This window comes from Mya arenaria, chromosome 2 (genome assembly GCF_026914265.1).
Source record: "Mya arenaria isolate MELC-2E11 chromosome 2, ASM2691426v1".
NCBI classification, from domain to species: domain Eukaryota; kingdom Metazoa; phylum Mollusca; class Bivalvia; order Myida; family Myidae; genus Mya; species Mya arenaria.
The window spans coordinates 57,554,461-57,657,435 of NC_069123.1; the positions used below are offsets into that span (position 1 = coordinate 57,554,461).

Sequence of the window (102,975 nt, forward strand, 5' to 3'; positions counted from 1 at the left end):
ATAGCAATGTTGGACTTATCACGTGTATTTTTTCAATACAGAAATGTTTTCATCCTTATGAAGGTAACGAACCGCCATGTGCTGTATGATTAGATACATTTTAGGGCGTCTATATATATATGACCAACAGGAACTGGGTTCGTAAGAACATTCGTTTACACTATTGTGATCGACCTTTAAGACCAGTTAGCTTGTGCCTTGCAATTAAACGCTCATATAGAGAATAAAAATTATCAATAATAAAACATCATTATAAAATTAAAATTTAGCAAACTCATAGTACATAATGACACATAAAATACCTCATCAGTCTTCATTCGTTTCACTTGTAAGAATTTCCTGCTTTATCTATATTGTCAGCAATTCGTCAGCATAATATCTCCATTTCTATATCGTCACCAAATTGGTGAGCGCTTAAGCACGACCCGAAATTACTTTTTTAAATAGGTCAACGCAAGTAAGGAAAACAAAGCAGGACGGTATTAAACGGGTTTACTTTCGACTTGGTCCTGTAGTTTTACATATAAATATTTATACGAATAACAATCAAGTCCGAAAAAATAAGTATACTTTTACCTGTCTCACATCTCTGGAAATTATCCAACTTTTAAACAATCAGAGAACTAAAGAGCTTCTTTAATACCGATACTGATTTATATTATTTGACCAATTTTACAGTGACCAATGGAAGTCTTACGTTTATTCTGATTATTTAGCATGCAGGAAGTCAAGGTGATTTCAAACAACAAAATGATAGACCAATATTTTGAAGGGCGAGAATTTTACCCGGGGTTGGCTGGAGCGAGAGTCAAAGTCCCCGCTATATCCCGGACCTGGGGGAGGGGGGCGTGGTTACAATTGAATGGTGCATTAAACAAGGTATTGTACCGCTGGTTATAACCATGTAGTTTCCAGTGTTTTATTGGTATATACCACATAACCAATATCTTTTGAAATAATAAATAGGTTCGCACTTACTTACAATGGCTAAAACAGGATGGACTATCAAACATCTGTGCAATATGTATAGAAATACGTTAGCAACGGACAAATAACACGATGTCGGTGAGCTTTAACTGTCCCACACACTGAGTCATTTAATTATAGAGCTTGAAGTACGCAGATATGTTTTATTTGATCAATGTAATCCTACAATCTGTTTCATTTTCAAAAGTACCACTATTCTCCAATTAAAAGGTTAAACTGTACACTTGTGTTTACATTTCTGGAAATTAATCAGCGAAACTTAAACAAAATTCGCCGGACTGAAGTCCTAATTGTATTTTTAATCGATATGAGACACTTAAGTTCGATTTTGTGCAATAAAACTATACTACAGAAGAATGTTGTATTGCCCTGATGCAGATGAATGAAAGAATAATGGAATTGATCAGAACCAGAAAGAGTTTGTCTATGATATATGAAAAGGCCAGACCTCGGCATATGGTTATTTTTCACTTTTATATTTAAAGCATCAAATTCGACTAAGTATGTTTGTGTTGCTATTTAAGAGCATATTCAGAGTAATTTGTATCACACGCAGTTCAGTGACCTTGTCCACGCCAGGTTAAATAATTGCTATCTACGTAGTTCTGATGTTAAAATACATGTATTAGTCTACCAATTACGAAGTACAGTTGATCTATGATTTTTGCTGTCTGAATTATCTTCTTTTTTTGTAAATAAGATTTATAATATTCAGTTTCCAATTTGACTTGAAATATTTAAAAACGCGTGTAGTAAACAGAGAATATATTAGAACGCGTGTAGAAAGACAGATTATTCGAACGCGTATAATGAACAGAGAGAATATTTTAACGCCTGTAATGAACATATAATATATTAGAACGCGTGTAATAAATAGAGAAAATATTCGAACGCGTGTAATAAACAGAGAATATATTAGAACGTTTGTAATAAACAGAGAATATATAAGAACGCGTGTAATAAATAGAGGAAATATTCAAACGCGTTTAATGAACAGAGAATAAATTAGAACGCGTTTAATGAACAGAGAATATATTAGCAAGCGTGTAATAAACAGAGAATATATTAGCAGGCGTGTAATGAACATAGAATATATTAGCAGGCGTGTAATGAACATAGAATATATTAGAACGCGTGTAATAAACAGAGAATATATGAGAATGCGTGTAATAAACAGAGAATATATTCGAACGCGTTTAATGAACAGAGAATAAATTAGAACGCGTGAAATAAACAGAGAATATATTAGCAGGCGTGTAATGAACATAGAATATATTAGCAGGCGTGTAATGAACATAGAATATATTAGCAGGCGTGTAATGAACATAGAATATATTAGCAAGCGTGTAATGAACATATAATATATTAGCAAGCGTGTAATGAACATATAATATATTAGCAGGCGTGTAATGAACATAGAATATATTAGAACGCGTGTAATAAACATAGAATATATGAGAATGCGTGTACTAAACATAGAATATACTAGAACGCGTGAAATGAACATAGAATATATTAGCAGGCGTGTAATGAACATAGAATATATTAGAACGCGTGTAATAAACAGAGAATATATGAGAATGCGTGTAATAAACATAGAATATATTAGAACGCGTGAAATGAACATAGAATATATTAGCAAGCGTGTAATGAACATAGAATATATTAGCAAGCGTGTAATGAACATATAATATATTAGTAGGTGTGTAATGAACATAGAATATATTAGCAGGCGTGTAATGAACATAGAATATATTAGCAAGCGTGTAATGAACAGAGAATATATTAGCAGGCGTGTAATGAACATAGAATATATTAGCAGGCATGTAATGAACATAGAATATATTAGAACGCGTGTAATAAACAGAGAATATATGAGAATGCGTGTAATAAACAGAGAATATATTAGCAGGCGTGTAATAAACAGAGAATATATGAGAATGCGTGTAATAAACAGAGCATATATTAGAACGCGTGTAATAAACAGAGAATATATTCGAACGCGTTTAATGAACAGAGAATAAATTAGAACGCGTGAAATAAACAGAGAATATATTAGCAGGCGTGTAATGAACATAGAATATATTAGCAGGCGTGTAATGAACATAGAATATATTAGCAGGCGTGTAATGAACATAGAATATATTAGCAAGCGTGTAATGAACATATAATATATTAGCAAGCGTGTAATGAACATATAATATATTAGAACGCGTGTAATGAACATAGAATATATTAGAACGCGTGTAATAAACATAGAATATATGAGAATGCGTGTAATAAACATAGAATATATTAGAACGCGTGAAATGAACATAGAATATATTAGCAGGCGTGTAATGAACATAGAATATATTAGAACGCGTGTAATAAACAGAGAATATATGAGAATGCGTGTAATAAACATAGAATATATTAGAACGCGTGAAATGAACATAGAATATATTAGCAAGCGTGTAATGAACATAGAATATATTAGCAAGCGTGTAATGAACATATAATATATTAGTAGGCGTGTAATGAACATAGAATATATTAGCAGGCGTGTAATGAACATAGAATATATAAGCAAGCGTGTAATGAACAGAGAATATATTAGCAGGCGTGTAATGAACATAGAATATATTAGCAGGCGTGTAATGAACATAGAATATATTAGAACGCGTGTAATAAACAGAGAATATATGAGAATGCGTGTAATAAACAGAGAATATATAAGCAGGCGTGTAATAAACAGAGAATATATGAGAATGCGTGTAATAAACAGAGAATATATTAGAACGCGTGTAATAAACAGAGAAAATATTGGAACGCATGCAATGAACATAGAATATATTAGAACGCGTGTAATGAACAGATTATATATTAGAACGCGTGTAATAATCAGAGAACAGTCGACGTATCGACGCAAATTGGGGAGATTTCAATCTTACAAATATAATTCAAATTGCATTTATATGAATGGGAGAAAAGATGCATTCATTGTTCAGTTGTTTGGGTTACCTGCGATAAATGTTGCACTTTATTAACAACGGTGAATGTCTTATGTGTTTATATAGTTGTTTTATTATACGAAACCACATTACCGCATACGTGCGCTATGAGTTTAGTTGTAAAGGAATAAAAGTTTGAACAACAAGAATTAAACCGATGAGTACTGACACTTTAATATAACGTGTGGGCTGCAAAGGAGAATACGGACAATGGTTTAATTAACTTGTTTCTTAAATTGAAATGAATAACATTTTGTCTTTTCAAATGTATCCTGTTTTAATGAAGAAATTGAACATTGTGAAAAATGTTATGCATTTTGTTGCTTTTAACCTTTTATCATTTTCTGTTATTTTAGTCGATATTTTGCTGAAAGAAAATATACTTTAGAATTAATTAGAAGTTCGGTACACGCTTACCTTTACGTCAGAAATATCTGAAATGTTATGATACTATGGTGTCAAACGACTTTGCATGATGTACAATGTATGGACATTTCGATAAAGCCGCGTTTGTAGAACTATGCGTCAAGTTCATCCAAACAGTTTGTTAAATGCGTTTTCTATTTATACACTTGTGAACTATCAACACAACTTCAGCAGGGAGGGGGGATTGAACGTTAGTTGAGGCCAAACATGGGGGGGGGGGGGGCACAAATCGACACGCGGCCCCTCTCCTAGCAAAAAACAACAACAACCTCTTATTGTTATGTAGGGAGTTTAGTTTGGCTAATATGAGTCTAAATGATTAATTTTGCTGTGTTTAATGTATGTTATTTCAACTACATAGAAATGATCCGCTAGATTGGCTAGTCCACAAAGGTCCAAAAACACAATATAACATGAAGCTAATGACGCTAAATGTCCACAAACACAACATAGCATGACGCTAATGATGCTAAATGTTCACAAACACAACACAGCATGAAGCTAATGACGCTAAATGTCCACAAACACAACATAGCATGACGCTAATGATGCTAAATGTTCACAAACACAACACAGCATGAAGCTAATGACGCTAAATGTCCACAAACACAACATAGAATGACGCTTATGACGCTGAAAGTCCACAAACACAATATAACATGAAGCTAATGACGCTAAATGTCCATAAAGCACAACATAGCATGACGCTAATGACGCTAAATGTCCACAAACACAACATAGCATGACGCTAATGACGCTAAATGTCCACAAACACAACATAGCATGACGCTAATGACGCTAAATGTCCACAAACACAACATAGCATTAAGCTTTTGACGCTAAATGTCCACAAACACAACATAGCATGACGCTAATGGCGTCGAATGTCCACAAACACAACATACAATGACGCTAATGACGTTGAATGTCCACAAACATAACATAGCATGACTCTAAAGACGCTAAATGTCGACAAACACAACCAAGCATGACGCTGGAGGCCAACACACACAACATAGCATGACGCTAATGAAGTTGAAGGTCAACAAACACAACATAGCATGACGCTAATGACACAATATAGCATGACGCTAATAGCGTTGAAGGTCCACAAACTCAACATAGCATGACGCTAATGACACAATATAGCATGACGCTAATAACGTTGAAGGTCCACAAACTCAACATAGCATGACGCTAATGACACAATATAGCATGACGCTAATAACGTTGAAGGTCCACAAAATCAACATAGCATGACACTAATGACACAATATAGCATGACGCTAATAACGTTGAAGGTCCACAAACACAACATAGCATGACGCTAATGACACAATATAGCATGACGCTAATAACGTTGAAGGTCCACAAACTCAACATAGCATGACGCTAATGACACAATATAGCATGACGCTAATAACGTTGAAGGTTCACAAACACAACATAGCATGACGCTAATGACACAACATGGCATGACGCTAATGAAGTTGAAGGTCCACAAACACAACATAGCATGACGCTAATGACACAATATAGCATGACGCTAATAACGTTGAAGGTCCACAAACACAACATAGCATGACGCTAATGACACAATATAGCATGACGCTAATAACGTTGAAGGTTCACAAACACAACATAGCATGACGCTAATGACACAACATGGCATGACGCTAATGAAGTTGAAGGTTCACAAACACAACATAGCATGACACTAATGACACAACATAGCATGACGCTAATAACGTTGAAGGTCCACAAACTCAACATAGCATGACGCTAATGACACAATATAGCATGACGCTAATAACGTTGAAGGTTCACAAACTCAACATAGCATGACGCTAATGACACAATATAGCATGACGCTAATAACGTTGAAGGTTCACAAACACAACATAGCATGACACTAATGACACAACATGGCATGACGCTAATAACGTTGAAGGTCCACAAACACAACATAGCATGACGCTAATGACACAACATGGCATGACGCTAATAACGTTGAAGGTCCACAAACTCAACATAGCATGACACTAATGACACAACATGGCATGGCACTAATAACGTTGAAGGTCCACAAACACAACATAGCATGACGCTAATGACACAATATAGCATGACGCTAATAACGTTGAAGGTCCACAAACACAACATAGCATGACGCTAATGACACAACATAGCATGAAACTTATGACGCTTAATGTCCTCAAACTCAACATAGCATGACACTAATGACACAACATAGCATCAAGCTTATGACGCTTAATGTCCACTAACATAACATAGCATGACGCTAATGACGTTGAATGTCCACAAACACAACATAGTATGACGCTAATGACACAACATGGCATGACGCTAATGACGTTGAATGTCCACAAACACAACATAGCATGACGCTAATGACACAACATAGCATGACGCTAATAACGTTGAAGGTCCACAAACTCAACATAGCATGACGCTAATGACACAATATAGCATGACGCTAATAACGTTGAAGGTCCACAAACTCAACATAGCATGACACTAATGACACAACATGGCATGAAGCTAATAACGTTGAAGGTCCACAAACTCAACATAGCATGACACTAATGACACAACATGGCATGACGCTAATAACGTTGAAGGTCCACAAACTCAACATAGCATGACGCTAATGACACAATATAGCATGACGCTAATAACGTTGAAGGTCCACAAACACAACATAACATGACGCTAATGACACAATATAGCATGACGCTAATAACGTTGAAGGTCCACAAACACAACATAGCATGACGCTAATGACACAATATAGCATGAAGCTAATAACGTTGAAGGTCCACAAACACAACATAACATGACGCTAATGACACAATATAGCATGACGCTAATAACGTTGAAGGTCCACAAACTCAACATAGCATGACACTAATGACACAACATGGCATGACGCTAATAACGTTGAAGGTCCACAAACACAACATAGCATGACGCTAATGACACAATATAGCATGAAGCTAATAACGTTGAAGGTCCACAAACTCAACATAGCATGACGCTAATGACACAATATAGCATGACGCTAATAACGTTGAAGGTCCACAAACACAACATAACATGACGCTAATGACACAATATAGCATGACGCTAATAACGTTGAAGGTCCACAAACTCAACATAGCATGACACTAATGACACAACATGGCATGGCGCTAATAACGTTGAAGGTCCACAAACACAACATAGCATGACGCTAATGACACAACATGGCATGACGCTAATGACGTTGAATGTCCACAAACACAACATAGCATGACGCTAATGACGTTGAATGTCCACAAACACAACATAGCATGACGCTAATGACGTTGAATGTCCAAAAACAACAACATGGCATGACGCTTATGAATGCTAAATGTCAACTTAAAAAGCATAGCAAGACGCTAATGGCGTTGAATGCCCACAAACACAACATAGAATGACGCTAATGACGTTAAAAGCCCACAAACATAACATAACATGACGCTTATGACGCTATGGTGGTAATATGCTAAGTTGGAAACATTTTGGTGCATCCGTGTCCAAAAGATTCCGTATATATACAAGAGTTTAGCAAAATACGAGTTTTAAATCGTTAATGCTACGGGAAAATGGCAGTGGATATTTCCGTAAAACATGCAGATGTTCAACCTCATTTAGATTTTGTTGACCTTTTTGGGCAAGGACATGAAAACATTCAATTATAAGAAAATTGTTTATTTTTCCATTGAAACAGTATCATCCTAAATGACATTATTTATCGCTACCATAAATTGAATTAAAACAAACCGTTCCGAACATGTCTTAACGTATTAGTATATAATAAAATTAACATTTTGTAAACACATTCTGTATATGATAGGCCACCAATCACTACATCTTGTAAAATGGTATCAAAACCCCGTGTCTCTACTGGAGTATAGTGAGACAAAATATGATAAGTTCAAGAATTAAGTAAACGAATGTTTACTTGCAAATTCAAATAAGCTTTATTTTCAAAAACGACGAGTCAAAAATAGTTTTCTGTCGCTTTGAAAGTACGTAAAATACATATTGGTTTTCAAAATCGATAACATGTACTAAGCTTAAGTTCGAAAAAGATTAGCAAATAGTTAATATCATAAATCCAATTGTATCTGAGCATGATTTCACATTGACCTGCCAACTGGTGATTCGATCGTACTCTAAACTCCAATATAATATACCATTTTTTACTAAGTTTTGTTTATACAAATTTATTTTAGCTCGATTTTTAGGCGGATACCTATACAACTAGACCACTCTCACTCTGGTTTGGATCGAACCCACAACCTCTTATGTGAGGGGCGGACACCTTTACCACCAGCCCACTCTTACATTGGTGGGGATATAACACATTCTCTTGGTTGGGGGGGCACCAATGCAACTAAACCAGTCTCACCCTGGTGGGGATCGAACGAACAACGTCTTTTGTAAGAGGCGGACACCAATACCACTAGACCACTCTCGCCCTGGCGGGATGGAACTCACAACCTATCGGCCGAGAGGTAGAAACCACGCTCAAACCTCTTGAATTTTATGTTGGGAATTTAGATTTATCTCCCCATCGTTTAATTAACATAGTTTTGGAAGTGATTAGCTGATAGTATAAGTAACTAAACATCAAGCCGTACGAATGTTCACAAGTCTGATCTTCAACGAGCTTTTTACATCGACAGTTGTTGTGTATAGTAATAAATACTGTTCTAGAGTTTCATCATTCAAGTCTCAAAAGATGTAATACATCATGTGTGATTAGTTCTAGTAATATCGGTGTACTATGGTGATTTTAAAATTAATAAACTGTCGTAATTAACTAGCATCCGAGTCTTTTCTCTAGAGAGTATATCTAAAAACGAAAGTGAGAAAATATATGAAAACAGTGAGTTGCTATGGTGATGCAATAAGAATAACCCTTGTGAGAGTGGCTTTCCTTTACTTTTTCTTGCAATATATAAAAGATGTTATATCTTGTCTAGCTATACATTAGACCCCAGGGATTCTGAGAAATTGCCCACCTCCGGGGTAGGGATTTAGACAATACATTTCGAAGTTCGTTTAAATAACATGGTTGAATCCCTCATTCCTCAACACCCCTCCCCCTCCCCTCCCGTTCGGCGGGGCAAGACATTGATAATGTCGTTTCATAATATTCACCCTGATCAGCTTCTTGTTTCTTGTGTGCTACTCTGTGTGTTTGTTCGTCTGTTTGTACTTGTATTATGTGTGCCATTACAAAGATCGCTGGCTTCCGGTGGCGTTATTATCTTTTTCATTAGGACATTGCTAAGTGTTCGCCACCAAAGTCATGCCTACGCTTATTGCTTTCCTATAATACTTGGAAAAACTACAAATTACTGAGATATAATCGACAAAAAAAAGAAGTAAAAACTGCGTCATGAAAGTCCATTGGAATTTACGAGATTAATTATTCAGATCATTAATTTTATTTATTCAATAGTGGGAGTTGATTGTAGTAACCAACTGCGGGGTACTGTATTGTCAAATCGGGGGGCGCTATTGACCCTTCTTGGAGCTGTCTATATATGGCTGTGCCAATACTCGCGCGTTGCAAAGCGCGGATTCCAAGATAGATCAAGGGGCATCTGAGAAGCGGAGAGGGCCTCATTGATCCTGCTTTATTTTATAATAAATATCTACCACGTGACTTAGCCTTAATAAGATGTTCATCGCCAATGGATGAATAGCAGTCTATTGAGAAAGGATCTGGAACACTTGTCGGGACTTCGGGCTCTAACATTAACGCATTATTTACTTTCTCCTTTTCGTATACAACCAGCATGTGGATTTAAAAAGTAAGTTGATATATCTGAGATTCGCTTTTGTATTCTTTAAGCATTGTTTGTTTTATGCATAGATTGTACGTAATGTTTGCTTTGTTTTAATAATTATAAAAGTAAATAACAAACAAATTTGAATCTAACAATAACGCTATATTTATTACTATATACTATTATTAATTGTTCAAATAATCATAGATATTATAATAAAGTTTAAGATGTATTATTTTGTGGAATAATAAGTTAGGTACTCTGAACAACTTTAATATGGCTCTTAGGGGGGAAAAAATATGAAAAAATAATTATGTTTAATGCAACATTGATATATGTTGGTAGACACTTATAGAATAAAGCATGATATGAATGCATTTTCTGTGAAAAGTAAAAAAAACAATTCTTTGTAAATATGTGCACATTATATAAAACTAATAATGTTTATTTAATTTGTTGAATAACTTTTGAAGCAATCGCAATTGTGTTCAGTGGGTTTAAAAGCATGTGCCATAATAATGAATATGAACAGCCATCGTAATGGACGTCGTACGCCACGTACAACACGGATAAACACACTAGACAATTAAGTGTAAATCTCGGTAAATATGAGATAGTTTCTGGCACCATACCACACATACAGTGTTCCTACTTGTGGCACACATCCATAAATACGGCGACTCAAGAGTTTCACTACAAGATAGACTTGGTATTTAAGTGAACATGGTTTCTAGTCTTCGTCGCATTTTTGCTGTCATTTTGTTTTTTGAGAGTGTCGTGGACTCTTGGTCACGTCTTGGATTGGTTCATACAAAAATGCCTTTTTAACGAACCTGATCAAGGAAACTGTTTTAAGATAGGGACCAAATGAAAGCTACTTCACTGAATCCTCGAATCGTGTCGAAAAAAATATTTTTAACATTGAAGAAATGGGGGGTATTCTCCCGACTTGTGTGTATCTCGCACTCGTTTTTGCTTGATAACCTTGCATTAAATTACAGCTTAAACATTTAAAAGATGCACATTATCTTTTGTTTAATACTTATTTGATGAAGCACAATAATACAAAAGCTTTAAGAACAATATTTTTCTTCAGTAAAGAATCGAAATAAAAATGCCAGTCTTATGCACAAGAAGATGTTTGTAGTATTCCGGGAACTCATCCAATCTTTAATACATTTTTATAATGGAAATTTATTTTATTCGAAAGTTAGTTAAATATTATAAATTATTACCCATACCAGACTACGAAAATAGCCTAGTCCGTTCCCTGACCGTTCGCCATCTTTAAATACACAAGGGATACAAAGTATCAATGACCAAATGTCATTTTTTTATTTAAACCATTGTGTATATTGTTTGTAATATTCTGTTCTACCCTTCTATTTTCGATTAGAATACTTACATTAAATCCTTTATGATGGAGTGATATTTCGATATAACGGGATATGGAATATCGTCACAAATGAATAAATTAAGAGAATAAATGGGGACTCGGTCATTTCATGGCCTCCGTACGGAATCAGCTTTGAAAAATAATGTCAACGTGCTCATTTCCTATGGTAATAAGATATTTTGGTATTTTGGTATCACAGTATTTTTTTGAAATTGATAAAATAACATTTCTATTTTATTGATATTACTGAGGTTCATAAAAAGATAGTTCTGCATCTGTGACCGATATGAAAAAGGATATTGTGTAATTTGTAGTATGTTTTGCAAGTAGCAAACAAAAGAAACAATTTATAATACGGCATTCAATTGTTCACATGTGTGACGTTAACGATGAGGCCATGTTCATCTCTGTATGCTTAGCAATTAGCCTCGGTCAAAATTACCATATCTAAAACTCATTCTGTATGACTTAATTTAATATCATCTGAAATTACATTTGGGCATTCTAACATATAATGCAAGTTCCAAAGTGCATTATTGATATTTCTTGAATTAAGAATAATGACAAGCGGTAATTTCTTCTTGCGGGAATATACATTTGCAATATCGACATATGATCCTTCGACATTTTACATCCATTTTAATGCATACAACTTAACAAGACCACCATAAACACGCGATGACGCAAGCTTGCTAAAGATCCAGAAATACATAATGTTTATGGCTTCACTTTGTAAAAGAATTTTGTGGAAGAGTGCGAGTTTTCGCGCTTTTTAATGTTTAAAGGATTGTGTTCACCAGTCTAGATTCAGAACTGTAAAAACGTGAACTTGTATATTCCGGAGGTTGTTTTACGTGGGCAACTCAAAATCTCTGGAAACACAATGTTCATAACTTCCCTAAATACTCTATGGAAATGCTTTCTCAGCACTGATGTTTCGTGCAGTCTGCCAAGTACGTTCTCAAAGTTCTTGTACACAGTATGTACTCCTGTCAAATATATAGTAAGATCATTTAAATTTATGACTTTTGTAACAAAATTTAAGTTGGTGAAGTTTTGTAAACAAAACAAAACGCATAAATGGTCATTTTCCATTACCGCGTTAGAATAGAGTAAGTTTGGACACATGTCATTGCGAGCAGGCACATTTGGATTTACATGCAATTACCAAATGTATTTACTTATTTAACCGACGCCTCAGGGACTAACCCGGCAATCAACCATTCACTTTGACCTTTTGTTGAAAGCCCAAGGACAAAACCCTAGCAAACACACAAACACTGGCATGAATATCAAAATATTGTTGTCATTACATGCATAATTTTATGTTGCCACCTTGGAATGATAATATGGCGCCCACCTTGGAATTATCTTATGGCGCCCACCTTGGAATTATCTTATGGCGGCCACTTTGGCGGCCACCTTGGAATAATAATATGGCGGCCACCTTGGAATGATCATATGGCGTCTACCTTGGGAAGATCAATGTTAAACAAAACAGTAGTAATTTTCAGACAAAAAAAAAACGATCTATTACAACATTATTTTTTTACAATTTAATAACGTAAAACGAGAACGATCGAATTAAAATTGTGAATTCAATATTGTTGAATTATGCTAAGAAACTATGTTGTTTGAAATACATCAAAGGTCTTGTACTCAAGAAATACCGCAAATCAGCGATTTACATCATATGAATTATTCATTTGAAGATTTAAGTCATTGCAAATGCTATTAAACGTTGTTTATGATAATTATATTTGTTTGAGCTTGGGTTGACTAATTCTTAATTAGAAGCCAAGAACATGTAGCTAATACGGTTAACAAAATAACAGTTATTTATCAAAGACAATGAAGAGACATTCAAACAATGATTTACTCAACTCAATTTAAATTTTAAACAGACACGATGATAACATTTCTTGAATAAAAGATGTATTTTTCCTTTTTAGTTTGTGAAATTGAATAAATATTAGTCACTCTACCAAAATAACTATTGAGTTCAACATTAGAGGTATTTTTTCTCTCAAAAGCATTGAAAATGATAACAACATTATATTAAGATTTCCATTTCGAGAAATGATTTAGTGTGTGAAGGCATATGCATACATCACACACACATATCCATGAATCAAACGGAACCATTGATTATTCATGGAAAATCTATTCAATGTTTCGAGTTAGATACTAGCTAATTGTCTTCAAACAAAAATAATTTTCGTCATAAGGTTTCCCAAAGGCATTTCTTCGCATAATCATATAATCATACTTTTATTCTGTGAAGCTATTTGATGGTCGGGCAATGATAATAGACGCGTAAATCACATGGGGGACCACGGGCGGCCAGCGGTACTGGAGTGACCACGTTTGGCCAGCAAATGTGATAGTTATGTATAAACACTGTTTGATTAGTTGGAAGCAGGAAATAGGGATAGATTAGTTGGACAGTTTGTGTTTGTATCAGAGTCGTCCATCTGCCTTTTTGTCAAGAATATCGAGAATCCGTGAGAATAACGTAGACCGTTGGTGTTTATATAGTTCACAATCGTAGGTGGTCAATTAAGAAAACACTTAACGATTGAATACGAAATTCGTGGAATGACCATATTCAAAAAAAGTTTAATGTTCCGTTTCCGAATATATCATATCGTTTTTGTCCTTTCAGGCAACCAATGTTTGTTGTTGTTGTTTTTAAAACACATATGCGATGAAAATGTATGAAGTATCACAAAAATACAAAAAAGTGGGCGTTTTCTATTTCTAGCTTAGATCGAAGGGATCGATTTTAGATGTATTTGGTACAAGTGCACACAGTTTTTGTAGCATTTCAATTATCAAGATAAGAGCTTGAGTTTAGCTTGAATAAATGTGTTTATTTTGGCTTTATTTTGTAATCTTAACCGCTGATTATGTTTTCAAATGCACACTCAAATGTACAGTACAAGAAGTGTATCACTAATTTTATCTTGTATTTCTTTAAGTTTTTAGAAACATTCCGCCTGGTTGCCTTTAACGAAGAGGCAATACTAAAATATGTTTTAACATGTAACTTACAAATCGTATACTTTATCAAATGTGCATCAAGTAATTAGAATGCCAAACTGAAGATCACCAAAAAACACATTCACAACAATGGATGGTGTTGATAGAAAATATCATATAATGCAAAGAACGTAAGTGGACGGAACAGTTTACTTCAAGTATTATTTTGGAAAGTTTGGGCTACACTAATGTAACGTTGGCATCCGTATGTTCTTAAATGTTAATTAACTCAAAGGTATTAAAAAGCAACAAAACATATTTACTAGTTAGTGCAACCACTTTATTTACCGAATGTGAAACTATGACGTCATATTTCTCGCCTCAATGATATTTACGTTCCATGATACGACCTCTTCGTGATATGCGGTTCATGTATTTTCACTGGTGTTTTATAGCGAAAGAGAATGTTAATTTTATGTGTAACACTCGTTATTTCATTTAAAAAAAACTTCGTTGCCATGGACATGTAACAGTGTGTCTGTGAAAGATCGTATACAAAGCATTAACATCACGAATACAACAACAGTGTAATAAATTGGTTTTATTATATGCCTTTAATTGTCTTTGCCATTTCCAACAGTGAAAATACATCACGCCGTATTTAAAAACCTCGCTACTGCCTTTTTCTAACCCCGTAAGGTGTCCGTGCCGTATGTTGAGTGCCGCGTGGTGTGTGCTGCATTTTACACACTGATGTATTTACTTAAGATTTATGACATTAACTACTGTTATAGCAGAAATAAACAGTTTCCTTAAAAAGCTCTTCCGAAAAAAATCGACTGCTCTTTTGTGTTTATATTTAAGAAAATGCATTAAATCACGCATTCATTGATTTATGACGTCATATCCGAAATGTAATTTTGAGGAACTGCTCAGCATCAGATAAGAGCAGTTGTCTTGGTAAAAAGACTAATAGCACGTTAAAACAGGAAAATAATCAACAGAGACAAATAAAAAAGGAATATCACGATAGGGCGCTTTTCTGACGTCCCGCATCCCGTTCGGTGTATAAATGCGTCTATACGCAGTCTCCACGGATACGCGCTTACACTCCGAACTACGAAAGAACATCTAGGGGCAGAAATACGGCAGTAAATTAATGGTTTCTTAGAATGATTAAGAGCTCAATTGCGGCGTTTACGGATGTTTTCTATCAATGTTGTCATTAAGTGTGGTCATTAAGTAATCAATGCTCAATATCATAACAAAAACTAATTCTTAATTATTAAGACAGAAAAGTAAGATTTAAGATGCAACTATAGAATATGTATTCTTAGGCGTTATGTAAAACACTACACAACACCACATACACGTTTTAAGGGCATGCTTGTTTCTAGTACTTTCAAACCCTCCAACTGTTTTGTTTCGTTTGCTATTTCCTGTTTCTAGATAAATACCTCTTTGATCAATGTTCTTGAATCCATGACAAACAGGACAACACATTTTGCAGGAGATCTCTATTGTGCTTTCTTGTCATTTTTAAGTAGATAACGTGTACTTTGCAACCGTTCACTGACATCTCCATTCAAATATCCAACATTTTTTAACACAAAACATTCTCATGAACATTCAAAATTGTATTTTACCTTTTCTATCCAAATTAATTTTGAGGCGATCCCTAATAAAGTTAGGTCCGATTTTATTAGCACCGAAAGATCGGCGGACTTGAAAGAAGACATTAACAGAAAACGGTTATATGATTTAAACAAATTTCAGTTGTGAAAAAGCATATAAAACAAGAGTAAACAAACACAAAACAGTTTGGAAAACAACAACAACAATACATTATATTTTCATGGCACATTTAGTAGTAAAATATGTTCGTTGTACACCTCGAATGTGTTGACATCCTGTAAGTGAACGCATCCAAGCAAAATCATAAACTGGATGGGATATTCTCTTATCCGTTCTTTGATAAATAAAAACGATAACTAGTTGTGCGCAACTTTTCAGATCAGGGTAAAAGTCATGAAAAAAACAATAAATATCTTTAAAAAGAAAAACGGCGTAAATTAAATAATATTTGCGGTATGTGTTTACTCGAAACAACAAGTAAAAACAACATCGCATACCCCAATGCAACAAAAATACTTAGGTCATATCGATATCTCTATCTCAATTCCTTTTGATGGGACATTATGGTTTTACTTTGTTTTAAAGTTCACGTTCCGTATAGATTATGTTTATTATAAGCATGTTTGCGTTAAAATAAAATTTAAGTGAGTAATTCAACTCCAGTGAGTGTTTGGCTAATTTAGACTGACCTTTGGTGGTCTCCCCGACAGCTACCAATGACAATGTTTCGCTATTAGCGAAAAACATGTTGTATTACAGTGCTGTGTGTCTCTCATTTAGTGTGCAATTGACTTTGATCCTTTAAATGGAAATTGGTTAAAAATGTTGCTACTCTTGCCTTTGTAGTTTGTAATGTTTATTTTTTCATAGTTTGCGTCCTAAATCATCCAATTCTTCCAAACGTAACACGGAACCATCATTTCAAATTAACCTTGTTTTCGCATGCATATTTTATGTATGTGCCAGTCTGTTGTGTGCTTTATTGTGTTTTCCATCTGATAAACCTCTTTCTCAGTACGTTTTCAATTTGTAGAAGTGAATAAATAAGCAATTAAATCTCGACAAAAGGTTTGTTTGCATCGCAAATGTCATTAAGGCAGATCTTTGTATGATGGTGTCGACTTTCAGGCAGATTCACACGATTATTTCCCGTACGTTCACTGATTATTTCTGCAAAGTTAGAATCGTGAAACCAAAAGCACCTAATTATAAGAGAAACTGTATTTTGGAAAATAACGTCTCCATTCTGAAATGTCTGTGATTTGAGATTGTAGTTCTGATTGAAATGGGTTTGGTCGGCACGCAATAGGCAAACTGGCTTGATGCTAAATTATGGTTATTGATAGACATGCCAGAGGAACCGGAAATAGCTTACTCCGTTACGGAGTCTTTTAGTGTGTCATAAACACATGCATCAAAACAATGGAGGAATGTAGTCCATTACCGTTAGCTAACAAAACATATGTACAAGTGATTATCGAAATAACTTTTGAGTTATTTTCATCTAGAATAATATGAAAGTTTGAAGAGATTCATTGAGTTATTTCCAGCAAACCATGTTATATAAAGAATTGTTAAAGACTATAAATCAGATCTTAAACATTTAAACCTTGAGAATAACGTTAGGAATCAAGAAACGTTTTCTAAGTAACGAAAGCTCGTAAGTCAAAACGGTTTTAGACAAGACATGTTAGTTGTTATACTTTTAGCATTTGGAAATTCAATATACGTGGCTAAGGGTAATGAGGTACAGTGTATCTCGATTTATATTAATTATAGCATAGTTGAATATAACCTTTCGGAGATACGATAGTATTGATTCTTTCCTTAAAAATATAAATCTGAGAAAACAAGAAAGTGTTTATCTCATCAAGGAAATCTCTTTCTCTTGAATTATCTCCAAACTGCCAATTACGGTAGGCCGCTAATGACTAGCATGCCGTTACACTTCCATCACGGTCCCGATAGTTAACGGCGGCATTTTGTGCAATCAAAGAATTAAGTCCTGGAATTCTGACGTTAAAATAAATCAAGAGCGGCCAACCTAGTGTTACCAGCTTTGATTTATGACTTCGCGCCGCGTGTTATGTAATTGGTGCACAGTGCCGGCATCTAACTACCGTAACCGGGGTCGGATGTCATTGTGTAGCAATCGTTATGCGTTGATACATAGTAGTCTGGCACACTCTGATATGTACTATGTATTAGTACACATGTGATATCGACAATTGATTTCACCTGGTCAGAATTAAACACTTATCATAAAGAAGTAACAACAGAGGCAAAAACAACTAATAGAAAAACATATTTCAAATTTAAAAAAAAGGTACCAAGACTTTAGGAATTGCTTGCTTTATCTTAAAACAATATCAATATGCCTGGTTAAAGACGACTGTATTGTTATGCTATATGTGTACACAGTTGGGGGGGGGGGGGGGGGCAGAGAAGGAATTGTTTCATTTCGGTTAAGGTTAATTATTTGCACGCTTTTCATATCAGCTGATCTATGATAATAATTTTACTAGAAACAAGATTAATAAGTCTTGCTGTTTTGCTGAGGCAACCACGTCTGACCGACGCCGACGCCGAAAGTTAAGCGTTAACAATATCCTCTTTATATTTTGTCCAGAATAAGAAGACCTGAGAATCATAGTTTGATACCTGTTCTTTAATTAGAGTTAAACAGTTTCATACAATTTAAGCAAATACTATATTTTACATTTATATGATAATTGTAGAATCTGTAAAGTAGGCATTTATAAGCCATATATAATTTTATGATATTTGAAAAGAAACATTTTAAATTACAAGTTGTATTAGAAATTAGCAAAGCATAAATTATTCATTTCGGTTCCAATTACTCCGAACAAACACTTGAACCATTCAATACTGTCATTATATTTATGGTTGTAATGACGCATGTATGCATAGAAGACCAATGTTCAAAAGCGACAGCAAACATCATTCTTCCGAATATAATTTTCCATATGTCAATTTCTCACCAATCCCACATTATACTAATATTTGAATTCTGTAATAAGAAATAAAAATCTTCTGATTAATAGAACGTTGAAAGAAAATATCATATTTAGATAGAGACCGCAATATCTGATCAATGATAACATGTAATTGTAGTCTTGTTAACCAGTGTTCACGTGTATTTCAGAACTGTATTTATTCTATTCCTTATTCCTATTCTTAAATCAAAAGCTTATATACGGTTGAAAATGACTCCGAAAAATGACAAGCATTAACGCAATTGAGGATAACACTCATTTTTGAAAAGTACGTAAGTGCTTCCGTCAATCACCATAAGAGGCCCGAACATCATGGGAACCACGCGCATACTGAATAACAATGCCTTGAGACCCGAACGCCATGGGAACCACGCGCATAATGTAGAATAATGCCCCGAGGCCCGAACGCCATGGGAACCACGCGCATAATGTAGAATAATGCTTCGAGGCCCGAACGTCATGGGAACCACGGGCATACTGTAGAACAATGCCCCGATGCCCGAACGCCATGGGAACCACGCGCATAATGTAGAATAATGCCTCGAGGCCCGAACGCCATGGGAACCACGGGCATACTGTAGAACAATTCCCTGATGCCCGAACGTCATGGGAACCACGCGCATACTGTAGAACAATGCCCAGAGGCCCGAACGCCATGGGGACCACGCGCATATTCTAGAGCAATGCCTCGAGGCCCGAACGTCATGGGAACCACGCGCATACTGTAGAGCAATGCATCGAGGCCCGAACGTCATGGGAACCACGCCTATACTGTAGAGCAATGCATCGAGGCCCGAACGTCATGGGAACCACGCGCATAATGTAGAGCAATGCATCGAGGCCCGAACGTCATGGGAACCACGCGCATACTGTAGAATAATGCCTCGAAGCCCGAACGTCATGGGAACCTCGCGTATACTGTAGAGCAATGCCTCGAGGCCCGAACGTCATGGGAACCACGCGCATACTGTAGAATAATGCCTCGAGGCCCGAACGTCATGGGAACCACGCGCATACTGTAGAATAATGCCTCGAGGCCCGAACGTCATGGGAACCACGCGCATACTGTAGAACAATGCCTTGAGGCCCGAACGTCATGTTAACCACGCGCATACTGTAGAACAATGCCTTGAGGCCTAAACGACAAGGGAACCACACGCATACAGTAGAACAATACCTCGCCTTTAACACAATATTCTTTAATTTGTCATTTTTCAACATTCGTCATGAATGTTAGGATGCAGTGACCATACCTTATGCGTATTTTTACTTAAGAAAATCACCAACTGAAGGCTTATTCAATAGGTTATCTTTATCTTTGCCTTTTCAATATTCTTGTTATGTTTGAAAGCCAATTTATTAGCGAACGTCAAAAAGACCCATATTTCCGCATGCAATTGATTTTTATTTATTAACGTTTCTGTAATGTTCTTAACAGTGAATCAAGAACCTCATAACTCTTATTACCACTTTTTATGCGTGGAAATTGAATACAAAACTATGGGAAACCATATTGATGTAACGGATACGTCCTGAAGAGCTATTGAACTGTATTTTGCAAGTAAACAATTCAAGCTTCATCCAATAAACTCGTTTCCTTTTTCTGAAGGACTCTGCAAATATTAGTTCTGATAATTTTATTGCTTAATATGTCACTGCTAATTGATCTTGACAACGAAGAAAGTTCAATTTCATTGAAAAATTAATTAATGATTGGGTTTTCTTAAATATTTACTTTTTATGAATCACCAAAAACGTTTCTTTCCATTTCTAATTTCTCATTCATATTTATATTTATAATTGAACTTTCTTGGTTTATTTGGTAATGGTTAGTAATATTCTTTAATATATTTGAACTTTCTTCGTTGTTTAAGGTTGATGAACTGCCCGAGAACTTGAGAGCGCGTATAGGACTGAAAACACCAGGCGAAGGAAACTCAACCCCACAAGCCACCAGAACAGTTCTACCAAATCTGTTTAAGCCAAACACTTGGCATACAGCTGATTCCTGCTCTGACGTTTAAAAAACAACCAACAATGCATTATAAAGTTTCAGAATTTCGCGACAAAGTCCAAAGCTGTTTAAGTCGGTTAAATGACCGTATCAATGACCCAATCCACCAACGACGACTTGTGCTGGTCATTGTTTGTATTGCTCTGTTGTTGGACAACATGTTGTATATGGTGATTGTTCCGATCATACCCGAGTACCTGATGGATCTTAATAAAAGGGATATAGAGGACGCTCCGCCACCCGAGCAAGCTTTAAACTGGACAGCGTTTAATTTAACGTACTGGAATACATCCGACTGGATCAACTGGACAACACCTAAGCCCCCTTTACCTCCACATATTAACATTAAACATTTGCCGAACAGAACATGGCACAAGTTTCTACTGATAGACATACCATCACCACCAGTTAATTATGGTAATGAAGGTCAACTCTCGATAGGGGTGCTGTTTGCCTCAAAAGCAATATTTCAACTCCTTATCAATCCTTTTACCGGAATGTTTATTGATAGGGTTGGATATGATCTGCCGATGATGATAGGACTCACAATAATGTTTCTGTCAACAACTGTGTTTGCATTCGGTAGAAGTTATGCTGTACTGTTCTTTGCTAGAAGTCTGCAAGGGTTTGGATCAGCTTTTGCAGATACTTCAGGCTTGGCCATGATCGCGGATCGCTTTCCAGAGGAAGGGGAAAGAAATAAAGCATTGGGAATAGCACTAGCGTTTATATCATTTGGTTGCCTTTTTGCCCCGCCATTTGGAGGAATTCTTTACGAATTTTGTGGGAAGGAAGTTCCGTTTTTACTTTTAGCTCTTCTTTGTGTAGTTGATGGTTTGTTGATGCTTTTTGCGATGAAACCAGTTCGCAAAATGCGAGCTCTAATACCGCCCGAGGATAGACCGAAAGCAACACCAATATGGCGTTTGCTATCGGATCCCTTCATTCTCGTGACTGCTGGTGCACTAGCCATGTCCAATGTATCCTTGGCTTTTCTCGAACCCACCATTGCAGTTTGGATGAACAAAACAATGCAGGCCGATGAATGGGAAGTAGGGTTTGTTTGGCTGCCAGCTTTCATTCCGCACATAATAGGTGTGTACTTGACTGTTAAATTAGCAAAGTCTTTTCCAAAGCACCAGTGGCTAGTTGCAGCATGTGGTTTGGCCTTGGAAGGAACGTCCTGTCTGGTTATACCGTTTGCAAAGGCGTACTTTGTCCTTCTTTTCCCGTTGGCCACATTATGTTTTGGTATAGCTTGTGTTGATACGGCGCTGTTGCCCATTCTAGGACACCTTGTCGATGTTAGGTATGTCTCGGTCTATGGCAGTGTTTATGCAATTGCGGACATATCGTACTCATTTGCTTATGCATTTGGGCCAATCGTAGCCGGACAAATTGTGGACAGCATCGGTTTTGGGTGGTTAAATGTGTTGATTTTTTTAACCAATATAGCGTATGCACCTTTATTGATATTTTTAAAGACAATAAACAGATACAAAACATTTGAAGACGAGAATGAGTGTGATGTACTGGTGTCTGACCCACCGGTTAAACAATATATGACAATTGTGCAAAATGGCGGTCCATTTGGAGACGGGACGAAGAGTGTAGATGTGGTTGGAAGAAACCATCTGGAACTTTCGGCAAGAAACGGTGGTGGAAAATATGAAATAGACAGTTATCCACCGTCAAATCTCAATTACGACTCAGATGCTGATGTACGTAGACTGGACGGATATGGTTACTAAACTAAATGAGACTTAGATACACTAGTTTTAGCTTATTCTTCTTTATACTGACTTGAGTGTGGTTCGTTATAACAGTGCGCTGGGACATTTTAATTGGTTCTGGAAATTATACCTTTAACATACATGTAGTTTTATGTGTTAAGTTTGAGAGGATATTTTAACTATTCGTACATTTTCTTAGAACAATTTATTTTATTTAATAATTGTTATGAGTACATGTTTTGTCTGCGATAAACATTAGGTTTGTTCATGCGTGTTTGTGAGAAATGTAAAGGTTTATGAATAACTGTTTATGTATGTGGTATATGCGTATTTTTGCTTATCATAAGCACAGGTGATTTAGTTCATGTTTTCCTATCATGTAGATACATCAATAAAGAAGAATAACATCGGAAGGTAACGATTCAATGTTTATCGACCCTCTTCAAGCGGAATACAAAATCGTTTTTTAGTAAAAGGTCGTTTTGTGTTATCAGATTTACTTGATAAAATAATGAACTCAAATGTTCTTAAAGTATGTGATGTGATAAAACAAGAGTTAACGACAACATAACATCGTTTTAGATAAAGTAGTTTCACGTCTTAACTCGTTGTTATTATATGTCCGGTTTTGAATCAACATTGATTCAACTGCATGTGCTATGTGATGTTTCAAGTAATGATCATGGATGGACTTCTTTTCAAACTCATTATTAATTTTGGAAGGACATTAACCCATCTAACATAACTTGCTCAAATTGATCAAACGCCTAACAAAACCAGCGTGAACACAACACAGCAGTTCATATAGATTCCAAAAGATGACCAGAAACTGAAAAGCAACAGAGTATAAACACTCGTTTCCATCAAATTATAATGCAAAAATATATGATACAAAATCTGAAATATTTTTATCTAGATAAAATACTGGACTATCATAACGTGAAATGTCACGGGTACATATCTTGAATGGATGCCGAGTTTGTGTATATACAAATAGCACGTTCTATGTAATTTACTGTAAAATACCGAAAAATATAGGGAAATAAGCGTTAATTAAATCTAAGTACCGTCTACCACCGTAAACCGTAAAACACTGTTTAAGTAAAAAACACTTGTCAACATGAACCCAGAAATCTTTGGGTTTGCACAAAATCATTAACAAAAGATAAATAGCTTAAAATAGCTAAATAATTCGATGTGACAGACACAAACAAAGGCTCAGATATTGAATGATGCATTTAAAGTGACATTGGCAATGACGTGTAAAGAACAAACTTGTTTTTAATCTAATTAGTCTTATCCTACAGCACTGCACCAAAGCAGACCTTTCGTTCAATAGGCTCGTATGAACTGTCTTAATAAATATAGCACGGAAGGAAAAAATGCAACAAATCGTCTTAATCTTAGAACAAAGCTGGATAAAAATGGTGGAACAGTATACAAGATCGCTTGAGAACATATATTATAACATTTAGCAGCATTGGTCTCATAAATAAGCAAAAAATAAGTCGTACTTTAGATAAGTAAAAATTTATATTAAATGTATGTACACAAATTTAAATTCAAATTTATGTATTTCTATTTTGAGAGACGAATACTTATTTTATTTCAATACAAAAGAGAATTACTTTTGCTTCACGTATTGTATGTATAACCAAGAAATGTGCAAACGTTCATGTTTTGGTTTTGTCACATTTATTGAAAGGTTAGTTTTCTTGAAGCAATGAAATTAAAAAGGATGATCTGTCATTTAACAAGGCGAGAATGTAACACTAGTATTTAACACCATCCCTGGCTTTCGGGAAAGTCCGACCTCTAATCATTTCCATGGGCAGAATTCTGCGAGTTGTAACCGTAGCTATGTTTAGATATTGTAATTACCGATATGAATATCAAGTCTTCGGTCAATGTTCACACCACATAAATGCATCAATTTAATCACATAGGCTGTTCGACCACATACATTATAACATTGCCTAGGGAACTCTGGGGGCCTCAGAATGGATGCAAACAAAGCTGATTGATTGCCCAAACCTTGTACAATTTCCGAATGACTAGCAACTTACAAGCGCACATGAGAAATCTTCACGCTGTGGCATCTTTATTTGGCGTCATGTTAGCTTCCATCGCTGGCATCGTTATTTATGGTACCGTGGTGATATCGAACATTTCCTGTCGACAACGATCACGACACGATTATATCATGTAAATGTTTCTGAATACAGCATAATTACCTTCAATACAATACTTTCAGAGGACAAATTACGTAAACAAAAACACTTAACTGAAGTATTTGTTTAACTTTATTTGTTGCAGAAAAAAACCCATAAATAAATAAGATGCTATTTGAATGGTGTTTTTAAGCAGTTTGAATGCCAGTATAAATATTGGTAAATTCTTACTCAAATTCAAGCTGAATTTTGCGAGTGGTCTAGTTGTCTAAGGTGCCCTTAGCCGAGACGTCGTCGACTCGAGCTCTGCCGGGAAAATGTAACCAATGCATTTCAAATGGACACCGGTACTTATTCCTATTCAGGAAACGGATTATATCAGCTTAAAGATGTCTTCACAAAGAGTTAAACTGGATTCATGTAAACTCAACGTTATGCTGATATTTGTGATATGGTTATGAATCAATGCGAAGATCATGTAGATTTTATTGCCGGCGCGCAAGGCTATGTATGATTCTCCATCCCAGCTCTTAACAAGCGTCGGGCAGTTAATCATTCGAACAACCTATCATTTTAAGGAAGTAATCTTAGCGAGGTTCCATACAAAAAATCGTTTCGTGTATGACTAGAGCAGATACAAGCAAATCCAATTTTACAAATTTGGCAAGGTCTAGCCATGTGACCGCTATGAAATGATATTTTGTGATGAACGTCAGACAAGGCGGCATCGCTTTTGACGGAAGATCGGTAAACATCAAAACAGCATCAAAGAAACAAGACAAACGAATGTGGCTCGTTGCGTCTCGCTCGGAAAATTCAATTAAATTGAGACTAGTGAATGAACAGGGGATGAATTATGATCGATGGTTGGAATGTGTAAATCCTTTTTAAATCGACACAATCCAAAATCACATACTACAGGAAATCTTGCAGGATTGAATTGATTTGAATTGAAAAAAAGTATCAGTGAATTCGATTAAAGCGTTCGCTTGAACTTCCATAGAAGTAAACAAAAATAATTAAACTCCATAAATCGCAGGAATTGTCACCAAGACTGTTTCTACACAACAGCAAATTATTGTAAATATATTTTAAATAATGACCATGCTGATTTGGAATGTTAAAGTACACCCATGTTTTACAATTCCTTTTCCCAAAAAGGGTAGACTGGGTTTATATGAACCAAGCAAATCAACCATTTCCAGACCTTTCCGTCCACAATGAATAACTAGAAAGCACATCTGACAAAAACCTATTCATTATAATTCTTCAAACATTAAGATAGATACTTGCAGTTGGGCAACGAGGAGCATTTAAGCAATTCAATGAACAGTTTCATGGACACGGCCATGCTACAATCGATAGATGCAAATATACCATAAAATCACGTTCACGTACAAACGTAATATCGTGACAGACTGGAACATGAATTTTGAGAGGCTAAAGCACACATGTATTACTATAAATATGAACGAGATTTCAACTTCATCGTATAACCAAATATGGAGTTCAAATATTCTGTTGCATATTTAAGTGATTGGAGCTCTTCATTATCATTCTCAATGTCTTTGAGACATGTTTAATTTATCAAAGCCAGTCTTTACTGCCCTCTTTGCGCCATAGCTGACAGAAAACTTTTATCAGCTGTCCCGAGTGGCCGGGAATTTAAGGAAAATTCCGTTAATTCCAGACAACTCAACTGACACCTGAAACAGAGTGATTATTTATAAATGGCCGGGTTCGTGTTTTGAAAGCACGATGTAAACAGCTCTGATTGCTGCAACAAAATTCTTTGCATATTTTGCGATCAAAAAATGGCTTTTAAAACAGTCCAAATTCAATTTTATGTTAGAATGTTAACTAATGAAACGGATTGACCTTGGATTCGCAATAATAACTGATACCTCGACGCTTTCGAAATATTTTAGTATAAAACATATAGTATTATGATGAAACTACGTCAAATTCAAGTTTAGTCAAAGTTTTATTTGTATATTCAATCAATACATTACCAAAACACAAAGAACAAACTAGATCACATTTGATTACAACGTAAATTGAGTGAAATACTTATATGAAACAAACATGAAATCATTTTTATAACCATTTTACCATAAGGAGAAAGGTACAAACCACGCCTAAACGCGGCATATATTTAAACATGTTAATTAAGTTAAGTATTTCTTCTATCTGTAGCATATGGTAAAATGAGAAGCAATATGATTCAATACTTTGTAAAAGTGGTAATCTGGAAACGCAGTGCGCGTTTTATGAGGACCTGTTGGGTCCGAAAACTTGTATCTCCTCCTCCCCTTCACGATTCTTAAAATGACGCATGCGCAAAGGAGAAAAACGTCGGGAATTTAAATTCATATCAGAAAACTATTTTAAATGTATGAAAGTGTTGTGTCAAATTACTTTTTTTTCAATTTGTTGCTTTAAAGTAATATCTTCAACTATATATAGTCTCTGAAAGAATCTGAGACAGTTCTCGTCGAAATGAAACAAATTCAAAACAAACAACATATAATCCGTTCTACATGAAATTGGTTTAAAAACATGACCATGAAACGAGATTACTATCGACTACTATTCAAGACAACATGTAAACATTTAACACCAATTCCACAAAATCAAACAATAAATTATTTATTAATTTTTGTGTATGTTATAACATGACCAGTATATAAACTGGTGAAGAGAGACATTCCACAACATCAAAACATGATTAGTCTACTAATTGAAGGCTAGTGTAATAAAAGCGCTGAAAGCGTTAAAAGGCTGAATTCGCGCGACAGGCGTGATTTTACGTTTTGTTTTGTAATTCTGTTTACAGGTAATAAAAAAAGCATCAACAAATATTTTGAGTGACCCCAAACTGTAACCGATATGTGCCTGTCATTCCCTTAAAATAAGTAATGTAAATTGGTGAATTTTAAATAAAATAAGCTGGTTTCACAGTAACTGATAATCCTATATGTACAAGGATATATGAACATTACCTCTATCTCGCAACTTTATTGCTAGTGAAAAGTTTATAAAATGAAACCCGATATTGGTTTAGGACTTTTTGACTACAATAAAAAGTATTTCAAGTAAATAAAGTAAGGCAAGGTCTTTCGTCAACACCTTTTTATTTTCTGTGTAATTATCTGTTCCCCTCGGTTCTACACTAATATCTATCTAAAATTCTACAGCTTGCTTTCAAATTCACATTAATGTTGCAATCTTATGAACGTATTTAAATAAAACGGTATTTTAATTCGCACTATTTCATAACCTCATTTATCCTTTTATCATCACGTCAAAAAGTAGATCTGACACTACCTGATTTCGCCTACGGCCTATAGCCTTAAAAAGGCGAATAAGGAAATTCCAATTAAGCAAAACATGATTTGCCAATAAATATACGTCTACGATATAAGACAGTCAGTTAAAAACTTGTGGGGAGAGAAGAGTGGACCGTCTTACGAGAATTCACCCTCAACCGCGTATAGATAATAGCCGGTTTAGGAGTATCACCCCAACCGCGTATAGATAGATAAGTGCGAATAAAGAACTAATCCTCTTCGCGGTGAAGCTAAGAAAGGAACAATCACTGTACTCATAAAACACCCAAATAAGTCAAACCATTATATATACAAGACCATATCAAAAAGATAAGCTCTTAACAAGAATGCGACGGGTGTCTCCGAATATCCTTGACGTGTAGCTTTTGCAAAACGATTGAAGGCAGCAAAGTCATAGGATTTTGTGATTTTTATTCAAACATCAAAATATGCAATCACGGTCATACTTTATGATACAATTGATAAAACCCGACATAGATATGTTGGGATTTAAATATACCACTACATTAATCCCGTTTCATGCCAATGTAACTTCACCGTGTCAATGTGACAAATGTCGTTCCTTTTGAAAGTGTTCTTCGTGGCTATTTGGTAAACACCATTTCAACGTTAATAAACAAATGTATTATATTTAGTGTCCACCGACAGAAAAAGTTGCATCTCTCTTATGCCAAGCATCTATCTCTTTCAATACAGCCAAAGTATGGCTCCTTGGCTAATCAGCAAATAGACATTATGCTGAAAAAGTTTGATTGTCAATAATGGAATACTCGCATTTATTTACTGAAATTTGTCGCACGCATTCTTTTCACCGTTCACCGTCGCCCATTCACCCGACGTCATTTTTTTAGACCATCTGTTAACAATCATTGTATTATGCTCGAAACACATTTTGAGTAAATGACTTATTGTGTTGTTACCTTTCAAATAATGACTTAAACGCCCGAACTATCACCATAAGCTAAAATAAAATATGTTTAATACATAACACGATATTATGTGCGCTGGTCCACTCGGCCTGCTTACCGTAATTTGTTCATAAATGATGTTATAATATACGGTCATTTGATTCAAAATTGTCGCTTTGGTAACATTGGTATTATTTTGATGTTCTGACTGCATTGATAGCTGAGGAAAAAATATATCATCACTAATCTTATTTTCAGCTTTTTAAAAAAAATTCAAGTTATCACGCAACAATTCATATAAGTTATACGTGAATTAACATTTTCAATTGCGGTTATATTTACTTTTCTTATACTTCAGTCTTTCAGTTATCAAAACAAGTTCCCCGGACAGCTGGACGTGAATGCACATTTGTAGACGCGGTCTGACCTACTTTCAGCGATATCGTCTGCGCGTTATGGCTGAACATCACGTCCGAGAGTATGTGAAGAGGGTCGCCTCTATAGACATTGAGAACTATCCGGAATGGGATCTGACGGTAATATCATAACGCATGTGACCTTCTAGAAAATAAGTTACACGTCCAGTGTAAGACTTTATTTTAATTATCTATTAATTGTTTAAATTATTATAAAAGAAAAATACAACACCAATAAATTCATGTGTTAATCAAAGGTATGGTTCATAAGGCTGTTTGCCTCTTATAACAAATACAATGAGTATGCGTACTTTAAATATAAATGCATTCTCGATTTCTATGGTTTGGTCAAAGTCAGCCAAATTATTTATATGTCAACATTTACTGAAAAGCTATTATCAACCAAACTAACACAAATATGACCTATGGATAACTTATCCAAGTGTAATATGATTGGTTGCTGAAGTAGCAAACACTTCTAGCTATGCAACTATCAGTCCGGCCTGATTTATAACATTGTTCATTGAAAGTTATGACAAGCTTACACACTTCCTTCAATCACAACAGATTGTACATTGTAAATGTTTAAATTTTTATTTTTATTGTGTTTATTCCATATACAACAACCGCTTAAAATGATTTTTTTGAGCATCATTTGAAGTTTATTCAAAATCAATATGTCAGATTGTATTCATCTTTGGAAAGAACAAACTTTCTTACTAGAAAAAATCAAAGGTTATCTCAAAGCCATTTGGAAGACTCAGTTGTTCTTTCACATAATCTATGGATAAATACTTCGGATACTTCGGAAGCTCTACAAATGACTGAGCGCGGTTTAATATGTATAAATACCCTATAAAATTCAGTGCTGATGTAATTTTCCAGCGTCATGTGATGTACAATTTCGTGGAATTTTCCTCGTTAGTGACCAATTGACTGTAAGATTAGCAGTTAAATTATTGCCAATGAGAACCAGAAAATCTATTAATCCCCAGGGGCATTTTATTGCGCGTAAAAAAGTACGCTAAGCCGATGAAATTACTACACACCTTATTAGGTTTCGCGGTAAGACATGCGAAAGTAATATAATCAGAAAGATGTCTAATCATACATAACTCAAACAGACAAGCTTTGAATTTATTCAGTCTAATATTTATTTTATGTAAGTGTTTAAAGTGGGACTGAACCACAACCTGTATATCCTTAGTATGTTCCTTGTTTTCTTCTTTACGAGTTCAGGTTGTATACACAAAGCGTGAATTTTGTTTCTACGCACTAACGTTTCTGCGGATGTTGGCTTCTGGTCTACGCATTGTATTGTTGCTAGAAAAATATTAAATCTTGAAACAAAGGGACTCAGTATTGCCGCCATGTTCGAAGTGCGCGTGCCCAGTTTATACCACAATGCATAGTGGAATTTTTACAGAGGCACAAATAAAATGTCCAAAAAGCCGCAATTTTGAGCCAGGTGATTATCATTGATGTGACCTCCATAAGCTTTTGATATGAAAAAATCACTAAAGGCCTTAGTCTCACAAACAAAACGTCTTTAACCTGGAAAAATGTTCTTGAAACTGTGGCGCTTAATATGCTAATTCATAGATATATATGTAAAGGCAAAATGACATCACAGGTTCCTTTGTCATTTTGTTCTCCACTCATGTTTTTTTCAAACAACTTCAGCTGTGTAGAGCTGTGTACAGCTGTGTAGAGGAAATATCAGTTTGGGATGCTGTCCCTGTCTCCGGGACTTCTCCGAAGACAGACGATGCAAATAACATTTTAAATTATGAGTTTATACGTGTTTCTATTCAGCATTTTTTTGGTTTTAACTTTAGTATGTATATAAAATTTATAAGTGTGTGTAGAAATGCGAGGTCGGTCAGGTGATCCGAACTAAACATGTATTTATATTGCCTAATTAGCTGAAATGATTTGACTTACATTTTAACCATATAATATTTGTACAACTACTGAGCATATAACGGTGAAAAGAAAGGAGTGTATCTGTAACTAACGTAAACCCCAATGTCCAATCACAATTCGGTTGCCTGGTTAATGGTTAAAATGGTATTTGTACACAACCACCCATGTAGATATGTTGCATGCATGTTAGCATCAAACAGATCGGTGCAAGTTCCCAAGAAGTGAATACTACAAGAAAACTGTTCTACCTCCATATAAACACTTTAAATTTTACACTTCTTAAGGATGGGTTATGTTATGGTTATATGTTACTTGAACAAAAACATCTTTAGTTTTTACCCTTTCCATATTGCGCTCTACTGCACACATATATGAGATATGACAATATTAGATTATAATTCATAACTTAATAAAATAAAAATAAAAGAAATAGGCATACACCAACTAACTGATTGGGGGCAAAATGATCTGAACTAACATGGGTGTTTTTCAGATATTTCTTACTGAAATCCTGGTTGAGGCTGCCAAGCCAAACCCGTCGCCTTTCCTCTGACCATAACTTTTTTTTACATTGATTTGTAATAACTTCAGCTAGCTGTCTATGGTATGAACAATTAATTCCATTAGATGATTTATTCAGACAGTCGATAAGACAGTAATGAATCACTTATTGACTATTTTAATTCAGTAATCAGCCGACTCATATGATTTGACAGCGAGTCCAATCTCAATATCGAAGGTCACTGCTACTAACCTGCGATTGCGTAATGGGATGACCGTCGATCTATACGTGTGCACTTACTCACAGGGTTTTTATATGTTATTCACTAGATGATTCACAGAATCAGTCTGCGTGGGAACATGATTTGTCAAGTTCATTTTGACTTTTTGAAGGTTTGTGGTTGAGCATCGATAATGCATTTTTATTTCCATTTGTTATGTTTCAATTAACTAGTATATAAGTATTATTCAAGAGAATAACCAGAGTCCATGAGTAATATTTGTTATAAAGCTAACAAACCATTCTGGGGTACGAAATCTTCTGAAAATCCATGTGTGTTACGGAATTATTCTAAGACGGAAGTTGACATGTCAACTGACTGGTTCCCATTCCACACCTATTGTATTGCACATAGCCGAGAGCCAGTGCCTACAGAGCCAAGGGAAGCAAGTTAGAATTACGCTTCAGAAAATGCGGAACAGGGGCAAGTTTGTGAGAAAACTATCGGCCTATAGAATAAATGATATAAACTTAATTTATTGTACTAACGTGACCGAAAAATTATCAGTCGTTTACATCGTTATGCAATGATATGGTGTCAAAGTAAGCGTCAGTTGTTCTTTTTTTAAAGCTTTTGAAAATGAAAATGATTCACAGTTTATCTCAAATCGATCCTGATCATTTAATCGAAAAAAATATATTAATGAGGCATGAAAATAAAACATCTCCTAGACGGCACTAGCGAGCATTGACCGCAGTAGTGTTTCAATAAATGTTCATGAACAGCAAATCAAACTGAGTATAATGTTTTGTATGTTGGCGTATTTGTGCTTTCGAAGATCAACTTTCGAGAACGTTTTTATATCTCAAGTTGAAAACAGAAATATAACATTAAGATATGCTTGGTAACGGAATTTCATAGGGAGGTCATTAATCATATACCAACAAGGCCACGTGATAGTTTACAGAGCTGCGGGATATGCGACGTATACTTCCAGTTTCTCTTAACATTGTACGTCAGACAATTGTGACATACGCAAATTCAGGAACAATATCCGGAAGGTTGTTAATCAAATAAAGTGTTGTGGCAGTATACAGTTCTCTAAGTGTATGTCCACTCAGTGTCTACAAGAGACAAATCTTAACATTTACCGCAACTGTCGTTTTATCTCCCATTTGATGCTCATTCCTTAAACACCCCAAAACATCTTAGGCATTTTGCAGTCCTCTTGGGTAAAGGAATACTGTCTCAATAAACGCAAACATGATTGTTCTTTGTTTATTATTTGCTCTTTTACTAGCCGCCTTGTTAGCTGCCAAAAGAAAACGATTGTCAGATTTTTATCAAATTACACATTTCCAATTTTGGAGGTAACTAAATAGAGCCCAAGAAAAACGATGAATACTCTGGTAAATTGAAAGTGCTCTCGGGGAAACGCAGACCGTAATTTCTTGCACAAAGACACAGCGTGGTTCTTTAGTTTCGAAATAGGGTTCATTACGAAGTCCACGGTCTCATAATTGTTCACGCATGCGGTTAATATTGGCCGTCGGTATGGAAAATTGCTACACAGAAGTTCGTTGAACGAACACCGCGAAGGGTAGTTATCTGTTGTCAAAAGATTAACTTAAGTTTACTTAATTCTTAAGAGGATAAAACAGAAGTTGTTAAGTCTCCCCGAAATTAAAGTGATTGGGGAGGAGGGTGTAACAGAATTTGTTGGGACTGATTATTTTGATGTTTTTATGTAATGGAACTTCACAGAAGTGTCGTTCAAAGAATTTTAAACGATCCCTAGAGACTTACATAGTAAAGTAAACACTGAAGCACTTCGCTCTCAGGTTATCGCTTAGATAAGTCGGATATTCTGAAACGAATATTGGATGAGTTCAAAAGTAAAAATCCGCTTGAGCAGTATATGCATCAAATATTAATGACACTACAAAGAGCATATGTTAAAATCTTGTATTATTTATCTAACTTTACAGAGTAAACTGCCTTACATTGAACGGCCACAAATCCTGTGTTGAGAGTAAAGTGTTATATAGTAATGAGCATAATTATAATATTTAGGTTTCATTTTATGAATTGGAGATATCAATGCTTAACGCATGTTTGTTTGTGACATATACGAAGTAAGTTTTAACAGTAATATTTGTTTTAGAGATCACGGTGCCATAATGTGAGTATACACCCGTAAGGCGGATAAAAGCCTACAGTCGGAGATAATACCCCTCATTGGCACCGCGCGGAAATGTATTAAACTGTTATTACACATATGTTGTCTTTATATTTCGTCCTATGTTATAACTTTGTTTTCAACAGATATACAATGTATTTTCCACGTAGTGTGATCATTTGTCCATCATGTTCAATAGAGCATTAGAGTAAAGGTCAAGATATCAATAATTGACAAGTTATCGGTTCACTGCTAATTATGCAATATTTAGAAATATGAAAGTGATGAATTTATATTACTGGAAATGAAGGAAAATAATGGATCATAAATTGCAAGGTAAGTTTATTTTCAATAAATCATACATACATGATTCCTGAATTTTATCGTGCAAGGTTTCGATGAGCACGTAACAAGGTTGATACCATTGATGATGATGATGTCATCAGTGCCCCAATAAGGCCATTTTTTTCAACGCAAAAAAGTATAATTCTAATTCATTTAAGGTGTATATTTGCATGGGTATCCTTTTTTATCGAAGATATGCATTTAATAAATAAAGCGTTTAACTTGCAAGTGTTTCGCTCATTTCATACGTGTTATTTTTCGCTGACAGCGTTGTCAGCCAACATTTGATACATACATGTCACGTCTTCAATTTCCAATCTTCCTTTTTCATTACTATAATGTATGTTTTGAAACTTGGTTGACTTTTGTTTTTTACTGTTATTTTGTTCGGAAAATATATCTATTTAAGAAATATACCTCGTCACTGATCGGCCAGCCAGCCACCGAAAGTGAATATGGACCTGGGCGTTAGCTGAGGTTGCATTCATCTTCGAAAACTGGCCGTTCCTTGTAATGCCATAGTGCCGAAGTGGTGTTATATTTCTTAAAGTTCACCAAACATTCAAAATTCTAAAGCGCCTTTGAGGTGTTATATTTAACCAAGGCAAAGGATGATTGCTTGCGACAGTTTTACGCCGTTGTGAAAATCGCAAGCTGCAATAAATGACGTCAGCGGTTTTATATTATATATTATATATTTGGGGAGGTTCAGACCGGCCAAAATATGATATGGAACACTGGCGTGTTAAAACTGGATTTTTAAACAAAATACGCGTGCCGAGCATACATGTTACGGACCGAAAAAGAAGGGACACATTTATGTTAGATTTAATATAGTACGGTGCATAATTGAACCGGTGCGAAGTTGAGTTATATGGACAAATCCCGACATTAAAAAGAATGGTTGTTTTGCTGATGGAGAGAATGTGATCGTTTTTAGATCGTGTTCCGTTTTGGATTTTTCTTGAAGCCATTTTCGGCATTTGTGTTTATGCAAAATCCGGAAAAGACTTGTCAAAAGTACACCAACATGCTTTGAATCCATTAAACGAATTATTATGCAGTTTGTTTTGCTAAAACATTCAGAGTAAGCTAAACCAAAATGCACTTGAAGTCATGTTGATATAGACTGCAAATATAGGTAAATTAAATGCATTTAAACTCTTTTCCAAATCATCCGGTCCACAACAGTACATTTCATTTGACATAAATTTCACTTCTACCATGTGTGTAAATCAATACACCTATTATAGGATGAGAGGAAACATTTCTGTTCGTTTGATTAGCAGTCACCCCTGGAAAATTGAAATATCTTTGTAATTAATGAGTCAAGATTTCTGTTGTTGGGAAACTTTAACGTTACAGAATATCCGTCTCCTGACTTTTAACATCGTGCCGGTTCCTTTAAAACTCAATAAATCACTTTACTGTCGAAGCAAGCAAGAAGAACGCGCAGTTTGATGTCGTTATAATTGCTGTATCGGGCTTGTTAATCCCATCAATGTGTTAAGCGATTCAGAAAGAAAGCGTTTGTCTCGAAGCAAAGTTAAATTGAGATTTGACCAAGCGTAGTTACCCATTGTACACATAATTGTTAGCATTTATCGTTATGTTTAAGGAACAAAACATATACAATAATCTTTTGAATACATCTTCCGTAAGGAAATTCTTTAATCAGATTCCGGAAAAGGCTTGTCAAAGAAAACCAACAAATACTCTTCTGAGAAAATAATTGTTCATAAACTAATAGCTCAGTGTAAACGTATTCACAGACAAAAGTGACAGGCAGAAATGTTTATTTTTATACTTTTACATATTCTAGCATTAATATACATATTTTACATAATTCTACTCATGAACAAGTGATTTGACATGATTTGAAAAAGAAAGAAAATACTTAACTTGACACAAAGCAAAATAGTTTTCAATGTAACACGAGGATCACCTTATTGAACATGATTCGACCAATATAAAAACGCATCACCATGTATCAAACTAGAGGTTCGCATGGCGCCAAGACGCACAACATTCAAAGTAAAGTGTAGTCGCATGGCGCCAAGGCCAAATACCTACAAAGTATAGTGTAGTCGCATGGCGCCAAGGCCAAACACCTACAAAGTAAAGTGTAATCGCATGGCGCCAAGGCCAAACACCGACAAAGTAAATAAAGTGTAGTCGCACGGCGCCAAGGCCAAATACATACAAAGTAAAGGTTAGTCGCATGGCGCAAAGGCCAAACACCTACAAAGTAAAGTGTAGTCGCATGGCGCCAAGGCCAAACACCGACAAAGTAAATAAAGTGTAGTCGCACGGCGCCAAGGCCAAACACCGACAAAGTAAAGTGTAGTCGCACGGCGCCAAGGCCAAACACCGTGAAAGTAAAGTGTAGTCGCATGGCGCCAAGGCTAGAACCAACAAAGTAAAGTGTAGTCGCATGGCGCCAAAGCCAAATACCGACAAAGTAAAGTGTAGTCACATGGCGCCAAGGCCAGAACCAACAAAGTAAAGTGTAGTCGCATGGCGCCAAAGCCAAACACCGACAAAGTTAAGTGTAGTCGCATGGCGCCAAGGCCACAATCATTATACAAAATAACAATAATTATTTAGGGGAATGTTGTAAGTTCAAATAAGGGTTTTTATACCGTAAGTAAACCTAAAACCATACATATTATGAGTAAAATTTGCATACTTAATATATAACTTGGTAGTTATTCATACACTGCGGTATTGTTCGGTATTATCCGGAATTATTCGGTATAGAAACACTTGAACATCTTCTAAATCTAAGTTAAATAGAAAATAAAATCGGAGAAAGATTTTCTCCCTGTCGGACTCTTCTTGCCCATTGATATAAAACGAATGATTTTATATCATTGTACATGGTTTGTTTATGAGAGTAAGAATTTTACCCTGTAAACCATATTGAATATGCCTATGCCAAAAATCAGATAATATATAAGCATAAATAAGTTAAAAGTTGTGACTTTTTTACTTAACCATCGGTAACATTACATGAAAAGGGACGCAAAAATATATATATATGCACAAAACAACAAACAAAATAAATAACACTTTTATTCCAAATGACCGTGATGTTTTTCGTTCAAACATGTTTTTCAACAATTTTAAGTTTTTAAGATAGTTACTCCTTTAGCAATTACATTATATTTGGTCGGAAAAGTCGCATTTATTCGGACTTGTTATTCATTATATGTCATGTCCGTTCACAAACGAAAACATGGAATATATACTAAGAAGCTGTTACCCCTAAATATCCTCTCCATATAGCTTTTCAGACACTACCAGTAATAGTACTACAATATTCACATTCGTGTTAAACATTTAATATTTACGTAAAGACTTGATACACTTTATCGAAACTCTAACTACTTAAGGGAACTTTCAACTTAAAAGTTCTAGTAATGTTACTCCCGTACTTTCCGCATTCATTTTTTCCCCTCTTTCTCTTTATTTTCCCTATTTTTTTCCGTGGTATAGGTCAGGCAGTATGTAGATATCCCTCATTCAGAGAGCTGTATGATCCCGGTATAACTTGATTTTAAATGTCTATTGAAATTAGCACATATCGAATGAGGGTCGGTTTGTTCTGTTATTATCAAGCTCAAGCAAAAGACACTACACATTTAACTCATTTTGAATTGGTTTGTTGGTTGTCTATATTGTTTCTCCTTTCCGGTGACGTTCACGAAAATCCCGGTCCTATATCATCTCTGTCGACTTCCTCTACTGCGGTTGATGGCAGTCTAAGTATAGTACATAACAATGTTAATACGGCAAAAAGACACTTTGTATGCTGATTTACATAACTTTGATATATAAGCTTTTACTGAAACATGGCTCATGCCTAACGTTGAATCATCTGAGTTGTTTTTTTCCTGCCTTTCATACTTCTTTTAGAAGAGACAGATCTACTGACCCATATGAAGGTGTCATTGTCTTTATTAAATCTGATTTATTTGTATTATATTTGCGACGTGACCTTAAAGTTAATGTTGTAGAATGTCTTTGGCTCGAGAAACACGATGCACCTATGACAAATCTTTAAAAGAAGTTTGGAAGAAATTGATTAACAGAGAGAAAAAAACATTATTTTTTTGCGGTTTTTATTAATGATTATTTCATTTATAATACACATGTAACTATAAATAGTTACATTTTACTATAGAAATTCGTTCCCGCTATAGGATTATTGTCTCCACCCGTGAGATTATCACGGCACGTCAGGCCCCAATTTCTCGAAACTTCTTAAGCTTAACAGGCTTTTAGTCGCTTATTTCTATTAGCCAAAATACATACTGAAAATGGATTTTAATAAATGAAGAATGGTTTATTCTGATAATCATACAGATTATTCCTACATAATTTCTACAAAAAAATGAAGAAGTAAATATAACACATTTAATAGAACAACAAAAATAGTGAGATTAGCTTAATCCTGTTATAAGGGACTTAAAAAGTTTCGAGAAATTGGGGCCAGGGCGATTATGGCATAATTGCCTGACGAAGACATGACCGATTATAAATAATAATTATGCCTGAAGGCCCGAAGGCCAAAAATCGCGCAATGCGGCTTATATTACCTCAGAAAACCATTTACTTTTTATTATGCTATGACTTATAGATTTTTGTATTCCATATCTATCTCTATTACGTGCTTGTCAATGCTAAAGTTAAACTTCTTTAGATTTTTGGCACCAAGACCAATTTTCTTAGTATTTGAGAGGTTGATATTTTCATTGCATACAGTAATCTTGAAAAAAAATTAGACTGTGTACTAAATCACGTTCATTGTCTGCAAAAAGTACAGTGTGGTTAGCCTACATGAGGATAAGTAATTTAATATCGGAACATTGTTAAAGGTATGACTCTTAACTTACATTTTACTTAACCCATTTTATAATTCGTAAAGGTACCGCTATTGGAATCCAATGATCCATGTGTAATATTCATTCATACTTTTGTTACACTGGACTATCTCATTAAATATTTGAAAAAACTTGAATACATGTTATGTCTTTGCATATTCAATTTGAGCCTCTGAATTGTATTGGCTTTATTAATTCCTCAATTTTGTGTGTGAATTTGAGTGAAGAAATGTGTTGACTTGACTTTCATGCATGGATTTTCTTCCTGAGCGATATCTGTCCATCAATTAGTCTTTAAATTCAAATATATGTATATTGTTTGAACAAAGTCCATAATCAAAAGGCCGGAAAATTTGTCGAATTATTACTTTGAAGCAAACAAATATTATAAATCTTTATTTACGCGTAATTTAACTGCATAAAAGCATCGACCCCCTTTAGTATACGGTGTTAATGTTGAGGCCGAGATTTTACCCAACCACCATTTGTTTAATCCTTGATTTTTCGTTTTGTCTTAAAGTATTCACTCATACAATCTTGTTGGACCTATATTGTACCCAAAAATCTAAGATGGTCCTGTTCGTATCGTTACCTTGTTAGACGCGGCGCGTCTATAGGGATACATGTTTGCAATTGTCAATGGGTAAGTGTATACGGATACATTTTAGTTATGAAAAAAGAAGATTTGTTAATGATAATCAACTCTAATTCAACTTTACTTAAAATTTGTCGTCAATAACCGTTTTGATGCGTGTAAAACTTCCAAAACGTCATATAAAACGAATAAGCCTAATGTTTAAAACAGGAAATTAAAAAAAGTTATTCTCTGGGTTTTTTCATTGACTGGTCGCCGGTCATACGAGTTCGTTATTTTAGAAATTTACTTTCTGTGAAAACGATTTATATAAACGCTGTGGTAGTAAATAAGCATGTGAGAATTTACGGGCATATTGTAAATAAAAGTTTAAATTATGCATTTGATCATAAATATAAGTGCCTTAACACGACATTAATTGACTGTTTTAAATTTAAGTGATATAAAATGGAAGTACAGAGCTTAATTCACACGATTTTACTAACAAATATAAGTCGCAATAACGAAATTAACACAATTTGAATTTAACTGATATAAAATGAAAGTTCAAAGCGTAATTCACACGATTCAAAACAAACATTAATGAATAAAAGTAGGCCGAAAAGGATCAGGCCGAAATGATATCTCGGCCGAATCGACCCGACACCAATAATTTTATCGGTGATAATGCAAGGTACCAGTCTAAATAATTTACGCATGCCGGAGACGACCGAGTAACTACGAGCTAGAAAGTTGATTAAACCGTCATAGTTCGGCTATGTCCGTGTTTATTCGGAATATTAACAATTGTATATATTGTCACTTGACTTTATTGAGCCAATTGGGTATCGATATCTTTCACGTATTATATTCAATAAAACCCATTCAGCAGCGTCTTTGTTGATAAGCATCAACATTCGTCTTGTCCATTAAATGTAATGCATAAGATGAATTAGATAAATTTCCGTGAGTACTTGTGTCCAATTTGCACTATTTTATATTATTTTTGGGTTACGACAAAATGGACAATAAAGGTGAAACCATTTTTTTTAACTTTTTGCAGACGATAAACGGAATAATCACGAAAAGATATGATTCCTTAGAATGTACAGTGTATTCGGCTTCATTCATAAGTCTGTGCAATGTCACTATCATGGATTCATGTCAAAATCAGCTAAGTTCAGTCTAGAATAGCAGAATGCATGAATGGAAAAATGGAAATATGCTTCAATGATAAGGTAAGGTATTAGAATGTCAAAATGTCGCAGCTTACGTAATAGTTAATTAATAAAGTACTCGTTAACTGGGTGATTTCATATTATTTGCCCTCAGTCAGCAGTATTGGCCATCGCCCTTCGGGGTCAAGCTAATACTGCTGACCTCGGACAAATAACTTGGTCAATATGAAATCACCTAATCAATTACATTTTAGTATTAGAATGTATTCATTTTCTCGAAAGCATATCCAATTACTTTTATTCGGAATTAACATTAGTAACAAATAGCTCGTCTTTAATCGGATTGAAAACAAAATTTAATCCAACGATGGTGTATCACTGTTGAGTACCTCTGATATAGATTATATGACGGTAAACGTCGTAATTTTTTTAATGAATTTGTGCACCTACATTGCACTGTCTTTTATTATTGCCTCAATATTTCATGTTTGAACAAACATTTAGAAAATAACGTGTTGACTTGACTTGAACAACAGCATCTGACAGAAAGCATCATTATGAGAGAGAGAGACATTAAAGTGACTCGCTCGTGGTTTGTAAAATGCCCTTTTTAGTTACGAAATAAAAAGTGGTAAATTATAGGAAGTGTTAAACAAAAATACTAAGAGATGGAACCCTTCAGCAAATGTTGATATTTGCTCAAATATCGTCTTTGAAGACCACAATTTTCATTTTCGTTAATGAGCGGTCCACGGATGCTTAATATATTATAATGGCTAACAATGCTTTCTGATAACGAAGTGGACATATTAGAGCGTGGTCTTGCTTCGGCCACTTAATGAATATGTTGATGTTTCCAAAATATGTGACAATTGTATAGAATCAGAAATTATCATGAAAGTAACAATTGATTGTATTGAACAAGTCACTCGAGTGAGGTTTTGCTTCAAGTTCGCACCTCACTGTGGTTCGCAAGCGGTAATTATGTATAATCTGAATAAAATATGGTATGTTTAAATGCATCAACTATGCATCAAATATTTGTCTACTGTATGGTTGTATAAGTTAAAGGGCACCAAGTAATGGGTAGGTATATAGGTACAGATGTTGACAGGGGGTCATGTTCTACGTTCATAATATACATTTTATAAGATTGCGCAGTTTACACATACCAATCGTTTTTACCAACTTCATTAATTGTTTCAGAAACCGCTCCCGAAACAACCGGTACCAGATCTGAAGCAAACCCTAGAAACGTACCTTACCGTGACGAAAAGCGTCGTTTCGCCTGAGGAATACAGGTAACCCCTTCAAATCGACAACACATGTAAACAGGATATCATTTTGAATGAACAGCATACTGCATTTACTATTGTTTCCGTCTCTATATATTCTTTTCTTTTCAAACTTCTTAACCAACAGTAGTCAAACCATGTTACAATTACAAGATACTCGACAAACATGAACAACGTGGATATATTGCGTAGTGACTTTGTCCAACCCTTGCAACGCATTTTACGCCAGAGAGTATAAGCCTCAAACTGGTCGTGTTTAATGATATCAAACACACATGACAATAAAAGAATGCCGCTGCATGCAAAACTACAACAGGAAACACACAATCAGCTGACGTCAAATATTTCTTTGGAGATATGCATAGCCTTATTTTTGCTATTGCTATGTGGTGCCGGGATTAATCAAATGCTGTGCTTTTGATACCAGATTAAATCCTGAAGCGATTTATTCCCTGTTTTCATAAAAACAAAAAGACAAGATCGAAAAAAAAAGAATCTTGTATCATTGAATGATATCAGGTAAGATTCAAGATTCTGTTTTTTTCTATCTTGGGAACAAACTTCTACTCTGTGTACTGTATCCGTTCCAATGCTTACTCTGTATATCGCTTAGATTATCGTAATTCCAAATATTTATTTTTTAGATTTACAGACATGAACGATGGGATAATTTAATTAATACCTAGGAGACCTTACCGTAGTAAGGCATCAGTTTTTAATACGTTATTGGAGATTTTAATTTTTCGATTTTTCTAACCAATTTTACTCAAGTGCGTACGTGCGTATAACTAGGCACGCCCACGCATTTGAACTTATAATAAGAGTTATCTTCCAGAATGTTCATTTACAATACACACTGCAAAACATTGATTGTTCAAATCCATAAGAGGAAGCTGTGTTCACACGTTTTGTAAGGTATAAAAGTCATATTTACCAAGTTACTTATAATCATTTAAGCAATCGCAAACATGCAAAAGTGGCTTTAAAGGACTAAAATACACACATAAATGTAAGGTTTAATGTCTTTCTAATATTTATCAAGCAAAATATATGTATTGTTAACAGAAATATGATTATGATTGGTGGCAAACTTTACAGTAGAGCAATGTCTGTTCAGTTGCATGTGCATTTCATTTGGAAAATATTTTAAGTGATTTCCTGCAAACGAATGAAGAAAGGGGTGAAATTGAGAAGTTGTAAAACGTTCCAACTATCTAAAAAATACGTTTTGATATAAATGTTTCATGTTTAAAATGTTCTGAGCGTCATGTGGTTTGTTCAATATCATGTATGGCCACCCCTACTATAAATGCAAGGCACGATGAGGCCGCGCGTGGACCGAACATTACGTTGAACGAAGTCATAATAAATGTTAATAGCCTTTTCAAGGTTGTAAATATCACTTCTCGAACTCACACTCCGATCGAGGTCGAGGTCGTCATAGAATATATATAATCAGAGCTCACGCGCCAGCGCAAACGACGTCGAGCCCGCTGCGTGTGCAGCAGACCGTTGATGCGGTAACTGCATTGATCCTACAAACGGACACTAGTGGTCAAATAGCAAGTTAGCTTGGCTAACACGACGCATATTGGTAGAATTTCTGACACCGTGCAGGCTTTCCGCACTGGATGCCGTCTTAAAGCGACGTCGCAAGTATATGTACGTTATGAAGCGGCCCGGGTGTGTTGGTGACTCTTGATCTGTTGAATCTGCGACACCGTCGGTTTGTTAAAAACGTCCATGAAGGCGAACGATCGTATTTCTTTAGCATTCAAACGTCATGCTGATGTGCTTTACGTTGTCACCCTGGGCAGAGCGTCGTTAAAGCGTGTGATCGCTAGCATATGGCAAATGATGTATAAAGATCGTGTTCTAAATATATTTTGATCAATTATGAAATCAAAATGTGCATACTCTTTACAACTGAGTGTTTGACACACTATAATATTAAGAACGTAATAAACCAGGCGTTTGGAGTCAAATGTTTAAACATAAAATACAGTTGTATTTCAATATGAAAATATATAAATATACTTATTAAACATAAAATTAGTTATAGTTAAACTGTTTATAAAATAATTTAAAAAAAATACATCCAAGATTACTTTGCATATTTTGATTAGCCTTTTGAAAATCATCTCTCACATAATCCGCTTATAAATAACCTATTGCGTATTGCGGAAGACCCTAAAGAAAGTGCATTTCGAGTACAAATATAACTTTAAAGAAACAACAATCATAGACCAGCAACATCTGCAATAAATATAAGGTAGAGGTTCCGAAACAAAAACTTAGCAGGAAATGCTTTTAATAATGGTATCTTAATTATGGCGTGGAGGGCCAGCTCAGAATTGAAGAATATCAAAAAATAGAATTAATTTAGTGCTACAAGTTAACTATGTCTTAAAATAATTATAATGAACTATTAAGTGGCCAAGTTTCCAACGCTAAATGAGGATATCCTTTGTAATCAAGTGTTTTATATAACGCTTAAGTAGATTTAGGGATTGTTTCATTTTCGAGAGATATATGTCATTCATATAATGAAGCCATCTTTTTTTCAGGAGAACAGAAATACTCGTTGACGATTTTCGTCGCGAGAAAGGGATTGGTCAAGTGTTGCAAGAGAAACTCAGACAGTTTGCTGAAACCAAGGAGAACTGGGTAAATGGTCATTAGGAATATTTGTGAGGAATGTCAAAATGTCATGAAAAGGTGTGCATAAGGCGAAAAATAATGTGTTATTACTTTTTATTATCATTTATGGAAATATTCCAAACCGCTAGTTTGAACCCATAAAAAAATCGTTCAGCTATAAATAACTGCGGACAAAACCACTGCTTACAATTAATGAAGTGATGTGCAGTTGTTCACCTAATCATTATGTTTTATCTTCTGCTTTATAAGTGGTTTAAGCTTGTCTGTTACCGTAGTAACATATATAATTAAAAATTTTGACCGCATGAAATATACTTTTCCAAACACAATATTGTTTAATATATAAAATACCATATATTTGAAATACTCTTTACGTACAGACGTAAGTTTTTTGGTTGTTGTATGAGGGTCGGGCAATGGATACGATCATATTAGGGGATGGCTGTTGAGCAAATACTTGTTCCTGCAATATTGTCCACCTTGATGGGTTTTATGTGAATTGGTAAATAAAAGATATCTGCATGCTATCAGAGAGTAGTGATTTTATGATTTCTTGTTTTGACTAGGACTAATCCAATCCCTAATATCAATCTCAGCTATTATATGCACCATTTCTCTCAGACAATTCAAGCCGCCCGAACAATTTCTTATCGGAACAACAGCCATTTGCCCATTCCGGTCGATCGTAAATCCGTGCCAGTATATAGCATGCTTCTTTTGTATGAAGATTCATCTCTCTAGACTGAATACATATTACTTCGAAACTATTCCGCCCAAAGAACAATCACTTTGGGCTATTCCATTAAATATAATATCGTGCTAGAGGACCACGTTCATCAATAACATTCCGGAACCTTGTGCAGTTAATATAAGGGTAGTCAGTATTTGTCTTTTGAGGGCAATAATAGAGCTCGTTATACTGGAATGGAGAGAGTCTTTACCGACCAGATTGTCGGGACCGTTTAATTTGGCTGATTTTGCCAAGGATATTTCACTTGATTGTACAGAAAGCATATTGATTTAACAGTTAAGACAAAAACTTTGGACATTTATATTGATCATATTTGATAAGAGATATGGAAAACATAAAGTTTCTGACTTTTCTTCAATAAAAATCAATCCAGTTTGCTTGCGATATATATCTATCATATTTGCTCAATATTCCGACAAATTGCTTATTGGAAAATCCTGTAGCATATCTGTTACAAATGGATATCTCTTGGCTTTATGATCATCTCCCCCTTGTACGGCCATTGTTCGTCTCAAACGACCCTTCAAAGAAATCATCCTAAGATGAATTAGGGGAGCTTCTCTCGTCCCATCAAAAGGAAAGGCAACATTGATTTTTGAGGTTTTAATGTTCTGCTGTCTGAAGAAATAAATGAAGCAATATTTGCAATAACTATTTTTCAAAAAGACGTGTTCTCAAATGTGTAAATGTTGAATAGTTTCGTAAATTGGCGCACGTTTTCACAAACTCAGACAATCCGTATCTTCGACCCCAAAACTTTCATATCCACCCCCATAGTCTGTAGCAGAACTTTTCCGTTCTGATATCGACCAGACACTTATTTATTTCTTGAACTTAACATTTACATATGCTTAGGAATGTGCGAGGTTGCACACGTTTATAAAGGTGGTTACATTTGATGACGTAAGTTCATTGGCGTGGAACTTAAGTTCTTAATCCAAGGAGGCTTCTTTGGTTATTCCCCGTGGAAACTATCTACCCCGCCCCCAGATTTTTAACGGCTGTCAGTCGGTCAAGTAAGCTTACGTTAGCAAACTGTTTTCTTGTGTATCTATGTTGTATCGCAGCGCAAACACTGCAAGGGTGAAACCAAATACGTTAGTCGCAAACAACGTTAACGGTCGCTGGACAGGTGTTGCTTTTACAATACAAGAGCGCATATGGGAACATCTACGCACTAAAACACCGTTCTTCTGCCAAATAAACAAGAACCCTACAAAACACATGAATTTTTTATACCAATATCAAATTATGTTTGCGGCCTATGATCACTCTATAAAAGCTACACCAGGGTTAAACCGGCACAACTATGTGCTTTCAATAACAGTTTAAGTGCAACATCAAATATCTAAAATTAAGTTACTGTCGATTTCAGAAATATTGAAAATGTGTTTTCAAAAATATTGTAGACATAGTTTTAGACTTTTACATGTATTACTGTCTCGACATAGGCGTACTCGTGGTGGCTGGACGACATGTACATGAGGGCCCGCCTGCCCCTCCCCGTCAACTCTAACCCCGGCATGGTCTTCCCAAGGCAACACTTCGAAACACGCAGACAACAACTCAGGTAAGGTGTTGTCCATTTGTTCGGTCGACTGCCTTATCATGTCAGGTAAGGAGTTGTCCCTTTGTCTGGAACACTGCCTTATAGTGTCAGGTTAGTTTTCCCTTTGTCCGGTCCACTGCCTTATCTGGTCAGGTAAGGAGTTGTTACTTTGTCCGGTCCACTGCCTTATCTTGTCAGGTAGGAGTTGTCTCTTAGTCTGTAACACTGCCAAATCTTGTCAGGTAAGGAGTTGTCCCTTTGTCCGGTCAACTGCCTTATCTTGTTAGGTTAGTTGTCCCTTTGTCCGGTCCACTGCCTTATCTGGTCAGGTCAGTTGTCCCTTTGTCCGGTCCACTGCCTTATCTTGTCAGGTAGGAGTTGTCTCTTAGTCCGTAACACTGCCAAACCTTGTCAGGTAAGGAGTTGTCCCTTTGTCCGGTCCACTGCCTTATCTTGTCAGGTTAGGAGTTGTCCCTTTGTCAGATCCACTGCCTCATCATGTCAGGTTAGGAGTTGTCCCTTTGTCCGGTCCACTGCCTCATCATGTCAGGTTAGAAATTGTCCCTTTGTCCGGTCCACTGCCTTAACAGGTCAGGTTAGGAGTTGTCCCTTTGTCCGGTCCACTCCCTTAGCAGGTCAGGTAAAGAGTTGTCCCTTTGTCCGGTCCACTACCTTAGCAGGTCAGGTAAAGAGTTGTCTCTTTGTCCGATCCACTGCCTTATCATGTCAGGTTAGGAGTTGTCCCTTTGCCCGGTCCACTGCCTTAACAGGTCAGGTTAGGAGTTGTCCCTTTCTCCGGTCCATTGCCTTGACAGGTCAGGTTAGGAGTTGTCCCTTTGTCCGGTCCATTGCCTTAACAGGTCAGCTTAGGAGTTGTCCCTTTGTCCGGTTCACTGCCTTATCATATCAGGTTAGGAGTTGTCCCTTTGTCCGGTCCACTGCCTTATCATGTCAGGTTAGGAGTTGTCCCTTTGTCCGGTCCACTACCTTAACATGTCAGGTAAAGGGTTGTCCCTTTGTCCGATCCACTGCCTTATCATTTTCAGGTAAAGAGTTGTCCCTTTGTCCGATCCACTGCCTTAACAAGTCAGGTTAGGAGTTGTCCCTTTGTCTGGTCCACTGCCTGAACAGGTCAGGTTATGAGTTGTCCCTTTGCCCGGTCCACTGCCTTATCATGTCAGGTTAGGAGTTGTCCCTTTGTCCGGTCCACTGCCTTAACAGGTCAGGTTAGGAGTTGTCCCTTTGTCCGGTCCACTGCCTAAGCATGTCAGCTTAGGAAATGTCCCTTTGTCCGGTCCACTGCCTTATCATGTCAGGTAAGGAGTTGTCCCTTTGTCCGGTCCACTTCCTTAACATGTCAGGTTATGAGTTGTCCCTTTGTCCGGTCCACTGCCTTAACAGATCAGGTTAGGAGTTGTCACTTTGTCCGGTCCACTGCCTTATCATATCAGGTTAGGAGTTGTCCCTTTGTCCGGTCCACTGCCTTACCGTCTCAGGTAAGATGGGATGTGTATCGTAGGCACCGACCATATGATCAACCATACCCTTATACGTATCTAGACATAATTATAATGCTGTGCTACTTATTGATCCAAAAGAGGGAGTTAAAGTCTAGACAAAGATGTTTATATTATTATATACATATACGCTAAATTAAATATAAAACAAAATTGACATCTTAAAAGTTTATTGCAAACAGCAAAATCTGCCTCAACACGCAAAAGAAATATTTTTCAAAAGCCACATGAAATACCGAGAAGACGACGCTATGATCCTTCCAACTTTTGTTACTAAATATACTTTGGTAAATGCCGCTATTTGAGACTTGTTTTTGTTCTTTCCAGATATGCAGCTAGATTGATATCCGGAATTCTGGATTATAAAACAATTATTGACGCGTAAGTGGTGCTGATTATATACTTTCAAACTAAACATTAATTATTTGACGTAGATAAATACATTTGTTGTAAATTGAACAAGAATGCTAGACAATACGTGGATATTCATAACATATCATTCAACGTAGAAGCATGCAGACTGTTTTAATGTGCACATTGCCTTTGTTCCAGAATTAAACCAAAGTCTTGGATGCTATAATATAACCTTATTAAATAACCCTCTTTTGAATAAAAAATCGCTAACAAGCTCAGGAATCGCTTCTTCATATTTGTAGTTTTTAAATGTGTTAACGACTAATGGTTAAACCTATCGAAAACTATGCCTGAGGTGCTGACTTATTCGACGAAATACCAACCCAAGGTTGTACACTGCAGTAAGGCCTTGCCTGTGGACAGGTGTCGCCACAAGGAAAAGGGTCAGCCCCTGTGTATGGCCCAGTACTACCGGTTGTTCACCTCCTACCGCCTGCCCGGCCACCCCAAGGACAGTCTCCTCATCAGCGGGATGGACTCGCACCACATCATTGTCGCCTGCAAAAACCAGGTACGATAAAACATGCAAAAAATATTGACACCCTTTTCAAACAATAAGTGAAGGATTTGCCAAATGTATACACCCTTACCAAGCAATAAGTGAAGAATTTGCCAAATCTTTACACCCTTTCCAAGCAATAAGTGCACACGTTGTCAAATATGTACCGCGATTACAAGCTTTAAATGGAGACTTTGAGGTCGAAATCTCTTCACACTCTATACATGTATGTTGATAATGATGAAAATTTAAGTATTTATCGCATTTGTTCGTTTTTTATCCATGTATAATCTTTGAAATGAATCTTCATTTTTATGCATTTGCTACTAAAAACAGACTGGAAGTTTAGATCGAATATTGTTTGTGGCTAATATAAAACTTTCATAATCGAGCTGCTGCCAAAAAATGATCACAGAACGTTAGCTAGTAAACATTTACATGTCCATGCATGAATATCCTTATTTTGTAATGTCTTCGTTTTTATTTCATAGTTTTTCGTCCTTGACCTACTTTTAAACTACCAACGGCTGAGTGAGGACGACGTGTTCACCCAGCTGGAAAGGATTGCCGATATGGCCGACGAGGGGGCTAAAACCGCCAAACCCGTAGGACTTCTCACCGCCGCCGACAGAACCACCTGGGCACACGCACGCGAGGATATGATGAGAGGTGTGTCAATAATGTTCACATTTATCACTAGTTACCGTCCATGCAAAAGCAACAGCTTGTGATACAACTGTAGTCATAAATGTGTCCTCGTATCTTGGAGTTTTCACAGTCCGTAGCTGATTCCTTTCAACGCAAATGTTTTGTCTTGTTGTTGAATACTTGAGTTTTTGTTTTCAGTTTATTTTATTTTTGTTGAACTTGCCTTCCTTTTCTGAATAAGTCTTGTTTGTGTCATCCTGTTCTTGTGATAAAATTCGTCTTAACGCCATTAAAATACGACATAACGTGTTTATTGCTGCTAGGCTCATTCGTATAGTTTCAATAGATGTAGTTGGCATTTGTATAGTAAACATTGTAGATCTCATAAACTCATGTCAGATGAGTCACGCGCATCAACGCGCCCTTCTTATTTATTTTATTATATATTTCTTGAAAACTTAATGCTGATATTTTAATAGTGCGCGATTTAATAGTTAATTCTACAACAAATTAAAAAAAAACTATGTAAGATGACGTCATTTATCTACGTCACATGCGCTTTTTTTCTACGTACATTTTTATACTAATGGAACATTCAAGGTATGCAATAGAAACATAACAATCATATTTTCCTTTTTGGATCAATTTCGAAACCCGGGCAAGTAAATCGGCAAGCCTCGGTACCAGCTCACGCTTTTGCTCTCGGGTCGGATTTTGTTTATCTTAACCGGAAATTCATGATATATATCATTAATACTGAGCGAACGTCTGAAACTGTGAATGGGGAAATGGTATAACTGAATCACGTGGTTCAGAATTGTGTAGAATTTTCAGAGATTTTTAATTATTTACTTTTTATATCGCAAGAACCATTAAAGCATTGTCTCTGAGGTTGCGAATTTCAGCTCAATACATTTTATGTTCTCGAAGAAACTGTAAATCAAAGTATATCAGGTACATTTTGTTATGTCTTTTGCGGAATATGAAAGTTACACGGGAGGTATGAAACATACTGGAAATTACAGGGGGAGGGGGGGTATGGATTATACACGTCGTGCACGTGACCGCTCTAGGCCAATCGGATAGCGTCATTCATGTAGGAGGTGAGATTATAAGTATCTTCCATGGCAGAGAGTGTAAGATAGGTTCATCCCGACCCGAGCGTAAAGTGTTTTGCGGAAACGAGGTTTACCGAGTTTCCGCAAAACACCCTGCGCGAGGGTCGGGATGAACCTATCTTACACGAGCGGCTATGGTAGATGCTTTTTCTCCCACCTCAGTTAAACAAAATTAAGTAAAAATGTATTTTATTGCTGGAACTCTTTTGTGCGTAGTGAAAATAATGCGTATGGATATTTGATAACTCGTGGTTGTCATGGATATGCGCGCATTTATTCAGATTATGTTAATAGTCAAAGCGGTCTTTAAATAGTACTGATGAGAGTGGAGCATTATTTCATGAAAGGTGCGTGAAAACTTTTTTATGGTGACATTTGAAGCGAGAAATAGTTAATTAGCATTATAAATATTGCCACAAGGCAAGGTTTCTATGATGTTACAGACGACTGTCTTCAACAAGGGAGGTAATTACAATGTGATGACCATTAAAAAGGAGTTCCATACGGGCATTTTATCTTCGCCCGTGGGCAAGATAAGAATTTCTAGCATGGTTAAATGATTGGATCTTCTTATCTGAGGTGGGAGAAATATCAGTATATCAGGGAGGAGCATCCCAATCACACCAAATGAAGATTTGAATAAATTTCAAATATTTTATAGCAATCGAAATTGTGTAGAATATATAAGGTAACGAACTGAACAGTTTAAAGCAGGTATGTTTATTTCAACTATGTTTTTATATCAAGCTTTAGATATTCGTGCTCCGCATAATGGTCCAGTGTCTAAACAACTGCCTCAGAAATCTCTTGTTTGTCTTCTCTGTATATATTCTTAAAAACTGTACCTGAAAACGTATGTTTTCTAAAATAATATCAGCGAAAATGGCATCTGGTACTTATTTGAATGCCAAAAAAGGTTGCTACAGGAAAAAGTTTACATCTTAAAATATAAAACAAAATCATATCGAGTTTGGGTTACTCTACGGATTTTTTTCCGGAAGTATCCATTGTAACCATTTTAAACAACAACAACTTCGCCTGCAGATATGAGCAACAGGGAGTCCCTGGACCTGCTGGAGAGGTGTATGTTTGTGCTCTGCCTGGACCGCGGCATCCCGATCTCCTTCAACCACCAGCGCAGCGTGGACGAGACCAGCCTCAACGTGCGCGACGACGTTTCGCTCATTTTACAGATGCTGCACGGCCAGGGAAGCTCCGTCAACACGGCCAACAGGTGGTTCGACAAAACTATGCAGGTACAGTTGAATTAACTTCTTTTCTTAAGAGCATAAGGAAATAATAATGGAGTTTGTAATGTTTTTTTATTATTACAAAATATGCAAAATGATCTTAATTAAAACAACACACGAAACAATTCACATAAAACATTAACTAATGTTTGAACGTGTACTACTGGTTGTAAACGTTGTACTAGAAATTGTGGCATGCCGATAAAGCCCGAACCTTATACTGTTTCCAGTTCGTCATATCACGTGACGGTTCCTGTGGGCTTAACTACGAACATTCCCCTTCCGAAGGAATAGCTGTGGTCCAACTGATCGAACACCTTCTCAAATACATGTACGTGTGTAGATGCTACTTATACATAACCATGTGCTTATTGAGAGGGCATGCGGAGGGTTGCCACAACGTATGTTTTCTAAAATAATATTTGCTTTGGACATTTTATATGATACAATTCATACTGCTCTTTCTAACCATACGACAATCAAGCAAAAGAGAATTAAACATGCGAGTCAACTGTTTTGGTTCTCGGATCAAATAAAACAAACAATTTTTTGAGGGATTATTATTTTTGCACAAAGATTTTGAAAATTACAAAAAACACGAAACAAAATTTCATCTATGATACGCAAAAGCAAGAAATCCTTCTATAACGATGCTATCAAAAATAATAAATCTTCAAAGTTTCTTTGGCAAAACCTGAATGATATCACAAATAACAACAAAGCACACCAATTTAGTATTCCAAATACACTTATAATAAATGAAAAAGATATTGAGGGTACAGTGGAAATATTGGAAGCCTTAAATTTTCACTTCACCAATATATCTAATATAATTAAGAGAAAACCATTTGCTAAGGAACATTTTTCTACTCTGCAGAAATATCTGGATGAAAAATTACGACATCATCAATTTAATGTGGAAAATATTACAGCCCTTGATGTAAAGCACATCATTGACAAACTTGACATTTCAAAGTCCACTGGTCCTGATGGAATAGGACCAAACATTTTACGCTATTGTGGCGATTACATAACAATTACAATAGCTTCCATCATCAATAACAGTATAGAAAGCGGTATATTTCCTGACAAATTGAAAGAAGCTTCTGTTGTCCCGATACACAAATCAGGAAATAAGTACGAACCGGGAAACTATCGCCCTATATCCATTCTCAATACTTTATCAAAGATATTTGAACGACATATTGCGTTTCAGTTGCAAATGTTTTTTAAGAGAACGGATATTATACACAAAAATCAGTCGGGTTTCCGTCCAAATCACTCATGTCAGACTGCATTAACCCATCTTATAGATACTTGGTTGAAGGGTATAGACAGTGGTGATTATGTAGGGGCCATTTATCTCGATCTCCGAAAAGCATTTGACTTAGTTCACCATGAAATACTCTTAGACAAACTTAAACTTTATCACTTCACAGAAAGGTTTATGAAGTTATTGAGGTCCTATCTGACTAACAGGATGCAATTTGTGAAAGGGAACAACATAAATTCAGAGAAAATGAAAACTATGTCGGGTGTCCCTCAAGGATCAATACTCGGTCTCTTACTTTTTCTAATATACATCAATGATATGCCTTTAATTTCTTCCAATTCATGTATTGACTTATATGCAGATGATTCCACGTTATACAAAATAGGTCCAAGTATATTGAGCATTCAATCAGATCTACAAAAAAGTCTTCATAGTGTGAACTGTTGGTGTAAGACAAATAATATGTCAATCCATCCATCAAAAACCAAATGTATGATTCTATGTACTAATTATAAGGCAAAACATGTATTGCAACTTGAACTATCAATAGATGGATTGTCAGTAGAAAACGTGAAATGTCAAAAGGTCCTTGGGGTGCATGTTGATCAGACATTGTCATGGCATACACATGTTAAGACTGTAGTGAATAAGCTTAATTCAAAATCGGCACTTCTAAGAAGAATAGCATATTATTTAACAGACGAGATGAAATCATTGTATTATAATGCATATAGGTTGCTATCTTTTGAAGACAGGTGCTATTATCATCTTTCATTACTTGTTTTCAAAAGCATGAAATGTTTGACTCCTTCGTACTTCACAGAATTGTTAACATTTGCCAAAAATGAGCACTATAACTTGCGTTCTTCAGAAAACAAGGATCTTTTTGTTGTAAAACCTAGAACAAACTATGTCAAAACTACATTTGCCTATAAAGCAATGAAAATTTGGAATTATCTTCCTACATACATTAAATGTCAAGATAAGCTACCAGCCTTTAAACATGCATTAAAAGGCTACTTATTGGCAGAATAATTTTATCACATGAACAAAAAATCTTGACACTTTATTTACTTCACATTATAATAAATAGTTCATTGTTTACATGAATTGTGTTAATGTACGTATATGACATTCTTGCAACAACTTGTAATGGATACTACCAAATATGTAAATATATTGATTGAATGTGGTTTTACTGAATATATCTACATTATTTACAGTATGAAATTATTGTAATTTATAATCATCATATTAAACTGAGTTGTGTTTGTCGAAGAAATGTATGATAGTGATAGTGTGATTGTATGCTTTGTATGTTGCTTAATATGTAACATGTGTTTTTGTAATACTTTTTGTGTGAAGGCCATGCTGGAAATAAGTAGTATGTCTGTAATGATTGTACACTTAGTATGTAACCTTCGTTAAATAAAGTTGTTATTATTATTATTATTATTATTATTATTATTATTATTATTATTATTATTATCATTATTATTATTATTATTATTATTATTATTATTATTATTATTATTATTATTATTATTATTATAGGAGATGTGAAAAATAAATTTCTCATGCTCATGTTCACGTTTCCCAGAATGGCAAGTTCTTTTTTGTTTTAATTCGAATTGAAACTCTTAATCGTGTTAAAACATGTTTATCGAACACATTTGTAGAAGTTCGAATGTTGTTTAGGCAAGAAGTTCACGAGAAGAAGTTGCGGCGGATGCAGTCTATATGTGAACTTCCGCAGCCGCAGCAACTTGAGTGGTCGGTTTCACCCGGGGTGGAGGGGACCATACAGGCAACCATGGAGAATATTGACAGGTCTCTTTACATGGTGGAGATTCTATATGTAATGAATAAAGATTGTATTGTAAATACCAATTCAATTACGTAAACTACACATGAATATAAATTTAATTATATAATTAAATTTGTGAAGTTCTACTACATTCCAAACAGTGAAGTTGACCACTCTAACGCTACTGTTTTAAGGTCTATACGAGACTTGGATCTGTATGTTCTTCGCTTTGATCACTTTGGGCGCGAATTTCCAAAGAAGAACAACATGAGTCCGGATTCCTTCATACAACTTGCTCTTCAATTAACCTATTACAAGTAAGTCAGTAGACAGTGTGCTGTAACGTGTAACAAAATACAACCCATGGCCACACATTGAAAGTTTCACAATGAACTGACAAAAGAATAATGTTACGAAATTCATATTAAATACATGCAGCAAAATATCAAATATATTGATTGATAAACGACCGTACGATACAATCGTTGATACAAGTCGGGACGTGTTGTATACGTATTTATTTATACACGTATTCTGTTTTTAATCGGCATTCATTCTATCATTCACTCACCCCTGTTAATATCAGAATACACGGGGCGCTTGTTTCTACATACGAGAGCGCCTCCACGCGGCGGTTCCGCCTGGGTCGAGTGGACAACATCCGGGCGAACTCCCCCGCGGCGCTTGAGTGGGTCAAGGCCATGGTCGCTAAGAACGAATACACGGTGAGCGTTTGTGATTATTCAAACACGAGCGATACTTCTAACGTCGATGTATATTATTGTCTGCCTTTCAACTTCAAAAGGGTTTATCACCCTTATCATGTATTATGCTGAAATGTCCTTTACATACATTGTACTACAAACAGGACCAGATAATAGGTTAACTTGCACTATGTATGCCAAAATTATGGTGGCATATTACTATAGATAACCTGATAGCGTTCGCGAATTGTTTTGTATTAACAACTTAATTTTCAAGATAACTACATAGCTTGGTAAGATAAATATCCTAAGACTAAAAAGACAGGCCTGAAAGTGCCCAGACCTGCCTCTTATTACCCTATACAACACTACAGGTTAACTAGTTATGGTTTGCGAATTACAATTAATAAGTCACATAATTATTGGTTAATTAGATAAGATTCATGTTGGTACTTATCTAGAAATGCACTTTTGGCTTCTAGCAGTAACCAGTTACTGGTTATTTAGTTATGGTTTGCGAATTCCACTTAATAAGTAACATAATAACTGGTTAACTAGATAAGAATCGTGAAGCCAGTTATCTATAAATATATTTATTCAACTGGTTATCTACATATGATTTGCGAAATTCACTTAGTAAAGGGTAACACGAATCTTATCTAGTTAATGCACCAGTCAATTGTAACTACGGCCTCCCAGGTCCGGGGAATAGCGGGGACTTTGACTTTCGGTCCAGCCAACCTTGGGTAAAATCTCCGCCCTGCGGGGACGAATTGATGGTCAAATCCCCGCCAAATGCCCCCGCACCCCAGGGAGCCTAGGTAAGGCAAATTCCCCGCTACATTTTGCGCAAAGACAAAACCACCGCATTCACTCGGCACTGCGGGGCCACCTGAAAGGTAAAAACACGGCCCATTTCCCCGGCTATCCCCGATATACCCCCGGACCTGGGGGGGGGGTGGTTACAATTGACTGCATAACCAGTTAGTATGTTACTTATATTTTTTATAACTGAGAGATAGTTAAGACAGGGAAATTTATAACACTGACATTTGCCCTTATTGCTGCTCAAATTATGCAAAAAAAAATGGAATTTGTTTGATTACAAAGTGACCTTTCAGTAGACTATTTCAACCCTCCAAATTCTTAATGTGACTTTAAATATGATAATATACGTATCTTTTTCGTTAGTCATAAAACAAGAAATATCATTACGAGTATTAGTGTATAATATTGACGACATCTCGCAATTTATTTTGATTTTGATTTTTTTCTCCTTCTTGTGCGTACAGTTTTAAATCCGAAGAATATACATTTGCTTTTAAGTTTGTTTGGACAAACTGTTAGTGCAAAAGACAATTCAGTTAATTTCAGCTACATTTCTTTTATTAAATTTAGATAAAAGATCAAATATCATATATACGGATATTTATTCATTGAGAGAAACATTACGGTAGTTATATCAAGAATAATAATAATAATAATTTACTAAACTTGTATAAAAGGTTATTTTTAATGGAGAAAGGAAGAAAAACAGCAAAATCCATTTGATCTAAACAAAAGTCATTTTTGTTGACATTCGTAAAGGAAATTAATACATGTTTTGTTTCCCTAAATTTGAGGTCTACTGAAACAGAATTCCGATATTTTTTTAGAAATTAATTATTTTAATGTTTATACATTAAATTATTGCTACCTGAATCAAGCATCGAATTTAATTAATTATAATAATTAACGTCTAATAAATGTTATACTAGCTTTTATTGCTATGTTTTACCATGTGACATGCAATTTTTATCTGATTGTCAAGTCTAAATTCTGTATAATTATCGTCTGCTTCTGTGTTCATGTCGGAGGGCCCTTACTGAAGGGTCACGTGACACTGTAGGCGTAGCCTTATCGTAATCGGCGTGGTGTCAATTAGCAAACCAGAACTAGATAACCTGTTAATGTGTATAGCTAAATAGAAAGTAACAAGTGGCACTTTTGGGCACTTTCAAGCAAATTTTTAGTCTTATGATATTCATTTTACCGAAAAAGTTTCGCGAATATTAATTAGATAGCTAGATAATTATCGCGAAAATGAAGTGGTAAAAACGAACGTTAACAGTTTATCTTACGGCAGTTATATGCCACCATACAAAATAGGAATTACTACGTAAATAGTAATAAACCACGATATCTTGCTAATTTTCTATACACTCAATATTTAGAAACATCGCTGTTCTTTACTTACATGCATTAAGGCAACAAGAATATTTCTGTCTTATTGATTTACACTTCTTGCCCTGCAAATAGTGATTTTCATTCGTAAGGATGTTGTTTGATTCAGAATTTATTTCACATTATTTATAAAGGCAGACACATTGAATGCTAAATGGGAAGATGCTGGAATAATATAAACATGTACATTCCACATTCATTGCCTCGTTATCCAATTCAGACATGCTGGTAGCTCCAAATTGGACAACGAGGCGTAGCAAGCCTTATAAGTGGTGCCAAATTACAATAAAGACCAGAAGAAAATTGATAAAGATCTAGTAAACCTCTTTAATCTAATAAACACACTCGTCACAAATCCCATGAGCCGATCTTCATTAGGAGAAGGCCTGGGTTATGGACGAGCTTTCTATTGGAAAAATGGCGGCGCAAAGAACAGAGCGATTCCCAGATTTGATTGCATTTTGCGTTCACATGACGAATCGCTATCAAAGCGGTCATGGGCCGGCATTTATTGTTTGCATAAAACATAGATCATTGAGAGATTGGAGTTGTTTATTTGTCAGAATAATCTCTTCTTCCCTCTACTCCCGACAATGGTACGTCAAGGGACATATACTTCTTAAGATTGTTTGATCTTTTTGGGGCATGATATATTGTCTTTAGATTTAATGTCTTCATACTACATCGGAGCATCTTCTGTTATATATTTCTTTCTACATAGAGTGCAAGGAGTTACAGTTCATCATTGACACATCAATAAACTCTCATCTTCCCTAGAGAAGGAGGGGGTAGGTTGAAGCGCACTTGAGAAATCATCATCCATGGATGAACGCAATCTTAAAATTAGCTCCTCTCCTCCACGAACTAGTCAATTAATGATTATTCCTTTGCACCTACTCTGTCTTTAAACGATAACAAACACACAGCTTTATCTGTCATTGGGGGGCTTGAAACCGTGCATAACTCGTTACGCTCGTAAAGATAACGAAGTATAATTGCTGGACATCAAGACATTCTGTTGGTTCGTTAGACTGATTTGCATCGACCATAATGTGTATGTGCGAGAGGATTGGCTATAATCTTCATCATTAATGTCATCACGTTTATCGGTTAAATGTTTCAACTCTCATTACACGTTGTTTCCTATTTAGACAGTAATTCTATATATACAGTCTTAAAAGTCATATTTTAAACACCGCCGACAGTTCTCTGTTCTGTTATGCCACGTGGCTTCTATATTGAATATAAAGATGCGATGAATTCACTAAACATATTCGTATTTGAGAAGATGGCAGTATTAAATCAGAGAACAAACATATCTAAATCATGTTTCAGGATCACGAGAAGATGGCATTGTTGAGGAAAGCGATGGGCTGGCAGACACAAACTATGACACAGGTAGGACACAAGCCCCTCAAAATCTCCTTAGATTTACAAGCATTCAGACAAGGTTTCTCTTCATAATAAAAGAAGGGTGCCAAGAAAGTCACATAAAAGATCAAAGTTTCATTGTTGATCAAATTAGGTTTCCAATTAGTTTATGTCTTGGTACTATTGGGTCAAATTAAAAAAAAATAACGAACAAGCGTTTTATGAAAGATATTGACCATTTTGACCAGAAAGAACATGTATTGCTGTTCAATGATCTCAAATCACATTTGACCTTTAGGACATCATTTTGCTTTCATTAAAATACAATATAAAACATTTTCGACCTTCTAACCTTAACTTGTAAATGTTTGAATACGTGTTTGGCTGCGATTTATTTCAATCTGATATAGACATAAGGCAGAGATGTACGTACATATGAAATGTACGATTGTGATCAATTATTCAGGTCAGTTATTAAATTAATGAGATTTTATAACATACCAAATAGAAATAAGAAACAAGAGCATCCAGTTTAGCGGTCTAGACAAAATTACAATACTCCTAGTAGCGTATGAAGCCCCGGGGATTCCGCCCCAGAACAGCCATTGTTTGCACTACCACCCTCCCCTCCCGTGGGCAAAGCAAACAATGTAACTCGCCTAATAAGGCCTGTATACGATATTACATTTGCCTATCAATCCATCAACCATGCAAATTAGAAAACCAGATTTTAGTTATGATTGTCATAAATTCTCAGAAAATTATGGACCAAGATTTGTGATATTGCATTAAATGTAATTTTGTTCAAAAACTTCCCAGAAGATAATAGCATTTTCCCCTAGAATGTTAAATATTCTGGTATCGTAAGATCATGAATTTTCGGTGAATTTTCACAGCTACTTTGAATTTGCAAATAGTTCTTTCAAGTCACTAAGTGGTCTTGAGAAGTAGTTGCAAATCCAACTAGCTGTGTCTTACGTGACAAATAGCATCATTTAAATCGAAAACAATGAAATAACTAATTGAATTTGTCAATTCAGAATAGCGAAAGTACGATAAGATCGTAGAGGCTGTAACTTATGACCCCACTATGTATGACTGTAACTTATGGTCCCACTATGTATGACTGTAACTTATGGTCCCACTATGTATGACTGTAACTTATGACCCCACTATGTATGACTGTAACTTATGGTCCCACTATGTATGACTGTAACTTATGGTCCCACTATGTATGACTGTAACTTATGGTCCCACTATGTATGACTGTAACTTATGGTCCCACTATGTATGACTGTAACTTATGGTCCCACTATGTATGACTGTAACTTATGACCCCACTATGTATGACTGTAGCTTATGGTCCCACTATGTATGACTGTAACTTATGGTCCCACTATGTATGACTGTAACTTATGACACCACTGTGTATGACTGTACCTTATGGTCCCACTGTGTATGACTCTAACTTATGGACCCACTATGTATGACTGTAACTTGTGGGTCCACTGTGTATGACTGTAGCTTATGGTCCCACTATGTATGACTGTAACTTATGGTCCCACTATGTACGACTGTAACTTATGGTCCCACTTTGTATGACTGTAACTTGTGGTCCCACTATGTATGACTGTAACTTATGGTCCCACTGTGTATGACTGTAGCTTATGGTCCCACTTTGTATGACTGTAACTTATGATCCCATTATGTACGACAGGAACTATGAATGACTGTAGCTTATGGTCCCACTATGTTTGACTGTAGGTTATGGTCCAACTATGTATGACTGTAGCTTATCGTCCCAATATGTTTGACTGTAGCTTATGGCCCCACTATGTAAAACTGTAGCTTATGGTTCCACTATGCATGACTGTAACTTATGACCCCACTGTGTATGACTGTAGCTTATGGTTCCACTATGCATGACTGTAACTTATGACCCCACTGTGTATGACTGTAGCTTATGGTCCCACGTTGTATGACTGTAGCTTTTGGTCCCACTATGTAAGACTGTAACTTATGACCCAACTGTGTATGACTGTAGCTTATGGTCCCACTATGTATGACTAAAGCTTATGGTCCCACTATGTATGACTGTAGCTTATGGTCCTACTATGTTTGACTGTAACTTATGACCCAACTATGTATGACTGTAGCTTATGGTGCCACTGTGTATGACTGTAGCTTATAATCCCACTATGTATGACTGTAGCTTATGGTCCCACTTTGTATGACTGTAACTTATGGTCCCACTATGTATGACTGTCACTTATGACCCAACTATGTATGACTGTAACTTATGACCCCACTGTGTATGACTTTAACTTATGACCCCACTATGTATGACTGTAACTTATGGTCCCACTATGTATGACTGTAGCTTATGGTCCCACTATGTATGACTGTCACTTATGACCCCACTATGTATGACTGTAATTTATGATCCCACTATGTATTGCTGTAATTTATGATCCCACTATGTATGACTGTAATTTATGACCCAACTATGTATGACTGTAGCTTATGGCCCCACTATGTATGACTGTAGCTTATGGTCTCACTATGTATGATTGTAGCTTATGGTCCCACTATGTATGCCTGTAACTTATGGTCCCACTATGTATGAGTTTAACTTATGACCCCACTATGTATGACTGTAACTTATGACCTCACTGTGTATGACTGTAACTTATGACCCCACTATGTATGACTGTAACTTATGGTCCCACTATGTATGACTGTAGCTTATGGTCCCACTATGTATGACTGTAACTTATGACCCCACTATGTATGATTGTAACTTTTGACCCCACTATGTATGACTGAAACTTATGACCCTTCTATTTATGGCTGTAATTTATGACCCCACTATGTATGGCTGTAATTTATTATCCCACTATGTATTGCTGTAATTTATGATCCCACTATGTATGACTGTAATTTATGACCCCACTATGTATGACTATAACTTATTGTCCCACTATGTATGACTGTATCTTATGGTCCCACTATGTTTGACTGTAACTTATGACCCCACTGTGTATGACTGTAGCTTATGGTCCCACTATGTATGACTGTAGCTTATGGTCCCACTTTGTATGACTGTAACTTATGGTCCCACTATGTTTGACTGTAACTTATGACCCCACTATGTATGACTGTAACTTATGACCTAACTGTGTATGACTGTAACTTATGACCCCACTATGAATGACTGTAACTTATGGTCCAACTATGTATGACTGTAGCTTATGGTCCCACTATGTTTGACTGTAACTTATGACCCCACTATGTATGACTGTTACTTATGACCCCACTATGTATGACTGTAACTTATGACCCCACTATGTATGGCTGTAATTTGTGACCCCACTATGTATGGCTGTAATTTATGATCCCACTATGTATTGCTGAAATTTATGATCCCACTATGTATGAATGTAATTTATGACCCCACTTTGTATGACTGTTACTTATTGTCCCACTGTGTATGACTGTAACGTATTGCCCCACTATGTATGACTGTGACTTATGGTCCAACTATGTTTGACTGTGACCTATGGTCCAACTATGTTTGACTGTGACTTATGGTCCAACTATGTTTGACTGATACTTATGGTTCCACTATGTATGCCATTAACTTATGGTTCCACTATGTATGCCATTAACTTATGACCCCACTATGTATGATTGTAACTTTTGACCCCACTATCTATGACTGAAACTTATGACACTACTATGTATGGTTGTAATTTATGATCCCACTATGTATTGCTGTAATTTATGATCCCACTATGTATGACTGTAATTTATGACCCCACTATGTATGACTATAACTAATTGTCCCCACTATGTATGACTGTAACTTATGGTCCCACTATGTATGACTGTAGCTTATGGTCCCACTATGTTTGACTGTAACTTATGACCCCACTTTGTATGACTGTAGCTTATGGTCCCACTGTGTATGACTGTAGCTTATGGTCCCACTATGTATGACTGTAGCTTATGGTCCCACTTTGTATGACTGTAACTTATGGTCCCACTATGTATGACTGTAACTTATGACCCCACTATGAATGACTGTAACTTATGACCTCACTGTGTATGACTGTAACTTATGACCCCACTATGTATGACTGTAACTTATGGTCCCACTATGTATGACTCTAGCTTATGGTCCCACTATGTTTGACTGTAACTTATGACCCCACTATGTATGACTGTAACTTATGACCCCACTATGTATGACTGTAACTTATGACCCCACTATGTATGGCTGTAATTTATGACCCCACTATGTATGACTGTAATTTATGATCCCACTATGTATTGCTGAAATTTATGATCCCACTATGTATGACTGTAATTTATGACCCCACCTTGTATGACTGTTACTTATTGTCCCACTGTGTATGACTGTAACTTATTGCCCCACTATGTATGACTGTGACTTATGGTCCAACTATGTTTGACTGTGACCTATGGTACAACTATATTTGACTGTGACTTATGGTCCAACAAGTTTGACTGTGACCTATGGTTCAACTATGTTTGACTGTGACTTATGGTCCATCTATGTTTGACTGTGACCTATGGTCCAACTATGTTTGACTGTTACTTATGGTTCCACTGTGTATGCCTTTAACTTATGATCAACCTGTGTATGACTGTAACTTATGGTCCGACTGTGTATGACTATAACTTATTGTGCCACTGTGTATGACTGTAACTAATGGCCCGACTATGTATGACTGTAGCTGATGGCCCCACTGTGTATGACTATAACTTATGACCCTACTATGTATGACTGTAACTTATGGTCCGACTATGTATGACTGTAACTGATGGTCCGACTATGTATGACTGTAACTTATGGTCCCACTGTGTATGACTGTAACTTATTGTCCCACTGTGTATGACTGTAACTTATTGTCCCACTATGTATGACTGTAACTTATGGTCCAACTGTGTATGACTGTAACTTATTGTCCAACTGTGTATGACTGTAACTTATTGTCCCACTGTGTATGACTGTAACTTATTGTCCCACTATGTATGACTGTAACTTATTGTCCCACTATGTATGACTGTAACTTATGGTCCCACTATGTATGACTGTAACTTATTGCCCCACTATGTAAGGCTGTAACTTATGGTCCCACTATGTATGATTGTAACTTATTGTCCCACTATGTATGACTGTAACTTATGGTCCCACTATGTATGATTGTAACTTATTGTCCCACTATGTATGACTGTAACTTATGGTCCCACTATGTATGATTGTAACTTATGGTCCCACTATGTATGACTGTAACTTATGGTCCCACTATGTATGATTGTAACTTATGGTCCCACTATGTATGACTGTAACTTATTGTCCCACTATGTAAGGCTGTAACTTATTGTCCCACTATGTTTGACTGTAACTTTTTGTCCCACTATGTAAGGCTGTAACTTATTGTCCCACTATGTAAGGCTGTAACTTATTGTCAATCTATGGATGACTGTAACTAATTGTCAAACTATGTATGACTGTAACTTATTGTGCCACTATGTAAGGCTGTAACTTATTGTCCCACTATGTAAGGCTGTAACTTATTGTCCCACTATGTAAGGCTGTAACTTATTGTCCCACTATGTAAGGCTGTAACTTATTGTCCCACTATGTAAGGCTGTAACTTATTGTCCCACTATGTAAGGCTGTAACTTATTGTCCCACTATGTAAGGCTGTAACTTATTGTCAATCTATGGATGACTGTAACTAATTGTCAAACTATGTATGACTGTAACTTATTGTGCCACTATGTAAGGCTGTAATTTATTGTCCCACTATGTAAGGCTGTAACTTATTGTCCCACTATGTTTGACTGTAACTTATTGTCCCACTATGTAAGGCTGTAACTTATTGTCCCACTATGTAAGGCTGTAACTTATTGTCAAACTATGTATGACTGTAACTTATTGTGCCACTATGTAAGGCTGTAATTTATTGTCCCACTATGTAAGGCTGTAACTTATTGTCCCACTATGTTTGACTGTAACTTATTGTCCCACTATGTTTGACTGTAACTTATTGTCCCACTATGTATGACTGTAACTTATGGTCCCACTATGTAAGGCTGTAACTTATTGTCCCACTATGTATGACTGTAACTTATTGTCCCACTATGTTTGACTGTAACTTATTGTCCCACTATGTAAGGCTGTAACTTATTGTCCCACTATGTAAGGCTGTAACTTATTGTCAAACTATGTATGACTGTAACTTATTGTCCCACTATGTAAGGCTGTAACTTATTGTCCCACTATGTAAGGCTGTAACTTATTATCCCACTATGTTTGACTGTAACTTATTGTCCCACTATGTTTGACTGTAACTTATTGTCCCACTATGTATGACTGTAACTTATGGTCCCACTATGTAAGGCTGTAATTTATTGTCCCACTATGTAAGGCTGTAACTTATTATCCCACTATGTTTGACTGTAACTTATTGTCCCACTATGTATGACTGTAACTTATTGTGCCACTATGTAAGGCTGTAATTTATTGTCCCACTATGTAAGGCTGTAACTTATTGTCCCACTATGTTTGACTGTAACTTATTGTCCCACTATGTATGACTGTAACTTATTGTCCCACTATGTAAGGCTGTAACTTATTGTCCCACTATGTAAGGCTGTAACTTATTGTCCCACTATGTATGACTGTAACTTATTGTCCCACTATGTATGACTGTAACTTATTGTCCCACTATGTATGACTGTAACTTATGGTCCCACTATGTATGACTGTAACTTATTGTCCCACTATGTAAGGCTGTAACTTATTGTCCCACTATGTATGACTGTAACTTATTGTCCCACTATGTATGACTGTAACTTATTGTCCCACTATGTTTGACTGTAACTTATTGTCCCACTATGTTTGACTGTAACTTATTGTCCCACTATGTAAGGCTGTAACTTATTGTCAATCTATGTATGACTGTAACTAATTGTCCCACTATGTATGACTGTAACTTATTGTCCCACTATGTAAGGCTGTAACTTATTGTCAATCTATGTATGACTGTAACTTATTGTCCCACTATGTAAGGCTGTAACTTATTGTCCCACTATGTAAGGCTGTAACTTATTGTCCCACTATGTATGACTGTAACTTATTGTCCCACTATGTATGACTGTAACTTATTGTCCCACTATGTAAGGCTGTAACTTATTGTCCCACTATGTATGACTGTAACTTATTGTCCCACTATGTAAGGCTGTAACTTATTGTCCCACTATGTATGACTGTAACTTATTGTCCCACTATGTATGACTGTAACTTATTGTCCCACTATGTTTGACTGTAACTTATTGTCCCACTATGTTTGACTGTAACTTATTGTCCCACTATGTAAGGCTGTAACTTATTGTCAATCTATGTATGACTGTAACTAATTGTCAAACTATGTATGACTGTAACTTATTGTGCCACTATGTAAGGCTGTAACTTATTGTCCCACTATGTAAGGCTGTAACTTATTGTCCCACTATGTTTGACTGTTACTTATGATTCCACTTTGTATGAGTGAACTGATAGTCCCACTATTTATGACTGTAACTTATAAACTGCCTACACACATTCTTTGGGTTCTTTTTCTCTGTATGCCACTTGTGTATTTAAGTTTGTGTATGTTTCCATTCACATATAACTGTATTAACATTACCAACTATACGTTTTTAGGTATGCCGAACTCAAATCCCTCTTTAATGTCCAATACGATGCTTTCATTAAGTTTTTTTATTGACATAATCTGTAATAAAGATGTTTTCTTTGTATTCTACATGGATACTGATTAATACATTTTGATAACCGCATACTATGGTTTCTCATCATTCAGACCATCCTGGGTCAAGGGTTGGACTGTCACTTGATGGGTCTGCGGGAAATGGCGGCGGAAGTGGGACTGCCCGTCCCCGACATATTCACAGACGATACGTACCGGAAGTCCAACCACTTTACACTCTCCACAAGCCAGGTACAAAGGCGACAGAGGGTTGTTTTACGAATTCAATACATATTATACGAATTAGTTTACAGTAGATCAAGTGCCTTGCATAGAACAGTTTACTTTTGACCAAGTGTCATGCGTAGAAATGTTAACAGTTGACCAAGTGTCTTCGTAGAACACCTAACAATTGACCACGTGTCGTGCTTTGACCACTCTAAAGTAGACCAAGTGTCTTGTTGGACCAATCCATAGTAGAACAAGTGTCTTGCTTGGACTAGTTTATAGTATACCAAGTATCTTGCTTGTACCAGTCTATAGTAGATCACATGTATTGCTTGTACCAGTCTATAATAGGCCACGTGTATTGCTTGTACCAGTCTATAGTAGACCACGTGTATTGCTTGGACCAGTCTATAGTAGACCACGTGTCTTGCTTGTATCAGTCTATAGTAGACCACGTGTATTGCTTGTACCAGTCTATAGTAGACCATGTGTATTGCTTGTACCAGTCTATAGTAGACCACGTGTATTGCTTGTACCAGTCTATAGTAGACCACGTGTATTGCTTGGACCAGTCTATAGTAGACCACGTGTCTTACTTGTATCAGTCTATAGTAGACCACGTGTATTGCTTGGACCAGTCTATAGTAGGCCACGTGTCTTGCGTGGACCAGTCTATAGTAGACCACGTGTATTGCTTGTACCAGTCTATAGTAGACCAAGTGTCTTCCTTGTACCAGTCTATAGTAGACAAAGTGTATAACTTGTACCAGTCTGTAGTAGACCAAGTGTATTGCTTGCACCAGTCTATAGTAGACCACGTGTCTTGCGTGGACCAGTCTATAGTAGACTAAGTGTCTTGCTTGGACAAGTATGTAGTAGACCAAGTGTCTATTTTGGACAAGTCTAAAGTAGACCAAGTGTCTTGCTTGTACCAGTCTTGTGTAGACCACGTGTCTTGCTTGGACCCGTCTACAGTAGACCACGTGTCTTGCTTGGACTCGTCTTTAGTAGACCGCGTGTCTTGCTTGGACCCGTCTATAGTAGACCACGTGTCTTGCGTGGACCCGTCTATAGTAGACCACGTGTATTGCTTGTACCAGTCTATAGTAGGCCACGTGTCTTGCGTGGACCAGTCTATAGTAGACCACGTGTATTGCTTGTACCAGTCTATAGTAGACCAAGTGTCTTACTTGTACCAGTCTATAGTATACCAAGAGTCTTGCTTGTACCAGTCTATAGTAGACAAAGTGCTTTGCTTGTACCAGTCTCTAGTAGACCAAGTGTATTGCTTGTATCAGTCTGTAGTAGATCAAGGGTCTTCCTTGTACCAGTCTATAGTAGACAAAGTGTATTACTTGTACCAGTCTGTAGTAGACCAAGTGTATTGCTTGCACCAGTCTATAGTAGACCACGTGTCTTGCGTGGACCAGTCTATAGTGGACTAAGTGTCTTGCTTGGACAAGTCTATAGTAGACCAAATGTCTAGTTTGGACAAGTCTAAAGTAGACCAAGTGTCTTGCTTGTACCAGTCTTATGTAGACCACGTGTCTTGCTTGGACCCGTCTACAGTAGACCACGTGTCTTGCTTGGACTCGTCTATAGTAGACCGCGTGTCTTGCGTGGACCAGTCTATAGTAGACCACGTGTCTTGCGTGGACCAGTCTATAGTAGACCACGTGTCTTGCGTGGACCAGTTTACAGTAGACCTCGTCTTTTGCTTTGACCAGTTTACAGTAGACCAAGGGTCTTGCTTGGACCAGTTTACAGCAAACCAAGTCTCTTGCTCGGACCAGTCTATAGTATACCAAGGGTCTTGCGTGGATAGGTTTACAGTAGAACTAGTGTCTTGCGTGTGACAGTTTACAGTAGACCAAGTGTTCTGCGTGGGCAGTTTACAGTAGAACAAGTGTCATGCGTGGGACAGTTTACAGTAGAACAAGTGTCATGCGTGGGACAGTTTACAGTAGAACAAGTGTCATGCGTGGGAAAGTTTACAGAAGAACAAGTGTCCTGCGCGGGACAGTTTACAGTAGACCAAGGGTCTTGCGTGGATAAGTTTACAGTAGAACTAGTGTCTTGCGTGTGACAGTTTACAGTAGACCAAGTGTTCTGCGTGGGCAGTTTACAGTAGAACAAGTGTTATGCGTGGGACAGTTAACAGTAGAACAAGTGTCATGCATGGGACAGTTTACAGTAGAACAAGTGTCATGCGTGGGAAAGTTTACAATAGAACAAGTGTCCTGCGCGGGACAGTTTACAGTAGACCAAGTGTTCTGCGTGGGCAGTTTTCAGTAGAACAAGTGGCATGCGTGGGACAGTTTACAGTAGAACAAGTGTTCTGCGTGGGCTGTTTACAGTAAAACAAGTGGCATGCGTATGACAGTTTACAGTTGACTAAGCGTCATGCGTGTGACAGTTTAAAGTAGAACAAGTGTTCTGCGCGGGCAGTTTACAGTAGAACAAGTGCCATGCGTGGGACAGTTCACAGTAGAACAAGTGTCATGCGTGGGACCAGTCTATAGTAGACTAAGTGTCTTGCTTGGACAAGTATATAGTAGACCAAGTGTCTATTTTGGACAAGTCTAAAGTAGACCAAGTGTCTTGCTTGTACCAGTCTTGTGTAGACCACGTGTCTTGCTTGGACCCGTCTACAGTAGACCACGTGTCTTGCTTGGACTCGTCTTTAGTAGACCGCGTGTCTTGCTTGGACCCATCTATAGTAGACCACGTGTCTTGCGTGGACCCGTCTATAGTAGACCACGTGTATTGCTTGTACCAGTCTGTATACCAAGTGTCTTACTTGTACTACTCTATAGTATACCAAGAGTCTTGCTTGTACCAGTCTATAGTAGACAAAGTGTCTTGCTTGTACCAGTCTCTAGTAGACTAAGTGTATTGCTTGTACCAGTCTGTAGTAGATCAAGTGTCTTCCTTGTACCAGTCTATAGTAGACAAAGTGTATTACTTGTACCAGTCTGTAGTAGACCAAGTGTATTGCTTGCACCAGTCTATAGTAGACCACGTGTCTTGCGTGGACCAGTCTATAGTGGACTAAGTGTCTTGCTTGGACAAGTCTATAGTAGACCAAGTGTCTAGTTTGGACAAGTCTAAAGTAGACCAAGTGTCTTGCTTGTACCAGTCTTATGTAGACCACGTGTCTTGCTTGGACCCGTCTACAGAAGACCACGTGTCTTGCTTGGACTCGTCTATAGTAGACCGCGTGTCTTGCTTGTACCCGTCTATAGTAGACCACGTGTCTTGCGTGGACCAGTCTATAGTAGACCGCGTGTCTTGCTTGGACCAGGCTACAGTAGACCACGTGTCTTGCGTGGACCAGTTTACAGTAGACCTCGTCTCTTGCTTTGACCAGTTTACAGTAGACCAAGGGTCTTGCTTGGACCAGTTTACAGCAAACCAAGTCTCTTGCTCGGACCAGTCTATAGTATACCAAGGGTCTTGCGTGGATAGGTTTACAGTAGAACTAGTGTCTTGCGTGTGACAGTTTACAGTAGACCAAGTGTTCTGCGTGGGCAGTTTACAGTAGAACAAGTGTCATGCGTGGGACAGTTTACAGTAGAACAAGTGTCATGCGTGGGACAGTTTACAGTAGAACAAGTGTCATGCGTGGGAAAGTTTACAGAAGAACAAGTGTCCTGCGCGGGACAGTTTACAGTAGACCAAGGGTCTTGCGTGGATAAGTTTACAGTAGAACTAGTGTCTTGCGTTCGACAGTTTACAGTAGACCAAGTGTTCTGCGAGGCCAGTTTACAGTAGAACAAGTGTCATGCGTGGGACAGTTTACAGTAGAACAAGTGTCATGCGTGGGACAGTTTACAGTAGAACAAGTGTCATGCGTGGGAAAGTTTACAGTAGAACAAGTGTCCTGCGCGGGACAGTTTACAGTAGACCAAGTGTTCTGCGTGGGCAGTTTTCAGTAGAACAAGTGTCATGCGTGGGACAGTTTACAGTAGAACAAGTGTTCTGCGTGGGCTGTTTACAGTAAAACAAGTGGCATGCGTGGGACAGTTTACAGTTGACTAAGCGTCATGCGTGTGACAGTTTAAAGTAGAACAAGTGTTCTGCGCGGGCAGTTTACAGTAGAACAAGTGTCATGCGTGGGACAGTTCACAGTAGAACAAGTGTCATGCGTGGGACAGTTTACAGTAGAACAAGTGTCATCCGTGTAATATCTTTATTTTAAAACGTTGAAATCTTCCTTTCAGGTAAACACCACAATGGACACATTCATGTGTTATGGCCCAGTTGTTCCTGACGGATATGGAGTATGTTACAACCCGCACCCAAACGACATTATCGTCGTCATAACCGCGTTCAAGTCACACGCCGAAACCCAATCAGACTACTTTGCGTACACGCTTGAAGGGAGCTTACTGCAGATGTCCGAGCTATGTCTGAAAACGAATCAAGAGCATGAATTTGTTGCAGATAAAGTAAGAAACGCTTCCCTTCAAAATGGTCCGCTTAGCAATGAATCTTTGGAATTGCCGGCGAAAAAAGGCAGACACCTTTTGCATCAACATGGAACTGACATTGTTCAATCAAACGGCCATGCAAAGAAAGACTTGGAATAAATTATCTTAATCAGATAATTGCATGTGGAACTTTATGCTCCTTTTCTGCTTTATATCATGTAGAAGTTTGTTTTCGTTAGTACCATTGACTTTCGTTTATTTTTTTTGGCATTTCGTTGAAATGTGTAACCATGATCTCACTAATATTGCAAAAAATAACTAAAACAAAGAGCATACAGGCTGATTGAATCAATCAATGGTATGTATAGTTTTAGAAAATCTTACATTCAAGCTTACCATAGCATACCCCTTTAGCAACACATATAACCTTATTGATCCACCATGAAGCCATATGACCACAACGGCAACTTATAGACGGGACTCTACGTACCAACCAGATCCGTATCAGACATGTTTCATTCGGACAGAGAAAGAGACAGACAGACAAACACATATTTGCCTCCCATTCACGATTTCGGTGCGGGATATTGTTTAGTTAGGCTGTGCCTACTATTACAGTATTACATATTTAGTCATTTTCTGTTTACATGTTTCGCAATGTACAGTTTCAGGGGATATCAGTTGGTGCAAATTGGTGATATCAGGCGAAAAAGTGTTCAAAATACGCATCTGATAATACGTTTCTGTTACCTCGGTAAGAAACAGCATGTCATAGCAGTGGTATTCATTTGATTTTTTAAACCGCTTAGCATATGAGACACATCATATACATGTACATGTATGTTCTGGTTGTGTTAACTTTAAGATCGAAGCCATTACTGGCGTCCACACATACACATGTGTATATAGTGTTTTACAACAAACCTTTCATCTGCCGTATACACCATAGATGTACGGTTAAAAACTGAAACGAAGTTAAAACACATTGGCGTAAATTATTTCCTAACCAATACCCTGGTCTACGATGTTACGATAGGATGTTACAATAGGATGTCTTTTCGATTTAAATGAAACTTTTTTTTATTCACTGCAATGCTGTCTCCCTAAGCCTGCCTGTGTTGAGATGTTTGAATGATCTCAATGTTAGCATTATCATATTTTAATATTGTGCAATCTAATCATGGTTTTGATCTTAAAATGGTTTGTTTTAAAACATTGACCTCACCGTTCTATAAAACTGTTCGAAATTGTATTAGTCGTGTGAATATTGTCTACAAGACATCGAGTTCAAGACGTTCATTGTTTTGTAAAAAACAACAACCCGGAACTACATGGAGTTCACATATATGGAAACCTATTGTCAAACAGCAGTTTTAACATCCAAATTTCATGAAACAAACATTGCATTCAAATCAACACATCTTGTTTCTTTTCTTATTTCCATTTACTAGAAAATTAGTATTGGATATCTTTTCTTATAGTTAGAGGTATTGTTTGTGTAGTCACATAGTGTCGCTAACTGTGGCCCTGAACAAATTAAATACCTTGAAGGTTGTTATTTCAAGTTTCATTGTGTACATTGAAAAGTTACGTAGGATTTATTGCTGCGATTATTGTTAACGTATTATTGTAGTAAAACATACTTGTATTTTGGTGTGTTCATTGTTATAACCAAGTTAAGAATTATATAAACGATTATTAAACGCAAAGCAATTATGTTTGTGTGTTGTTTCTGTTTTTGTTTCGTTTTTAAATTTTCTTCGTGACGAGAGATTTTTTCTGGTTCCTTTCGTTGCTCGACGGCGACCACATTTCTGCTATTTTTGAAAGAAAAAAAAACAATTTCAAAAGAGCCGTCATCTTTGTTGCAAGTGCTTTACGAATATCAGTTGTTTATTTCACGATCATCTCCAAAAGTTTTGTTTGTCTTGGATATTGAAACTATGGCATACGTAGAGGCCCACCTTATCAACGAGCGACCGGCCAAACACCATTAGATTCAAGTTCCAAGTTTTAATGGCAATATCGGCAACACAAGAGCCTTTGGCCATGAACAAGTAACATAAATCATATTAAGTGAGATGGACACAAAATACAAACGTCTTAAAGTTATACCATCATTTGATGATATTATCTTGACAAATTTATTTAATGTATTCCATGATCCTGAAATATAATATTGTATACGTATGTCGGAGTAAAAAGGACAGCATAGTATAAAGTGGTATTCAGATTCAACCATTCTTGTATTAAAAGTTTGCATTTACGATTTGTACGTGATATATTATCCCAACCTCGGTTTCAAGAGAGTGTGAACACAATCGTAGTCTGGATAATGTAATTCTATATTTATCGTTCATATTAATTTCAAGATATTTCTCGAATTTAATTTTTTTCTTAAAGTGTTTAAAATATTATAACTATGGTTGCGAATTAATAGTATCACACCAGTGTTGTACAATTTGATCATAGAGACGTTGCCTTAAAGAAACAATGCAAGATTTATCAATATTACTGCTATACCAAACATTGCTAAATCCAACAGAGTCTAATCAATTCTTAACATATTTAGACCAGTTATATTTGGCATTGCTATACAGAAAAGTAGCATCATTCACTTGTTCATTAAACATGTGATGTACACGCGAGGTTGGGGAATTTTTTACCTTGCAAAGGAATTTAAGTGCTCTAATTTTACATAGTATAGACAAAGGAAAACGACCAAGCTCACCAAGCACTGCTGCATTAGACGTTTGGGTACGAACGCCCAGAATATGTTTACAAAACCTGAGATGAAGTTTGTCAATCCCTTTCATATCATATACTCCCTAGACCTCACAACCATACATAAGGATTGGGGCAATCATGGAGTCAAACAATGACAACTTTGTCCTAACATCGAGCTTTACCCTATCGAATATTGATATAAGGTGATTGTATGCTTTTAAAGCTTGCTCTTTCAGTGACTTAACAGCATTTACTAAACTTCCAGTATACTAAAACTTAATACCTAGGTAGCAAAGGCTATCGACAGTTTCTCTAGGTCGAGTGTCAATAGTCCACACAAAATGATTTAATTAATGATTTACGTTTTTCGAAGATACATATTTTGGTTTTACCAACATTAATTTTAAAACCCCATTTGCATGAATATCTTTGCACAGCATCAAGCTGGGCTTGAAGACTAATATGATCAGTAGTGAACAATGCGGTGTCATCTGTAAACAGTAACATATACAACGACAGGTTATGAATATCACTATTGGTCAGATTATCAAAATCTGAATGGTCTCAAAATAAATAAAAGAGGAGACAGGGGTTCACCTTGTTTCAAACCAAGAGAAATATCAAAGGTATCTGAATATGACCTATTATACAAATCTTTGACACATGCCTTTACATTTGCATATAAAGACTTTAATATTCTTAACATTTTACTACTTATGCCAGATTGGATTAATTTAATCCATAATGCATCATGAATAACAGTGTTATAACGTTGGTGTCACACGAATTAAACTAAGTGTTACATGGATAAGTGCGTTTATAATATGGCCCCATAGCGTCCACTACATCAACAATTGCGCCTTCTTATCAGTAACCTTGCTAGTGCGGAAATTTATCAAAAGAAGATTGTTTAATCGGACCTATTAGTATATTATATATTATAAATCTTACTTGTTTCGTTATTAACCAAGGTACAGTTATAAATAACGTTGATATTATAGAAGCTTCCCAAACAAATACACGCACGGCTGGATATGCATATCTTGCACGATATTAATAAGCGATATATTTTATATTTGCACATGTAGAGCTAAATAGACTTGCACATAGCAAAGTTCAATTAAAGCGCTTACCTAAAACTTCATTACATTATTATAAAATAATATAATCTAAAGAATATCACTTTATATAGATTGTCAGTCAATGTTTTAAAACACACCCTGTTCCCTATTGTATTCTGTAAATGACATCCTTAGGAAGCACAAACGAAAGCAGCAATGTCGGTTTGATTAAAAGTGTTCATTGACTGTGATCATAAATGCTGGATACTGTGAACCTGTTGTCAAGTAATCTCATGATATATCAGCCAATATTCCCGGAAGACCAGAAAAAAGTACTATACTGTGATCGAAATGAAGTTTTATTCAAGATTCTTTTGATGATAATAAGAAAAGAAATTGACACCTCATTATAAAGACACAACTAATTTACATAGTAAAGTGCCATCTGAAAAATTAGCAGTTACTTAACACCAGGAGTTCCTGAGTAAAATGGAAACCAACAATCTCAGTTTGTGTTTCTGGCGTTCATTTGGAAGGAAAAGGCGCATGAAGGACTTCGCTACTCAGTCTTGGGAAGGTACGCATCTTAAATTGTCGTGCCCTACCTCGTTGCCTAAACAAACCTAAACGTTCGACAAACCATTGTATCAATGTCAACGTAAACCCCTCATCACCGGCACCACACTCACATATCGTGGGATTAGTGCAAAACAAGGTTATTCCTTTCATCTTTATATGGAGTTCCGATTGTCTTGCACTTATCCGTCGAAGTGTCAAAGTTATATGATTGAATACTCGTACCAGCTACATAGAAAGATTGGGTGAATGTAATACTCATTATTGTCCATAAAAGCGTAGATTGTTATTACTGCACACCAACCACTATATTGATTGGATGCTTACTTAAGTAAAAAAGGATAAAGAGACTCATTTATATGTAAACTACCAGTAACATGTTCGGAGTAAACCCGAAAGGAAATACAATATGTATTAGACTAAGTAATTTCAAACACTATATCAAGCTACGCTAGTGTTAAAGTTTAGTATTTCATCTGTTCTATACACGTTAACTACACGCAATAATTCCATAACGAAACTTCATTAACAACGACCCACATACTTCATTACTGAAGTCATAGACTGGAAGATTCTGAATTCAAAGAAAGAACGTCGTCGCGTACTTTGAGTCATCTTGAAGTCTGTAAGATGATTATTTTAATTCCATGTTCACCATCTTGTGTTACAACACCACTACACGTACTTTTGCGAAAATAAAATGATACCCTCTCAACATCAGCACACATTATTTGCAACGACTTGAGGACCAGGGTTCTTCAAATCTTAAACACTATGCGAACGTACGGTAACTAATTCTCTGGGTGGTGAAAATGTTTCATATACTGTGGTGTCCAAGTGTGCAGCCTGGCTGGTAGTCAAGGCGACCACACGCGAAACACGTCTGAAAAAAATAACAATGGGTATGATTATGATTGAGATTTTATCATTGAGAATGTGATTAATAAGTTATGAAATAACATATACACGTTTTTATGTGGTACTGTTTTATCACATGCAAATGGTTAATAGTTATTTATCAATGAAATGGTATTACACTATTAAAAAGAGAACCGACATTTTGATAATTGTCATTGTTTTAAAGCCCGCTCTCAGTTTCAAAACAAAATTTGCGCGCACACGACTGGGACACAATTTCAACGACTTCATTTCCGAATTGACATAACGTTCGTGTACAATTTGGCGAGATTTCTCAAAAGTTACACTAAAGTGCCATTTTATATCCTTTAAAGGTATATTAAAAAAAGAAAAGAAAAAAATGTTTGTTTCAGTGTAAGATCGCTATTTATTTAATGTTTTTCGGTAATATAATTACGAAAAAAAAATCTCCAAAAGTCGGTGTTGGATAGAAATTCTACGTCATCGGCGATTAAAACCGTGCACGAGGGGCGTCCAATGAATTAGCAATGGGAAGCAAGAAGGTATTCCAAAACAGGGGGTATTTAGAAAAATAAATTAAAATACTAATATGTATTAGAAATACACATAAAAGAAACAGACAATGTGTTGATTTCAGTTTAAGATCGTATTTTTTACTCATGATGATTTAAACTCTTTATTTCTGCTCGTGGGTTTCCACTCGTGAAATGTAGCCTTGGGTGCTCACGCGGTGATATATTTTAGTGTGTCGGGCACTGAAACAAACAATACTTTCTTCTAATTATTGTATTTATTACAGTTACCTTTTTCCCACAAATGACAAGTGGTTTTACAAAAGAATGTATTGAAATGTGCTACTGGTCTTACCAAATATGTTTGTAAATGTAATACTTGTCTTGTATATCCAAAGAATGTATTGAAATTATCTATTGGTCATAACAATTCATGTTCGACAGAATACAGAAATGCTGAGACCCAAACATGCCGTGTATGTTTATAATAATTCCCAAAGTGATCGTGGCATAGATTAAAAAGTTTGTATAAAGCTACTGTGTCAAAGAAACGTACTGCTTTTAGATTTAAACGTTTTAAAGAGAATAATTATCTGAAGTGTAATAAGCCTAAAGAATTTCCGTTCGCAAAACGCAAATAATAATGTTATTGCATCACTGGAGGACTTTAATCTCATTTCAAGACAGTGTTTGCTGATATAAACCACGATAAAAATGAGGAAGCTGAATACCTTAAGATGAACTTTGATTTCAATGAATTTAGTACCATTTTTGGAGACCTAGATAACCCTATATCACACGATAAGTTTGTAAAGCTATGTTTGTTATACATGTGCATACATGTATTGATTTTGAATAAGCGTCTCACTTTAAACATTTTTTCGAAACTGATTACATGTGTACTTGATCAGCGGTCTTCAGTTGATGCAGTATTTATTATTCACCCAATTGTTCAAAAATATCTTAACTTGAACAAACGGTTATATTGCTGATTTATTGACATGAAACGTTGTTTTGATTCCATATATTTTAATGCGTTATGGTTCAATAAGTTGTGCAAATCCAATTCAGATGGTAAAATGTTACGTATAATACGCAATATGCACCAGTCAGGTTAAGTTGGACCGTGTGTAACACACTGTAATAGTTATTCAGATCATTTGAATATTGCAGAAGGCGTAAGGCAAGGGGAGATAACAGGGCCTCAGTTTGGTATAAATGCGGAAGTGAACAGGGTCTCAGTGCGATATTAATGCGGACGAGAACAGCGCCTCAGTGCGGTAATACAGCGGACGAGAACAGGGCACCAGTGCGGTATTAATGCGGACGAAAACAGGGCCTCAGTGCAGTATTAATGCGGACGAGAACAGCGCCCCAGTGCAGTATTAATGCGGACGAGAACAGGGCCTCAGTGCGGTATTAATGCGGACGAGAACAGCGCCCCAGTGCGGTATTAATGCGGACGAGAACAGCGCCCTAGTGCGGTATTGATGCGGGCGAGATCAGGGCCCCAGTGCGGTATTAACGCGGACGAGAACAGGACCTCAGTGCAGTATACATGCGGACGATAACAGAACCTCAGTGCAATATTAATGCGGACGAGAACAGGACCTCAGTGCAGTATTCATTCGGACGATAACAGGACCTCAGTGCAGAATTAATGCGGACGAGAACAGGGTCTCAGTGCGGTATTAATGCGGACGAGAACAGCGCCCCAGTGTGGTATTAATGCGGACGAGAACAGCGCCCTAGTGCGGTATTAATGTAGACGAGAACAGGGCCTCATTGTGGTATTAATGCGGTTGAGAACAGGGCCTCAGTGTGGTATGAACGTAGACATAGGTAGAGGATTAATAAGGTATTAAAGCAACGTACGAAGCTTTCCAGACCTTAAACTGATTTATTGAACACTTTTCCTAATTACATTTTGTGACTTATATTATCAACTGTGTTTTATAAGGTTTTAAACCAGATGCGTTGTCGCAAGATCATTTACCGACTACTTATACAATTGCTTGAAATAACTGTAGATAGGAGTGAACTGACTTACCCCCTGTTTTCGTCATATGAAAATAAAGAAAAAAACATATAAGCGATTCTTTAACACTGTAGACATATTGAAAGTAGAACGATAACTCTATATAGTAAATATACGCTATCATACACGTAATAGGACTAAATGCAAACACTGCCTTATTTAAGTACAAACCCGTTCTTTATCTTATTAGTAATGGTGATAACCCGATGAGGTATTTTTCAAAAAAATGCTACTTACACCCTGAATTCCAATAAGGAACAGCAAACAGCAATATGAAAGAAAAACAAAACAATATTAAATAAAACAATTACGGTGGATGTGGGTAATTTAAAATGACTATTTTGTGGCACTAGAACCTATATTTTACAAATAATAATTTATGTATCCAGCAGTAGTAATTTCATCTGTTTTTTATTTGAACATTCTAGATATCTGACAGCAATCCAGTATACTCACGAAAACTTCGATCTGAAAAATAAAGCAAAAATTGATCAAATACTGACGAAATATGTATATGAATTCAGCCAGTCAATTGGAGACAGTTTTGTAGGAAATACGAGTATGTAATATCAACCTACAGAATCGGCAAAGACGATCTCGATTTAGCCCCCATCGGAGTCGTAGACATTGTCAAAAAACGTTTAATACTTAAAGGTTTGGTTACAATAATACATTTTGATAATTAATTATTCTCAAATTGGTAAAGATCTTGTTACACACTGTATCAGGCGGGAAGGCGACGCCATATCTCTGTGCTATTAATTAAACAAGCTATTACATGCATTTTAGAATTGACATTTATGGATTCCATTAAAACATTTCTCTGACAAAAAATGAGAATGGAACACACTCGTCCTTTCTCAATAATATATAACCAAACTATAGCACCAAAGTTGTTCTACGTGTTTAAATATATAATTTCACTTATTTTCATCTAAGTACCAAGAATGAAAATGTTACTTACCATCGGCTGTCAGCGCATGAAAATAAATAAATAATAACAATGTATTTAGATTATAAGTAAGACTTACTTTGCAAAAAGAATAATTTGGGTTTATGGGGGAAAATAAGTAAGAATAACATTTTTAGGCCGCACTAAATGTCTTTGTCATCGGATTTACGACACCGATTGTTTTTACCTTTTAAAAATAGAGATATTGGATATATGCACCCGCACTAAAAAAAGAAAATCTTCGAATAAAAATGTTGGTGCGGGTAAATATCCGTATGTTTATGTTTAATTTGCGTAAGAACAATCATTTTAGTGCATTGTATCCTTACACTCGGAAACGCTTGTCCATAATGGAAAAATCGGTACTTTATGTGGGAGGGGGTTACATCATCCAGTATGCGATGAATTTATAGAACAAATGATAGTTTTTCTAAGCCATGCATTTGTGAATCCTTCTAGAAAACGCAAACAAAATATGTAAATTCGGCAATTATGATTGATTTAGGGAATGTTAGCTTCCCAGTTAAATTAATACAAGTGCAGGGGAACATCAATATTACCAATCTTCTTAAACTTAAGCAGTTATATTGGAATATGAATATTCATACAACACTTAAACGAACTTAATTGCTTTGTGCATGAAATCATTGCATTTCAATAATAAATAAACTAAACAAATATCTCTTCATCGCTCGCTCCTAAAATGGTCTATACATTTTCGCTCGCTCTCTTCTTTTTTTAGAAAAATCCGATGACCAAGACATCAGTTTGTTTGGTCCTAACTTCAAATAATATATCAGCAAACCAGTATGAACATTTCTATTTAACAGGTAAAATCAACATAGTTTGCTACTTACGCCGACGTGCCATCGACACGATGTGCACGTGTTCTGGTCGGGTTTAAACTTCCGGTTACACTGTGCGCACATTTGTGTGGCGAACCCGGAACGCGAAGAGTGCGGAGTCTTCGTCGCCTGGAAGGTTAACACGTTGGAATAATACATGGAAACATGCATACATGTGCACTAAACATGGTTCAGCATTGAGAGCACTTCTATTTTAACATTACGTGATACTCGTATTTAAAATCAATACATTCATATGAATAACAAACAGAAATTTTGTGTGATAAGCATTTCACTTCTAACTAAATAATGCATTTATGGAAAAAAATGATTACTGATAACAAGAATGTAACTGTGTATTTAATAGCTGAAAACGCACAAGTATTAAATTAGTAAATTAGTAATTAATGAGTGATAAAAGATTCACAGTGATCAACTATCATCTTGTAACGTAGAACTACCGTGTTTTCTGCACCTTTCTTTAAACTAAACACAGTATCCTTCATATGAACCATTGTTTTCGATATTTATTCATCCATTGTGGTATATCTTATTTGGGAGTAAGAGTGCATCTTTAAGCACCTCATTTTGCTATTGTTAACAGTTCAGTTAAACTATGAAATGACATATAAAATATTGTACCGTTTCGGATTGAAAAATCGCAAACCGTACCATGCGCTTGAGATCTGTCATGTTCTGGTTATCGTCTGTTTGCACGTGCCGCCTGCTGTACTCGTCATTGGTATTTTCCGTCAGGAAAACCCCGTCTGCTCCGGTTTCAGCATACTCCTCCGAAAAGCTCTCATCAAAATTCACAGATTGACGGCCATGTTTTCTTGAGCTCAGAGCTATTGCATGGCTTAATATTTTCTTTCGTTGTTGCTGGTCGAGTTTAGCGTTGTCCTTTATAAGTCTTTCTCTGTGTCGAATGATTTCTCGCGACGTGGCTTTCTTCTCTCGAATAATTTGTTGCTTAAGCTTGTTCTCCAGACACCGAACTCTGCTCTGGTGAGTACACAGCTCCCTGTAGATAGTCCTGTGTCCACAAGCCTCACATTCCACCTCCCGAAAGTCACACTCATCCGAGTGCTTGCGTTTATCACAGCGCTTTATGGTCCGTTTACACCCTCGCCCCTTAAAGTCACACTCGACAGGGGCGTTAGGACAAGCCTCTATGTGGTCTGGTAACTCCGCGAGAACGAACGACTCCCCACATTTATGGTTGCACCGAACATTCAGATTAAGCAATTTCAGCTTAAATTCAACAGTAGTGTCTTTCATGTCGAGCGAAAGGTTTAAGCTGCACACAGGACACACGGGTTTTGTAACACGTGACTTCATCTTGCGTATTACGCACTGTTGACAGAAGACATGTTGGCAGCCGGCAGTGACAGGGTTAAGGAGGACTTGGCCGCACAGCCCGCACAGGAAGTCATCCTCCAGTGGACCCTCAAACAGTTCCTTGCCCAGACCCATCCTGGAAGAAAAGTGACAACATTTGAAAGTGAAAGGCTTTGACTAAATATTCACGTTTCATATCTGTTTAACCATTAACCGTACTAGCAAATAACCGTTTTTATGATTCACTCGTGCAACATAAGGATTTATGTTCCGTTCATTAAACATTTACAATTATGTTAACGCGAGTGTGCGCCAGGACAGTCACCCTGTTAAACGTCAAAGCGTGTTCATGTATGTACACGTTAGGTTAACGAAAACCTGTGTTATTCTCCTCACACCAACGTCCCTCAAAATAATGGCAAAATTATAGCCAACATATAGGACTATATGTCCATGAGTATACACATTATAATGGGTACATTGTCACAAGGAAGAATATATTAACAGTGAGAAGAGGATACGTTTTCTGCTCATAAAGCATATGATTTTTTCGGAATTCAAACACCTTATGCCGTGCATATACATTGCCAAAAAGCTATTAACGGCAATTTTTGAGAGGTGACATTCGTCTTCAAGAGAGTAACAAAATATACATTTTCTTTCATTGTGATGTGTTGCAGTTGCCATATGCCGTCTACCGGTTTCTATGTTCAACATATGACTTGGCATTCGTAACCTAGACAATACATACCTTTATTGTGTTATGTTTAAACACATACGGCTGTAATTCAAATAACGATATATGTACATAGGTTCTGGTTCTACTAGACTCTTTAAGCTCAGACTGCCAAGTTTGAATTATCAGTAGCTCTTCTTTAAAACATACATAGGAACAAATTTATGTCACCGATACCGTGTCTTAGCCATACATCATTAAAACCTTATGCTTGTTACAATTGCCTTATTATGTAAGTCCAAGACTTACAATTTTGGTTTTGCTTTAAGTGCATACAGTATGTATCTTAAATAACTTAAACATATTTAACAGTGTCTTTGTTACAATCTTTAAGCAATATCTTATGACATTTAACGAAGTTTACCATAGAAATAATATTTGGGTCTGTAATCTTATGCCTATCAGTTCTTACAAAAACGTAAATGTATTCTTTCAATTTGACTATTACTGGGACCCCATATTTCCGACCCGTAACTAAGAACTGGTAATTTGTTTATCAAAGAAATCCAATCTATGCTAAACTGAATTGCACGATAACGAAGCTTAAAAACTGTCCAGACAATGTATCAATCGTGTTTTTTTTTCAAAAAGAACCGTTGTGAAACTACATCAAGGTAAGTAAATTTATCCGCTATGTCTAATTCTCTACCCTTATACATAAATGTTACATTTCTATTCCACCTTCCGCCTTTTCTTAACACCATAACCATCTTGGCTTACACTTAACTTCCATCAATCACAATAATTTTCTTATTATAACAATAATAACCTTCTTGTAATCCTGACTCTGTATCTGATAACAAAACTATTTCATCAGTATATAGTAAATATAAGTATTTTAAACACATCAAAATCAATATCTTGATAGTTATTAGTACATTACCTTTCTTCTATGATATTTAGATACATGAAAAATAAAAAGGAAGATAGAGATTCTCCTTGACGTGCCTCTACTAAACAGGAAAACAAACATTACTTAATTCACTGTTATATTTAAACGTTGACTTATCAATTAAATACATATTACGTATAATATCTATATTTTTTCGCCTGACACCAAATTTTATCATAGATCCAGGCATCTCTAACAACATTATCAAATGCTTTGGAAAACTATATGCAGCGTCTATCGACTTTTCCAAAGCATTTGATATGTTTGTAAAAGTGACATTTAATTCTTGGAGCATTCATCTTCTAAATACCTTCCATTAAAATGCAACACATCTTCAACTTGCTGATAAATAACGGATTAAGTCAGGTTTGGTCTTAAAAATCAACGACATTATTTTTGTAAGTGAACATGTTTTCGTACTCTCGGACATTTCATCATATTCTAATACAACTCATTCATCAGAGGTTTGATAATGATAAATCTATTGCATAGGCATCATCACTCTGGTGAACGAGAATGAAACATACAACAAAGCATTGTAAAATCAGTTCCAATTGATGTGATTGAATATATATTGAATCACTAGTAGTTTGATATCACGTTCATGTAGATACATGTATAATGAAAACGTAAAAGGCAACTATGATTCAGATTTTTTTGTGTATTTGTATTCAATAATGTTAATAAAATATTTTCTTTACAAAACTGTCTGTATTTGAAGGTATTGAGTTTAAATAGATATAGAAACACGTGCGCGGTATGCTAGTTTTCCTCATAGAAATATAAAGTGAGCCACAATACTTCCTTAATAGGTAGGGTAAATATTTGCACGGGCCGATCTGTGATTTACAAATATTTGTATATCTGGTAGATTACCACGTTTCTGAGAGTGATAATTTGTCGTCAAACGCCAGGGACTTCAACTGTCAATTGAGGGTTGGAGATGGCACAAGTGGGCCACGACATCGAGCCGCGTCAAGACTTCTTATTTAAGTTCATCGATCATTTAGATAACGATTCCATTATCTTTTTGTACTTACGTGTAAATCATCTACTTTAGAAGAAACGACCGTTGAAATGTTAAAGAATTCATAACTTGAACTTATTCACTACCTTTTTTCTGAAAGCACTCGTCAACGGATAATAACAAAAAGTTTTCAAGCGGCTAAAGGTTTTTACTTTGGAGATGTAAGAGTTTTTAAGGTCCGTCCGCGGCTATTGTGTTGACTGCATTTTGGCTTGATCTCATTGCACCCCCGTGCAGTTCAAAGAGGAATTTATGAGCCTAGCGGGAGAAATAAACCCGCATTCACGAAGGAGGTATATAGCCAATCACCCAGAAAGTAATTGTGTGACGACGATAAATGACATTTGAAAGTATGGTCAGCTCTGGCTCAATTGGGGCCGACCAGGCTCTGTGAGCGCAACCAAGGTTCGATTACTTTGAAAGCAAGACTTAACAGATCGTCTGTCGGACCGTTCTATAAAAACAGTGCCGCAACATCTTAAATAGAATGTAGTATAAAGATGCATATATATGTTTAAATAGCGTTTAATAAATATACGTTAAATTTAAAGTGCATATCATCAATAGCATCATAACAAGGAATAGATATTGTTATGTATGGTCACGATACCATAAAATCGGCATGCCCGGGGCAGCCCGGCACAACCCGCTGCTGATTTAATTGTTTAGAAGACTAAAAATAATAACTCTCTTAGTGTCAGCGCAAAATGTATCTATATTAGCAAGCGCACATGCGCGAATAGCTAAATGGCCCAGTAAATAAAAACATTGAATGTATAAAGGACAATTGGCGGTTGCCATTCGCTTTCTAAATGATTAATTCAGAATCCGTCCGGCGATTCCATTGGCGTAGGTATGCGCGCAGATACTAAAACTACATAAACTATTATTGCAATCTGACCTGGCACATAACATTCGTCATGGTGTAGCTCATTGACTGACTGTTTGATACATTTGATTACATGTCAGAATTTGAAAGAAACTTTGAAGCAAGTGTAAGCTTGTTACATAAGATATAAAGGTCAACTATTTGCTATAGTTGTAAGCCTATAGATTATCAGAATGTACTATTGGTTGTATTTACTGTGGCGACAGCACATAAATGGCTCTAATTACAATAATGATACCATTATATCACTTTCGAACGACGCAAACCCTCATATAATAGATATTGATGAGTTTACAGAAAGGTTTGTGATAACAAAAATTGAAGGTATCAGGTGAAAAGTGATTGTATTATATTGAATGTCAAAGGTATTTAACCTGTCTATTCACTCTTACGATATTTCGTATAATCCGAATTAATAAAAATCGCATTACAGAATTCGGTCTATACGGGTGTACACAATATTGTTGAGACTTAAAATACCTTTCACATGCGAGATCGAAATATAGTGGGAAATAGTTCATACTTGATAGCTTGGTAACCTAACGTCGCGATGTATTGAATAAATAATTTACCTTCATTTATCATTGCGCATTAAGATTTATATCATCAGATTTCAGATATAAAATTGTGCAAGGTCGTTGTTGTTCATATGTAAAGCCTGGTCGCCCGAAATTATTCAAAATATTGATTTTGACATGGGGTTTTTAATATTCAGCATATTTAACAAACAATTACCATCGGTCCACAAATAAGTGAATCCAGTAATTTCTAAATGCATACATCGTGTGCTCGTGTATACGGTTTTATAAAACAAATTATAGTAATTATCCTTGTTATGCTTTAAATGATGTGTTAATTAAATGCCGTTTTACAATAGAGTAACATAAAACAGATTTATTATATATATTTGACATTCTGTACATTCATACCAGCATTTTGTAATAGATTAAAAAAACTAAATAATTTAAGCATAATTTATTCACTTGTAATTTGTGAATGGACAATGCTTTATATTCAAACAGAAACCTACCTTTTAACTGTATACAGTCCAGGGAATGTGAAACTGGTTAGTGATCAGTCAAATTTATGAAAATCCTCTTTGAATATTACTTCCACTTCACTTGCTCCAGGTTTAGAAGGTAACGCACAGCAATCATCCCATCAAAGTTCTACTTTTTTACTGTCAATTTCAATATCTGCGAGATCAGATTACAAAATCCGATGGCTAACAAAATGTAAACTTGTAGCTGAAAGCTTCTCTTTACCCGGGGTGGATTATCTAGCCCGTCAAAGTCGGCACAGAAAATATCGTTGCGACATTTATGATATTGGGGATTCGGTTGAGCTAGCTTTTTAAAGTATGTATGCCTTTGATACGCGAACTAATCTCTTTTACAAGTGCCTATTAAAAACCCATTTACATGATCATAAATACAATGTTTTGATATTTCAGTAAATACTACCCATAGCATCACCAGTAATAATGGTTAATAGTCACCCTTACTCGGGCCGAAATTCGTCCCCATTCCCCTCCTAAAAAGTACATATATTTATCCTACCCAGGTAAGAAATCCCCTTTATGTTTTCTTTATTTTTCTGGAGCAGCATTGACCTGTAAACATTTAGCAAATGTAACAATATAACGCCTCGGTCCATTCACCTTCGGGGGCTGACTGACCGGTCCTTATAATGCCATATGGCACGAAGTGGTGTGTTATATTTCTTATATCATACCGAACACTTTTCAGTACAATTCAATATTTTAAAAGCGATTTAAATGTGTTTTATTTAACAAACCTGGTAATGTTTACTTGCGACAAGTTTTTGCCGTTGTGAACCGCACTTACCAATTGTATGACGTCAGCGGTCCATATTACATTTTTGTCGAGGTCCGGACCGGCCAAAAATATAATATGGACCGCTGACGTCATTAAACTGGATTTTCATCAAAATACAGTGATATACGGACCGATCGAGATTATATATACAAAGGAGGGACACATTTATGTGAGGTATAATATAATGTCATAAAGAAGTTGAACATTATATGAATCGTGTTTGTGTTTCCCCTATTTTGCCAAACCGCGGCTATATTTTGCTTATCAAAGGGCCCCGCCACCATTCCCCCCCAACCCCCCAAAAACAACAACAACAACAAACAACAACACTGTAATAAGTTATGTCACCCAATTAGATGAAAATAAGAGAGAAGAACCGGAACAAGCGATCTATATAAATGTACATGTGTAATACATGGTGCTGAAATGAATATCTTCATCATATCCAGTCAAGTTATCCCGTTTCTTTCAACTACTTGTATCGCAAACGTTTGACTTTTTAAAATGTGAAAATGGGCAACAGATTGTAAACTATGGAAGCGTATATCGTACTTACTGATGTGATCATGTAGTCTTGTAGACTTGTTTCATAACAAGCATTCGTGATTCTTAACGAAGACACCGGGCAAACAGAGAGCCATGTCTATGTTCTGATATAAAGGTATGACGTATATGTCAGAGTTCAATTATGTGACGATATACAAAAAAAATAAAGTGGGCGTTCCTCGACCGCAGGCTTTAACTTATCTAGGGTTTGTCGGTGCATTCGTCGACAAGCATTGAAAATGAGGATGTATGAAGATCAAGTCATGATGACTATGTCATTATAGCGGATCTATATAATATTATTGAAGAGAACATTTGAAAAATCCTCAATTGTCATGAGACCACACAGAAATGCAAACACTTAGTACTTCATACAAGAATGACTAAGCTATATACCGAGATTGCTAAACTCATGGAAAAAAAACGTGAAATACGCATTGTAATAATCATTACATAACGGTTCAGTATTTGTAAGTTGCCGTTATGCTTAAATACTACTTAAACTTTTTATCATGAAGGGAGGTAACAAGTGTTCCTGATCGACCGTAAGTGCATTTAATTTTACTGCGTATATTAAATATTAGATAGCTAATGGGATGATAGTAAAATTGTCAACTTGGGGAAATACTGTCGACCGAGGACCTTCACACGAAGAGCCTTTTTTCAAATACTAAAATAACCGTCCGAGAAGTATTTTGAGTAAAACTCTTTTATATAGCTTCGTTGCAACATTTCCAAGTAATGACACATTTCATCGAAAAAATGCACTTCATTGTACTTTATGAGAAAAATATCTGAGGAATTCATGGGGTGCAGATTGTAAACAAATACACTTGGCGGTGTTCACTTTATAATAGCTTGAAATAGTACGTCCGCTATATATAGCACAGGTACAGCATCCCTCGGCATGAGAGATATTTTACGTACGTAGTATCTGATAAACACGCATATAAAATTCTGCGGCTGGCACTTGCCTATTTCCAGATCAATCTTGTGGTTTTCATAATCATTTGTTTATTATCATTTGTTAATAACTGATATGTCGATGTATTTAATGAATTCTTCATATTTCTGCAATGATCATGGGTCATTTTGACGGCATGTTCTAAAACCTGGCCTGGTCTGGCCCGGCCTGGCCTGGCCTGCTGACTCAGCATTTTGTGTCAGGTCAGGCCGGGCCAGGCCAGGCCGGGCCAGATTTTATACATAATGAAAGTTCAAGCTCTGAATATACGCAAACACAATGATAGAACTTTATCTAAAAATTAAACTGCATGTTTAAGAATAGATTTTTTTGAGATTTATCTAGATAAAAAATGTAGTTTATTTGAATGCATAATTAATTCATTTTCTTATACAAAAAAAATCAATTGAACTATGCATGTAGTTCTGAACAACTTGGATGTTCAACTATATGAACTGTTAGATGGAATTTCTATACCTTAAATAAAGACAAAACATAAAAATCACCAAAAATGAAATATGTATGTATGTAAAAAATAAAATATATATGTATGTAAAACTTGAGTTTAAACACATATATTTTAAGATTCGATTTGTAAACCAAGATCTGTGCACTTATTGTTTTTAAATCCGCTTGATGTTTACAATACAGTGTATTCAATTAAACTACTTCTTTATCTAAATAAGGCCACACCAAATTGATATTTCGTTCCGCGGATTTACCGCTCCTATTTTTTTTGAAAATGTAAAAAAACATTTTTATTTTTTTGTGCGCCCGCACCTCCATTTTGATCGCCAAGCAGATGTTTTTCAGGTAATAATTTATTAAAAGGCTAAAAATAATCAAGTATAATTTTTTCTACGCTAGTTTTCGTGTTTTTGTAAAGGGAAGTTACCGATGCGTAGTGTTTTTATACTATATATCGATCGGTTTAGCATGGGTTTCAATAAATTCAATAAAAATGGCGGCTTCCGGTATAAACAATGTGGCTCGAAGTTTGGAAATAAAATCTTATTTTTGACAATAAATATGTTTTGAGCATGCTTGAAGTCATTTTTGATCGTCTCATGCACTAAAGGATCATTATTTAAAGCAATCATTATGCAATAAAGCATGTCAACTTCACTGGAACATGAGTCATTGTTTGGTCCAAATTGATGTACAGTATCAAGCTCATTTTTTATCAAATTCTGATAAAACAACAGTTTTGAACAAATATCTTTTCACAAATAGCGATATACACACTGGTCTGGATATACCTGAACATAAATAAGCCTAAGTTTATCACCTTATATTTTGTTTTTATTTGCAGCATAATCCGGGATTGTAATGCACTTGTCAATTGTAACCACTGCCCCGCCCTTGTTCCAGGGGTATACCGGGGACAGCAGAGGCAATGGGCTGTGTTTTTACCTTTCAGGTGGCCCCGCAGTGCCTAGTGAATTTGGTTTTGTCTTCAATAGACTTCATATTGAAAATAGCCAGGAATGGGCCTCACATAGGTATTCGGGGTTGCGGGGCCATTTGGCAGGGATTTTACCAGCAGTGTGTCCCTGCAGGTCGGGTATTTTACCCGGGTTTTTAGAGACCGGAAGTCAAAGTCCCCGCTATTCCGGACTTGGGGGGGGGGGCATATACAATTGGCTGGTGCATAAAAACATCTAAATAACCAAATAAAGTACTCTGAAAAAATACCCTTGTTCTTTTTGTTTTAATAAGCACATGTCATTGCATTTCCTGTGATAATAAAAACAAAATTTAGTCTATGTTATATGGAGTCTGGTGTTTGATGATGCCTGTGTAAGTGATCATTTTTTACAAATCCTAAATCAATCCTAAGTTATGTCTAAATACAGTTGCATATGATGTTAAACTGATTCAGGTAGATTTATATAAGTCGTTTCAAACTTTTTACTAAAAGCAGGGTTATTTATTATTATGAATGATCGTCATATTAAAGTACGTTTTAATTATATAAGAAATTAGATTTATCCATATAATGTTTGTACTAAACACGGATAAATAAATAGTATATATTCCGACATTTTCCCAATGTCCATTAGAGGTTCAGTTCAATGCGGCATTAAAATGGGTTTAAGGGCAATTATTTTGAACAATCTTTCTTTATATTGAATATAAGGAAAAAAAATATATTTTTCACTCTTCGCTCGCTTCGGATTTTATGAAAACTGACAAAATTTTATCTATTTTTTTCGCTCGCTCGCTTCAATTTTTTTTGGCAAAAATCCGAGGAACTAAACATTAATTTGGTGTGGCCTAAAACTCAGAAAAAAATCATTACATTAACATGCAGTTTTATTTCTAAATAAAGGTCTATCATTGTTTTCCAGTATATTCTGTGCTTGTACTCCCAATGTGTATAAAATATGGCCTGGCCTGGCCTGGCCCGACACAAAATGCTGAGTCAGCAGGCCAGGCCTAAATAGAGGCATTTCGAGATTTTCTGACATTGTTATTGTTATAGTCTTTATTTTAGGTTAAATGTCACTAAATTTTGAACAGGTCAAATGACACCAAAGAAGGAGCTCATTCCCACCAAACCACTGTGGAAACCACAGTGGTTTGGTGGGAATGAGCTCCTTCTTTGGTGTCATTTGACCTGTTCAAAATTTAGTGACATTTAACCTAAAATAATGACTATAACAGACGAACACCAATTTTGTCCGAGGCGGTTTCTTACGTCTGTAGAGGACACTTTTAAAGAAAAGATATCCACTGTTACTTCACTGCAGCCTTGCAAATTAACAATTAAGGTATATATCCGGATATCAGCCATAGATGTGTCATGTGACACAAAAAATTTACGAATAATAAAAAATGTAGTTTTCAAGCTTTAGAAATTAACTTAAATTTCCAATTGTTTAATATGTAGTTTAACCAACCCAAATTCTCATTATTACATGATTTTTATTTCCTAGTTAAACCTTATCTAAACTTAACTTTGAAGAAAATGTAATATGATATGATTTATAAATTATTTCCCCTTCAGAAAAAGTATATTTTTGACCGATATCGTTGTATACTTGGAAGTGTAGTTGCTGTTTCCATAAACGGTTCAATAGTAACGAACATTTTCAATGGAGGCGAATTTTACACCAAAGAAATTGAAAATATACACTTATAATTTATATATTTGCAAAAATGCATTTCCTGTTGCAAAAACGACGAAAACAAACTATTTTAACACATTATACTAAACTGAATTATTTATAAAACATGGCCGTTTGTAATATATATAGCCCGGAATTAACTTAACTGGGTTTTCCCATGCCGGTACAAATAAAAGGTGAATATCGAGCTATTGAAATTCATGTAACAGTCCAATGACTCTATTGTCTCCGAAGTAACGTGTGTATATAACAACGGTTTAATTTTGTTTGTACCGGAGGATTAGGCTGGGAAAACCCGAATAACTATAATTCCGGGCTTAAACTATTATTTGGACATAATTGAAATATGAAACCTAATTTATGAACATTTAAACGATAAACGACGTGAAAACTATTCAAATGTCAATTAAACAACTCTGAACTTGTACATTGAAATCAAAACATTCACATCCGCAGTATATCCTGGAGATAAGTGTATTTGAAATGTTCGTTACTTATATATAAAATGTTCGTTACTGATATATTTTCAATGTAACTATCATATCGTATTGATTATAAAATTGCTTGCTACTCTAAAGATAACAATAAGGTATGCAAAAATGTATTCAAGTGGTTAGATACAGAATTTAACCATATACAAGTATATATATTGTTCTGGTACTTCTTTTGGTATCGAACGTTTCAAATGAACCATATATCTTTATCTTTGAGAAAACAGTTCTTCAACACGCGTGATTTCCTTTAAGTCAATTGACATCATGCGTTGTGATTTTCCAACTGCCTGAGGAGTGGACACTTTACACAGAATATCGTTGCTTTCGACCCATATAATATCAGGCCTGTGAGGACACTGGAATAACTTCTTCTTTTGCTCCAGAAATGATATTTCAAAAGTGTTGTCTTCAGGTTCTGTATTGATCACTTGACCAATGTACCACTTATCAAGATATAAGGCGGCAACAAAGTCCTTCTGCTTAATTTCTGTTTCATTTTCAGGAATGTCTGAATTAGGAAGTGTCGTCTGAATCTCACTATGCTGGTTATGTTCTTCTTCAGTGGTTTCAGCCAAGGCAGGTTATTTCAATACTGAGTTTACTGCCTGACTTACTGTCTCGTTTCTCCATGAATCGCATGTAGAGCTAGATGAGGAAATACATAGTTCACAGTAACAACTTGTTTCACGCACAGCTACAGTGGAATTACCTATATGCCTTTGGCTGCATGTAGCTTCATTGTACCATTGATGACCTTCAGTTTCTGTTCTGCTTATGTGACAGCTTTCTCCTGGCAGCTATCGCCGGAAACGAAAATAAACTTCACACGTTTCATTGTGCAGTTAATTGACTGTGTCCAACAGTAAAAGTCAGTTGGGTCTTGAATGGCGACTTTACCTGTTTTAACCGCATCATCAGCCATGCGCTTAACCGTTCCACCGAGTCCATCGCATGGCCCCTTGCCGTGGCCGGCTTCCCAATAGTTCCAAGTTGCAGCAATTCCATAAGTGTCCACATGATTTCCTACGGCATGGAAAATGGCTTTATTCCGATATTGGGAAGTCGGTCCATCTGTCCAATAGTGGATGTTTGTCATGTCTGGATTCAGACCCTTGACCTCTGGAATCAGTTTGTCAATAATCGTAAGTACTGTTGATGCGTTATGACCCATCTCGTCGGATATAACAACAATGCTTTTGTGGAGCATTTCATTTGAGTTTTCATTTTTGTAATAAATTACAATAGGATGAAGTGTGACACTTGTCTGATTCCAGTAAGCTGACTGGATTTCTTGAACTGATTTACATGAATAATTTTCGCTGAAGTCCATATGGACTATACAGTGATTTGCTGGCAAGTTCTCATTCAGGCGTTTCATTTCCTTATATTGATTTTGAATTCTTTTCACATGACCTTCAAACTCATTTGTCTGTGCCTTGATATGCTCCAGAAACTCAGCCTTGGTCATTTCGGAGTCAGCAACTTTCATAACTGACTTTGTCTGGCCTTTTATGTCAACCTGAATACGTTTCCACTGTCCAATGACAATTTTCTCAGATGTTACTTTGTTTTCAAATTCTTGCACCATTTCATTTTTATGCTCTAGCATCTTCTCTCCATTAATAGGTGTGTCGACATTCTCACGTTTGACTGCTTTTAGTGTCAGTGACATGTTCTGGTGCTTAATGCACAGACACCTATCTCTTGTGATAAGCGATGTAAGAACTATGTGCTGCGGACGAATTCTGCAAAAGATGCTAAGGACAGTTTTATACCAGCATTTTCACTGATAAATTTGTCGTATAAAGTTGACAGGTAATCAGTTAACACCCTTTTTGTGTTTTATGGCCAGTTTTTTGTTTAACATAATCTGCCTTCCTTTCCGGGCATATTCCGGCTGTTATCATTCCTCTCAAAGAAAGCAATCACCTTCTCTCTGTGTTTAGCTTCTTCACTTGATCGACGGAGTCGCCTTATACTCAATATCTTTGAGTTGACCTTTGCCAATGTGTTTCTACTCATACCTGTTCTTGCACCAAACTCTTTGAGCAATTTTCATTTCTTTACAATGTCTCCAACTACTAGATTTTGAAGCGTTTTCATTTGCTTTATGGGTGCTTTATATGCAGATGACTTTATCTCGTCACAGACGGCATTTGCGAACACAGGCTCTTTCTGTACAACAGATCTCTGTTTTGGAGTGAGTTTGATAGCTTGGACAAGCTTCGCAGCTTTTGATCTTGGAGTACTTGGACTATGACATGCCTTTCGCTTCTGCCTTTGAATGGCCCGCATAGTGCTTCTGTATTTTCGATTTAAATTCTCATACAAGTTCTCTTTCATTTCTTAGGCCTCTTTCTAGCTTTACGCAGCTCCTTTGATATTCGCATTCTCGGTCCATTTGCTCTTTGTGGAAAGTTAATTCTGACAAGCATTCTATTTTGACTAGTAGAATCAACACTTTCGTAGCCACTGGTATTAGATGGCTCGCCTTGATAAGCCGCCTGATTGTGGTCATTTTGTAATAAAGCCAACTGTGCTGCGTTTGCCTTCTTCTTCTGACGATAACTTTTCAAATAGTCTTTATTCCTCTGATTACGCTCTTCTCTTTTTTTCTTTGAAAGCTGACTATTTGGGACATATGTGCTTCTTCTTCTTTCCCTTTCCATAGCAAGGTACTGCTCATTATTTTTCTCCTTTAATCTCTGCCTGTAGGCTTTTTGTATTTCTGCCCTTGACTTCGCCATATCTGCAATGTAAATGTAAAAATAAGTGATTGAAACATTTTGAAATGTTCGTTACCTTTACTTGAAATAATCGTTACCATATATTTGAGACAGGTTACATATCTTTAGTGGTATGAAATATAAACATTGAAATGCATTTTTGTTGGCAAGTGTTTATGCATAAAAATTGACTAATAAAGTACTACACAGATTTATTATACTTCACATATTATGTACATGAAATTCAAATTGTTTAAATAAGGGTCTCTGCAGAAATAACGAAATTATAAAGCATATGTTCGAAATCATAGTTTTAATAAATGGCATTTTTAAAGGTTTGAGTAGTACTTATGACAATTTTTAAACAGTTTTATTTTTATGGCATTTTTTTGCACAATTAGACATTCATTTATAAACAAAAAAGTATAATCAAAGTGACATGTTCGTAACCGTTCGGTAACGAACATGTCTTAACTTGTGTGGCTTTACACAACTGTATGCATACATTAGGAAAAGTAAAGCATGTATATACATTATAAGTTATTAATGTTACGCATTTTATAAATTATTCACCAAACATTTCAGTAGAATACGGACAATGATATATGTATTCAAAAAGACGCAACTTTACATGCAATTCTTGAACCGATGGCTTCCTTTTTTATCTACTATGCCTCGCCAAAATCCACCATATTTGTTTGTGACATCAACAGTGCAATTCACGTCATATAATCAGATGACGTCAGAGTAATATTGGCAGATTCAGCACGCACTGAGCTTAGTTTCGAATTTTGGTATCGAATATGTCAGTAACGGAATCTTACAATTCATAGAAAATCTACCTGTATTTCAAAAGCAACCCTTTCTGAAAATTATTGTTGTGCCCAATTTACACCTAAATACCTGAGGTAGATAAATCACCCAAGAAACCAACTGATCTATATATGATATTTTATAAGGGGTCACGAACATGTCTTTTACAAGTCGAATCATCCACATAGTCGGTTTCTAACATCTATAGCGCCTACATAGACTGTCAATTATCGTTAAACATGCATTCAAAGCACAAAACTTTGTTGTTAGCGGTTTACCTGATTAATATCAGCAGTATTTCGCACTTTATTTTCATTTTTTTGTTTGGTAACGAACATATTTTTCAAAATGGATGAGTTTTCTAGTCATAGGAAAACAAATGTGGTGTCTTTAAAAACGGCTACACAGACAAATGGTAGTGTGAAATTATATTCACTGAAGGTTCTACCTTGAAATAAAGAGAGAAGTAGATTACACATTTGTGTGTGTATATACATGTTTATAAACAATAATGAGAATTTTACAATCTTAATTGGCGACAGTAACGAACATGTCAAAATCATTCCTTTGGAACATTTTTTTTCGTGGTATAGACATTTATGGAGAAGCCTAAACTATAACAACATAGACAATATAGGGCTATATGTTGGCATTATCCAGACCTAGCAAATGCTTGTATAAACATAATAAATTAGCAGCGACAGCGATGCAACTGCTTATTGAGAATGCGTGATTAGACTTGTTGCTTGTCAGACTTAGTGGTTATTTTCCTTTGTCAAGGGAATTTAAATAACAGTGCTTGAAAATCGTTATACGCATATCTGTCCACCGTGTCAGCAAGAATGATTAATATGATGTTGTAATAGCATGTTTCTCGTAAACTTTAATGATAAGATACACACTGTACAAGTTACACACCTGCAGAAATTTAATGAGCGTCATTTCCTCTATAATTCAATGTGAAATGATCATTTTCATCGCATTTAAATCATTGCGAGCGAATGCAGACTATGATAACCATATAGATTCTTGAAGTCCAAGCTTAAAATAACATTTAAAGCCAATAAAAAGATGGTTTAAGAAATAACTTAGAAAAAATCTCCACTCAAACTAAACAAACTCTAAAACTTTCACAGTCCGCTATGACAATTCTTCCAAAATAATCTTTCAACTTTATGGCAGCAGAAAAATGACATTTTATTTACAGTGTTTTGAGCATATGAACACATATAATTTAGCACTCATAAAAACTTATTTTTGTATCGAGAATTTTCCACACAACAGAAATACATACACAACAGAAATACATATGACGTAATGATGACGTCATACCTAGAAGTCTTGCCTTATCGCAATGCTCAGATTACTGAAATAGGCATATATTGAAGGCGATTATGCACCTAGATAGCGACCTTACGAATATGGAATATATTCCACGTATCTCCTAAATTGTCCAGAAGACATTTAATATGAAATGGCTTATTGGATGCTATTCGGGTAGTAGGAGATACATGTTTTATTTTATCTTAAACATATTTCAGATAAAATTGCCTCGCTTGATTTCATATGTATTACCGTGGTATGTCAATTCATGTCACCCCTTCTTATTTACAGTTATGTATATACTCATTTGAATAAAAAAAAAAAATTATATTTACACTTTAAACTATTCAGCCGCGTCTTTGATGTCTGAATTGCATCAAAATTCGTCTTGTTTCTTCTTGACACAAACAATATTAATATTCTGGGCAACGTACATAATAAATACATTCTTATCTACTTTAAACAGATACAAATTAATGTCCAGAATAAATGTAAAATCCTCGAAATGAAATGAATGGTATACTTACTGTATATTTATCGTCTAGCTTAGCTGCTGCAAACTGGAAATGAGCGCGAAACAGTCGAACGAAGCGGCGCGGCAGCCGGGGGTCGAAGTCCAGTCATTGCGGGCCCAGCTTGCGCGGACCAGCGTGGAATGTGGAACCCTCAAGGACAACATAGACAATTACGAGAATAGCCAGTTCCGGGAAAAACCGCCTGCACAGGAAGACAAGAAAACAGCAAGTAGGTCGCAGGTCACGTTTTATAGGTGAAAACGTATACTTGACGTGTATTTTCAGCATCATCAGAGTGAGAGAATCAAACCCGATACCGAAATCAAATTTATTGTAATTAAGATTTAACCATATTTTTAAAATGTTTATTATATACCTTTCAATACAATATTATCCTTTCAGAATCAAGAAATAAACCTAAATACCATCATCCGAAACAAGAACCAATCGCCTTCCATGCCGTTTGTGATGTACAGAAGGTAGAGGGTCTGTGTGCTGGCCAGGTTATAAGGTTCGAAACTCCACTGCTGAATCACGGGGATTCGTACAGTCCACTCGACGGAGTGTTCACCGCTCCCATTCATGGGCTGTTTCACTTTTCAGTATCGATTCTGAGCGACTACCCACCCAAAAATCACGTCGAAGCAGAGGTTGTCAAGAATGGAAACTGTCTCGCGCGAATACATGCGTATTCCGCTGAGCGCATGCGCGACCAGGGCTCGGTCGCCGTCACGACAGAGCTTCACGCGCAGGATAAGGTGTGGGTGCGACTCATTTACCCCGCAACCGCCGCCATTTTCGGGAGCAGGTGGTCCTCTTTCACCGGACACCTCATCGCAAAACTTTGAATTAGTCCAACGAAGACTGACTGATGTGTTTACGCTTTTTTTTCAAGGTATAAGCAGCCACTGGTATAAAACAGCGATTAGTTGTCCACCGGGGATACTTGTATAAAACTAGATAAGGTATCATGCAGCAGGTTAGCCTTTTGGTAAGTCTGCATATACAAGCAATTTAATTTAAACAACAAAAGTTATTACTGGGTAATATTGACCAATCAATAGATAGTTCGACAAATTTGAACCAAACCAAAGAATGAGCGGGATTGGCCAGTATGATTATTCAAATGATTATATTCAAATGATTATATTGGTTAACAGTATGTTTCGGATATTGATTATGTTGCCGAATAACTATGACCAATCCAAACAATAACAAGTTTTATACAGTCGGCAGCAGATGGAGTTTTACCTTTAATATATTTCTAAATGAACATGATGCACTTCGAATATAATGTTCAAGACTCCAAGTCAGGCAGGACTATACAATGGCTCTCCAGCCATTCCTGTTTTTTTTTGTTTTTCCTAGTTATTTTTAAGTGTTCCTTGTTGTTCCTAGTAGTCATAGTTTTTCATTTGCAGTATTATGTCTGAAAGTTTCAATTTTGTGTTTTCATCATGTCTTGAAGATTTTCTTGCAGACAACAATGTAGAGATGTTCAGCTGGTCTGTCTGTGCTACTGACAGAAGTGGTTTCGTGTCACTGATACATAGTTTGGCCTTCACCCATGGTGATTTAAGGTTGGACTATGCCGAAGTGACGCCAAACAGAAGCAATTTACATTTACTTGCATTTATTTCTGTGCATTATGCCCATTTATAAGCAATAAATTGCCTTCGTTAATTTTTCCCAGTACCACGATGACTCTGTTATATATGTTGTTTCTGCGCGCAACGCTGATATTGTACAAGGCCATGCAAGGCATAATTCGTGTATGAAATGAATGTCATGACATTTTGTAGAACGTTACGTAATTATTGTGCTCAGAAGTCCGTGGTTTATTGGGTCGGGAGACCATGCATTGTGCTACATGAATGCTTTAGACTACGGTATAAACAGTATTGGATGGTCAAATTTAAAAGACAGCATATGAAGTAGAAAACGGAATTAAAAACACCAATATCTCTTCATCCAGACGTTTTAAAATAAGTATTACGTTTTCATTCAATTACGTTTGATTATTGACCAATAGATGATCCCAATATTTCTGTGATCAGAAAGTCAAAGGTCACGAACAATATGTTTAGAAAAAAGCGTTTGCGCAATAACTTTTACCTCAGACCATTAAACTTCAGCATAAGGTCACACCCAACGCTGTTTGGACAACTTTGTATGTAAACACAATAACTCGAGAGCCGCTTGACCTAGGATCATGAACATTTACAAGAAGGCTGCATTTGACCTATACGTCAACACATTCTAGTCCCGCACATGTTTCTGACCAATCGTGGCACAGGGGCGGCAATCTAACTTCACAAACTTTAAAAACCTAGTTCTTGACCATGACGTTTTCGAACCTCGCCTAGAAAAAATGCAGACAATCATTCCGACCAAGTGTCACGATGAGTGTAGAGAAGATGGTTGATACGGTTAACAAGGTGTCCTCATTTTCGACATTGTGACCTAGTTTCACGATGAGTGTAGAGAAGGTGGTTGACACGGTTAACAAGGTGTCCTCATTTTCGACATTGTGACCTAGTTTCACGATGAGTGTAGAGAAGGTGGTTGACACGGTTAACAAGGTGTCCTCATTTTCGACATTGTGACCTAGTTTCACGATGAGTGTAGAGAAGATGGTTGATACGGTTAACAAGGTGTCCTCATTTTCGACATTGTGACCTTGTTTTGGTTTATACATGTACTTAATCCATGTATTAGTGCAGTGTAGATTCAGCAACGAACAGTTGAACACTCTTACAAAGGCAAAAAAAAATGTTTGTTTAGGGTAACCTTCCCAAAATTTCTAGGTAGGGTAGGTAGGGATTTTTTTTTCAAAATCTGTCGTAAGTTCAGAGTGTTTTCTTGCACATGGCAGTCTTTCCTACATTACATTACTGTCTTTGCCTGACTTTGTTTTATCATATAAGGCCACACCAAATTA

At 36.2% G+C, this 102,975-nt stretch overlaps 3 protein-coding genes across 5 annotated transcripts; 2 read left to right on the forward strand and 1 right to left on the reverse strand.

The window, feature by feature from the left end:
• The first annotated feature begins 10,154 nt into the window (after window positions 1-10,154).
• On the forward strand, window positions 10,155-74,919 carry LOC128246264 (probable vesicular acetylcholine transporter-B). 2 transcript variants are annotated; one of them, XM_052964459.1, is made up of 16 exons: window positions 10,202-10,279; window positions 29,820-29,997; window positions 42,894-42,988; window positions 45,550-45,649; window positions 47,846-47,964; window positions 49,788-49,841; window positions 50,217-50,385; window positions 50,865-51,042; window positions 53,184-53,395; window positions 53,620-53,720; window positions 56,361-56,492; window positions 56,664-56,786; window positions 57,056-57,194; window positions 60,732-60,794; window positions 68,663-68,800; window positions 73,000-74,919. In XM_052964459.1, exons 2-16 carry the CDS (start codon window positions 29,863-29,865, stop codon window positions 73,366-73,368), a joined length of 2,127 nt encoding a protein of 708 aa, XP_052820419.1. In that variant the 5' UTR covers window positions 10,202-10,279; window positions 29,820-29,862; the 3' UTR covers window positions 73,369-74,919. The 2 variants fall into 2 exon arrangements, with proteins under 2 accessions (XP_052820426.1, XP_052820419.1); XM_052964466.1 differs by lacking the exons at window positions 29,820-29,997; window positions 42,894-42,988; window positions 45,550-45,649; ... (10 more) ...; window positions 68,663-68,800; window positions 73,000-74,919 and adding an exon at window positions 21,160-23,437 and having other exon boundaries at window positions 10,155-10,279.
• Window positions 74,920-81,334: 6,415 nt separating this feature from the next.
• On the reverse strand, window positions 81,335-88,949 carry LOC128246281 (E3 ubiquitin-protein ligase PDZRN3-like). Of its 2 annotated transcripts, none has more exons than XM_052964477.1 (4): window positions 88,715-88,949; window positions 83,472-84,276; window positions 82,812-82,928; window positions 81,335-81,972 (listed from the first exon to the last, which is right to left on the reverse strand). In XM_052964477.1, the coding sequence occupies exons 2-4, from the start codon at window positions 84,273-84,275 to the stop codon at window positions 81,937-81,939; spliced, it is 957 nt and encodes a 318-aa protein (XP_052820437.1). In that variant the 5' UTR covers window position 84,276; window positions 88,715-88,949; the 3' UTR covers window positions 81,335-81,936. The 2 variants fall into 2 exon arrangements, 1 of the variants encoding a protein (XP_052820437.1); XR_008263241.1 differs by having other exon boundaries at window positions 81,378-81,470; window positions 81,967-82,928.
• Window positions 88,950-90,590: 1,641 nt separating this feature from the next.
• Window positions 90,591-101,729, forward strand: LOC128246292 (complement C1q-like protein 4). The gene is made up of 3 exons (XM_052964488.1): window positions 90,591-90,613; window positions 100,070-100,263; window positions 100,437-101,729. The coding sequence occupies exons 2-3, from the start codon at window positions 100,086-100,088 to the stop codon at window positions 100,880-100,882; spliced, it is 624 nt and encodes a 207-aa protein (XP_052820448.1). The 5' UTR covers window positions 90,591-90,613; window positions 100,070-100,085; the 3' UTR covers window positions 100,883-101,729.
• The last annotated feature ends 1,246 nt before the right edge of the window (window positions 101,730-102,975 follow it).

Bases quoted from the DNA above. Each gene is read 5' to 3' on its own strand.
- LOC128246281 (XM_052964477.1), bottom strand. From the start codon at position 84,275: ATGGGTCTGGGCAAGGAACTGTTTGAGGGTCCACTGGAGGATGACTTC. The intron at 82,929-83,471 runs GTACGGTTTGCG...TTAACCTTCCAG, and splicing joins TGACAGATCTCAAGCGCATG to GCGACGAAGACTCCGCACTC. The intron at 81,973-82,811 runs GTAAGTAGCAAA...ATGCGCTGACAG, and splicing joins CGTGTCGATGGCACGTCGGC to CCGATGGTAAGTAACATTTT.
- LOC128246264 (XM_052964459.1), top strand. From the start codon at position 29,863: ATGCACATTTGTAGACGCGGTCTGACCTACTTTCAGCGATATCGTCTG. The intron at 29,998-42,893 runs GTAATATCATAA...TAATTGTTTCAG, and splicing joins ATCCGGAATGGGATCTGACG to AAACCGCTCCCGAAACAACC. The intron at 53,396-53,619 runs GTACAGTTGAAT...TACTGTTTCCAG, and splicing joins GGTTCGACAAAACTATGCAG to TTCGTCATATCACGTGACGG.
- LOC128246292 (XM_052964488.1), top strand. From the start codon at position 100,086: ATGAGCGCGAAACAGTCGAACGAAGCGGCGCGGCAGCCGGGGGTCGAA. The intron at 100,264-100,436 runs GTAGGTCGCAGG...TTATCCTTTCAG, and splicing joins GGAAGACAAGAAAACAGCAA to AATCAAGAAATAAACCTAAA.